Source organism: Aplidium turbinatum, chromosome 8, assembly GCF_918807975.1.
Source record: "Aplidium turbinatum chromosome 8, kaAplTurb1.1, whole genome shotgun sequence".
Taxonomy (NCBI): Eukaryota; Metazoa; Chordata; class Ascidiacea; order Aplousobranchia; family Polyclinidae; genus Aplidium; species Aplidium turbinatum.
This window is the reverse complement of record NC_137479.1, coordinates 16,892,257-17,036,435: the sequence shown is the minus strand read 5'-3', so window position 1 is coordinate 17,036,435 and position 144,179 is coordinate 16,892,257. Positions and strand designations below refer to the sequence as shown.

The window sequence follows — 144,179 nt, the reverse complement described above, 5'->3', positions numbered from 1 at the left end:
GCCAGTTGATGGAATGGTGCTGCTTCATTGCGAATTGCAAAGAGACCAATCAGTGGCTGGTCCGTTTACTGGAATTTTCTGGTGCAGGGGAGGGACGTGTTGTTAGCTTTCAAGTAAAGTTCTGCCTGTGTGCTTTGTTTGCATTGATTTCTGAGCTTGATATTCTGTTTGTAGTGTCAGAAGTGACCCTGGCGAAGTGTTGTTTGGACTACAAGTGCTTCTGTGTTGAGCTATCGCGCATAATGCTTTAACAAGTAATAGCTAAACGCATGGCTGATTTGTCTATAAGTCAATTTAGCCAGGCATTGAGATGAACCCGTTTCAAAAATAACAATTTCTTCGTATAGTTTATTAAATGTGTAATGTATTGCATAAAACGATTGTTTTTTGATGCCATTTGTTGTTTTTGCCGTATTCTTTATGAAGTAACTGCCTTATGCGTAGCGGACACAAGTCATTTCATTAATTTTATCAAATGAAATCTGTCCTGCGCGTGTAAAGGAATGAATAAACTTTGCGTTTTGTCGCCTACTTAGTACTTATACGTAGACTTCAAATGTTGTTTGAGCTTGAAGTGAACATGGGAACTTATTGGGAATATTCCTGCGACTTCCATAAAACAAAAATTTATATAATTTGTAAGTTAAAACAGCCGGCCCTCTTGAAACACACGCCATTTCTATGAAGTAGGCCTGACCTGTTGAGTGAATTGCATCGTGGCACATTCAGATTCAAAACGTTTAAGCGATGGGCGGTGTAGTCGAATGATTGGTTTAAAATTTATAGCATATCAGAATATTATACAATTCTGCCTCATTGCCACCAGTTCTTTACTCTCAAAGTTTTCATATAGGCCTATCTAACGTTTTTCGGATGTTTTATTGCGCCTTACGGCAAGATCTAAGCTGGATTTAAACTTCATGTTATAAGTTTTGCTACTCTTTGTTTTGAATCGTCGTAGACTAATGATGTGATTTTCCTTTCCGACAGCTGGGTTTCTTTTGCTTGCTTGTGGAACAGCTGAACTTAATAAAAAAAATTGAGTTTGACCTAACTTTGTGTTCGATGTTACCGTCGCCACTTAGCATAGGGGAAAGGTGTGTATTTTGAACCCCTTAAAGAAAAATAAGCACAACTCAGCCAACTTCCGGTCAATGTGTATTATTTTTCACCCAGATACAGTCTAGGTACTTGCAAACCAGTGTAGAAAATATAAATCACATACAATAAAAAAATACAGAATAATTAAGCAATAAAAAATGTTCAAAAATGGTCCAAATTACACATATGGTGTGTATTTTGGACCATTGGGTTGTGTATTTTGGACCATTGGAGTATGTAATTTCAACTGAAGTTGCTTGAGGTCTTCGAAATGAAATTTCTGGATATGCAAGCTTTCTTAAATCTATGGCCCCTAAACCATAAAATCTTCACTCCATTTCCAAAACATGTTTGACCAGTTGATCTTCAATATTTTCGGGAAGATCAAGTTGTCGGCCAATGGTTTTTGACACTTGTGTAGCATATTTATTGGTAGCCTGTTATGGACATGTTTTAACACTACAGCTTTGGGAATTTTGAACTGACGCGATGCTGCATAGGTGAGATGACTGGTCCAAATTACACACTGTCATGCATTGTTAAAAATTACCAACTATGACTTCCACACTTGGTTACAAGTCTTGTAATTGATCACAACATCTCCTTATAGGTTAAAGATAATACCAACATCATATCAGACTCAAACGTCATGCCAATAACGTCTCAGCGCTTAGCAATCAACTCCCCAAAATAACATCAGCATACCCATAACCACAAATTCCAATCTCCCGTCCACGTTTCTAAACCTAATGAGCTGAGTTTTTCACATTCGGGCTATTATTATTTTTTCTTTCAAGCTGTTCAAAAATACTGACAAAACGATTTTTATTTTTTGAGTTAGGGGACTGGTCCAAATTACACACTGGTCCACGTTACACCACTTTCCCCTACTTGGAGTGGTAACTATAACTTTAGCCTAATAACTAACTTCCGCCCCGTTAGCTCAGTGGTTACATGCTCGACTCAAGATCACGCGGCTCTGGTTCGACTTTTGGGGTGTGCTCTTGAGCAACGCATTTCAGGACTGCTCTCCATTCAGCGGCGCCAAGTGAATGGAATAATTCCCCGGCAACAACACTTTAACAATCGGAAAACTTCACTCTGTCAATCTCGGTTACCGGCCCGCAACTTTTGAAAAGGTACCATTATAAAATCCCCTTTCAACTTTGTTTGGTGATTACAAAGAAAAAAGAGCAGCAGCAGTGGTGGGAATCAAACCCACGTCATTGTAATGACTACCACCGCCCTTACCCAACGCGCCAAGCCAGCCGATGGGGAACCAATGATTAAACTGAGCTAGGATATACGTTTTCTTTTGTTGCTCAAAGGGGATTTTTTTATGGTACCTTTTCAAAAGTTGCTACCGGCCCTGTGTCAAAAGCCTCTAGGCTACAAGTAGGCTATGCGAAACTACCAGGAATAACTAATCAAGGCTTTGTCCGTCCGAGGATAAAGATTCAAACCAAACTTCAGGTTGATACTGTTTTTTTTAAAGGCAGGCTGACCCTACCTGTTTTGTTGCAAAGATATAGCCTTGGCCTAGTTTAAACCTGTGTTCAATCTTGTTTTAATCAAAATTGCCCTATCATTTTGTATGCATTTCAAGCTAGTTAAAGTGGTCAGATGATGAGGCGTTGGCTTTCCAACAGTGCAAACCTGGTTCGACTTCTGGCTTAAGCTGGTTGCTATAAACACCATTCTCCCTTCCTAGGGTGTAATAAATTGGGTGGGCATAATTGCTGAACGAAGGGCGGCCCAGCGAAAGGAACTGGCCACCCTACTCTTCTTAGTGGCGAAGGTTTACCGTAGTACTGAATAATGAGAACGTTTCTTCTCATTCTTGACACTTGGAATCACCCATCTCTTACTTTTTTTAAAAGTAACTTATCCACCAGAAAAAAAGAACCTAAACCATACTTACCGCCAGTGCCGGATTATTCATGAAGCTTACGAACTACCATAAGAAAGTTAGGCTACTCACAGAAAAAGAAAAGGACACAAGCACTTGTCGAAAACGTTTGAGTTTATTTTAATATTGTTGTATTTTTTGTGTATCGTAATAAAAATAAACCTGTTGAAGTTTAAAAGAAGTTACTTTGTTTTGTCTGTCCATGGTTCAACAAAACGAACTCTCTATGCTTTATCACAATACCAAAGCTTTATCACAGAAAGAGTTAGACTAAATATTTTGAATATGCTGTGCTTAATAGTAGCCTTTCAGTTCAGTTGTTATTTCTGACCATCACCGCGAAAACAAAAGCTTACACGTCAACATAGCAAAGGTCTAAAAAAGTGTAGAAGCGACAAAACGCGAACATTAGGCTGCTTGAGAGTTTCCAGAATGTTGGGGTGACATTTCGTATCTCTTTAAACTTAGCTTATTGTGGTTACGAACTGCACAGGAAAACGTTCATGTTCGGTTTTGAAAAGAATTAGGGACTACTTAACATCAAGCATAATCCCTTTTTCAGGTATGGGACTATACCAGGAATAGAAAATGAAGTTGCAAAATTGCTTGATCTTGGCCTATCAGGCTTATCCAAGATTTTGCAAAAACGAGAAAGGTCACCGACTCACCGTTCTGAAATTTTTATAGGGACTGTAATTTTTATGAACGCAAATAACTTGTAATTTCCTATGATATTAATTTTTGACTCTTTGTAGGCCTACTGCTGTCTACTTTAACGTCTTATTTCGCTCAAGCATCTGTTGCAAACTAGGCCTATTACCAATTCTTTTGCGAAAACGAACTTAATCGAATCCAATAAAAAGAGATAACTAATTAACTATCAGTGTTACCAGTGCTGTGTAAGGGGAGGGTTAAAGGGAGTCCCCGGGCCCACCATCTCCTGGAGCCGAGTTAATAATTATAATTTGTGTATGTTTTATTTATTTTTGTAGAATGTCACTGCTGTCATCCCTGAACATGTCGTCCCATGCCCATGTCTTCCTTGATAGCAGCATTGTCAAACGTTCAATTTTTCTCCAATCATACAAATAATGGACTAGGATTAGGTTTTGGCACTTGTGCTGGAAATCTGAAAAGCATTTGGCAACACTGGTATTGGGAAAAGATATGTGATTTTTAGCTGAAGACTGAAAAGTTTTGCAGATTTGAGATTTAGTGATCAAAATTTGGCAATTTTAGTTCACAAAACAATCATTTCAAATGGATGTAAATGTGTACATGTACAAGTAAATTTAGCTTAAAGTTAAAAATCAAAATTACATCGGCCTCCAGTTTGCACGTTTGTGAGGCCTATGTAGATCACTATGATTCATATAGGCCTACGGTAATACACGGGTGTGATGCCCCCCTCCCCTGATAGATTTTATCTAAAGTTTATAATATTTCACACAGTGAGTTTTTACTAAAGGTGTAACAACTCTGATATAGTACCATGCCAATTTTTTGGTCAGGAGGTTCGATGCACCTCAGTGAATGCTGTGTGTTAATGTTAAGTTTAAGGAAGTGTGTGGAATTTTTTTGGAAGTGGCTATTTTTCCACAATCAGGTGTTGCCAGAGTTGGGATTAAAGTTAGGAAGGGTTGAGGTAAGGGTTAAAGTTAGGAATAATATTAGGGTTTTAATCTTCCCAGGACTAAAAAAAATTTCCAAAATACAAGTTTTTGTTTGGCAGTGGCTATTTGACCGGCGCCGGTCTTTGAATCTGAAACACTACCGGTATTTAACCGGTCATGACGTCACTATATAGGCACTTTTTTTCTTTTTCTCTTGCAAAGCAAAAGACGAGAAGCGCCTATATACCGGTAAGTTCTGAATTCGACAACTTTATTCAACTCGATCCGTGGCGTGTATGATATTTCTCCGGTTGCTATTTCAGAGGGAATGAGTTGGATACTACCCGGAAGTGTTCCTTTTTTTTTATTTTTTTTAACTAAATTTTGACCCAAAGTGCATTTTTTTAGTCAAATTTTAATTTGAGTTGCCTGGATGCAACCTAGTTCGTACCCTAAACAGTTCGTACCCTCAGTTTGTACCCTGAAAAGGTCGAGAGAAAAAATTTAAAAAAGCGGAAGTCGCTGATTGCAGTTTCCGCTAACTCTAACGCTAACCCTCGCTGGTCGCAGTTTCCGCAAACATTTTTCTGCACTTTCCGCTTACCCTGACCATAGACTAATCTATGCTCTAACCCTTACCCTCGCTGATCGCAGTTTCCGCAAACATATTTCCGTAGTTTCCGCTAACCGCAGTTTCCACTAACCCTTACCCTATTTCTAACCTTAAGAGTAATCTATGCTCTAACCCTCGCTGATCGCAGTTTTTGCTAACCTTTACCCTAACTCTAACCATAGAGTAATCTATGCTCTAACCCTCGCTGATCGCAGTTTCCGCAAACATTTTTCCGCAGCTCCCGCTAACCCTAAACTCCGATCAGCGACTTCGGCTTTGTGCTACAGCAGTTTCCGCTTACCCCAACTTTAACCATCGAGTAATTGATGCTCCCTAACCCTCGTTGATCAAAGTTTCTGCAAATATTTTTCCGCAGTTTCCGCTAACCCTAAACTCCGATCAGCGGAAACTCTGATCAGCGACTTCGGCTTTGTGCTATTAAACTGCGATCAGCGACTTCGGCTTTTTTTAATTTTTTTTCTCGATCTTTTCAGGGTACGAACTGTTCAGGGTACGAACTAGGTTGCACCCGAGTTGTCTACAGCCCTATTTTTTTATGTCTTTTCAAATGTGATGTGAGTAATAAAGTTAGAGTTTTTTTAATTTGCTGGAATTTGAGATTTTCTCTGGGTACGGTAATTTTTCGTTCGTCATAAGAGGATGTGACCGTGTTTGCCGAGCGACGCATTACATACCATTACCATTTTTTTAAAAGAAGCATTGTATATATATAACTAACTTGTTGAGAGCAAAAATGTAATGCATCGTTCGGCAAACACGGTCACATCCTCTTATGACGAACGGAAAATTACCGTACCCAGAAAAAATCTCAAATTCCAGCAAATTAAAAAAACTCTAACTTTGTTACTCACATTTGAAAAGACATAAAAAATAGGGCTGTAGGCAACTCAAATTAAAAATTGACTAAAAAAATGCACTTCGGGTCAAAATTTAGTTAAAAAAATAAAATAAAAAAAGGAACGCTTCCGGGTAGTATCGAACTCATTCCCTCTGGAATAGCAACCGGAGAAATATCATACGTGCCACGGATCGAGTTGAATAAAGTTGTCGAATTTAGAACTTATATAGGCGCTTCTCGTCTTTTGCTTTGCAAGAGAAAAAGAAAAAAGTGCCTTATATAGTGACGTCATGACCGGTTAAATACCGGTAGTGTTTCAGATTCAAAGACCGGCGCCGGTCAAATAGCCACTGCCTTTTTGTTTTCAACAGCTTTAAACTTTTCTCCATTTAGGGCAGAATTGCTTATCTGGCAACACTATTGAGGCTATTATTACACTATATAGTGTAAATATAGCCACAGCCAATTTTTTTATTGGTTGATAGAGCTTAACAGAAGTAAAAAAATTCACTGACTCAGACGAGTTGAAATGTTTTTATTAAAGAATGACTACTGTAGAAGGGTCTGCTACTATTCGGTGAGTCCGATTCGGTGAGTTCCTAACCTCAAACTCCTAACTCCTAATCCCTAACCCTAAAACGGCAATGATAATTAGGCTACGGTACCCGATAATTTAAAAAAAAAAATTGAAAAAATCACCGAATAGAGATCAGACTCACCGAATCGGACTCACCGAAACGGGCCATTCCGACTGTAGAAAAGGTTGGTATCATATTGACAAGAACATTGAAAGATGGAATAGTGTGAAAAGATGCGTGAAGGTCATATGCTATTGGTGCATATCTGGTTAATGATTACAATTAGACGGTACATTTGCAAATGTAGGATCCGAAGCAGGACATTAAGGCGCGAACAAAACGGCGCGAGACAAAAAGGCGCAGAAAAAAGGGCGCAGAGACAAAATGGCGCAGAGGCAAAACGGCGCAGACAAAACGGCGCCAAAGTCAATGTAACAATTTTTTTTTCTTTTGAAAATACTTAATTCAAGCGCTATAATTGATCATTAATAGTTTTGATTCAAACGCGTTGCTCACTTCAAGTTCATTTGGGAAGCACGAATAACATTATTGTAAAGAGAAACTGCTGTGCAATAATATCTAATGTGTGATAATTAAATGAGTTCAATAACACTCAATGACATTCTTAATTCAAATGCGTTGCTCCTTAAAGAAGTTTAAATGCTTTTGATGTCATCCGTCAGCGACTGGCCTCCAAGGAATGGACACGGACAAATTGTTTCGGCTTGGGAGGGAAGTGTTGGAAAGCATGTCCAAAAGTTTAAACCAGAAAACTTTGGAGAAATTTTTTTAAATTGCTGAAAAAAAGTAGCCTACTGTTGTGAAATGCAGTGCGTAATTTCATTTGTGCAGTTTCGTTCAGTTGAGGAACATTGCAAATTAATTATTTTACCAGACAGCGCAAAAGACTTGAAAAAAAAAACCTTGGCGATTTCAAAACAAGCAATGAGTGTGAACCGTGTTTTTCTACCTTACCACTATTTTCGTAGGCCACATTCCATTCTCAAAACTACACAGCTGGTAAGGAGCTAAAAATAGCACGCTTGAATCAAAAACTTCAACAGTCAAAGTTCCCGTTGTGACATCACAGAGGTCGGTGAGATGAAAACAAGTCCGATTGCCGCAGTTTGTAGAAAAATGCTTTGATCGTACATGCTCCCCAGTCAGCAAAGATGGTCTTTTTTACATTGTTTCAATGTTTGCTGACAATAAATCAATGTAAAAAGGACCAGTTTTGCTGGCTGGAACATACATCATAGTGTTAATGTGACGCAGAACTAGTAAACTCTTTAAAGTTTAACCAGAATTGTAAACAGTTGTATGAAGTATCAGTTGTAATGTGCGTTGCTGCCTAGTCAGCACAGACACCTTCTCAACAATTACGCCCATTCACAATTACTGCAGAAACGTAGTAAATAAACAATTCCTGATTTCGCTAATCATCGGCAAACCGTTGCAATTTGTACCCAGCTCGAAAAGTAAAAATAAAACGCGTCTGGTTTGCCATAGATTCCGTCCAATTGTGGTATTGATTTGCATCCTATCTTTGACACCCATCTCTCTGAACTGTCACGTGCGCTAATTCTGTACTACAAAGCAATTATCCAGGTAACAATATCCGCCACTATAACTTTGATTCAACGTTGCCAGACTTTGAATCAACATCAATGCAAAATCAATGGAATTGTTAGCTGTGTAAGAATATATTTTTGCGGCTTGTAGCCAAATCTGCCTACATCTCAAGCAAACATTTGTTTCCGATCTTCGTACCTTTCAAAACAAACAATTTTCACGTCTAAGCACTGTGGTCGCACTTTTGCCAGCTGGATAATTACAGAATAAATAGTTTCTTGGCAGTTGATAAGCCGTCACGGTTGTTAGTGTGAGAGACAGAACGCAAAGTGTGATGCGGGAATATTAATCGCGCCGTATTTTGTCTTGAAAATGATGCGACATAATCTTTGAACTTATTGCAAACAAATGTACGCTGTTTCAAATTGCTCCCCGACCAAATGTGGTCTTTACTTCCCGACTGAACTTGACTTCAAATATAAGGAGCAACGCATTTGAATTAAGAATGTCATTGAGTGTTATTGAACTCATTTAATTATCACAAATTAGATATTATTGCACCGCAGTTTCTCTTTACAATAATGTTATTTCGTGCTTCCCAAATGAACTTGAAGTGAGCAACGCGTTTGAATCAAAACTATTATTGATCAACCTTCGCGCTTGAGTTAAGTATTTTCAAAAGAAAAAAAAATTGTTACATTGACTTTGGCGCCGTTTTGTCTGCGCCGTTTTGCCTTTGCGCCATTTTGTCTCTGCGCCGTTTTGTTCGCGCCTTAATGTCGTGGACCGTGTAGGATCTGCCTGAAGAGGAGTGTTACCACATTTGGTGACAGGGCTCCTCTTGAAAATTGCCAGATGCTGAAGTTATACAATATGGTAGTACTAGGTACAATAATAATGGTGTTGCAAGCTCAGTAGTGCTTTTTCATCTTAAAAAGCAAGTGTGGTATTGTCACAATCAATGTGCAAGGCCTCGCGTCGGTCTGCTTTACGTCTTGACAGAATGTGTTGTTTTCATTATGGAATTTTGAGCGACGTGTTATTATCGGGTATTGACCTGAAGTAACCTTTGAATGAGAAATCTGTATTATGTAACGCATTTCCAGAATTGTCTGTAAGCATGCAAATCTGGAATGTTCTGTTGTTTTTCATAATTTCTGAGCGTCGTTTGTCATGACGTCATAAGGATGTTTACCAGTAGATGTCCGATTGCGAAATATTTATTATGTAAGAATCTTATACCCTACGTGACATTCTTTAGACTTCTTTAAGCTTCTGCTTGTTGACATTTATTGCAACTTGACAGAACAATGTGACATTACGTAACCTTCTCGATGTTACTAGACCGAAACAACCTTCTATAAATAGTGGTGTAATTTGCGTAATGATTATTCTGAGAGTTGATTATGAGTTGTTTATGAGAGTTGTGTTATGAGTTGTGGATTGGTAGTTGGTGCAGAAATTATTGGTGATTGCGACTTGAAGTAATTGAATACAGTAGATGAGAATTGGTGCTGATATAAATTGTGTTCGAAATTAGAGTTATTTGAGAAGCCGTTCGTTAAAGTCCTTCAAGAGTTTTCATTATTATTTTACCGGTAGAACTTTCCGATCATTTAATTGACTGCTTTTTGGTTTAACCCATTAAACTACGTCATTGAACCTTTCCAAGTCTTTTTCCTGGTAAGAGATAGAAAGAAACCGTGACAGGTATTTATTTATTCAGAACATGGTCAGTGGTCTAACTTTATTGCTGATACGCCATTAACAGATTTGGAAATACAAAATTTTATCTAAGATGGAAGTAGTAAATCAATGCTCTGCTTTGTTAAGTAATCTTGAAGTACTGGAAGTTCTCAAAGAGTACAATCAAAAACAAAAAGGCAATAAGAAAAATAACCAAAATTTTTCCACTATTACTTATGAGACGCTGGCATATCTAAATGATACTCCTGCAAGTTTACAAACTCCAGAGCATGTTAAAAAGGTCTTATTAGATCTTGAACCATATAAACTAACGAAAGCCGAGAAACTTCAGTTGGTCAATCTTCGACCAACTACTGCAGTCGAAATTTCTTTAATTGTTGAGGAAAGTGAAGAAAGGGTAACCGAAGAACAAATTGAAAGTATTTTAAGTATTCTGTCACATCTTCCTGCTCCTGAAGAGGAAGAAGAAGATATGGAGGAAGAAACTACTGGTGATGCTAGCTAGACCTTAATCTGACAAGCAGTGACATATCAATATTTTATTTATGATATTTAATAGTGATCAGTTGCATAGCGGAGTGGTGACAGCCCTGAAATGAGGCTCAAAAAGGTCCTAGTTTGACGTTGCTCTCAAGCACATAGCTGTGTCTTTGACAAGGTGGCATGCCTGCAGAGTACTGCAGATCGACATGAATATTGGCTGCTTTACTTTTCCATCCACTGAATCTAAAATATAAATTGCTGGACTTAATGCCTGGATATGAAAAACAACGTTCAAAATGTATTTAATTAAATGTTGATTGTTAAGTCAAGTTTAGTTATTACTCTGGGATTATGGCACTGGGCAATGTGAACTTGACTCTGACGATTCAGCAGCAATGAAGAAGGGACATATAAACATACTGGTATTAGAAAACATATTTCCAAAAATAAAATTACCTACTGGTACTACTCACACTCATGTCTTTTTCCACTGAGCTAATTTTGTGAAGATATTGACTTCATTTTCATGTGTGTTTTATTTGCCAGAAAGTTGTTTTAGAAAATACCCAAAAGTTGTTGAATAATAACAAATCATGGACACTCTCTTATTTGGTGCTGATCATGAAATCGGTACCGGTACACGACTTAATGCCGTGGACGGAATGACACAAACACAAATGAGCCATCGCTAGGCCGTAAGACGCAAGGCCCGAATGCCACAAGGCATGAATAATGCAGGGTCTGCTACTATTCGGTGAGTCCGATTCGGTGAGTTCCTAACCTCTAACCCCAAACCCTAAAACGGCAATGATAATTAGGCTACGGTACCCGATAAATTAAAAAAAAAAGTTAAAAAATCCCCCTTAAAAAAATCAAGGGATCGGACTCACCGAAACGGGCCATTCCGAATAATGCAAGGCCCAAATGACGCAATACGTGAATGACGCAAGACTCGTTTATTTACTAAAATTAATTGGTTTTTTGAATTAGGTGTTACTGACCTAGTGACCTACTGTGTTTGTTCATAAAGAAGTAACAAACAAGATTAACCGTGGGAAGCTCGACTTACACATAAAGTTTGTTAGACTTTTTTAATTGTTAAAATTTTTCTTTAGACTTGTACTTAAAGGTTAATTAGTATGAAATGTTATGGTCCAAAAATTGCCTACGATTAAATATTCATCTAATTTAAATATCGTTGTTTGATTGCATATCCGAACCTAATCGATCATTGTGGTAAGCCAGACTTTTGAGTTTGCCAGACGTTTCTGATTAGTAAGATTTTTCAGCAGACGTGCCCGTAAGGTTAAAAGCATCAAATGAATTAGTGGCATTTTCCACCTTATTTTGTTGAAAGTGCAAGAAAACCATTTTTACATTTTTGTTTGTGTAAAAATTGCCACCATGACAAATGAAATTACTACTGTAGTGTAAAACACAATTAATTTTTGTAAGAAATAACCAAGTCAGGCATCATTTATGTAATGCTGCATTCAAACTTTGCGTCATTCATGGTCTTGCACATCATTCGGACCTTGTGTCATTTATGTCTTGCGACATTTAGGCCTTGCGTCAATTGTGCATTATGCCCACGAGATAGCGTCATTTGGACCGCAGCATAAAGTTGTGTATCCTCATTAAATATATACACACTTAGTTGACAAAAGTTCAACTTTTTTCAGTGTTTCAGTTTAAATAGTGACAATAAAGTAATTTAAGAAGTTCATCGTTTACAACCTGGGACATTTATCACCTTACTCATTGTTGTATTGAATTATAAAAAAATCAAATTTGAATTTAAAAGATTTGTAGGCACTTGCCATGTCCATTTCTTTGTCAAAGAATTTTGTGCGGCCCGCAAAACAATTTAACAATCGCTCATGCATTGAAGACAAAAGACATCTCAAAGCTGTTTTATGCCTTCACTGGTACACCTTTCCTCTGCTACAGGTCGAGGCTGACAGATGAAAATCTTAGTATGCAGTTGAGAGTTGCCACATCGTTTGTTCGTCCTAATATTGAACGCTTAGTCAAGCAAAAAACTTTCCAAAAATCCCACTAAGCAAAAACATTCAATGCTTCAATGTTGTTTTTTAATATTTTATGCTTCAATGCTGCATTAAATAGCTTCAGCTTTATGATTTGCATAAGCTTTTGTTTATTGTTTGAAAAAGAAATTTCATTAACTGATTTGTTGTTTCGGAGCATAATGGTCGAAACATTTCGTCAACTTGAGCAAAAAGGATAAAGCCAAAAAAAGAAGAAATCATACTCATATGAAAGCAAACGCTTAAACTGCAAAATCAAACTTAGAAAATTAAACTGTCTTCATTATCAGTGCAAGTACTGTTGCTCTATCCTTTTTGCTCAAGTTGATTTGTTTTTATTTTTACTGTTGTATGTTTCGATTCTGCGTAAGATAATTTCAATTGTGTGGGTTTTATTAGCCCTACTTTCATTTGCCGTCTGTTACTTTTCATGAATAATATCTTAGTCGCTTCTAAAAGATTTCATAGTAGGTTACGATTAAAAAGTTGTGTGGCCCGATAACTCATGTGTAATTGACAAAGTGGCCCGCTACTGCAAAAAGGGTGTCATTGTCACCCCTGTGCTAGACAGACAGTTTAAGACTCAAGGAATCCAAAAATGTAGATTAAAAAGTTGACAGAGAACTACTTGATATGATTATAAAGGTTTCAATTTGCAACATGCATTTTTCAGAGGTCAAACTTTGGGGGCCTATAAAAAATGGAGACAAAACTTAAGAACTGAAATTCATGTATTGTGTTTTATACTTACATATACAAATATAATACTCTTATTTTAAAATGTCTGTCTAGCAATTTTTATCTATATATATATACAGGCTATAAAATTAGAAATATGATAAGAAATTGGGTAAAATCGTTGAAGCAGAACAGGTAAAAATGGCGATTTTTTTTTTCTAATGACCATAACTCTACTAAAATTTAAAAATTTCAATTTTTTTTGCCTTTATATTTCTCTGACATCTACAAGTATGCCAAATTTCTATAAAATCTATGACATGTAACTTGTAATTTTGTCAAAAAATTTGCTCATTTGGCATGGAGTAACCTTTTGTAATCTTTGGCAATGATTTTAGTTCGTGATAATAACTGCCATGTTATTGTGTTATTTATGCATGAAAGTCTGTGACTGCTTTGACCATACATGTCCACTGGTTATATTTGCTTCACATAATCGATGTCATATGTATAAATCTTTGAACTCTGTAAGTGCAACTTGTTAAACGTTGTGATTGTTCAGCGCTGCCAAATTTTTCTATTTTGCAATCCCTTTGTATTGTTATGTATTTTTCAGCTAAAATAAATAAACTTTCAATTTCAATCTTATTAGATTTATCTGCACTGCCTTGATTAGAAAGCAGTCATGAACCAACTGTATCTAGTCTGCAACTGAGTTAACTTGATAACTTCCACTTTAACGTTGATGATAAACAATTATGCAAATGTATTATGCTTCAAATGAGTTACTACCATATCGTTGCCCCTCCTGTCAGAATGGAAAACGATTCCGAAGCCTGATTGCTCTGCGTTTGCACAGTTCCATTGTGCATGACAATCAAATCCCCTTTTCTCCACAAAAGCAACATACTGATTGGAATGAAGGAAGCTTTATGAACGGTCAAAACAGTTCTATTGTCGAGCCTTCTGATTCCCTTCAGGTATTTTTAGAAGAGAGCCAAAGTAACAAAGGACTTGGTTCGATGGTAAGCAATTATGTAGATTAAAGCTGTTGTGTTAGGCTGAAGCTTTCACTGTACAATTTCGCTCAGCAGGGAATATCACGGTAATCACAACTTCAATGTTCAGTCTTAAGTGCACTGGTTTAGTAGAAATGGACGGACATACTAAGCTAAGATGGTAAATGTTGCAAGCAACTAAACATAAAATTTCATGAAGCCATCACTACAAAATTGCGACAAGAGAAGAGTTACATTTTTTAACTTTATTTATATATAGATTATTTGAAAGTTAATTTGAAGAAACTATGCAGTGGAGTTGTTCTTATGGTCATTGATCATGTTGTTTATTTGAGTGAGCTATTTTGAAGCAACATATGAAAGCTTAATTTTTCTTTGTCATGTTCATGCTGCTGCCTCATTAGCAGAAACTTAAATTAACTATAGTTTGTACCAGGGCTGAATTAATAGCTTTGTGGCTACAACACAGTGTGTGCTGCTGTATTGAGCCAGTAGCCAGTGCGTTTGCCACTTCAAATCTAGTGAACATGTGAATTGTAGTCATTGGTTGTTTATTTCTTATTTCTTTTCGGATTAACGTGTGCTTTAAAAGGTTGTCGCTAATTAATTGACAAATTAATTGGATACGCTACTATATTACATTGTATTATAATCACTGAAATCATATTGAATTGATATTAATAACAATACCGGCGTCTATTAATTTTCATTGCTTATCTAAGTACTGTAAATTAGTATACTTCGGTAGATGTTCATTGTGATGGCTGGTTTTGCTTTGAACATTTGAACTTTTGCTTTGAACAACTGTAAAATGTTTTTACAGTATGTCATTCGTATGTAACCACATACGAATATATTGCCTTTTGTCTCACGTTTTTGCGGTTGTGTGCAGAATTTTGAAAAAGCATTGTCAAGCACATCAGTGGATGAAATGTTCAATAAATATTCGATGAAGATTGATCAAGTTTTGGAAAATTATGATAGGTATCTGTGTTTTAAATGACTTTTTAGTATGCATCAATCCAGTAGTCTTGTGCAGTTGTGCTACTATAGTGCTAATGTATAATAGCTAGTTATTGGATTGATTTTGACATTAACCTACACTCCTACAGCTTTTCTTCACTAAAATTTTACCTCTGTGCTTTTATCTTCAGCAAATCTAAGAAGCTGGAAAGTAAATTAAAGTTGGCGAAACAGCTTGAAGAGATGCGGAAGCAAAGACAACAGTTGCAAAGAATCAAGACATCGTGGAAGGCTGTGCACGGAGTATCCCAGCTTGTTGACGACACCGAAGCTCTTATCAACAAATCTTTATAGTAAGACATTAGATAAATTCTTATGATCTTTTTTCAAGTTTATATTTGGTAAAGTTGTACGGTATGCACTTGCATCCGGGCATCAATTAAAAAAACAAAAACCATAACAAACTAAGACTTTATATGTGCCGTCATGCATGTTCCCATCTTGGCTTTTAAGAGCATGTTATTTCAAGCTGTTGAACAATTTATCAAGCTTTTGTTACTGTTTGTTTACGTACTGGCGAGTGGTACAACGCCTGTGTCGGAATCCAGCTTGTTCTTCAGGCTGTTGATGGCTAAACACTGGGTTCACCCTAACTGATTGTTTTACCCCTATGGATTGTAGCAATCAAGACTTTGTGGTTGCATCATGATTGTGACACTCAGGTTTTAATCTATTGCTTTCAGTGACCAGTCATCGAAACCGCATAGCGAAACAATTTCTAAATCTACAAGGTCCCAAAGGAAAATTGTAAGTTCGTTATTTCAATGCGTAAGTAAAAGCTTTGCTATGAAAAAGATACTGGTGTCTTCCACCGGTATACTTAACTGACATAGCAATTTATCTTCAGCACAAATAAACGCGTTTCATGATGCAGTACAATTTCTTGGCAAGGTATGCCGTTTAAGCGTGTAACATCTGTTCGAAATTTACTTCTTAATCTACAGCTGGCGCTACAGTAATTACAACCTGTAGATTGTAGTGACGCTTTGTTTTCAAATCAGAGCTTAAAGGCAATGTTGTCTCATCAATAAACTATCAACAGGCTCCGAAAGCTACTAATGCTCCATCAACCCAACCTAGCACCGAACAGCAGTTGGATCTCAGTATTCAGCTTACTGCCCAATACAAGGCTATGGCTTTAGGAGCTGAAGAAAAACTTAAGGAAAAGATTGAGTAAGAGTCTTCGCTTGATCTATGGAATTCTTATCATGTGACATTGTAGTCGCCATTTAAATTTATATTTGTCTAAAAATACAACAGACATTTTTTCAGTTTGATCATCTGTCTTTTGATTTGTCGTCAATGAAAAACTACAATTATCTGGTATTATATAATATGTAGTTTTTGGTTTATGTGTATTGAAAGCATTGGGTTGTTGCTTTGTTAATGTCAAGTTAAATTAAATGCGGTATGTGCAGAGATGAGCAGCAATTGAAACAATACATCGAAGCAACGGCTGCCAAGGAAAAAGAAGCGAAAGCAAAACTGGCCAACTTTATGGAATCTTTACTGCTTCGAGCGGAGGAAGCTGAGACTAAATTGGAGGTGGCTTATTTTAATATCTTAGCTTTTGAGTCGCGTTTACGATTTTCTGTCAGTGATACAATCGAATCTGCACTTTAATGTATCTTTTTATGCGTGCGTTTTGTTCCGTTGGCAGTCCATTCATTGTCTTACCACTGTTGATGTGTCGGCGTTAAAGTTTTGTGACTTTATTCTTCAATAACCTTGCTAAATTTAGTAAATATTTATGGACGTAGACGCCTAACTATTAGGCATTGTGCGCCATGTTTATCCAAGCAGTTTAGAGTTGTCTTCTTTTTGTAGATGTATGAACATGACGTCAGCAGGGTGATGCCTTGGGACGGTGACAATGTCAACAATGGAAGGTACCTGTGCTACCACAAGTTAGCTTTTTTCACATCGTTTCAACGTTAACAATCGTTGCTTTTTGTTGGTATTAGATATACTACGGATTAAAACTACATGAAACTTTATTGTACCAATAAATTTGTCAATAAATGTTTTTATGCGATGTCAAGTAGCCAAATGTTGTTTAATGTGAAAAACTTGTGTTAAGGTTTTGTATTACTATGGTTTTATGTTATTTAATGTTAATAGCTTTAATGTTTTATGGTCGAACCAAACTCTTTTTATGATCACTTAGACTTTTTTTATTGCTGTCTCATTTACCTGAAGCATTTGGCCATTGTTCTGTAAATGTTTTCTGAAGTAACTTCCCTTTGTAAGGTCAAATCAGTGAAGTGTCACCTCCCCAATCCCATACAGATTCCAATCGACCGAAAGAAATGTCTTCATCAACTGTCAGTACTGCTGCTATGGTGGTGGCGTGATAGTTTAGTCTGATGGCTATACCAAGCCTTACTTACTGTAAATGTTCATGTTCATTGCGTGGTTTTTCAGAAGTTTACCGAATAAACGCGATCCTTCAACAACGGCCAACAGAAGACAGCGTTCCGACGTAAGTTTTCTTTTCTTCAAACTAATAACAACAATAGAGTAGACGGGAACTGGTGTGGTATGTCAGCACAGGATGACTATAGCGAATATCGTAATCTTTCAACAAAGGCGCGTGGACATATTTTTTATTCTGTTGAGTATTAAGTTGGCTATGTGTTGTAAATTTCTGCTTTGGCTTAAACAAGCGAAAGTGCTTACGTCTACTGAATAGGAATCAATGTAAAATGCTGCATCTGACTGGAAGAGTTTGGAGAAATCAAATGTGTCTGGTCGTGTTTCGAGTTTGGTTGAAAAAAAAATTAAAGTTTTTATTCGTTTAAAAACTTTAATCCGATCCTTTTTCCAGACAACCGACTCTTCGTTGTCAGTCGATATGATTTCATCGTCACGCTTGAGTGACTCTGGCATCGCAATGCCATCAAGGGATCCAATCACATCAAAACTATCAAACAAAAAGACCAAAAGCAGGTGATACATGCGGAGCTCTCGAGTTCTTGGCAAAGAATTGCGTTTGAGAACCCCTTGTTAGCAAAAAGTTGCGCTTGTAAAGTGACAAAACGTATTTCTTTTACAAATTGAATGATTTCTAAGTACAAAATAATACATAGCCCAAAACGCAGAAACTAAACTCGTTCAGCGAACGTCTCGAAAAGCATGCTTGTTTTACCATCAGTCCTACAAATCAAATGATTTATGCTCTATGTTTCATTTAGATTGACCAAGCACTTCAAACACTTCGTTCATAAATGATTCCTCTTTTTATATGTTTTAGTAGCATTTCATATCTGATTTGTTGTGAAAACTTATTTGGTTCTTGAAGACAATTTTGCAGAACAAATCGTGATTAAAAATTTAATTTTTAGTCTGGATTACTATTGTCCCCCAATAAACACAGACCTAAAACTTTTGGTCTGAAGCAGCCATTATAAACGCTTCTTTTATCGTTTTAATGACCTTTTTTCCCATGCTGCGCAAGATCAAGAGCTAGTGATGATCCTTACGTACAAGAAATCCTCGAACGACCGAACAACATCGAGTCATCGAGAGCAGCTCGGAAGAAAAAGCCTCCTGTGAAGTCCGGCGGAATGCAACTGATAGATGTCGCTAAGTTTGTTCCTTTCTCCAATGCTGTCGCAGCTGGAAAGGTGAGATGAACCAGCGAAATGTAATTTTAGTGGAACTTAAAATTATGTTGTAAATGTAATTTGTAAGTAGGCTGGATTGTAGTAACAATCTGTGACCATAGTTTTACTGCTAATTTTTGTAGCCTATGTAATAATCATTGTTCATACTTACGTAACTGTGAATTGAAGAGGTGCTTGATGAGACCGAACGTGAATCTGGCAAGGAGAAAGTTTTCATTGTTTTTCAAACGGTTGGCTTTTCCATCTGACCCTCTTCTGGAGCTTGTCTTTAGAATGAAATCAATCTAATATTCTTTGAAAGCACCTTCTGGCGATCCCGCAAAGGGTGGGACAGGCTGAAAAGGTTACTTTGATAATAGTGATTCAATTTACTTGAATTCGCTCTGCTTAGCATTGAGCACTCTTTTGTGGTAGTAATACGTTTTATCGTATTGTATTGACTATTAGATTGACTTTATTCTGTCGACAAACTCCTGAAGAGAGTCACACGAAAACCACTTTAAAGCAACCAAGAACTTTTTCCTTGTCATAACCGTAAATTGTACAAGACAGGAAAGTTAAAAAAATTTCTTCAAAATCTTTTCGTCCAGAATTCGAACCTAGCTGCTGACCGCCGTGTGGCGCTGTTCTGCGTGTTTGCCACCCTCCGATCGATTGACCTGCTTAGGTGCGCCATGGTGTGCAGGGAGTGGCGGGAAGTGTCGCGTCATCCGCAGCTGTGGACCAGGATACGACTGCATGACGTCAATCTTGATCCGAATGTGAGTTATAAAAATTAAATGTAAAACCAAAATTTTTGTTTCTGTTTCCTTGTTACAATTTGAGCCCGAATTCCTTTGTCCTCTCCATCTTCAAAACAGTTGTAATCCGGTCACGAAAGACTTTACATCAGTAAGTAAACCTAACAAGCAGTCATGGTGTCGCACACTCTGCCTTGTGTCACAACTTCGTGTATGTGCTGTGTAGCGTTGCTATGTGATGCCATTCATTTTTGTTGGTTGTTATAAAAACGACCCAGAAACAGGCCATCTTTGACAAACATGGCTCAAATTAGTTTTTAAGCCATTTTTCTTATGCTTCTCAGTATCTGTACCGTTGGACTACTCTAGTGGCCAAAACATATATCTCAAGTCAACGGTTAACTTTGACGGTGTTCAAAGTCTTCAATAGATGTCCACAACCTTTCAACAAACAGCGCAGAATGCTCTCACCTATCAAGTGCAGCTGCGTCCACTTGACAACATAACTCACGCACTTGTGTGATATGAGAGCTTGCTTTCTTGCTACTACAATCGGACGTTTCAACATGTTTGTCAATTGTCGCTTCACTACTCCGTTGTTTCAACAGATTACAGTGATTCCGTTTTACACTAAGTCTAAAATGTTTCGTTTGTGCACAATAGTTACATGCTTGGTTGTGACTTAATAGGATAACAGTCGTTATGACATAGATGATGGCATAATAGTCTTTGTATAAATAGGATGAGAAGCTATTGTCGTGGCGAACTCGACTTATTTCGTGATGTCATGTTTTAATTCTTCAGTTGTTGAAGCTGATTTCAAGGTGGGCGAATGAAACGTGCTCTTTATGTTTGAAAAACGTTGGTTTGTTATCAAGTGATCGCAACATAACCACTGGTAAGTAGACAACTCATAATTGTCAAGCCAAGTTTGTTTTATTCGCTTTACGATCCTTTGGTAGATTGAGATCTTTTAAGATACTTGAGTTTTTGAGTAGATTCCCACAACTCATATTTTTGTCGAAAATCTTTGTATGTCTTGACACTGATGATCAAAACATTGGATTTAAAGGGTTTGCGTTATTGAAAGTTACATGATCGATTTGCTTGTTTCCCTGTCAGGCGCATTGGAGGGAGGGTTGGAAATGCTGCTGAAATCGTGTTCAAGCAAACTACTTATTCTCTCCATTGACCAGTGCGATCCGGTTATAACCAGTCGAGCTCTATGGATAGTCAGCTGTTACAATAAGTATGTCAAGTTAACTGATAGAAACTTCAACAAAAGTAGATTCCATAAACCGGTAAAATTAGATTTTTTCAATTTAATATATTTTGTAAGTAAATACTGTACATGAGCATCTTCCCTTCTTGACAATTGCAACCGAACTAGAACAATACAAACTGCTCAACATACAACCTTCGTAAAAACATCAAAATTTTAAAGGCGAGTTTGATCTTGAATGTAAACTTGCATTGTATCCTCCAGACGCATCCGAAGCATTTCCTACCGGAGCTCCATCGACCCGATTTCCCAGCAGGTTGCCTGGGCATTGGGATCAACATGTCGTGACATCGTATCGTTGGAAATTGCGCCCTTGCAGCCTTGGTAAGGTTTCTTGCTGAACTGCAAAGCTTCATCTTTGTATGGGCGCAATGTCAAACATCTGCTAATTGATGTAAAGCGACGCATGCGTTTCACCTGCGCACCTTTCTGCTGCATGACCGAGTGAGGTTCTCTCCGGCGCTCCAAAGGATGTCAACTCGACACCAGTCAAGAGCTTGCAACTTTGCTTGTCGAAATCCTTAATGATTTGCTTGAACGTGGAAACGAAGATTGATTTCCTTGCCTTCCCACTCATTCAAATTAGTTTTTCGACCACTAAAGATGAGTTTGGATACGACAAAAAAACAAAACAAACTAGGACTTATCTGGTGTGTCATAATTGCAGCTCTGTGCGTGGTCTCTTCGACAACAACGTGGCAAAGTTGCTCAGTTGGTGTTGGTCACAGTTACAAGCGTTGAGCTTCGGAGGCCAGGACATTGACGGCTCTGGTCTTGTCGCCGTGGGTGGGTTGGAAAGTTTTGTTTTCAGCACAAGTTTTTGTAACGTCAGTTTTGCGGATGCAATTATTTTTGCAATCTAATGGCTCCTTAGAAAATGGAATGCTCTGTGTATGTATTATATTCAACGTACCAACATGCCTCGTTGCTTTACCTTTGGTTTGTGATTCATTGGCCTATCCTTTGACGTTTCTCCATCGAAAAGTTGTTTCCGTCAGTGCCTGTAAAACGTTCGATGTGACCACAACGTGTGGCGCGATACAGTCATTTCACATTACACCTGCTGGCTTTCTATGGGCTCCCAGCCACCAACACTTGCCAACTTTAAACGTTAATTCGATGTAAGCACGGTTACTTTTTCTGGCTAGATGGTGGTTCCCCCGTAGCATGTTTCAGGGAAGATTGAAATCAACTCGGTGTCTGGTAAAGCATCAACTTTGATTACATGGCAAGATGTTGTTTACATTTAAAAATTTATAACACGAAGACGTCGGCGGCTTCTTCGTTAAATATGAATCCTCCATTTGACTGGATTTTGTATTCCAGCATTGAATTGTCATCACCTGAAGGTTCTCGAACTCGACCACGCCAGAGGAGTCACTGAAAATCAGGCTTGGAACGCGTGCAAGCATGGACTAAAAGGTAAATTCATTTTTTTTTCAGATTCAAAATGCATTAAAAGTAGCAACTCTGCTCGGTCCACCGGACTATGAAAATCAATTTGAACTACCTAGACAATGTAAATAGGAGTTTTCTAACCGCCTAGGTCAATTGTTGTAATTACAGTATTGACAAACAAGTGATAGTTCTCTAATTTTGGAAGATTGCTTGAGGTAATGTTCCTACGATCGATACAACATGGACACGAATAATGATAACTTTGTGTATTTCCTTGTAAAAAAAAAACAATTGGCCAACTCTTTTTTTATCAATAACTCAATTTGGATCAATTAACTACGTGAGTGAGTAGTGAGTACGCACTGTCAACCTACCTGATCTCTGTGTTGCGTCGTGTTCTCACAGAACTCCGGACACTGTTGTTCACTCATACTCCCGTCCAGGCGGTGACTCTGTTGTGCTTCCTGAAAACTTTGAGCCTGGATTCCCTGCATGTCGTTGTTGCGCAGAGGGATTACTTCAGGAAAGGAAAGTATCTCAAGGTTGGAAGCGAATACGCGAAGATAACGAAAGCTTTCGTGGTGAGTGGATAGTTGTTTGCTGACGTTTTATTTTGTCAATTTAGATTGTTTCGTCATTATGCAATGCTGTACTGACAGAAGGGGTAGAGGCTATGATTTAATAAAACAGTGGTTGATCAAATGTTTTCGATATGTTTGTTAGTGAAGTCGGTGTAATGTAGCTTTCCAACTTCTCGTCACAAAATTATTGTTTTGGGGTGAGTGGTTATTATTCGTGTGTGGTAGACAACAAACGTTCAAGCGCATTTAATTTGTCCATTTTGCAACCTAATCGTTTGTAAAACCGTGACGTCGGGATTACCCACAATGCCCTCTGCAGTTGATTAGGTTGATTGTCGTTGACGTTTTGTTCTTGGTTAGAACCTTGAGAAGAACCCCAATTTCAAAAACATTCTAAGCGTCCATTGCGAATGAGAAGCGCCACGTGCAATATCCGTTGACGAAGTGATTGCAGTAACAAGCCCGTGTAATACAGAGACATGCTGGCCAAGCAAACGAAGTCTTGGAAACCGACCCACTGCGCTGTAAAGGAGTTCGCTTGTCTAGTTATCTTCATATATGTTATTGTGCAAATAGTCTTATGGTTATTTACAAATGACTTGGTAATTTACAGTTTACCTTCTCGATTTTGAGCAGTATTTGTTATAAATGTAAACATTTGAAAATCAATAACACTGTTCACTCAGAAACGGTTCAAACCTGTTTTAACCAGTTTAGTGTTTCTATTTGTTAACACGTTTGAACGGTTCAACGGTACTCAAATATTAGCGGTTTGTATTTACCGTACTATCGTGGCTGTCTCAATTTTAGTTGCGTTCTTTTCTTTGTTATTGCATTGTTTCAGAATAATTTAAAGAATTTCATTGTGTATTCTCTATTGTGTTTTAACATCTTTCTTTTGTGCACCATTTCAACTTATTATTAATGTCTTGATGGTTTTTGTATATACATTTTTTATTATCACATTTCACCTGCATTCCGCATCATTAATCGCAGAAGAAAAGTTCGAATCTCTCTTAGTGTTGTTTGCTTACTGCTCAGTGTTTCACGTCATCAAAAACCACTTTTGAATTTTGCACAACTATGAAAAATGTCCTAGAATGAAATTGTTTCGTTCATTCAATTTCAGCGGCCAATGTTCAATGTTCGCGCAACCAAGCAACCGTAATTTTTCGTCGAATCTCTTGAATGTAACGGGACGTTAAAGCGATGTGTAAAAACGACTTGTGTTTGTTGGGCAAGATTTGTTCAAACTTCTGCGATACTTTTGCTTTCCTTAAAACGTATTGCAAGAGATGGAAAATTTGTATACTCATTTACACAATTGCTGTTTTGCACAATTATGCTGAAGTTTAGTATCACCCCAAACTGCAAAATCCGTCAGACCGCCGTCGTCTAAGATGTTGAATCTATGTAAAAATGACGGAATTTGCTGTCCGGGACTTCGCCCAATTTAGAAAAATAGCGGAGTCTTATTGTTCTCGTGTATTTTTATCTGTCTAAATATTTTGAAACGCTTCACTGTTTCACCTGCATCGTTTATGTTGAAACAAAACCTTTGCAACAAAACATCCCCAAAATGTGAGCAATCAAAAATATTCGGTGTCTCTGCTGTAATTGTTGAATATTTGTCGCTATTGCTCTTGGCGAATATTGTCGATGTGTTCTTGTGCTTAGACGATTCCATGGTGACTCACTGTTAAGCGTATGCTGTAGTTTGTGTTTCATAGCACTACCAAGGTGTCACTGTAGTACAATTTTAATTTGCACCCTTGTATTATTATTAGCGTAGATGTGTTTGACGAAATGTTTGTGCGAGCAAACTTCACCTGAAGCGGCTGATCACGATTTTCAACCAAAATCTAGATCTTGTAATGCTTTACTGTATTTTAATTTGTTTGTTTTGTTTTGAGAAAGTTTAACAAATTTTGGAGCAGACGATCTCAAACTAATATCTTGATCTTTAACTCCCAATCTTGGCTAGACTGTGTTGCAGCTTGATAACTTATTGTCTTATTCCACTTTTCGTCGCTTTAATATTTCTCGACTTTAATTTATTGAATTGGGTCGACTATCAACATGCGACGTGAAAAACCTCATTAGATCTGATTGACGTTTGTATTCTTTTTTTGCACAGCCGTTGTTTGATGTCATCTGTAAGCTCATGTGGATCACTTACGATTAGATTCATTAAACTCGTTGTGAATTTGTTTAATTCATTCTATTAAATATGAAATCTCGCCGCATATTTTTGATGCAAAATAATAATACTGTAGTGTTGGCTTGTGGAGAGTAACCATTTTTTATTTTAATCACTTTTACGCAGCATAGGTCAGGGCTTCTCCAACTTTTTTATTGTGCCACCCCGTTTCAGAAAATAAGTTTCTATGCGGCCTCTTAGTGGTAGTTCCCACTCCCAGTGTAAACTACTCACTGTAGGCCCATTTTTAATTTGTTTGACGAACCAAAAATTACGATTTGCCACCTGTAATTATGAAAGCCGTGCGGTAAGCTACAGTTTTCACCTGTATAATATTTGGTAAAATGCATGCGCGAAGTACAAAAACGCGTATCAAAGCGTGTGCTAGCTGTTATCTTATCGAAATGTTGCTTTAAATAAAGTTATTGTTTCTTACGAGGTGAAATTTATTTCCGGTTAAGACATTAATGACCAGGTTTGTCATCCAAGCGCGTTCTGTTTGTTGAGGTTAAGGAAATAAAACTATTGTTTAATAAATTGATTTTTTTTTGAATGCTTTAAGATGAACAAACAATGTTAATGTGTAACCTTTTTATCAAAGTTTTCCATGTTTTTGTGTGATATACAAGATCACAAAAACGTTTGCTGACTTCTTTTAAAACAACGCTCCTTAGGTGACACTTGCAACCTTGCAGACAGGTCTGGACAGTCTAGCACGCACTAGTTATCATTAGCATCCGACTATTAGGCTACAGTACTGTTATTTTAAAAAGAGGTCAACTTATGTGGACATCCAGCTATACTGTTATGCATTCAGCACCCTCCAGCCTAGAGTCAATTCTAGTAATCCCCGATTAGGGAAGACGAGATGCTAAATTCAACGTGTAAGGAAATAGTGCCCAAACCGTTTCAACATAAGAAACGAAACTGTCAGCATTAATAGAAATAAAATATGCCATCCTGTATTTCTGTTCCAGCGATTTAGCTAAAATTACCTGCTTCGCAATTCATCAAAAGATTTAGCTAACTGACTGACAATAGGAGGACTTAACAAACCTTACATTTTGTACTCATTACGAAATGCCGTTTTGATTGGATGTCTAGGTTGCTCGATGAGATGTACAACAACCGCATTTTTTGGCTATTCTAAAACCTAAATCAGATTGTTGTAAGCTTATATGTTATTCAAAAGACTATTAGGGGAAGACGGGGCAAAGCGGGACACTTTTCGTAAAAACGTAGTTCAGCAACAGTGATGGTTTGATTTAGTTAATTTATTTTTTAATCGAAAGCCTTAGTCCAGTGGTTCCCAACCTTTTTTTATCCGGTAGACCCTTTTAGTCAATATTCAAATCTAAATCCCCCCCCCCTATAAACTTAGTTTGTTAAAAACTCGTTTACATTAATATTTTAATCTAAGTCTTGTAAGATAAACTAAACTTTCCCTAGTAATAAGTCTTTTAGCCTGTAATATTCCTTTTCAAACTAAAATAATTTAATTATTAATGAAGAACGTTGCTAAAAAGTATTTTATTCAAAGAGATACAAAGACCAGCTGAAAGGCCCCCTCAACCATGCAAACATTGATTTGGATTCATCGGAACAACTTGCTAGTGACAGATCACTCTGGAGAAAAAGAAATAGGGAAGACACGAAAATTTTCTTAAAAAAAAACAAAACAGGATACAAAAAGCCCATGAAAAATAAAACACTAGAAAAGAAAAGCTAAAACTACCACGTCACCCACTATCCATACAATGAGATTTTTCCCACGTCCTTTCCATCGTAGATTAGGCCTCCAAAGCCACATATGACATCACCATCCAAAGACAAATTCGATCGGACACGAGCTGGAGCCAAGGACATTCAAAATATTAGAGTCAAGGCATTTAACAGTCTGTGTGAAGCTTGTGATTTTTTTGTTTTGACAACTCATGAATGTGGTGGAAGAGCAGGGATGGAGGAACCACGTGGGCCTGGGCCCACCTACTTTATTTTCTGGGTGGGTCTGGCTCACCCACTTTTGAAAGCCGAATTTCTTTGAAAAGGTAGCGAAAACGGCAAATTAGACAAGGAATTCTAAAAAAAAGCTCTTCACTCATTTAATACACACTAGTTTGATTACACAGGCCAACAAAAAAATTTTGGCACAAAAGGTGAGAGTTAATTTAGAGTATTTTAGGGCCCCTGATTCCAAACACGCACTTAGTTTTTTTCGAATTTTCGAAACTACCAGGAATTGAATTTCGAACCAAGATTACGTTCTTCCATAACAAGGATAAAATTTTAAGCAGCTAGGCTACTTTATTGAAGAACACAACTTTGTATTCTGTAATTATATAAGTGGCCTTCGTACCTTAATGGGTGTTGCTCAGTAGCCTATAGTAGGCCTACCATAATAATGGGCCCAGGAATGGAACGAGCTGCCACATATCCCTCCCCAGTTTTCAGTTATACCAGCACCCTCCATCCCTCCTGGAGCAGACCTCTCAAGAAAGGCATGGGTCACATTGAACAGGATCAGATGTGACGTTGGCTGCACTGGAGCTAATCTGTTTAGGTGGGGGTTGCATAATACGCCGATATGTGTCTGCGGAGCGGTAGAACAAACAATGCAACACATACTCCACGAATGTCCCATCTTACGGCCCCCAAGTGGAATCATCGGTATTCGACAATTGGACCCAACTACCGTATCATGGCTGCACGATGAGGCATTGCCAATCTAAGCTACTACAAATCAAACGAGAGAGAGAGACCATAATAAAGAATTGCGTTTGTTCATCGATGGCTTTGTTTTGCTTATTCGTCTAGTTTGGCAAAATAATGTATGTATTTTGTTGTATGTACTTAGTAGCTTGGTTAGTTAGTCTGATAGCCTACTGTTGAAGTCAACAAATATATTAACGCAAAGCACAAGTTATATATTCTACATCTTAATTGTATCCTAAGGCTTGCTTCACGTCGTATTTTGATTGTTACAAGGCCAGTAAACGTTAAATAGCTGTTTGTTTGGGTTGTAATCAACGTGATTGGTTCCAAATAGCGTTTATAAAACTCAGAAATGTGCCTGGGATTACTTCCAGTTTTGTCTATGTAATAAACGACACGACGTTAAATCTATAGGGGCTCAAAATTGGAAAAAAAAATGTTTTTGCTGTAGGCTATCTCAAAATCTAGGGCCAATTCGAAAAAACAAGTGCATTTTCGGAATCGGGGGCCTCGAAATACCCTAAAATGACTCTCACATGCCGTGCCTTTTAAAAACAATTTTTTTGTTGGCCTGTGAATGATAAAATCTAATCTTCAAACTTTTCTGTTGAGCCCAACTGTTGATGGGCAGCACATGTGGGTGTGGTTGCGTGTGATTGGTGGAGTAATCTATAAATCAATCTAATCGTTCTCTAAGGTTAAAACAATGATAACATTACATATTATGCAGTGCATGCACGTAGGCCTACTGTATAATGCTGCAGATTATTTCTCCCAGGTTGGTATTATACCTGTGTGTGTATTTTGCCTTTTTATTTGTGTGTACATCACCATATTTTGTGCAGTGCCATAGAGCAATTTAACAATTTTGTAATATGTTTGGCCAAATCGGGCCTAAAACGGAAATTTTTTGCTGGTTGGCACAAAAGACAATCATGAAAACACAATGTATAAAGGATTTGAAGTATTAGGAATGCAGCAATGTTATGGGGGGTCTGAGGGGCGAAGCCCCCCAGAAGTTTAATTAACTTTGACTGCTACGCTTTTGGGCCCACCTACTTTTAAAATGGTTCCTCCATCCCTGTGGAAGAGTATTGGAAAAAGCATAACGAATATTATTTTTCACGTTTAATCTGTTTCTCTGTTTTCTTTTCATCTGCAAAAGTTGAAAAACCTGATTTGCATAGACAAGTGGAAGCAAACGGAAGGATACTTCGAATAGCTTTCTCTGCCACTTTGGGATAGGAATTACACGTTAACGGCCAAAATCCAGTAATTGATTTTTTCTCTGAATACCGTAAGTCACTTGTGCAAGAATTCGTTTTAAGTTCTAAAAATTCATTCTGCAATTTATCGGGAAGTTTTTCCATCAACAATGTGAATGATTTTGGTATTAAATCAAGCTCATAGTCATAAATTTCAGAAAAATATTGAATGAATTCCAGTTCTAATGTAGTGAGATGTTGCAAAATCAATTATTTTTCCAACTCTAGAAGAACTTGTTCTTTGCCTTCAACAACCAGCACCGATGATAATTCTATAAAAATGGTGACATGTTCAATTGTTTATTCTTATTGTTCAATTGTTTATTATTCTAATCCATCTGTCACCACTCATCAATGAAACAAATTTCAACTTTATTAGGTCAAAAAATAATTCAAGCTCGTCTCTGAGCTCAAACACTCGCTTGGTTACGTTTCCTGTTGAAAGCCATCGAGTATTTGCATGCAAAAGAAATAGACCTACGTGATGATCTGCATCCATGTCAGTGCATAGTTGCTTAAATAATCGGGAGTTAAGGGCTCCTCTTTAACGCTAGATCTGGTTTAGGCCAACTTACTAGGCTTAAAAAGCTTTACAATTCTAAAACCAAACTCTCCTCTGAAAATTGCAAAATTCCCCCCCACCCGGTTGGGAAACACTGTCTTAGTCGGTCAGCATATTTGGTTCGAAGATCAAGCGGAATCTTTTTACTGTTATAGTACAAATGAAAAAAGAAAAAAAAAATAAATGTCCCGCTTTGCCCCACGGCTGATAAATATTTCACAATCTTGAAGGCTAAAAGAGTCGTAAACAAAAATTCAATCAACAGAAGAACCACAGATACAATCTAGACTTCTAGAGTCTCATGTTGCCCTGGCCTAATGCACTATCCCACTTTGCCCCAAATACAGCTGTCCCACTTTGCCCCAAAGAATAGCCTTTAGAAAATAACATCTCTGCTGAAACCTGTAAAGTTTTAGGTAAAAGTTGCTTTTGTTACCAACAAATACTGTCTCAATGTCTAAGATAAAAACAAAGCTACCAACAAATTCGCTTATGCCAACAAATGTGGTAGTTACTTTTCCATCTCTTTCTTATAACAAACCATGCCAAAACACATTTTACTTCCTCACGACACGCGTTGTGCTCTGCCAGTCGCCATTTTCCCACAGCAAATACAGTTTATAGTTGCCTAACTAGTGCTTCCGGTTAGAGGGAGCCAAAGAGTACAAAACGTGAGAAATCGCGATGTTCAGCTTTGCCCCGTCTTCTCCTACAGTAGGCTACATTTGACAGTGTAGGCTTAACTTAGGCAATTAAACATTCTTTAGCTTGAATTACAAACATTTAAATACGGTACAGTAACTTATATGTCCTTAACGGTGGCCATGGTGCCGTCCATGCATTTAATTCATGGGCAGTCTCTTTGTGAATGTTTTTTTCTCACGTTTTGGGTTTGTCATTACTCATTAGACCTGCAGATTACTTTCGGTGCTGCATTTTTGACTAATAAATTTTTAAGATAATGACGTCATTTTTTGTTACCTTAAAATCTTCAGGAATATTTTTTCATGCCCTTGAAACAGGGTTGGTCGGGAAACATTTCGAAAAATAAACCCCAAAAACACAATTTGTAGCAAAAATAAAGCAGTAAATTTGTATCTTGCGTTGCATGTTCATCTTAAAGCTGAACTTCACCTAGCCTACTTTTCACAGCGTGAAATTGAATTTCTTTAAAAACTATTGATTTAAATAACGTATCAAATATCGATATGAAAATCTTTTCAAATTATTCCATAATAGGCCTACTTGCAGTAAAATGCCATTGTTGCTAACTAGCCTATTTAAACCAGAAAAAATGTAGACGCGCTAATCAGGCAACGAAAATAGCTTAACAAACTATTCAATTCAATCCTTTTGCAATGCTAAGTTAGGGATCACAGCATCAAATGATAAAGATTTTGTAACGTCTCTAAATTGATGCACAACATGCATAGGTTGTTCAATCGGTTTTGAGTCTTAATGGAGAGCAAACAGTTCTTTAAAAATCCCAGTGTGCTAAACAAAAAATTACTTTCTCCATTAGCAACTGTTGGAAATGGCCTAATACTTACACAAAAATTCTTAAACCAACAAAAATGTTTCGAGAAACGTTTCCCAGTTGCAATCAATGATTTCCTTGAGTTGAAATTGTGGGGTGGTGCGTTCGGGTTGGCAGCTGAAGTTTGCTGTGCAGCTTTCTTTTAAAAGTACCAACTCATCTAAAACTTCAAGAGAAACGTCATTGTTGTGCAACTTGTTTAATTTTGCTCTATATGCCCACAAAGGCGATATAACTGAGTGGTGAGAGAAGTGGTACTCACAAGTCACAAGGGTGCTGGTTCGACACCACTCAAGAGCATGCGGCTGTGTCTTAGGCAGAACACTTAAAGGGACGCCTAAAGGTAGGTTCGAAGATTGGCTTCCTTGCCTTCTTTACCTAAATCACTTTATCTAAATCTTCAACCACCTAGTATCAGGGCCTCCGAGAGAAGTCAGCACTGGTCGGGAAACAATACGAAAAATGGGCCCCATAATATTTTTTAGCAAATATTGCGTTGCATATTCGTGTTAAGCTGAAATTAGCCTACTTTCCTTAGCATGAAAAGAACTTCGTTCAATGTAAAAATCATCACTTTAATCACTGGATTACACTTGCAGCAAAAATGCCATTGAGGCTAACTATTTTGTCTAGAAAGCTTTGTAAACACACAATAGGCCTACAGGCAACGAAAATAGTTCAACCAAGCATTTAATTCAGGAGTGTCCAAACTTTTTCCCACGCGAGCCAGATTTGGTAATAAGGTTTTGATAACATTTGATTTGATCTAAAAATGGGCCCCCCTCAAAAGTGCAAAAACAAAAAACTACTCGTTTTTCCTTTTCAATGTTTTGCTAGGGGGGAAACTGGCCCGACTTCCCCCCCTCTTGGAGCCACTGCCTAGTATAAGCCTGGATAGTGGATTCATCATTTTCACCACATAGGCTGCGATGAAATTTCCATAGAACTTCAAACGGAGCCTATCAACGATATGTTTCAGTTTGTTGATACGTTTCTCAATACCAACGACTGGTGAATCCATTGCAACGTAAACAAAACTTCGTTTAAATGATTCAGCTGGTGAAGCGGAGTTATTGGAGAGTTGCACTTGTATCCTTTAGAAAGGAAAATCATTCATAAGAATTGTTATAACAACTTTTGCTTGTGAGTGGTAATTCAATTCAATTTTATTTTTCCCTGCTTTCTTTTCCAATCATCCCAGCTTTCTCTAACTTTAATTACATCTTCCTATTTATTTTATTTTAATTATGTTATATTTTGTATGAAATAAAGTATGTTAAACCCGCTAAAGTTACTATGTTTTATTTCTCTATGGTTCAACAAAGCAAACTCTCTACCAAAGCTTTATCTTCCTTTAATTTCAATAAATTTATCTACTGATTGTCCGTTAACAGTCCTTTTGCTGAACGAATTGGTTAGTTAAGTGAATGGACTGTACTTCAATCAGTAAATCAATGGTTTATTTTCCAGAAACAGGAACAGTAGGCCTACATGTTCGAAATATGCAAGCACGCAAGTTTTATATAGGCCTACACTGCAAAAGTTGCACAAGTTCCCATACTGACAGGGAGGCAATGTTCACACAATGCAGCCTAGAGAAGCATAGGTTTGAAACTGCTCACGTAGCTTACTTTAGCAATAACTCAGCTTCTGATCCAGCTATTAGTTCCAAGTTGCTGCATTTAGTTAAGTAGCCTACGGTCTTTAGAGCTTCAATTACAAAAAGGTAATGCAAAGCCATGGGTTTGAGTGCGTCATGTCTTGTTGGTTCATTATGAAATTGGTAGGCAAGCGAACGTTTTCGGTTAATCACACAGCTCTTTTTAAGCCTGTAACATTTGAGAAACTGCTTAACTTACTCACACAAAATGATGACCGAAAAAATACGCAGCACAACGGGTCAAGTATTTGAAAGATAAAAATAATTGTTCAGAAAAGAAAGATCCAAGCAGATTACGCAAGATGGACAGAAGCACAACACAAGATAGTGGCACAAACGAAGCAAAAAAATGGGATACACAATTAACACGTGACAATTCAATCAAAAACGGTTAAAAGATAAGAGGCTCCGCCAGCAAATAATTGCCTGTTGAGCCCTGGGTTGAAAGATTTAATGATCAATGGCTCGTGAATCCTGGTGTCGAACTCGGACAAACACACACGAACAATTTCGAAAGACTGCAACGAGGAATTACTATACGAACACGATTGATAGTTTCTATTATGAGCTTTAATTGCACTGTTTTTGTTAGCTAAATTCAAATGCTTTCCCACTCTCGTCGCCAAATGTCGCGTGGTCATACCAATGTAGGCTATGTCGAACTCGCATCTTTCAAGCAAAGTAAGTACAGTGCAAGCAAGCAAGTGAATTTATACACGACGTTTGAACATAGGCAGAAAGGAGTTTTAGACCAACTGAAAATAGTAACCAGCTTTAAATGTTTTATATATGGGAAAAATCTTAACGTTAATTTTCACAGCAATAAATCTGGACAAGCTTGTGGTAAAACGTTTGGAATTCTTACCAATAAATGGGATTGTAAGAAAGTTTTTGAAATCAGGCTTCTCAATTAGAGACGCAGTGGAAGCCGAATTCAAAAACCTCTTGAACTTTTTTGAAAAACCAAGTCGGATAATTATTAGCACCAAAGTATAAACATAATTTATTGATTTCATTATAAAATAGTTATTGTTCGAGCAAATGTATCGAGCTCGCGAGATAAGGCACTTGATTAAAGCAGATTTGTAGTTTGACTGGAAAACAACACTAAAGTTTGGAAAAAAGATTAGTTTTGTAGGTTTACGCCAGACGCCAGACCCAAGTATTAAATCCATTACCATTTATCATAATTTATACATCTGAAAAAGGTATAGTCTAAGTAAATTTTTCTATGGTGAAATTTATGTTACGACGTTGCGCATTGAGTACTTCAACCTTTCAAAGAATTGCCGTTATCAAACATGGCAAAAATCTCGTCAACAGGGCTGTGTCAACAGTCACCAACCTTGGCTAGAAACTACGAGCTTACTTGTAATAACACTCAGTTTACTTACAAATAGAAGCACATAATTATTTTCTCATTATGCTCTGTAAAGAGTGAATTTTTTAAGCAATTCCAACAATTAAGCCCAAACTTATCATCTGAATTTTATTTGAAGAGCAAAAATTAAATATTCTGATTAGCCTAACCTGTGTGAAACTAAATTCAGTTTAATTCAATTTGTTTTTTCTTTGTCGGAAAACAACAGCAATGATAATGTTACAAATAGTGAACGGGAACAAAACCAATAAAAGGAAAAGGTGGCAAAACCACATAAGTTTAAAACGTGCATGCGATGCAGGTTTTGGTTGCGTCGATGAAAGTAAATTAAGGACGGCCAACAAACATATCAGTTTAAAATAGATGAATTAGTTGAAACAACCAGTTGGCTCCACACACCTAAAGCAACAAGGTGTGCCACTGTGCCAGTTGATGAAGCCATGCGAGCAGGACTGAACCTTACAACCAATACAAAAAAAAAATCAAAAATAAGTTTTTTTCTATCCCACAAAAATTAACGAAACAAGAAGTCCATGACACCACTCACTCAAATAGCCTACTTAATTAACAATCAATTTGATAAATTGCGGTCTTAAAATAGGACTCCCTTACAACTATCGGCCGTTTTATGATTCTAGGTAGCTGTAGCCTGTAGCCTACTGTTTGCACAGGGTGACATTTGAAGATGTAGTCGGCAGATTTAGCACCCGTATGAGCATTTCGGCGGATAGCTCATTTGATTGGCGCGTGACTTCTGGAACGAAGAAGCTTCAAGACCAAGCGGCACTGGTTCGACTCTAGGGGTGTGCGCTTGAGCAACGCACGTTAAGGATTGTTCTCCATTCAGCGGCATCTAATGGATGGAATAATTCCCTGGCAACAAGACTTCAACAATCGGAAACTTCACTCTGCCAATCTGGGTGACCGGGCCTGCGTCAGTCATCCAAAGCCTCTTCAAGTACGCGAAACTGTCAGAGTTAAGCTCTGCAAGAAGCTTTCCCAGTCCGAGGATAAAGATTCAATCAATCAATCATTTCCATTCCGCGGAATGCTACACCATGCAAAAGCCAGACAATACACATTCCCTTCATCCACCAGTTCACGGTTGTACTCACAAATATACATAAATCGATGCCGATAAGTTAAAATTATTAGTTTTCATATCCATCAACCTTACTTGGAAATTGGAATGCGATGTTCTTGGTTGCATAATATAGCATACAGGAGTAGGAGAAAGCCATTTGAACAAGATGATGTCATTCAAGAATTTACCGCGTTGCATCCGACCACGCTTGCTTCGCATGCCTGCCGCGTGTTTTCCGCAACCACGTGCGCGTGATAGATCACGTTTAGACGCGTGTTCGTAAGGTAGAACGTGGATAGCCCGGCCTGGTTCAGGCGGTGGTGTTTATTGACAAAAGGTATGATGTCTCACAAATAAATACAGTCCACTGCATGACAGCCAAATCAATGAGAAGCTTCGCTTGGAACCGGAGCCTATTTTCACTTGTGATGGAACAATGCCTGAGCAACATCTCTTGTTGATCTAAGAATTTCAACATATTTACCTGTCAAAAGTCACATAACAACCTCAACAAAATCACAAACAGTTTCTTGAGGAGGACGAGCTTGCTATATATGAGAAGGCGATTGGGATCGTTAAAAATATTATAGACCGAAGTATGAGTGTTGCGTAAGCTTAGTTTAACTTGCATCAGTTTTTAAGAAAAATATTTTCTTGGTTAGATTAAGTTCTCAAGGGAAGCAAAGATATGAGCAAAATAGTATGGCAAGAGACGAAGTTTCCACATCATTTTATATTAGTAAGTCTACAAGATTTAGCACAAGTTATTCTAAAAATTCAATTCCGACAAACTTATCAAATATCATATGTTGCAAAATACCGAATTTACCGAGTAGAAAGCGCAGTTTTTTTTGTTTTTTTTTTGTCAAAACAATAATTAACGTTTCAAACTTTTCTAATTTTTTTAAAAATAAACCTTGTGAAATGCGGACGTCTAAGACAAAAATATTTTTTACCAAGCAAAGGCGTAAGCGGCGTGAATAAATACCACAAATCGCTAAGTTCTGTCATGGTGCATGGTGTTGATGGTGCACTCTGCACAGTGGCATCAGTGCCAGGATAGATGAATTACATTGTTTTACATTACAGTGATGGATAGCGGTGTTTGCGACTGCATTACCGTAATCTTCACAAATAAGAAACAAGCCAATTCATTATAAATACTATTGAAAACCTTTCTTTAACTTTTTCTTTATTTTGTGTTGTTTTTTTTTGTTTTGTTTTTTGTGAAACCATACGCTGTACTTGTCTGCAACATCTCTAAAAGTTATCTCCGCTGAATCAGTGAAGGGGATGAGATTACTTTAACAAACGTTTCCTGCCATCAAAACCAATCATCAGTAGAAATCCTTGATGATTTAAGTAGAAAATCGATTGTTTTTGTTATGCGCTAACTTGTATGTGTTGTCATTATGAACACTTTCCACGTAACTATGGGTGTGCCTTTGTTCTTTAATTCTTCTCAGTTCTCACACAGGATCAGTCGTCATAAAGCGCACAGACAACAGTCATTACGCAATGTACACAAAAGGTAAAAAGGATGTCAATCTCTTTCGGCGAGTCTATATTGTTCTTCGATTAAAATAGCCCACGAATGATGAACATGCCGGCTTCAAGTTTTCTTTACAAGTTTCTATTTTTGATTGGTGTAACGTTGCTAAATCATTGTTGAAAAGTTGCGTCAGCGATTATTATTTCTTTGTGACAGAGGATCTAAGAAAAATGTGTTTCGCAATCTTGATTGTTGAGGAACTGTGAATTTGCAGAACCCGCTGAACCTTCAACAAGAGGTTGCATTTCATGAAAACGTTTACAAAGTTACATAATTGTTTGATCAAAGATCGGGAAACAGATTCTAGCTGATTTAAAAGTTTGATAAACTTTGGACTGTTAAAAAAGTTGAAACTGAAGCACTGTTTTGTACAACTATTGGTTTTAGTAATTCAAAAAGTGATAAGTAGTCGTTACAAAAAAAAACATTTTTGTTCAAAGCTGTCGGGCCATTCGCTTTCGCGAAGCCTTGATCAAAAAACAATTTTCGTAGCAAGTTGTAGAAAATATAACAAATTAAGTACTCAAGTTGAATCTTGTCGACTTATGCGTGCTTACCTGGTAGGATTTTCCTGAGGTGCGTAGCCTACTTACTGTGCCGGATTTACCATTAAACTAAAAAGGCTGAAGTTTAGGGCTTCAAGATTTAGAGGCTTCTTAAAATTTAAGATTTACCACGATATATTTAAAAACGTTTAAACAAATATTCGTAGAAACTTTCAACTGGTAATAACGTTAACTTTTCTGGCAACCAGTACTAATAAAGTAGGCAATTCATAAACAGATCATAATGCAAGTTAATTTTCCGCTGTGTTTATTTACTATGGAAAAGAAATGTAACACTGTATTTTTAACTGTTAATTTGCGAATGACTGTTATAGCATATAGCAGTGGTTCTCAACCTTTTCTGAGTCATGGTCCCCCAGAATGTGACTGTAAAAGACCGTGGCCCCCTTGAGTGAAATAAAAATGTATTTGTTTGAAGAATAACGAACGAAACGAAAACACGTTTTTCATTTACAAAATGAAAACATCACAAAGCCACGCCAATGCTTTCTTTTTCGTAATAGACTACACCAATAAATCAAGCGTATCCTTGATTGTTACGTTACAATCACAAAAGATGATGCAACATGCAGTGAGATACAACATACGATGAAAAAACATGCTTTTAGCTAGCTTTACGATACTAACACCTACGTCCTACAAGACTGCTTTTTGTGTCACAATTCTACGTTTCTATCAATTAATACATGTTATAATTCATTAATGAAGCCTTTTTATCGTAACCCCCCCTGAGAACGCTATGTGGCCCCCTTGGGGGGCCGAGGGCCACGGTTGAGAACCCCTAGCCTATAGTCATTGACAGAGATGGGCATAAACTTTTATTCACTTTTATTTTGGTGTTAAAGGTTTAAAAGATCACTTTTATTTTGGTGATCTTGATCTTGCAGAATAGTAAGATCAAGATCACTTTAAATTTGAAGTTCACTTACAAGATAGATGCATTTTTTTAGAACTCGTATTGTACAAAGTAGGCTAATTAGTGGCAATTACTAACATTAAGCCACTGTTAATATGATATGTGTCCAAGAATAGTAGATTCGAAGTTTCAATAATTCGGTCAGTGTTGCCGTTTTAAAATTTAAAAAGTTTTCTGAACTGGTCATAATAAATAAGTCAACTTCCGTATATACTTTATGTTGGCATATAATAAAAAATGATTTAATTTTTGTTCACAATTTTGTTTTGTTAATTTGATAAAAACTGTTTGCCTTCTTTGACCTAAATTTTAGAATGGCGGTTGTGAAAAAGCTGAACTCTATGGCCGATTTTGGTCATGTCAAGTGGTTTATTGCAGCAAATCAACCAGACTAATACTGTAATTGTTTAAGGTCTGAAAATAAACAAATACAGTAAATGTGAAAACATCTCTTTTTTGTATAGCTTTTGTATTTTTGTTTGGAACGGTTTACTTGACCGCAAACCTCTGAACTTTTTTCATACCGGAAGCGAACAACAGTATCAAGGTTGCCAGATAAGTTAGGTAAATGGTTGATATAAAGCTTCCAATATGAACCAGATAAAAATTTGCTGAAAAACGATGCAGTTCAAAAGCGTTTTTTTTTAAATAAAAAGCATAAAACTAATTGCAAATTTTGTGATTTTTTTCAGTAGGCTTCCGGTGGTGTAATTACCCTCGGCCTTGGGTGTGACGTTGCGATTCCATGCAAACTACGACAATGATTGATAGGCTTAATAGCAACAGTCACTAACTTACCATTTTTAGACCAGCAATCGAGCAGTTAAAAGCAACAGTCACTAACTTACCATTTTTAGACCAGCGATCGAGCAGTTAAAAGCAACAGCTAGCAATACCAACTGTGAAGAGTTGATTGATGGTACAAAACTTAAAAATTTCGTAGAATGTTGCTCATATAGTAGGTAGCTCGATGGCAGTAGCGTATTTAGGGGGGAGGATAAAGGGCGATGGCCTCCCTCTAATGATCAGGTAAAAAAAATACAAATTTTGCAAAAAAAGTTTTAGCGCAAGACATAATTGCTTCGATGATTCGTCCTAGCGCGGGGGTATAGCCTACTTTTGCAATTTAATTCGTCAACAGTTTTTCTTCCTTGACAATTGCATGGCACAAATTCATGAGAGATTTAATGAACACTGCTCGCTAGCTTTTAAAGTCAGCACATTTCTGCCTTCATTGATTCATGAAGATGAAGACTGCCCGATCGAGGAGATTTTCGACTGCTACCATTTCATGGTAGAGTGGTTAGGCAGTGGCCGAGTGGTTAGCGCGTTGGGCTCGCAGTCGAGAGCCTGCATGTTCGGCTCCAGCCACCCGCACTTTCTGTTGTTTCTCTGGGCAAGAAACTTTACGATAATTGCCTCTACCCAGTGATCGATTTCGAGTAATGGGTAGTACAAAATTTAAGTCATAAGTAGAGCAGACAACCGAAAACAGACATTGCCGTCGGCTGCAGCGTGGGTCAGGTGTACCGGTACGTCGTAAGGCGTAGGACACCGATGCATAGCGCTCAAGTCCGCTTTCCCGCAATGCAGGGTAAAGATATGACAAACAAACAAACAAATGCTGGATGTTGAACCAAGCAATTGCTTTGCAGCTACTGTTGAATTGCGAAAATGGAGAGCGAATTGGCTTGCAGTTTCTGTAGATAAACGACCTGCGACTCTTGTGGATGCGTGTCAAGCTGATGAACAACTCGGCACTTATCCGATTATCCATGAATTACTTCGACTCTTTGCTTCGCTTCCAGTTACAACTGCCTCCAATGAGCGATGTTTCAGTTCACTAAAGTAGCCTACCTGAAAAATTATTACCGCACGACTATGACCGAGCCACGTTTGGATGGTCTAGCTCCGATGTATTTAAACAAGGATAATGTAGGCCTACTCGAGTATGATGCAGTCATTGATATATTTGCCAAGCGCAGCCATCGCATTAAACTGTAGGCTAAATTGTCATTGCGAATCGCCGAGAATGTTAAAAAGGTATTCGAGGTCGAAAGGACTAACTTATTGTTTATGTTCTGAAGTGTTTGATATCTGTGGTTAGTTCATTGATTGCAACAGTAACTTAATTCTGCGGAATCAGTCTTGATTTTGGACCCCCTCCCCCCTATGTGACGGTTTCAGCTAACCCTCTCCCCCCTTTCTGACGCATCATATGACATTTTGGTATACAGCTGCCGAGTCAGCCGCCACGCGGCTGACTGACACAATGTCTTGGCCTCCCCCTAACAAACTTTCTAAATACGCCACTGCTCGATGGTGTAGGTTTTCGTATGACTCTCTGCAGGAGCTATAGTCAGAATAAAATAAGCCTAAAAGTGGTGAAGTATTTATAGTAGTAGTAGAAGAAAAAACGAAAAATGACCGTAAACCACATCACCAACGATTGCTGCATCTTCAAGCCACATAACGGAGTGGAATGTCTGCGTGTCTTGTGTGATGAAACCTAAGACCGGCTGCTATCCAGTAGCCTTCCAGTGTAATCCGGGATCATTGTGAATCCGGAGTGATGAAAGGATAGAGTCTTGGGCCCCAGTAGGTCACAGGACGACAATGAACTTTTTTATACCGCAACAATCCAAGTGTATTTTGTCTGCTATCTTTGGATTGGTGGCATGCGCCGCGCAAGCCTTCCGGTTCCACCCTCACTGGAGATTTTATAGCAAAGCAAATAGATAAACAGCTGTTGATATCAGAGGATGACTTCATGGCAGTGGCTTAGCCGATTCAGAGCAAGGAAGAGATTACAAAAAGTTCTTTTACAAGGAGCTGAAGTAGATAAAGAATACTCTAGTCTAAACTACCGGCTGCTTTGAATGATTCGTATGCTACTACTGCTCAGTATGATCCCGAAAATGTTTATAATATGGATGAAACGGCTAGTTCTTCGACTCCTGTCCATAGCCTACATACCTTGCTCATGCCATTTGAACAGTGCCGGATTAACCATTAGGCAAAGTAGGCACGTGCCAGGCGCGGATCTATGGGGGGGCCCAAGGGGCCCGGGCCCCCCCCGAAATTTGGTGAGAAATTGTTGAATGGTTTGATATGCTTCTAAACAGCTGATATTAGTCCCACAGCAAACTTACAACCTCCCTTTGGCACGCGTGTGACGTCACGATATTGAGAATGATGCTTTCAGTCTCCATGTCTCTAAAACAAAGTTTGCCTAATTTTAAGCGAAACTGCATTAAAAGAGCGAGTTTTGCCAATACCAAACATTCAAACATCTCAGCCAGGAATTAGCAACAAGAAAACATAGAGACTTAGCTTTATTACCGAAAAAATGCCGAAGAAAACATGATCTTATCCTTTTGCTATGCCACCGGACAGCACCATTTCACAGGAATATTTATACCCATATTTTTGTTGAAAATGCTCTCAGAATGCACCAAATTCAAAGTAATTTTTCAAAATTTTCTGGGGAAGGCCCCCCAGACCCCCCGCCACTGGTTGTTTATATCTGTTTTTTCTTTTTCTTACTTTTTAATTCATTTTCAAATTTTCTGGCCCCCCCCAAAAAAACTCCTACATCCGCGCCTGGCACGTGCCTACGCCCTACAGGCCAGTCAAAAATTCAGGCCACTTTAAAATCAGTAGAAAATTAGTCATGTTTTCAAAATAATTATTTTCTAAACTAATAATTATGTATTTATCTTGATAGCTCTGTTTTTCCAGATGAAAAAAAAGTTGCAAAAATCGTTAAAAAAAGACAAATTGAAACATGTTGCCACTTCCTTTTTTATGTTTTTAAAAATTCGCATTTCCGTTGGGTGACACAACGAAACAAACGTGACTTTGTGTTGTGTTAAGAAATTAGAAATAACTTTTAATCAGATTCAGAATGATGATCAGATCAGATCAGATTGAGTATTTGGACGTAGGTAGTGCAAGATTGAGTCTCGGCCCTCGGGTGTATCTACTGTATAGCAGATCCTAACGATATGTGTATTGAAAGCGATTTACTCCAGTAAGATTGACCTCCAAAAACTAGTTAACGCGTTTTCAATCGCAAAAACGCGCAAAGGTGTTATTTAGTTAGGCATATGACCAAGTTTTTGCACGGTATCCTGTGCTATAGTTGCAAAAACGATCTTTGTGACAATAATTTGGCAACACTGACAATTCCAATTTTTTATTTGCAACCCTGATTTTCGGGCCACTTATAAAATGTGCCTACAGGCCAGCAGACCCTTAATCCGCCACTGCATTTGAAGATATCAGTAGCACCCGAGGAAAAAGAAAGGTTAAGGACGAGTTCCGCGAATGGTTGTTTGCGCGAATTCCACAGGAACGCATGAAGTTCTGTGTGCATTCATTGAGAAATTAAAGTCTCCGTTTGTATAAAGAATCGAGAAGGGGCTGTTATGTATCTAAGTCAAGGTTAAGCGTGGATGGATCTCCGGGGGATGGATGTCGACACATGCGGGATGTAGCCTAATAAAGGTTTTTGTCTCAAAATGAAATAGAGTACAGGACGCTTGGTTCTTTTGTTAATGGACAACACCCCCAGTCATTCTTCTAGGTTTGATAGAAACAACGTCAAAGTGGCATTTTTCCTACCAACTTCAGTACTACATTTGTTGCTCATTTTTACAAGAAGTGGCAAACTAAAAAAAAATGATAGAAGCCAGCAGCAAAGTAACAATTCAATGTTCCAAGACCTGTATTCGCTACGGTAGATACGAATGATGATGTAATTGAATACAATCCAGTGATAACTTTATAATCATCCTCATTGGCAGCAACATAACACGCAGCTAAGGCTGTTTGAAATGACTTATTTTGGTCGAGACTATTTCTTTCTCAAGCTTTGTTCAAAACAGAACGAAATGTTTCTAAATTCAGAAATATTTTCATGTTGAAGACTGGTTAGCCTGAATAGCTGGTGAGGGTTTGGTAGCGTTTTATTTCGAGTTTACAATAAAACAAAATTGCTGTTGTTTTAAAGCGTAGCTAAAATGAAAAAATCAGAGAAGCAGCAGAGAGTGTTTCAAAACAACCTTGCTTCCAACTGGCAAACTACCCACACAGAATAATTTATAAACATTTATAACAGAGCAAGCAAAAGCGATAGCTCAGCAAAGTAACATTTTCGCAATGAAATAGTGAGTTAAAAGTAATGGAGGGAATAGCATTTGATTTGATAAAAGTTTTGTTTTTGTTAATTCCCCTATTATGCGAACAACGAAATGCCCGAATTACTGTTTTATTCAGCGAGTTTGAAACCGAGGCACCAGCACTAGGTCACGAAGAAGCCGCGTGTTCAGCTGTAGCTTATTGGCCGAACTTTGTGCATCGGAGCGTAGCCTAAGCCATCTGTTTTGCTAACTCAGAATGAACCTACCCCAGTCGTTCGCCATTTCGATTTTCGATCAGTTAGTGAATCGCTGATTCAAAATAGTTTTTTGGTCACCAGCAAGTGATATGGTGTTTGTAACATTGGCTAGGCTAGGGTATTACAAACGCTTTTATTTTCCGAGCAATTCTATTTCTTCGTCAGGGTTGTGGCGGTGCTTTCGTAGCAACGCCAATCTAATTGTGTGAAAGGTATATCCAGAATGTAGGCTATACTTTTTGATGCTTCACTCAAGTCAAGGTTTTACTTTTCTTAAGTTTTTAATTTCTACAGATGGACATTGTTGAAAAAGAAAAAATTTGGATTCTGTTACGTAACACAGGCAACGCACCGTGTTCGAAGTAAGCTTGCTGTCAACATGCGGAGCGCTAACGCAACCCGCAGCGATTTTGGGATGTTTGCGGCAATCGCTGTTGCGCTGACCTCATTTCAGTTATTAGTGCAGCAATTGTTTTTGTTTTATGAAGTTGAGTGAAAGAAACCAAGTGTATGGTTTGTAAGCCGAGAAAGTTCTTCCTCAAGCCACCTATGTAGTAGCATTTGACACTTTGTAAATCCTTCACTTTTGCTGCTGAAACCAACCAGATTAGTTGTTTACGTCACAGTTTTTCAGTTGTTGTTATTTTGTAACAAGTAACTGACGACGTATTTAACGAAACAGGAGTTTTACAAGAAATTGTTTAATCGGCAAGTTTGTACACAGTGCAATAGTTCAGTTGTTATTTTTGCCATCAAAACAGTGTGTTGACCACACCGTTATATGGTGCAAACAGCCGTTGATCATTTAAATTTTTTTTTGATTAATAGTGAAAATAGCTTGAAATCAAAATGTATTGTCTCGTAGATTTTAAACCGCCGTGGTCGTGGTCACACGCGACCTTTTCCCATGCTTCATATGATTGAATCTCAACCCCTACAAGACCCAGGAATTGAAAGTTTGTGTTGTCAAGAAACGCTTTAAAGATGAGCAAACTATACATTTTAGTTTTCAGCATGATAATAAAATGTTTGAATTGTTCTGATTTAAGAATAAAAATGAGATGAACCTTCAAAGTTTGAAATATGTTCATGATAACTATCTAAGACGTTTAATCAATGTAGTGTATTGCCTCCGTTTTGTTTTGGTACAAAAAGTGACAATTGCCGTTCGGTTGCGAACGTGCAAGCTCGGGATATCAGCTGCACACCAAGCCGTTTTGTTTTTCTTTCAACTCCAACCGGTAAACATGACGCTTATATAAGACCGTTCGTTGAGCAAATGTTTCATTCAGCTCAATCAGGTGTTGTGCAATGTTCAGCTTTGTTTGCTAGGTGGTGTAACAAGCGCACACGACAACGCGCTGACAGTCTGCAAATCTTTTGACAACTACTGTATCGCAAAAGAACAATGAAATTAATGCCTAGTCCTCGAGTCTGGATCACAGCGAAAAGTGGTAGCCTGTGTTAAAGGAAATCGTTTTGTTACCAATTCAGTTACTGGTTTGATTGATTTACCAGACAAAAGATATTTTAATGGCGTTGCTAAAAAAAAAAAAAACTTAAGCAATCTTTTGAAGTATACTTTTAAAAGATAAACCTGCAGTTGCTCTCTACCAAAGTTGTAGTTACGGCGCCCTTGACTGACAAAAAATTCCACTCTTGACATTTTATATACAGTAGGCCTAATTTGTTAGCAATTGTGTTTCAAAACAGCTGTAACTTATAGCAATAAAATAATAGTGTGTAATTTACATGATCTCGTGCTTACTTTTTGATTGTGTTTCAGATGCTTTCAACCTACCTTTTTGTATGCGACATTAAGTGATTGTGATAATGGTGATAAACAGTGAAATGTTGAAGAGATCGAATGAGAAACACAGACATGCTTCTTATCTCTTCAAAGAGATGGGAAAGTTTCAGAAGGGAGGTATTCTGTGTGATATTACTGTCTCTGGAGAGTTACAATTAGTTCCAGCTCATAAAATCGTTCTCATGAGCGCCCGTTCGTCTGAAGGAGAACACTTGAAATCTCCAATTAGTCCAATAAGCGATGAAGGTGTTGATTTTTCTCAGCAAGATGATGTGTTTTTAGTGAATGAAGCTTACTCTTCTGGTACTGAAGATTATAGAGAAGATGCTAGTTCTGTAAAATCACCATCAGAAACTGTGGAAGAGCGATTGGGTGCTCTTAATAACCTCCGTCATCAGCACTGTTGTTGTGATGTTACCTTGATAGCAGACGATTGCAAATGTGACGCCCACAAAGTCGTGCTTGCTGCTTGCAGCGAGTATTTCCGCGCCATGTTTACGTCCAAAATGAAGGAGAATGACATGAACATTATTTATCTACGAGGCGTAGACGGCGGATTTTTCCAAAGAGTTTTGGACTTCATATATACTGGAGAACTTTTTATTGAAGACTTTGATGACTCAATAGAACTTTTGAAAGTTGCAGTGTTTTATCAAATTCAGTCTATGATTGAGCATTGCTCTCAGTACATGATGGCTAATTTGAATAGCGATGTAGTTTGTATGTTGTCCTGTTTAGGACGAGAATTGGCTCTGAAGGACTTGCTGAAAAGTTGCTGCGTTTTCATGCACGATCACTTTACTGAGTTAGATAATGCGACGTCTGGAGTTAATTTTCTTCACGCTGATGACCTCATAGCTTGTTTAACAAGCGATTACCTTGGGAGGGAATCTAATTCTCGAGCCGAACTTTCTATTTTGCGTGTTGTTTTACGCTGGCTGCTGATAAATTGCAACGCGTGTTGTGAAAAAACTCAAGAAAAAATTTTGTCAAACGTTCGCTTTTCACTTATTCCTTCAGCCGACATCATGGCGTCGTGTAGGCAAATCATCGAGGAACAGAATGCAGTTGAAGAAGCTGCAAACGTTACATCCAAGAACGATTATGGTTCAGTTTTTCGAAACCATTTGCTGGAAGCTTTGAAATACCACCAACAAATTTACAACCAGCCACTCATGCAGTCTGCCTCTACCAATCTACGCGTTTCATCCATGTCATGGATTTCCGTGGATGGAGTGACAGCACAATCTACATTGAGACTTCCTGTTGGTTCAAACAGAATTACACAACTTGAACGTCTCACGCCACCCAAAAAGAATGAGAGACCTATACGAGATCCTTTCCATAGCGTGGTAGAGATGAATGGTTTTGTCTTTGTACTTGGAGGAACAAGATCCATTGATGAAGGCTACAGGTATGTGTTGTTTGTTTTGTTTTTTTATTGGTTTTATACTGTTTTTTGTTTTTTTTTATACTAAAATCTATACTAAAAGGTTTTATACTAAAATCATAATACAATCAGGCATGATTCTGACAAATACACAATGACTAGAAAACCATGTAAGTTAATTACCTCCAATAAGGCTGGTAAAGCCAGAAGTGTAACTGTCAACAAGACAAATTGCTTTTTTGCAAAATGATTGTTATTGAATTGAGACTTTGCTTTTCTTATAATATTGCTCAAAAATAAAGCATTCTTCTTAAAACATGTAAGCTCATTTTGTGACGCATTTTTCTCGTTACAGAAAACTTTGCTCCCCACTTAATAGCTTGAAACATTTCACTTGAAACATTCCAAACTGTAAACTTTAGTTCAATAGATTTGTTTGTTCAAACTTATGTTTCCTCCCCAGCCAGCAAATCCGTGTGCTTTTACGCTGCTTCTGCGTTTGGAAACACTGGTCACTGAAACTATGCAAAAAAGCGATTGATTTATTGACTGGGTCGTAGGCGTATTGCATTTCAAGTCACCTTTATACCTCGTTCGTTTACCTTGATGGACAAACAATTTTTATAGACTCAGCATTAAAAAGGACTGAAACTAGGCCTATATCTGCTCGTTTGCGAGTTATCTCTTCTACAAACAGTCCAGTGTTCAAGTTTATTGTTTATTTTGCGTTGACAGTTTGCAGTTTATTGCAGAGGCAGAAATTTCTCGGTGACCTTTGTTAAAAAGTTTAAATCATCGATTGTTTGAATCATTGATTCTTTGTAGTTTTACTGTTATAAAACATTGGATAGGAAAAGTTAAAATGGCGTTAAGTAAATGCCGCAACCAGCAAAAGCTTTATATCCACTTTGTGAAAAGAGGTCAAACGAGGTGTTTGTGCCGGGTAGTAAAGTTATATTTGCAAACTCCATCCCCCTTTGACGTAAAACAAACAATTCAAGCAACAGTTTGCTTCACAGACACTGACAAAAGCTACCTGGAGATTGAAAGTCTTGTCATAAATGTACAAGTATACACTTATTGCAATTTAACAAGTGCTTTGTAATACACGTAGCTGACAGGGTCAAGGTGGCAAATCCCACTGTTTTTGCTTTTTCTTTGCCAACAACGTAAATGTGCGTCAGAATATTAGTCAGGAGATGCTTCCCCGTTTGTTAGTCCCACCTGGTACGACTCCCAGGTTGCGTCGATCGAGCTTATTACTACTCTATTTGTTGGTAGGGAGTAGATTTTACCCAAAATCGGTGCTTTTGACACATAATAGTACTTCAGCATCAAGCGAAAAAATTAAACCAGTGTAAAAATTGATAATTTTCGTACGGTAGTTATTTGAAAACTGAAAGTTGCATGTAGGCTTGTAACAACTTTTTCTTTTTTGCAGCCGAACTGTAATTCGCTATGACCCAAGATTGGACGTCTGCGTCAATGTAGCAAGCATGCTGGAAGAACGGGGAGATTTCGTGGCTGTTTCGTTTGGTGATTACATTTATGTTTTTGGAGGAAGAAACAGGCGTGGAGCATTGAACACAGCCGAAAGGTACGATCCGTCCACCAACACTTGGGAATATGTGGCCAGACTTCCAGAGGTAAGTTGTGTTTGTTATGATTTTTATGAAAATGTTAAAACAATACAGTAGTTGAATTAAAGCATACTTAAATGAACAAGAAACTAATGAAGATGTCTGTTGATTTTACCGTTGACACCTTGTAGTGCTTTTCAAATCAGGAGATATGATATCCTGTTCTCTGTATTGTACAGATACGGTCAGCAACTAAATCTAGTTGCAAATTATTGTTTAACGAAACAAGAGTTTGAAATATTTTTATATTGTTTGTAGCGCCTTTACATGGCAGCTGGATTGGCATGCAAAGGAAAGATCTACATAACTGGTGGATTCAATGACTATGAGACTGTCGGAACTGTTTTCTGTTTTGACCCAAAAGCTAACACATGGGAGTCTATTTTCTCTCCTATGATGGCGGAAAGAGGCTATCATGTCATGATAGAAGGACACGATGGCCGGTTGTGGATTGTCGGAGGAGTGGACAATCCATTCTCTGGAAGAAATGTCTGGGAGGTCGAAGCGTTTGACGTCGATTCGAGAATGTGGAATTTTATTGGCCAAGTTCTTCCTGTTCCTCTGTTTCTCTCCACGATTCGTCTCAACGTCCTCATCAACGACTGTGGAAGAATATGTGTTTCTGCAGCGTCCTTTCCTGAGAAGTATACGATGTTGGAGTACAATGTCGAACAGAAGATGTGGTTTGAGATGAAGACCAAACAGCCGTGTTTCGATATCAACATCAGCGCCTCCAAAACGTAGATAGAACCTGAAAGCTTCGTTTTGCAAACGAGGCCATTTTGTGAACAACCGCTGATAAGAAAGTGTCATGTTACACCAACGTCATATTATGGAAATAATACCAAGTCGAGAGGAGAGCGACGATTGCCGAGTGGGCGAGTAGGTTTCCTGAAAAGAAAATGCCTGTGTGTGCGAAACATGTACCCGTCAATGCAGCAACATTTTTTTATAAAATTGCAGCTGCACTGGAGTGTGCATTCAAGAGGGACGTCAAAGCTGCTTCGAAAACAAATCTTTGTGCAAATCTGCTGAATTACTTTGCAACAAACCAAGAACAACCGCCAATGCAAACCTTAACATATTATACCGCATCAATTTCTTAAAGAATTCCAAAGTCTTTAAATTTATGTACTATTTGCTCATTCAATTGAAAATCTGAAACAATTGGCGTGCTGCTTTCATTTGGTATATCTTATTCCAGTTAAATACCTGTGCGAAAGTCACGTGCTTGTATGATGGGTAGATAGTCTCCATAACATAACCGCTTTTCAAGTTTATCACAGGCTTAGTATGCTTTCTAACCTTGCAAAATCCGTTTCTACTTGTAGCCTACATTGTTTCCAATGCAAAATGAACGAATTTTGCTGGCTGACTTACAGCTCAGAGCTGTGATAGAAACTTTTTAAATAGTAACATTTTTAAATAGCAAGGCCTAGCAGGTCCTTTGGTCTAGCTTTGCTTATTGTGTCGTTAAACAAACGTTGAATCATTGTAAAAATGACTGATTTTGCTATCTGGGTATGAGCTGAAATAAACCGGCACTCTACATAGCGAGTAAATAAATGTTTTTATATTGATTCAACGTCCGCGAACATCGACAGCAAATCGGTGTTTAAAGTCGCAGACGTTAAATGCAAGGAATGATTTCCTAGGTGGAGTTAACCACGTTTGCAAACATCTATGTTTATGCAAAATGTTGCGTTTCAAAAAAACAATCGCTTCGAACAACCCAAAGTAACACTGAACTGAAACGTTATGCGAACCAATGTTCTTCTAGGTGCTTTCAATCACAAAATAGGCAACTTACAATATTAGCCAATACTCTACCGCTGACCCTTTGTTGGCGTTTGGTTACGCAATTCCTTAGTACAAACTAATGACAGTTACTTTACATGACGAAGCTCCTGATTAAATTCGACATACTTTTCTTTCGTGCTGCCAAAAACGTATATTGTGAGCGCAAAGCTCCAACTGATTGTATTTTTTGACGAAGTATCAAAATGTCAGATTCTTGTCATGTGCACCATGTTGTTACGTCATTGACGACATCTCAATGAGCAACTCCCCTACCCCTATTCAGTTGTTTGAATGTTTCCATTTAATGTACCGAACCTTCTATCAACTGGTCGTTAGATTTCCAGCCTTGCGATCTATGCTGCCGCTGTGTTTTATGGGAACTGCATGTGAAGGTTTTCCCATTATTAAAGTGCTTTAGTCTGTGTGGAATTGCGAACCTATCTTTGACAAGGTGAAATAATGTTGCTTGCAAAAATCTCTAGTTTGTATTTATGCATGATTGTTCTTGCGGTGTATTAGTTTTGTTTGGTGTTGTAACGTTGGCTTGACACAAAACAACGCTAAAAAAACTTACATCAAGCGTATCAGCTCAGCCAGCAAGTCAGCCTTTTTTATCTAGACTCAAACTTATGTTTGACGTTGAATCAATATAAAAAGAACTGATTTGCTGGTTAGGAGTAACCCCCTTTTCATCAGTGCATTGTGCTACTCAAGTGTGCTTCTAGTCACTGTTAAAGTTGTTGGGATCGAGTTTCTATTGTTTTAGGCTCAAAGCTGTTTTATGCCGCACATTACCTGTATGTTTTTTCATCTGTTTCGTTGCCTAAGTATTCTGTTATAGTTCCATTGTCTCCCATTTATTTTAACCGCGTCTGAAATGAAGACGGCCTACGTGCCGGCTTTGACTAGACTTTAGCACGAGACTTTAAATGACACAAGCCATACAGCTACAAGGCTTGATTTAAAAAAATCATTTTGAAACCATGTTTGTCGTGTTTTGTGTTGGAAAAGTACTCAATCTAAAAAGCTTTGTTGTATTAATTTGATGTTTGGTGTTTTAAGTTTCTTTATTTCATGAAAGATTTATTGCGCTGAAATGTTTTTGATGCATCTTCCGGCTCAAATCTATTTCGGCGTGTTTTTCGTACTGTTATTTTATAATACAAAACTTTCTTTGACCCTTTTCCTTTTTTCGCTATCGAAGGATTAAGATTGATAAAGAGTGAAATGTTTTGCAGCAATCCTCATCCAGAAACTTGTAGCTTTGCTAATAACAGCCCAACGTCAAGTTGGTATGGAATATCCGAATAAGCAAATACGCCCGTGGGTGATTAAAATGTAACTAGCTTGGAAAGGTTCGCTATGGAAACAATTTTCTCTCATGACTCATAATCAGCTGAACCTGCGGTCGCGGTGTTGACTCAGCGCTCTAATTTTAGCTCGAACCGTTGTTGATTGCCGCAAGTGGCGATTGCTGTATTCGCAATCAAAACCGCTCCAACAATGCGTTGATTGGATGTATGGCAGTGATGCACGAACGTAAGGGTAAAGCACAATAGTTCATCAGTTGTTTAAACTTTAAAGAAGATGGATAAGTGAATTGACTTTACTGAAAAGTTGAGAACAGGCATGGTTCTGCATATTAGCAGGTAATGGATAGCAAGCGATTATTATGTATCCACTTTTGTCTTGGAATAATTGGAATGAACACTTTCAATGCAAGTCGATATTCCGACTTGTCGACAGCTAAGCGGAAGTCCACCTTGAGTCAATAAATAGCTAAATTATTTGAATTTTGAGACCACAGCGTTGACTCAACGCAAGAAAAGATCAAATCATAAAAACGTAGCAATCAACTAAAACTAAGCAAGTGTAAATAGAATAGTCCACACCATGTAGGCATCGCAGTGCTTGTGAGACTGGGAATAACAGACCAATGACAGCCTTCATGTTTTGTCGCTTCGTGTCGTTTTTATTGTAATTACGTTATTACCCTTTCCATATCCCCACCGTTTGTTGCAACAAGACAGAACACATATGGCGCCATTTCCACACAGAGACAACTATGGGAGACACAATTACTATCAATCTTATTTTCCAAAAGTGATGTTTTACACAGTTACACTGATAAACTTTTGTACATTTTCTTCGGCCACAGTGTCAAAATATTTACCCACAGAAATTGCATTGCTTTCGGAAATCTTTCTTTCTGACTTATTCACTATAACCTACTTATGAATTTAGGTAAAATCCGATCTGAAATCAATCCCTGCCCTACCTGCTGCACCAGTGGGACTGGGACACTAGCCTGTCATTTACAAAGTAATTATTGAAACAAAGGCAAAGAATCTCCACTTTTTACCTTTGCAAGAATCAAGATCTTACTTCCATATCAAAGATCAAACAAATTAAGTCTACATCTTGATAGCCATAGCCCATTTGCGTTTGAGAATGTCAGCCATGTCACGGTTTATTTTTGTTCCTTTGCAATATGAAACTGCTGCCATTGTTGCGACCATTCTGAAGCATTGTTTTTGAATTATGACAGCATAGCAAGCCCATGCTCATCTTTCTACCCGGATATATACGTTTGAAACGTTTTAAATTTAAAATATATATTTTTTGTAAACACCCCAAAAGTCTCGCTTTGGCCTAACCCCTGTAGCGCACCCAGCATGGAGCTAAAGGGGCTCAAACCCGCCACTAAAAATGAAGTTTTGTATGTTCCTCATTTATACCTTTAGTTTTACTTACAGGTTAGGTATGAATACGAAACAACAATACAACAGGGCTGAGCATTATAACCACATATTTTACATATTTACAAATAGTTTTAACTTAACAGTCGAACGTTTCGGTTTAACTTAAGCCCTCGTCAGGAACCTAAAAATATTTATAAAAATGCAATGAATTTCAACTTCTTGAAGGTAAAATAACATTAGGAAAAGGCAACTACAGAAATAACTACGAAAATTTTTCACCACAAGGAACGTGATACATCAAGTAAATGTTTTTTTTTTGTCGTATCCAGGCTTACACCTGATAGTTGAAGATTTAGATTAAGTGGACGGGAAGGCAAGGAAGCCAATCTTCATGTCCACCTTCAGGCATGCCTTTAAGTGTCCTGCCCAAGACAAAAGTAACTGTTGAAGAGAATGGACGCGCCTCCAGCAAATACCGGTAATTGTTTGTTTAAATTTGAGTTAGGCTATAGCGTTTCATTAACAGCGCTTCCTGAATTTTGGTGTCAAATAGGGATTTTCCTTTGCATAAATTTTAAATGAGTCGGCAGAGAATTTTCGATCAGAGCAAAAAGAATACTTCATGATATGGTCTTTGAAGGCACTTTTCTTTAACTCCATAAAGTTCAAATGCTCTCGTACTCTCGTGGTCAAATGTCTGGTGGACATACGGATGTTCTGTATGTCAATGCCGAATCACATGGACATGTAAAACTGTATACGACATTTGAGCAGAGAGACGAAGGCGTCTGGGACTTTAGTTGAAAAAAAAAACAAAATTTGAATGTTTTGTAAGTAGGAAAAACGTCCACATCAAATTCATTGTTTACAAAATTAATGTTTTGTTTGAAACTGTTTTCGTGCTGGTTGTTGTTTTCGCACTTATTTTTGTTGGCAAACGGAAAGCTAATTCTATTTTGTCGTACATGACGAAAAAGTCTAAATCTATAGAAGATTGCAAGAGTGGACGTAGGGATGAGGATGCAGATGCTGATGGTGCTAGTAGCATGGGGTTCACTAGGCCAACATCTAATCTAATTGAGAGAACGAATCCCGATGTATCGGCAACCGGTGGGTTGTGGGCTATGAGTGCCTTTAAATATTAACCAAAGGGATGGGCATTGGTCTATTGTCACTGTCACTATTGTCGCAAATCACTCGGCTGACATTTCTGAATTAGCCCACCCCTAACTTTTTTTCTGGGCGCGCTACTGCCTAGCCCTATCATATCATTGCGTATCGAGCAACCGCAGTTACCACATTTAAACGATATGAAATTGTGTTTTCACTTGTGTTGTTTTGAGTTGATATCACGGATAAATACATCAAAACCTCATAAAAGTTGTGAGTTGCTGTTTTAGATAACTGTGCACTAATATAGAGCCACGTATGGCACAGGTAAACGTGGCACAACTCAAGACAAGGTAAAATTAGTTTCAATTTAAACAGACGCACTTTTTTTGGCACGTTAACAACTGACAACAAGGCATTGAGATAAAAAAGCTACACCATTCAGGATGCAATACTTGTCACTAGGTATTAGCCGTTTTAATACACTTCAACCGTTTACACTACAATCAACCTTCTCAGCACATGCCTGGTATTGGTTCTACAAACCGCCATGCCAAAGAATACCGTGATCTTGCCAATAGAGAGAACAAGGCTGTACTGGTGGTGGTGACGTTTGATCGTTACAGTCTTGAATGATACGTTCAACAACTCAAAGAAAAAAATTCTTAGCATGAAGACATCAATAAAATTTCATGCCTTATTTTTATATAAATTAATCGTTTGTGGCCTATGGCACATTGTAGGCTGATCTAGAAACATATATGCACCGTATAAGTTCAACATTACACACTGATACTGCATGACACACTGGTGCTGATGGCATTCGTAGACTGTTCAATTTCCACATTTGGTGCAACAGCTGAACGCTTTATTTTCCTCGCTTCGAGGACTTTTCTCCCATTTTTCCGTTTCAAATGGTAGGCTACTAAAAAAGCAGAGTTTTAATGACTTCTAATGCAGGTCCACTGAATGATGACAGCTGTATTGATGTTAAGATGTGTCGTAAAAAAGAAAAACTGCTTGTATGAGTCAGTAGCGTAGCCAGGAATTTTGAAAGGGGGGGTTTGACGACCCAGCGGCGGGGGTCTGGGAGGCCTCCCCCAAAAAATTTTGAAAAATTACTTTGAATTTGGTGCATTCTGAGAGCATTTTCAACAAAAATGTGGTTACGAATATTCCTGTAAAATTGTAATGTCTGGTGACATAGCAAAAGGATAAGATCATGTTTTCTTCGGCATTTTTCGGAAATAAAGCTAAGTCTCTATGTTTTCTTGTTGCTAATTCCTGGCTGAGATGTTTGGTATTGGCAAAACTTGCTCTTTTAATGCAATTTTGTTTAAAATTAGGCAATTGTTTTTAGACTGAAAGCATCATTCTCCATATCGTGACGTCACACGCGTGCCAAAGGGGGGTTGTAACCCCCAAACCCCCCCCCCCCCCCTTGGCTACGCCACTAGTATGAGTAATAATTCTTAAATTTATTGTCTTAGCTTTACAGTACAATCGGGCCACACAACCGATTAGCAAAGATGAGATTCATTGCTGTGTTTAACTCCGAATGTGGCAAGCAATCTCCTGATTGAACCTTGAGTCGCACCTTCATTTAGCAATAATCAATTCTAAAAAGTGGCAAAGAGGTTATTCTTCCAGAAGCTCAAGGTCCACCATCAACACCCAGAAGGTCCGGATTCGGACCGCGGTCCGCCAGTTGAGTATAGCCCTGAAAATATAATTTTTCTTTTTATCAATCGCTTTGTCTAGACTTTTTTTTGTGCATTTTTGCTGACGTTTTTTCAGGTTTACTTTTGTTTGCAAACATAAATCCGTTTCCAAGTGTTTAGCTCCAAAAATTGATTGATGAAGACGTTTTGCAAATCCTACGTTAGAAAACAGGTGTTCGCACCATAGCCGTACGAGCCAGGGGGGCAGGGGGGGCAGCCGCCCCCCCTGTTGTTTCAAAACGTCGCGAATTCGGGCAAAATCTTGAAATTATTAGGGCAAAAATTGCTATATAAAAAGCTACAAAATTGCATGAATTAAGAAAAACTATAACTTAGTAACTTTTACCTATCAAACTAAGTACAGCCTCTTATTTGCACAAGAAATGTGCCGCAAAATTGTCATTTGGCACACCCATATTGATGTATTGTATTCCATGGTGATCAAATTGTAGTACGAAATGCATTTAACCAACTGCATCATGCCAATTTGGGCAGCCACCAAAATATGTCTCTAATAGTTTTGTGAAACTGCCCAAATCAAATGGCAAAATTTGCAATATAGCTAATTTTATTAATTTTCACAAATGCATCGTGTTGATTTGGGCAGCTGAAAGCATGAAATTAGGCTATTTGATGAAACTGATTAGTCTGTTTATGCAACTGCCCAAATTAGCGTGAGGCAGTTTCCCCAAAATGAACAAATTCATTAATTTTTCCCATTTACATAACTGTATCGTTTAGATTTGGGCAACAAAAAAATATGAAAATATCTGATCATAGCTTAGTCTATTTATAAAACTGCCCAAATTGGCATGATGCAGTTGCCTCGGCATCAAAATTTACAAAGTCTTTAATTTTTTTCATAATTTATCAATAAATGCATCATCTTGATTTGGGCAACTACAAAATATGAATTTATATAAATCTGGTGAATAGCCTACTTTTATAAAACAATTCGGGTGGGGAAGTCACTGTACTTTTTCAACCATAAACGGACATAGCTAAGCAACACCACAACATTTAACAAAAACATGTTACACCTGTTAAAAGTAATGCTAAGGTGTTGCTTAGCTTTGTTTATTTACTTTTATAAAAGGTTCTGCTACTATTCGGCGAGTTCCCTATTCGGCAAGAGCCTTTTTCGGCGATTTTTTGAAAATCCAACGACGCCTTCTGCAAATCCGATGATTGAATATTGTTCAATATTCAGACATTGAATCAATGTAAATACGTACTGTTAGGCTAATTGGGTTCTTTGAATCCTACGTCATCGTCTGTATGCAAACTTAGAATACTGTATATTAGTTATTTTTGTCATCAAATTACCTAGCCTAACCATATTTTTAGAAGTAGTGCTGCCAGACCTTTTTATTTTTGTACTAAAATTCGTATCATCAAAACTACTTTAATTGATTGAACAAAGTTTATTTGAACAGAAGTACAGTAGTATGTCTGTGTTTTATTACATTTAATTATAATTTATCTATTGTTATGTAGTTTTTTCTGAATCAGCATGGTCACCCTGAGCCGGTTTCCTGCAATGTTTATTTTTCTGAGTCTTTTATGACATCACAACTGAATATTTAAGTGGCGTTGTTTATTATTTGTGGTGTGTAAAACAATATTTGTTACTCCTACTTACTATGCCAAAGTGCAGAAGCATCGAGCAATGCACAAGCAAGGTATCTTCAAAGATGAATTCAGTTGTTCTATCTTGATTAGCCTACTTTGGTAAGAAATTCTAGCTAGCTGGTGATCAGTGGCGTAGCCAGGGGGGGGGGGGGGGGTATTGCAAAGAGCGAGTTGTGCCATTACCAAACATTCAAATATCTCAGCCAGGAATTAGCAACAAGAAAACATAGAGACTTGTAGCTTTATTTCCGAAACATGCCGAAGAAAACATGATCTTATCCTTTTGCTACGCCACCGGACAGCACCCGTTTACAGGAATATTCATAACCACATTTTTGTTGAAAATACTCTCAGAATGCACCAAATTCAAAGTAATTTTTCAAAATTTTCTGGGGGAGGCCCCCCAGACCCCCCACTGCTGGGTGTCGCCATAAGCGAAACACACCGTCAAACCCCTCCCTTTCAAAATTACTGGCTACGCCACTGCTGGTGATCTTGTTATGTTAGTTTTTCACTGTTATCACACACCGCATGCATTATATTTGGGCAATTTCTACAAAAGCGTGCACATTTGGGCAAATTTACGTTCTGCCCCCCCAAAATGGTTTGGTCTCGTACGGCTATGGTTCGCACAAATAGGTCAAGTTAAAAACCGTCATTTTTCAAAGTAGCCTAGTAGCCTATTAGTTTTTCAATTGCAAGAAACTTAATTTGATCAAAACGCTTTCAATAAATATCGCTGAAGTTCATTTCCGTGTAGGTTTCTTGGTCTTCAGCTCGCAGTCTTCCATTAGAAAACAAGCATCTATTATTGTATTCGAACATCAGTTGATGCTTATTCAACGTTTTTCTGCAATGGGATAAAGGCATTTCAAACAAATATTCATGGCATTTGAAATCTTTACAACCAGCCAAAAATTTTAATTCATATTTACAGTAAGAAGGTCATTCAATTCAGTCCTTTCCGGGCAAAACAACCAGTGGAGAATTCAGAAGAGTGATAGGGGCGATTGCCTCTCCCCCCTAAAACATCAATAAAATTCTTTATTTACCTTGTTTTTGCAAGGTTGGATTAATGTAGATTGTAGACCTACACATCAGTCTGTTTCGTTGAAATCGCCTTTCCTAAGGCTACTTGCTGGATCCGCCCCTGCAAACAACTGTCTTCCACATTTTAAAATTAGCAGACCCAAACTTCTGTATTTGAGCTTGCCAAGGTCTTCAATGCGTGCTTAACCCTCTTTTGCTATTAAAAATTTTATTGGTGCAGTGTTTTTGCAGCAGCAGTGTAAAGGAGTCATTCAGGTGGGTAGAAAAAGCTACAAAAAAATAACCTATTTGTTATAAAATGGCAATGAACGCGTTTATTTCTGCGTTGTGCAACTTGTTCCTTGTTTGCATTTTCTCTACCTATTATCACATGGTCTTTTCTTTTTTGTCGTGGGCTCGTGGCATGGGCTCCGTTAGAGGGGGGGCCGCGGGGGTGATTACCCCCCACCAATTGGAGTGGGGGGTAACTAATGCAAAATTACCCCCCATTAATGCAGAGATAAAAATTTAATTTTTATATTTTTTCTACTTTTATATTTTATTTTCATTTTTTTTATTTTGTTGCACAACTTTTTAGTTGTTTGCTTGGAAACTCAGACTCGCAAGACAACGCAAATATGCAATAGAGACCTGCATAATGCTATGGAAATTGTTCAAGAGCTAAGTAGTTTGACAAATCAGTCTGGCAAGTTCAAAATCGCCCTAGGAATCCTACCATGGCTTGCACACTTTGTGCCAAACAAGATGGCTGACACGTGTACCGGCCATTTCTTCAGTGTTGTCAAACTACAAAGCCTTGCTAAACACACTTCAAAATTTCAACAATGCGAAATCATTAGGCTTTTATTCCCAATTATTGCAAGGCAACATATACTTTGCATTGCGGTTTTGCTAAGTTTTATTCAAACCACTTGAAAAGATAACTGGCCTGTTGCAGATCAAGTCTTATACCATCAGCAACATGATGGAGCTGGTTGAAAACATAAAAGTTAATTACCAGAGTCTTAGAAATGAAGAACAATTTATGCAGTTATACAAGGAATTTCAGCAGCAAGTAGATAGCTTAGGCTTAGCTAAAGTCTAAATTTCAAGAAAGCGCTGTGAGCAAAGTGCTTCCCATGACCTCGCTTCTCATTACAGAAGGCGGTTTTATGTATCTATTGACAGCATAGTGCAAGGCCTCACCCACCGCTTCAATGGCGAAGAAATTAAAACTCACCAAATGCTTGAAGTTTTAGTATCTGGCACAGTCAACGACAGTGGTGTTACAGCGTTGGAACGATATGGCTTCGACGTGAAAATTTTGGGCCAAGATTTAAGCCACTTCCATCAGAAATTTGGGCCGATCAAGTATGTGATCGATGTTCGAAACAAGTTAATAGGACTTTGGCCTATTGTTGTCAAAGAGTTTTATGCCAGTGTGGTAAAACTTGTAGAATTACTATTGGTCAATGGCCCTTCTTCTGCAGAAGCTGAAAGATCGTTTAGCTCGCTACGCCGCTTAGAAACATGGCTCCGAAGCACAATGACTGCTTCAAGACTCAATTTCATTGCCATGTGCCATGCCCATTAAGTGTATTTGGATGAGCTACGTATGGATCGCCTTCGCCTTCGTATGTCTAAATTCTATGAAATCTGAGACAAGACTTCTAACACCAAATCCGCTTTTAATTCCATTCTATACGCAACATGAATTGCTGTATATCTAGATTTCGAGTATTAAACTCTCTTCGAGTATTAAACTATGGATGAAATCTGCAAAGAATTTTTTTTCAACAATGCACAAAGATTTAAAGTCTTTGGCGACTTCTGACTGTTCTGCTTAGAATAGAAGCAGAGTGCACACAGTATTTTGTTTGAGTTGAGATGTTCGTTTATAATGTTATTTCTTTGTAGTTTTTGTGAGATTTTGGCACAAGGTATTACCTGGGTGTTATGGCATTTTTTGTTTAGTGTTATTTCTTATACGGCGCAGATGGTAGTAGGCCTTCCTGTAGTATCGATCAAGATGTCTCCTTATTTTCAGTTCTTGTAAAAGTTAATGCATTTTAGCTTCTTTTTTTTCTGAGTTGAATGTTTTAGGCCTAACCCTAGATGCTGAAACGTTTTATTTCACTGTGGATGTTATCGCACAGGTTGTCGTGCTGTATTCATGTAGCCTAATTGTAAATTAAGTTTTATAGATTATAGCTTTGACCTTATCGCTTTTGGCCTTTTAAATCTAACCTTTCAGCGTCTGAAGAGCAAAATTTGAAGGACTTGAACCAAGGAAGAATACAGAGAGGGATTTTGCGTACGTCCCCTTTTCCAGTCAAAATTGTCTCAAAACCTCAAAAAAATGTGGCAAATGTTAAAAAGCTTTTGCTCGTGATTTCAGATTCGTTGAAAGAAGTTTTCGATTTTAACTCGTGCTCAAAGGCAAAAATTTTGCGCCTTCGGCGCGAAACATGCAGCCTAAGTCGCTGTATAAGAAACTGAAGCTTTCAGTAATGCGAACGGGGTCTGGGGAGCGATATTCCAGAAGTAGCCTATATGTGATGCGATAATCCAATAAGCCCCCTGTCGATGTCAAAACGTCGTTCCCGCCCCAGCTTAAATTACCCCCCCCCCCCACTCTTAGGAAGCGTCCGGAGCCCCTGCCTCGTGGGCAATGTTGTAGTGGAGTGGTATCTCCAAAGGTTTTTTATGCTGAACAAATAAATGCTTCAGTGCACATATTCACTTCGCATAGGCCTATTGCATCTTCGTTTAGAATTTTGATGTAGTTTTCACTAAAGAGTAACAAAATTGAATTACTTATTTTTGTGTTAAAGTTGAAATGTTAAACCTTGTTCAAATTTTAGCTTACTGGTATACTTGTTCTGCAAAATTTAAACTAAACAAAGAAATGAACAAAAGTTTAAGATTGTTTGAACTTGTTAGATTCATAAAGTGTTTGATTTTGAATATGAAGGCGCTGTTTATCCAAATGACTTACAGGAAGTGAGATAAAAGTGCAGTAAACAAGAGTATTGGCCTAACTTACTATTGCAAAACTTTTTTGTATCAAACATGCCAGGTAACTGCTCTTGATAAAGTGTTGCAATTGATATTAGTTTTAAGGGTTGTGACTTCAATATTCGCCCAACAGTCATTTATCATTGAACTAATGGACAAAGTTTGTTTTGCAAGCTTACGTTAAGTATCGCTCAAGGGTGCATGCCATTAGTTGCAAACAACAACACGTAAACGTGATAATTGGCTTGTATATAGAATTTTTCCAGTTGTAAATTTTCTTGACAAAACACCAACCGCTAAACCATATCCTGCATTCCGGTGACTTTTTCGTCAAGCAAGATAATTTTCTTCCCTGAAGACATGGATGTGTTTTAAACTGTTTTGTTGCTAGCACTCAAAGTGATGTTAAAATAATTTGTTTTACGTGCTAAATAACCTACCCGGCGAAACCGCAATCAAATAATGTCGAGCTGGACGGTTGTGTTACGGTCGGTTGCAGATATAACACTAGTATAGATTACGGGCATAACGGCATAACCTCATTTCGTGGTTTTTATCACGTAATCAGTTGCACCAATAACAACAACACGTACCGTGGGCACCGAGTACGACGATTTTTTTCTTTTTAACTTTTTGTTCATCTTTCTCGAATGTTCGAGAAAGTGCGAACACAAAGACAAACGAGAGGCCACTCTATTGTTTTGGTCGTAAATATCTTTGCTCTTTTTTTGCTGACTAATTTGAAACTGATATGCTTCTGAAGTTGCAAAATCATGGGTGACATTGCGGTGCTTGTAGGTCAATTATTGGAGGATCTTCAGACAGTAGCGTATCCAGGGGGGCACTTGGTTACGTGTCCCTTAAAGCAGAATAAAATGTATTTTTTCTCAGTTTTTGCGATTTGATTCGTTCAATCCCATTGCACGGACATAGCTAACGATAGGGCATGTGTGTTCCAAGTCAGTAAGTGATTTAGAAGAAACCGAAAGAAACGTGGTCACAAACCTTCAAAACTGAAAAATACTATTTGCTAATGCACCTTGATGCAAAAATGCTAATGCTGTTTTCTTGAGTAAACAAATTCTCATGCAGCTACTTCAAATTCACTAACAGAAAAAAACTTTCCAAAGTCTTTCTCTGTTTGAACAGTTACCACTTTCCATTAACGAGCTATCGTACTCAAAACAGTGTCGAAGAATAAATGTTAGAAATGCCGGTAAATCAGATATCATTAAAAAACGGTTAGATTTATGTGGAATTCGATTTTAAAACAAGGCTTTTGAATGTAACGTCCACAAAAACCTTGCTTTAATTTGGGGATTACTTTGGCTTGTAGTTATAGCCACTGTATTACAAAGTGTGCGTTTTAAACTGCACCTTTGAAGACAAAAAAAATCGAAAACCGACTAAAAAATTGCAAATTTTTCAAAATTGTTGGGGACAAGCATGTTATCTCCTATTTTTGTCATGCCACAAAGTATTACATTGTTCATTCTACTTCCTATATCTTTGATTCGACTGAATTCTAATGTCCCCAAACTTCTTTGTAAATCCGCCAATGTTTTCAGATAGAAAGCGTGAAACATCTGTTACCAACAGTTATTCTCGAACTGGAAAAGTCTTTGAGAGGTTACTCAGGGCTGTTTTGCATGGTAAGTTATAAAGCAGTGGTTCTCAATCTCAACCTTTTATTTGACACGCCTCCATTTAGCTATGACCAGATGCTTGGTGCCCCCCTCCTAGTTTTGAACAAGTGTAACATCAAAAGCAATTCTGTTTTTGTGTAATTTTATTGAACATTTTACTTTTTACATGTTAGTGAGATACTTGAAATAGCTCCTCTGCAATTACATTTTTAATGCATGGTTCAACTCTAGAAATTGTGCAACGTTGTTAAGTCTTCAACTCTCAGTCTGTTCTTGGTCTTGCAAAAGCAATTACAGTAGAAAGTTGAGCTTCACAAAGAAATTTCGATCCGAGCACTTAGTAGACTAGTTGAATAGCCTGAATTGAAAGTGAGGCGAGTAAGTAGGCTAAATTAAAAAATTTCAATTTTCAGTTTTTTGAATTCTCACTTGGCATTGGGGTAAAACCACAAGACAAAACTCTTTTTTTTGGTTCTTCAAATATATTTGATGGATTTCCAGGTTTTCATCTATATCTGTTTGTCGTATCCAGGCTTACACCCGGTGGTTGAAGATTTAGATTAAGTGGACGGGAAGGCAAGGAAGCCAATCTTCGTGTCCACAAAAAAAATCTATATCTGAAACCTATTTCATGAATTTTGCTGTCAAGACATTTGGATGAGTTGTTGCTTGATTTGTTCACTCAAACTTATCATCCGCAGCATCTAAATTACTGAAGCTCATCGCATTTCCTTGACCAACTTGACTCTTCCAGAGGTCTTTGTTTATCAAAGTTTCAATCAACGTGTTTCTTTGGACAACCATTCGCGTGGAACACCCAAGTTTTTACGATCAGAATGCATCCGTGCTTTTACATTACACTTACACAGATGCAGTAATGTACGCGCATACAAAAAATATTGACGCCGTCAGCGTAAAGGCAAACGTTCGAAAAACCATACGCCGTATGCGTCAACGTAACTTGTAAAAAAAGTTGGCGGCGTCAGCGTCAGCGCATACACTAGCGTAAACTGATTTTGTTTGCTAGGTGCCAAACATTCACACGGTATAAACCACTCGAAACCAACAAGTTTTATTTTGAATTTCCACGAAGAAACACAAGCATCTGAAAGTGTTCATCTGACATTTTGCTGTGTTTTGGTTCCAATATGTCTTTGCCCATTGAAAACATTCTTTCAACTGCAGCGCTGGAAGGTATTGGCGTGTTGTAGCGAAAAAAATACATTAAAAAGTAGCCTATGCGTTGACGCTATGCGCTAAAAAACGCGAAAATTTACGGCGTAGCCTCAAAAAAATGTGGCCGCAAGCGTTAGCGTAAACAAAAAGTCTACGCCGTAAGTATGCGGCCTCGAATTTGCGGCGTATACGTAAATCTCTGCACAGATGATTGCAAAGAGGACTGTAAAAAGCTCCAGTTTTATGAACCCCCAGCTTTGGTAAAGTTGAGCGCTCTGATAACTAAGTTTAAGACCCCATTATTAGTATACAGGAGGCAAAGTTTTGGATTCTAAGGCTTTGTGATAAATAATGTAACAAATAATAACACTAAATGGATTTTATTCCTTTTCACATGCCGCATCATGAAGCCAGATTGCAGAGCAAATGCAACAAATAATACGTCTGCATATTATAACGATCCCAATATAACCTGCATATAATATGAACTGCAAAAAATAGTTTGCAGACATGAAAATCACTGTATAGGTCTACTACAAAAACACTAAATATCGTTGTAGAGCTTGTGCCCCCATGAGAAAGGCCTGACGCCTCTTTAGAGGAGCATGCCCTCCGGTTAAGAACCACTTAAGGCTTTGAACCACTGATGCAGGCCTTATTGCCGAGATTTGGTTTTAACGAGGTTTAGTTGTAAACCATTTTATAGGATCAGTGCCGGATTAACGGGGGAGGGGGCGGACTGGGCTGAAGCCCAGGGCCCCCAATTTTTGGGGGCCCCACCTCAAAGAAAAAAATCTATTAATTTTTTTAGTTGCACAGCTGGAGATTGCTGCTTTAATTCCTGGAGATTGCTGCTTTGATTAATAATTATTTTTTTGCAAAGTTTTGAGTAACCTGTAGGCTACTGGGTATGGTAAATGAATTTCAGGCTACAATTCGAACGTGAGGTAGCCTTACGTCACATGATGAAGCACTTGTGTCTATTTTTGATTTTGTGCTTGTGCGTACAATTTGTTTGGAAAGCTGCAGCTATTTCGTCTTGTTATTTTCCACAATGAAATCGCAAGACAATGATCACATGCTGTTGTCTGCAGTGGGTTTCATCATATTTACGCAGGTGAAATATGACGTGACATTTTACGTAGGTGAAATATGACGTGACTATTAGTGACGTTTTGAAAGTCCGCCAGAGGTAACAACATCTTTTCTTATCATAGGCTACAGCCTACAATGCAACTGACAAGGCATGTTTCAAATAATTCCACCAGCACTGCAATAAACTAATTGTGTTGTTAACCTGATGTAGTTTAGTGAACAATGTCTTTACTTTAGAATATTACTTTTTTCCGTTTTTGAGGGGCACATAACAAGATTCTTATCTCTTTTAAATTTTCTGAATACAAATGCCTTATGCCGCCGACCAAGTTAATAAAATTTTATTAAGCGATCTAAATTTGCAAAAAAAAGAAAACAATATTGTATGTTTTTATCGTTTTTTTTTTTGGTGTGCACGTGACCAATTTCTTGTTCAGATTTTGCTCACTTTGTTTCTTCAAATTGTTTAAACTGGAATCTTAAATTTCTTTTGACTATTTTCTTTTTTGTTTTCTTATAGAGTTTTCCTGTTTTAGACGTTTTTCACGAATTCATTTTACAAGTAAGCCCCACCCCACGACGAGTAGGCCTAACAAAAAACTAGCATGGTCAAACAACCTCGTGCAACTTTTGCCATGTATTATTGAAAATCCACTTCAATGACGCATTTCTATTTAGCGACATCTAGAGGACAGAGAATTCTAAACAAGCAACAATTCAACAAAAGAAATGAAACACTGTCGAACTGGATGAGAGAAGAAAAGATTCGCCCTGTTGGTGTTTGGCTAAATTAATAATTTGAGAGTAGGCTACAGTATCTTCAATGTTATAAACCTAAACGCCTAATTGACAATGGCATGATTTAAGGGTCTGAAGAGAAGGCATATGGTGTTTTTCTATACGCTTGTTGACACAAAAGCTAGTTGACTTAAAATGTGACTCAAACTCAAAAACCTGAATTAAAACGTTTGCAAGTTTATTTTTGGATTTGGATCAAAATTCGTCAGATTCAGATCAATAAACCAAGAAACTGCAATAATCAAATTTAGTTGAAAGAAAATTCAATGCAAGTTTGTCCAAATTCTAGCGTTCTAGGCATCGCCATTGTTTGAACTGTCCACGAACATTTTTTTGTGCAGAGTGGTGTAAAAAAAACCCAAGGACGAATAAACCATACTTGAATAAGTTTATTGTGCAGGTATTGTTAACCTGATATAGTTGTAGCGGACGCACATGTCGCGGTTTGCTCATATAGGCTATAGCCGTCAGTGTAACGCCGACATCTCCAACGCTGTAGTGGTGGAGATGATCGGAGCACATGGTCTGCAGTTTTTCATATGCGAGTTTATTTTAAGTCCAAGCGGGAAGTTGAGACGCAGCACAGCTTCAAAAAAAAAAAGAAAAAAATGAACCCACAGAAACATACTGTAGCCAACATCAAAACATCACCAGATCAAAAACAAAAGTCGACCGACCCATACCTTCTGCAGAATTTTGGCGCAAATTCTACGTTAGAGAATATCTTTCTCACCGGCACCAAACAGTGGATCGGATTATTGTAATGCGTCTCTTGGATAGGCCTATACGGTTTTGAGACCTCCAACAACACAAAGAAACAAGCCAAGTAGGTTGAACTGAACATAGTCTTGAGTTCTGTTAGTTTATTGTGGCAGAAAGGTTGCAAGATCACAAGGTCGAGGTTACAAGGTCACAATATCTAGGTTACAAGTTCACAAGGTAACAAAGTCATTTACTAAATTTAGTGCGCAGATACACTTCAATCCTAAGTAGAGTTGGTGTAGGAGACAGTTCAGTCGACTCACTGAAGTCAGCCGGGCTTGAAGTGATAAATCCATACAAACAATAATCCAAATGAAATTTGAAAATCAATTAAATAGAAAGAAAAAGATAAAATATAAAAGAACAATGATACTACGCCATATAGGCTACGATACGCTATAAAATAGGCATTAAAACAGCCATTTTCATCAATTGTGAATGTTTAAAAAATAAATTTTGCTTGAATAAAGACTGCTAAACATGCAAAGTAAACTTGAAATCTGGTTTAAAACCCTGCATGCAGTGGCTATAACCAATTGGATTTTTGTATGTTTGTACTTTGCTGGCATATAGCCTACGGTAATTGATTGAAGTTATAATGAAGACTAAAAACTATAAAACAGCCATTCAAGGTTTCTGATTGTTTCAACTGACGTCATTTGGTTCAGCGTTGGTTTCAGCTGAGTCACCTCCAACAAATGTTGCTATTAAAATGTATTTGAATTGTATGAAAGAAAATAACGAAGTCTGATCGATGGATAATTTCAACCATAGCCAATAATAATAAAAAAAAAAAACATCCCCTCTGGATAAGTTGTCCGCCGTGGGAATAATATCAGCTGTTTAGAAGCATATCAAAACCATTTGATGCGGCAACATATACAATTTCAACAATTCCTCACAAAAATTTTTTTTGGAGGGGCCCTGGGCCTCCCATAAATCCGCGCCTGGCTACTTGTAGATAATAGTGTTATGGTTTTATTTATTGTCGCTCTAAAAAAGCTAAGATCTTTTAGCGACAAGCTCATTTTTTATGTCAGGTTTAAAATATTATCACATTATTATAGGCTACTCGACGTATTCTCATTGGGTCATGCAAGAAAGAACACAATCGATACCGTTTTTAAAGTTTTTGGTTTGACCCGACCTAGAATCGATTGCAGATTTACCAGCACCAGAGCCGAACACGAAACTACTCGGCCATTGAGCTGGTTGCTACTAGGAAAGTACTACAGTAGGCTACGCACGATGGCTGTACTCAGTGGCGGCTCGTGACTTTTGGCCATGGGGGTGCTGTAAATGGCGATGTTAAATATGACGTCATGAAGTGACAGGAACGGACGAGCGCCGAAGGCGCGAGCCTCCTAGGGGGGTCTGGGGGCATGCCCCCCCAGAAAACTTTGCACTTTTATATGCTCTAAAATGCCATTCCTGGTGTTTTCAGGACAAAAAATAAAAATTTTAAGCAGTTGAAAATGTGGATTTTTAGAACTTTGAAACAAAAAAATTGTTTTTTCTTAATACTTTAGCTGCCAGCGTTTTGAAAAAGTGAGAGGAGTTCTCCTCTTCTTCTTGTTGCCATGGTAATGAAAAAATAGGTTGCCAAACTATTGAAATGCACTTTGAAATTTCGGAGCAAATCGGTGTTGCAATTGATCGGCGAAATGACAATTGCATTTACAAGCGCCGCGCCAGTCAGCAAATCAGTTTTTTTTTACATTGAATCAACTTGTTCAGACGTGAAGTCTATGCAAAGAAAAACGATAGGCCAATTGGTTGATTCAACGTATTCAGACGTTGAATCAATGTAAATACGAACTGTTAGGCTAATTGGGTTCTTTGAACAAATCCAATGGCTTTAGTAAATGTTTCTCAATTAAAACCTGTACCTAGTCAGCAAAGTTCCCTTTTGTACATGATTTCAACGTCTGGCGATGTGAAATGATACAAAAATGAAAAAATTTGCAGGCCAAGTGCCAGGCTACCGTGCCGACGTTGCACTTGGCCTGTTGCACCTATAGGCTACCATGTTTGGTTTGCCTCTATATGACATACATTCAAAAGTTTTGTTGACATCAAAAATTCTTTGACTGTTTTGAGTTACAGCATCTTTTTGTGAAAAAGGTTGTTTTGATATAAAGCAATTATTTTGAAGAGTCTGTTCAAACTACTAACTTACAGGCTGAAGGCACTCAAAAGCAAACAGTGGATGACATATATTTCACATATCATATTTTTATTATTATTTATTTGCTTCAGACAAAGCTGTCCATATCCAAAACAACAAAATAATACACAAAATGCAAATGCACAAAGGTCACAGAGAGCCACTTTGGATGCAGTCAATTTAAAAGCTCACTAAATAGGCTATTTACTGTTACAAATTTACATACAATGAGCGTTGGAAGAATTGAAAGTATTCAGAACGATAAAAACAATCAGATGACATCAGGCCTGATATAAAACAATTTGAGGAATGAATGCAATGCATAAAATCATCAAATAACTTATTTAAAAAATGAACATATTATTACCATAAAAATGTAGGACTAGCAGTAAAAATTGCCTTTGAACATTGATTTTGTTGTGATTTGCAGTAAGCAACTACCCTGACAGCAAAATCTGCCATTTTTACATTGATTCAACATCTGCAGACGTTGAATCAATGTAAAAATGGTGGATTTTGCTGTCTGGGTAGTCATAAAACATTGAGAGCTATAAACCTTATTGTTACTCAACGCAAAAAGAAGGTTTACTAGCTGGACGCATATTGGACATATGTGTCTAAATGCCACTTGTACTATGAGACAACTTTTTTTCCTCCTGATCAAGACATTTTTCCTCTGATCAAGACATCTTTCCCAACAGCTTTTCCTCTGACTATTTATGTCAAATACCGTGATATCTTCTTCAGCTCTCTTCTTTTATTCCCGCATCTACATGAGTTTAAAATATATTATTGTCTTATTTCATTTTTAGGTAAAATTTTTCACAAAAGTTGCGGTACTTGTTTGCATAAATACGAGCAGTTTCCTTTACAGTACAGTAGGCTATGCTATTATCAGGTACGATACCATGTAAAACATCGTAATCTTAATGTTAAGCAACAGAAAGCAAGGTTGTTAAAACTAACATTTAAATTGGGTGATCATTTATTTTTTCTCACCTCATATTCCACTTGACTTTCACTTTCATATCCAAAATTACTTGTCTCTGCCAAAATACTTATATATGGTTTGACAAATCAATGTTGGACAACACATTTTATAGATTGGAAAGTTTCAAATTAACTTATTTACAACCTAACTCAATAACGCAAATCTGCAATTTATATATACCATTAAGGTTTGATCTGGCATTATGGATTTGATGTTTCATACAGTAGGCCAGTGCTCCGCAACCTTTATTTACTCACGGCACACTTAAAAACTCTTTAAAGTTCTGCGGCACAATTTGGCCGACACATACTCAAAATGTAAAAAAAAACTATAGCTTAATTTATTAATGAGATATTTGCGCTTGTTTCAATGAGCACAGTCGCTGTATGTTTGGCTCAATATTTGAAAGAGCAACTCGAAGTTCACCATCAATTTCTTTTAAGCAGGATCTTTTATCGTTTTTGATCAATACCAAAGTAGAAAAACTTTGTTCACACAAATAAGTGGTGCAAAACTGGAGCAGAATTTTAATAGCAGCCTGCGAAATTTGCTTATATTCTTCTTCAATTGAAATCCAAAACTCATCAAGTGGAACATCGCTGAATTTTAATCTCAAAGTTCTATCATTTCGTAGTTCAAGAAAGTTTTCTCTAACAGGCAAAGTCAAGTCTTGCGTTGATATTTCAGCATTAGCCGCAAAAGGATTTCGGATCCAATCGTATTGTTCCGTGTTAATTGTGAAAAAGTAATGGTCATATTTCTCATGCAACAAAGTTAAGTGCTCTTTGGCCAAATCAAACACCAATTCTTTATCAATACTATTTAGGTTGCTTCTGGGAAACATTTTCAGTGATCCCCTTTTTAACTCGTTTTTCCAGAGTACTATTTTCTCTTTAAATCCTCTTATCTTGTCAGAACATGTCAGTATGTTTTCACCTTTGCCTTGCATTTTGATATTGAGTTCATTCAAGTGTTCAAATATGTCGGCCATGTATGCAAGTTTGGCAATCCAATGATCATCTTCAAGATGTTTATACAAATCATGGTTGTTCTGATTTAATAAGAATTGACTTATTTCATGCCGTAGTTCGAAAAGTCTTGCGAGAACTTTTCCCCGGGAAAGCCAACGCACAGAAGTGTAAAATAGCAGTGATTGATGTTCTGATCCCATTTCTTCGCATAGCAATGAAAAAATTCTTGAATTCAAAGCTCTTGCTTTAATAAAGTTAACAATTTGGATACAGTCGTTCATTGTTTCTGTCAGCTCCGTTGGCAAATGTTTGATCATCAAGGCTTCCCTGTGTAAGCAGCAATGCGTAAGTTGAATGGCTGGATTTTGACGTTTTACCCATGCAGCAAAACCTCTTCCTTCGCCCACCATTGCTGATGCACCATCTGTGCAAACATTGATGCAGTTATTCCAATGGATACCATGGGCTATGAAAAACTCGTTGGTCACTCTAAAAATTTCCTGGCCAGTCGTTCGTTCTGGAAGTTCTTTGCAAAATGAATACTCGTTTGTTATGGAGTCGCCATTGACAAAACGTACTACACTTAACAGCTGTGCTTTTTTGTTAATATCTGTTGTTTCATCAATCTGAAGAGAAAACTTCCCAGACGTTTTTAGTTTATTAATTAGAGTTTCAAGTATATCACCAGACATATCATCAATTCGTCTTTTAATAGTTTCTGCAGACAATGACACTTTCCGTACCTCTTCAACTTCCTTTGGTCCAAGCATCAATCGAACAATTTCTAGGCATGCTGGTTTTAAGAGTTTTTCCCCAATACTATGCGGTTTTTTCTGTTGTGCAATCAGTTTTGCTACGTGATAACTAGCTTCTAATGCTTTTTCCGAAATTGTGAAAGACGATTTCATAAAGTGTTTTTGCTTTCTATTTTGACTTAAAATCCGCTGAAAGAATTTCTTATCCTTGTTGGCATAATTGACATGTTTTGTTTGTAAGTGGCGGATAAGTTTACTTGGAACCATTGCTTGATTTGCAAGTTGCTCTCCACAAATTACACATTGTGGTTTCGGAGCTTCTTCGTTACCACACCAAGTAAATCCAAACCGAAGGTAATCTGCTTTGTATTTCCTCTTTAAAACCTTCGGTCTTTTTGCAACATGGCTTGTACTAGGCATGCTATCTGGTTCTATTGATCTTTTCAAGAACTTATCCATTAGATTTTTAGTTAATTTTAGTTTTCAAGGATTTTCTTAAGGACTGCAAATGAATTAGCTTATTAGCTCACAATAAAGCGAAGCTAGAAAAATACAAGGAAACAAATACGAAAATTTTTATTAAACACTGCTGACTGACAATTCGAAATGACCTATCCTGACTTCTAAAAACAGACTAACCACGTTAACTAGCCTTTTTTTAAAACTAGGGCTGCCTTCCCATTGCGAAAACTTTAATTGTAAATACAAGGAAACAAATACGAAAATTTTTATTGAACACTGCTGACTGACAATTCGAAATGACCTAGCCTGACTTCTAAAAACACACTAACCACGTTAACCAGCCTTTTTCAGAACTAAGGCAGCCTTCCCATTGCGAAAACTTTAATTGTGAGTCATAAAAACATCATAAATACACAGTGGGAAGTCTAGCTGGAGTTTGAGTTGTCTTGCAGTGGTAAAGCGCGAATTTTTAAAACATAAAACTCCTTTCTTTTCAAAAAGTATGTTCTGATGATAGTTATCCCGCGGCACACCTAGCATCGCCTCGCGGCACACCTAGCATCGCCTCGCGGCACACCGGTGTGCCGCGGCACACCGGTTGCGGAGCACTGCAGTAGGCTATGCAGTTTAAAGATTCATAGCCTATTCACTGTTGGCATATACCGGTAGTTTAGTTTATTTTTCATCATTAACGTGTCTGGAATGAAAATGGTTGTGAAAGCTACAATATAGACCTAACATCAATACGGTATACGAACATGCCAATAAACAGGAAAAGGTAACCAGTTAATGCTATGCATAGGTCTATCTATACTGAGAGATGTTAAAGAAAATAAATGTAGCCTATGCTGTAAGCATCTGTTCTTAGTCCAACATCATAATTGTCTAAAAGACTGACGTCTAGGTCTAACTCTACAAAAATACTTAATTTACATTAGTCTAACTCTAAACAGCTCAAAAAGCAACTGCAAGTTAGTGAGGGAGAACACACATTTAAGGCGCGTTCACACTACAGTTATTTTCGCCGCAGCAAAGCGAACCTTTTGTTTGTTTTATTGTCGCCTGGTGTCGCTCACTTGTAGTTGCTTTGCTTCAGTTTCACAAAGTGAGCGTGTGACAAAGATCGATCCTGAGCGTTTTTTCTGCTCAGCTGCGCTTGGTTTCTGCGTGACGTCATGCGTGTTTTTGGCTCGAAAGTTGATTTTCTGAGTCTCGGGTGTCTGCTTCGCTTAGGCTGGAGTCTGGACAACTACCCTGTTTGAAGCTGGTAGTTATACAGGGATATTGAATAGCCTGGGAAAGTTTCTGTAGCAGATCAGGCAATTGCTGGGTCTCAGTAAGTTATTTTGGCTTTACCTAGGACTGTAGTTAAGGAAAATTATTATAAAATGAGTATGGTTAGGCTACCTAGGACAGCAAGCTTGTACCCAAAGTGCTCAGTTTCATGACCAGTGAATCAGGAATATATCCCAATTATTTTAGTTAGAATCTGTAGTTAGAACAGTAACTTAGAAAGGGTATCATTTAGATCATAACATTATTGTAGCTAGCTCTACTAGTTGTTACGGTACTCTCAGTAAAAAAATGAGCACATTTTTCAACAACAACCAAAAATTGGAAACTTTAATTTTGGCCGTACAAGGCTTTTCATGTCTTTGGGATTTGAAGACACAGTCCTACCACAACCACAACAGCCGTGAGAACGCTTGGGTGCAAGTTGCGGCTCAATGTAATTGCCCTGATGGTGAGTCTTGTAGTACCTAGTACCAGTATACTGTAATATTAGAGTGGTCCTTATTTGTTAACTTTTGAATTATAACTACATATAAGGACCACCCAATATAACATAGTGTAAAAGTGTTTTTTGGGGTATATTTAGAGTATTATTGCTTTTTGTAGTTTATTGTATTTGAAGTGCATAATAACAATGTGAGATCTAAACCAACATAACCCAGACCAGACCTCTATGGTTGCATCCTACAATACATGGATCCAAGTAAAATTTATCATCTGCATTTCTCCTAACATTGAGTAACCACAGTTACTTTAGAAGAGACATATCAGATTCACCGTATTACTCAATGTTTTGCTTGATAGGATACTTGTTTTTTAGCCATGTAACTGTTCATGGTAGCCTATTACAGGACCGAACATGCAGGACAAGTCAGTGTATGGATGAGTCATTAATATGTATCATGTTAGATGAAAATATGCTTGTTTAGTTTCAGACTGTTCAAAAGTGTGGAAATCACTTCGGGATAAATACAGACAAATAAAGAAAAAAATCCCTCGATCTGGCGATGCAGCTGCCACTAGCAAGCCGTGGAGTTTGCTCAACATTACGAGTTTTCTTGACCCAGTCATGGCATATAGAAAGTAAGTATTTTCAGGCATTGCTTAGCCTATGTGGTGCAAAATAAATCAATCTGTACCTGTATGTAGCCTACATTTCTCTCAATCAATATGTATTTCACACAAACGTATGTTGCCATAACTGAAAGTTAATTGCTCAAGGATAAGCCTGCTATGTCACTGAAATGTTTTGTTGCGTACAGGCCCGGATTTAGGGGGGGGAAGAGGGGGAAGTTGCCCCGGTCCCCCCGACTTTTGAAGGGCCCCCTATGTGGAAAAAAATGTGATTTTGTGTTATTTTTTCCCTTTTGGCCTTTAAAGTTTCTGCAAAATGCTGTGCAGTACTGGACTGATGCTACTGTAGACGTAGAGATGGTTTTTCGCGCCGTAGGCTTGAAAAATTTTTTTTGCACGGGGGCCCCCCGATCTAAAAGTGCCCCAGGCCCCCCGATCTAAAAGTGCCCCGGGCCCCCCATCAGCTAAATCCGGCCTTGGTTGCGTACCCAATACTGAGGCTGTTCGAAACGAAATTCTTTTTAAAGATTTTTGCTCCGAAACGAAACCAAGAAAAGGAATTTTGTTTCGAACAGCCTTAATGCGAATTCACTTTGATGTATAAGTTTTTGGCACTTTTTATATTTCCAAACTCTTGTATATTTCGTTTCGAACACAGAACGAAACGAAATGGCTTGGACTTCGAAATGAAACGAATTTCTCTACTCAGAAATTATTTCGAAACGAAATCAAGAAAAGGAATTTCGCTTCGAAACGAAATATTTTTGTTTCGAATAGCCTTACCCAAATACCCATGGCACTATAAGTATACAAATGTTTTCACAGAACTACTTCTAATCTGACGTTTGGAATCTCAGAGGATCTTCAAGAAAAATCACCTCTTACAGAAAATGAAGCTGACTGCCACATTGCTGGAGACATACAAGCTGACGCTCAGTCAGTTTTTAATTCATTGCCTGACAACAGCCAATCATCGGAGGCTCCAAATGAAAATGTCACTCTTTCTCTTGAGGACAGCGAGCTTGCTTCAGTAGAATCATCGCCAATTTCATTGAACCAGCGTATGAGTTCAGGTAAATAAGCTGAAGTAGGCTACGCCTTGCGGCCTGTAAATGCTGAATTCATCGCAAATCGTTTGTGGGTTATGTTGTGTGTGTTTATGGACCTATTAACAGATGTCAGTGGCTTAGCACCCGACTCAAGATCAAGCGGCGCCGGTTCGGTTTTTGGGGTGTGCGTTTGAGAGACGCATTTTAGGACTGCTTACCATTCAGCGGCACCTAGTGGATGGAACATTTCTTCGCCAACAACTATAGGAATAGGAAACTTCACTCTGTCAATCTCGGTAACCAGTCCTGTTTCAAAAGCCTCTACAAGTAGCCTATGCGAAACGGGCATATTGAGGCTTCGTCAGTCTGAGGATAAAGATTCAAAAACCAACCAAACACGTCTTCATATTGCTTTACGTCTTTCACAGATACTTGTACAAAGCAAAAGAAAAGAACTGGCGGTCGCAAACGCAAATTAAGCGATTGTACGACATCCATTGCTAGCTTTTGCATGAAGGAGTTAAAAGACATACAAAAGGAAGCAGGTAACCAAACTATCTGCTGTTTTGAAACTACAATAGCCTACCTTTCTTTGCCATAATAAACTTCAAAATGTTCAGTAGTTAATTTCTATTCAGTAGGCCTACTCAACTTTTAGCTAGACCCCGGCTATGAACATGAAATTTATTTTTCCGCTTTGTTGGTCAGAAATACAAATATACTGAACTGGCATCGCAACCTCGAGAACTCCACACAAGTTTGAAAGCACATGAATTAATTTAACACAATTTGTTGTTAACACCTATTGTTAACAATATTTGTTAACACCTATCCTCACAAGCAAGCAATTTCCTGCTGCAACCAGAGAGCAAGTTTACTCCAGTTGTATGAGGAGTGTCATGCTCTATGGCTCTGAAACGTAGGCTACTTTAGCAAGCACCGTCAAGCGCCTACAACGTAATGACAGAGCGATGGTAAGATGGACCTGCCTAGTCAAGCCTAAAGACAACATTCAGTTTGAGACTCTTCTATCAAAGCTCAAACTAAAAGACATCAGTAAAGTCCTCCAATTAGGCAGACTGAGATGGCTTGGTCACGTTGAGCGTAGCTCAAGCTGGATCTCACAGGTCAGATGTGTCAACATCGCAGCACAGCGGGGTCAAGGTAGACCAAAACTTTCTTGGGAAGAACTTGTAAAACGTGACCTTGTAGCCCTGAACATGGACTCTGCCAACCCAATAAATCGCGAGGTGTGGAGGGGAAGACTTCGTTCTCGACAGACAGACAGGCCACACCCTCGACATGAGGATTAATTCATGGCCTGTATAATCAAAATTGGTTGGTGATGATGTTATAATGTATCTGTTTTCATTTTTGCAGAACAAGAACATGATTCCACCGGCTCTTTCTTTGACTTTGTAGCAAAAGAGGCCAGACAAATGCCAAAACTAATCAGGATGAATTTCCAAAACGAAGTGATGGAGCTGGTTAAAACGTACACACAACAAGTGGAATTATTACATTGTAACTAGTAGCCTATTATATTAGTGTGCCATTTCTGATGTTTCTACATTTTTCATTGAAATACATTGTGATGAAACAAACTTGAAAATGGTTATTTCATGCTACAATTCATCTTAAGCTACGTGGTGCTCAGAGCTTTTTCATTTTGCCATGAAACTGCTCCAACGTTACTGAAATAATCTTTGAAAGATTCGCGTACATTCATGGCTTCAGATGAGCTTCGTCTTCCGATGCGACGCATTTGAGAAATGCCCTCCGTTCTCCATTCACCTAGGTGCACGGTCCCCATGGTCAGTAGAATTCGGACTTTGATATTGTGTACCACACTCACGTCGGAGAAAATTGTGAACAACAACGGCTGCCTTAACAATTTAAGAAGTAGGAGCAACTAGAAGAGGACGACGAAAACATCTAAGCTTTGAAGCTAATATGCCAAAAGCATTTTCTACAATTCGTTGCGCACGCGACAGCCTATAGTTGAATATTTTTTGATCATGAGATAGGCCTGAACCAGGGTAGGGTCACATCAAGTTTTGACTAAGGGGAAAAGCTTCATCTACAAATACAAACGGCATTGATAGTTGGTTTGTACCGTGTAGCGGTTTATTTGCTGGAAGTCCAAGCTGCCCACTGATTAACAGTTTTCCAAATTCAGACTGCGCGAATATAATAGAATCGCTATGTCGCTGTAATTTAATCTGCACAAATAACCTGTTTGGATAAGGCCCTTGTGTTTTACTTTCAAAGCCCGAGTGGAAAGGTTGCAGGAGCAAAATAAAATGGTCCCTCGTCTTTTACCATTATAATCCACACCCGAAATGTAAGCGACTAAGCGTACCATAAGGTGGGGCTACTTTGAACACATTTCACAGTTATTTGCGTGTATTTTTTAAAGTATTTATGCTAAATATCTCAAATTTGGTCATCATTGGGTGCAACATAGTCCATTTTGAAAAGTACTAAAAACACATTGATACAGCCAAACAAAACAATAGGTAGGGCTACTTTGAACACTGTCCAAAGTTATGCACACCAACATAGCGCTAAATCGCTAAAAAACACTAGATAACGAAAAAAAAAACACTAGATGCAATCGAAAAACACTAGATCTAGTCGAAAAACACCAGTAGTGGCACCATTGACACTGATCAAACAATTTTTACAGTGGCTGAAAAAAGCATTGTTGCGTCATAAAGGCATGAGCATTCGTTTTGCTTTGCCTGCGTTGAAACAACTGTAGTGTAGACACTTTTTTTTCTCGTCAAACGTTTGCTTCGCGTTGCTGCCGCGATGTTTTCTTATAGTGTGAACGCGCCCTTAGCTGTCTGACTAGCTTCGACTGACAGGGTTGCCAATCGTAATACCACTGGCTTACAGTCCAGCAGTTTCTCTCGTAAGAGAAGTTTCAAGACTACAACATGGCAACACTGGTACTGCAAAAAACGCAGTCCCTCTCCCAGCTAAAATCGTCACTTGTGAGAAATTTGCGCATGCGCAATACCACACAAACTAGCTGAAACTGGGACTGCAGTACCAGAGTTTCCGTACCAGAATTTGTTTAATGCGGTGATTTGTGCTATTGTTTTCTAGATATGACGATAGGTTTGATAAGATTTTCAAGAAATACACCTATATTAGGTTCTTCAATAAAGGTTAGGTTATACATTAAGTTATATGTGTAACCAGTGAAATTACGCTAGGGGGTGCTGCAGTACCGCAGCACCTTCTGACGAGCCGCCACTGGCTGTACTGGAACCCTTCACATGTCCCATGAAATTAGCCGATTACCCTCCAATTAACTTTAAAAAATTTGCTGCTGCTGATACCCTGAAGTAGTATTGGATATCTACGCTTAATTTTAGGATAGACATCCTTTTTTAATTTTTTTTTGCGTAGGCCTAGGCAGTGGCCCGCCAGACCTTCAACATTGGGGGGGCAAAATATTGACAGTGCAAGACAGTAGCATAGTAACAAGTTTTAAAAGGGGGGGGTGTTGACAGCCGGCGGGCGAAGCCCGATGGCGTGTTCGCCGAAGGCGACACTTAGCGGCAGGGGGTCTGGGGGGCCTCCCCCAGAAAATTTTGAAAAATTACTTTCAGTTTGGTGCATTATGAGAGCATTTTCAACAAAATTGTGGGTATGAATATTTCTGTAAAATGGTGCTGTCCGGTGGCATAGCAAAAGGATAAGATCATGTTTTCTTCGGCATTTTTCGGAAATAAAGCTAAAGTCTCTATGTTTTCTTGTTGCTAATTCCAGACTGAGATATTTGAATGTTTGGTATTGGCAAAACTCGCTCTTTTAATGCAGTTTCGTTTAAAATTAGACAAACTTTGTTTTTGAGACATAGGTTGATTGCTTTTTTTTGCGAGATTATTACACTTTTATTATTTATCAATTTTCTCCTTGGTTGATTCAAAAACGATCTTATTCAGGTAAGTCACTAGCTTTTATGCTCTGAAGTCAACCCAAAGTTTAGAAAATGTAACGGCATATAGGTCAGACATACATCTTGATGAGTGTCAAACAAAAAGCTTTGAGACAATGAAGTTACTTTAGGCTATTTCTGATATATTCAAGTTTTGTATAACGAATAGCTGTTTAGATGTTAATCTAGATCGAACAAGCGATCTCAGCAGTTGCAGATGGCTTGCATCCTTGCACAGTTTGACGAGAAATCACATCATAGACTAAAGCTTTTCTTGTAAACAATGTATTAACATCCGTAAATTCAATTTGAAAGGTTGAAACCCCTGAACCCCCCTCCCTTGGCTACGCCACTGGTGCAAGACATGCAAGACAGTGGTATATTATTTAATTCCTCTTGTTTTCTACCAGGGCTGGAAAAACTGTTTAGCTTCCCGGGAATCTGTTTTTTAGAGAAAAAATTTCCCGCGGGTTACAATCACGATAATGAGAACCTTATATTTTACTGATCTCCGGAGCTGACGTAAACCTTAAAAGTCATGTCGACATATTCTTGATGCCCCCCTTATCGAAAATTGTTCTTTGTATTACGGTACCGCTTTCTTCTTCTCTCGTATTGTCGCTATATGTTAGGGCATCCGTTGGTTAGCCACTGCCTGGTGTCGTCATAGATGAAAATTAGGCCTTCCATACCATGGGGTGGTCTATATAGCCGGCAATCCTTGATAATGTGGGCTGCCGTCTGCATTTCGCCACACTCACAAGCAGCACTCTCTGCCAAGCCCCAACCAGTAGCGCACCCAGCATGGGGCTAAGGGGGCTCAAGCCCCCCCCAAACCCGCCACAAAAAATGAAGTTTTTGTATGTTCACCATTTAACCCTATCTGTAGTGACACCGGCTTTATGAGGACGCCCCAATCTAGTAGTAAAATATTTTACAGAAGGAAATGTGCTAGAAATGTGAAATTTCTTGACTTTTAGTTTTTGTTCTTTGCAAATTTTCTAAACCTACACTGGTCATTTTTCTACATTTTTGCCCTTCACAATATAAGCATTTCGTCTCAGGTGGCTAGACATTTTCGTCCATGCTAGATATATATAATTTAATGTAAGGGCAATATAAATGTTCGTGCAATTACTTTGAAATGTAAAAACGCCAAAAAGTGCCTTATAATTATGAGAAAAAGTAATGTTTTGTTTAGTTTAGCATTACTTTGTGTTATAATTCGAAAATTTCAATTTTGAAGCTATTTTTGGGAAAGTAGAATAAAAACCGACTTTCTGACGCCTTTTCATCTCAAACACTTTATTCCAATAAATTTGTTGGATAAAAATTTAATTTCTATATGCACAATACACATGGCTATTATTTTGTAAAGTATTTTGGCTCTGTGATTTTCATAGCTCCCGTTATTAACGATTAATTAGCACGGGGCTAAGATAGCCCGTGACGTGCTTTCCGCGTACGAAAACAGCTCGTATTCAGATAGGGTTAAGTTATACCTTTTGCTTACAGGTTAGATATAAATAAGACACAACAATACAACAGGGAAGAGAACTATAACAATATATTTTACATATTTACAAATAGTTTTAACAGTCGAACGATTTTGGCTAAACTTTGAGCCCTCATCAGGAATCTGAAAATAAGGTAGGCTAATTAAAAAATGCGATAAAGTTCAACTTCTTGAAGGTAAATTTACATGAGGAAAAGGCAACTACATAACTACAAAAAAACTTGCACCACAGGGAACATGATACATCAAGTAAATGTTAAGAAGAATGGACGGGCCTCCAGCAAGTAATTGTTTGTTTGAATTTGGGTTGTAGCGTTAACAGTGCTTTTTGAATTTTGGATTTTGGTGTCAAATTGGGATTTGCCTTTGCGTAAAATTTTAAATGAGTCAGCAGAGAATTTTTGATCTGTGCAAAAAGAACACTCCATGGTAGGCCTATGGTCTTTGATGGCACCTTTATTTAACTCTCTAACGTTCAGATGCTCCCGTACTCTCGTGGTGTAAAACTGTATACGACATTTGAGCAGAGAGACGAAGGCGTCTGGGACTTTAATTGAAAATACCAACTAATTTTAAATGTTTTGTAAGTAGGAAAAATGTCCACATCAAATTTATTGTTTACACAATTAGTGTTTTGTTTCAAACTGTTTTCGTGCTAGTTGTTGTTTTCGTACTTATTTGTGTTGGCAAACGGAAAGCTAATTCTATTTTGTCATACATGACAAAAAAGTCGAGATCTATAGAAGATTGCGAGAGTCGACGTAGGAATGAGAGTGTTGATGGTTCTAATAGCATGGGGTTCACTAGGCCAACTTCTAATCTGATTGAGAGAACGAATACTGATGTATCGGCAACCGGTGGGTAGTGGGCCGTGAGTGCCTTTAAATATTAATCAAAGGGATGGGCATTGGCCTACTGTCACTATTGTCGCAAATCACTCGGCCGAAATTTCTGAATTAGCCCCCCCCTAAATTTTTTTCTGGGTGCGCTACTGGCCCCAACGCAACATGTCTGCACCATAGCGTCCAACACCAGTGAGCAAACGGTTACGCCTTGATGAGGCAAGTCTAGAGAGGCCATGTCCCATCTGGTTTTCGTACGGGGATCTGAATACTTGGCGAAGTGGGGACGTGCTGCTTGACCATTGTTCACACCTGCTTGACCATAGTTAACTAACCTTAACCCTAACCTAACTCTAACTCTAACCCTAACCCTAAAATGAATCGTCGTCGACCTAATGTCCTGTCGACCAACTGTCTTGTCGACCAATTGTCCTGTCGACCAAATGTCTGTCGACCAATCGACCGTGCACCAATTTTAATGGGTTAAAATTTTGGGTCTTTCCTAACGTTTTCCTAGATCACCTTCTGCATTGCGGACATAGCCTATCAACTATGTTTTTCTATAAAGTTTTAAAAGTTGTTTACTCTTTGTTAAAATGATGAATGTAAAAATTGTTTTGTTTGTTTTGTTTGTTTGTTTTGTTTTTCATATATTTATCCTGCATTGCGGGAAAGCGGACTTGAGCACTATGCATCGGTGTACGCCTTCCGACGTACACCTGACCCACGCTGCAGCCGACGGCAATGTCTGTTTCCGGTTGTCTACTTGCCCCAGACAATTGTTCACCAAATCAAACGTCATATAAAACCGTTCAGGTCTACTGAATCTTAGCGTATTAGGCCTACGTAATGGAATATTTCTAAAAGGTGAGCAGATTGCACGATCGTTTGCAGGACCTGTGGGGCATTGCAGCTGCAGCATAACATTACATCATCGTTAAATCTTTAATTACTTGAACAGGTGCTTGAATACCTTATCGTTGCTTATGGATTATTACGTCACAGTAACTGCTTACGTGCGTTTGAGATATTGCAAGCTATTCTCGTCATTCTTAAAATTGTTACTTGAGAGTTGGTCGCATATTTAACTGTTCTGCTTAGTGCTTGCCAGCTGGACGAAATTTCTGTCTTGATCCAAGTAATTTGCATTGTAGTGACAAGTTTAGTGGTGCATCGCGTTGCACCCCAATTTCGACAGCCGTGGGCTATTTTTACAGAAATACACTTCTCGAATAGACGTTTTCGGAAGAGTGTTTCTTTTCGGTCATTACATCCAGACGAACGCATCCGGGAACTTTATGTTACAATTTTCCCACGAAGAGATTATGGTTTACCGCTGTGACCACTATTCTACTTATGACTTAAATTTGGTACTACCCATTACTCGAAATCGGTCACTGGGTAGAGGCAATTATCGTAAAGTTTCTTGCCCAGAGAAACAACAGCAAGTGCGGGTGGCTGGAGTCGAACATGCAGGCTCTCGACTGCGAGCCAAACGTGCTAACCACTCGGTCACTGCTGCTCCGGAATTCCACCTGCTGCTCTCAAATTCTCCCAACATTGAAAAATTTGCGGCCCTAAACACTTTCTGGTTCTATATTTAAAAGCAATCACTAAACATCGAAACATAGAGGCTCACTAATAGATTTCTGAGGTGAGGTGGTGCTCACACGGCCCTGCGTAAGACTAAGTGTATATTTCAATACTCCGGCGGCAGAACTGATTGCTCGATTGCATTCCAAGCTCAACAACACAGTAAGCATAAAAAGCGACAAAAAGACGCAAAGATGAGTTAAAGAGCTGCACAGTTAAGTTAAGTAAATAATGTTTTTACTTCGGAATAGACCAGCTCAGTGGCCTAGTGGTTTCACTTTCGGTTATGGTAGATCTGTGATCGATTCCAGGTCTGGTCATATCGAAAGCTTATCGAAAGCATATCGAAAGCTTAAGGTACGGTATTGATTGTGTTCTTTCTTGCATAACGCAGTGAATAGCCTAGAAGTCGATTAATAATGTGATGACCTTTTAAATCTGATATAAAAATTAAAAATGAGCCCTGTCGCTAAAAGACCTTAGCTGTTGTAGAGCGACTATAAATAAAACCATAACACTACTATTAGGTTATTACTTCGGAATAAGCTATTCCATCTTTGAGCACCACATAACCAAGTTCTTATCCTTACTGCTTAACACAAGTGCCTTATATGCCGCCGACCACTTCAATGAAATGTGTTTGAGTGATCAAAATTTGCAAAAACGGAGAGAAGTTTACTTTTTATCGTTTTTTAGGGGTGCACTTGACCAAGTACTTGTTCAAATTTTGCTCACTTTGTTTCTTCAAATTGCGGAAATTGGAATCTTAATTTTTATGATTATAGGCCTATAGGCTATTTTTTTTTGCTTCATTCTAAGAGGTTTCCTTTTTTAGAGTTTTTGCACCGTTCATTTTACGAGTAAGGTGAAGATGGTCTCATACTTGATGGCAAGTGTCAGAGATGAGAAGATATGGTTCTCATTGCAAAAAGCCTTCGGCACTAAGGAGAGTTGGGTGGCTAGTTCCTATCTCTCGACGTCTTTCTTTCGGTAATTATGCCTACCCAATTTACTACACCCTACATCAGTAAACCTTTTTGTCTTGGCGGACCTTTTTTGGTTCCTTCGAAGCGGTCGCGGACCCTTAAAAATCTTCATCGGAAATTTTGGTATATCACGTCTCCTAATGAAAACAAATGTTTTATTACTTTCAAAGCGACTCACTCTGAAGAATTTTCTGAATTCGCAAAAGCACCTATGACGGTTGACGAGTTTTGTGTTGTTGATTAGTTTTGCATGTTTCAATTTCATTGAATATAGGAAAGTTTCAGCCTTCTTCCAGATTTTGATAATTCCTCGCACAAGTTTTTGATTCGTTTAACTTTCAATTTTATAAAATATCTTGCTTCCTCAACGGAAACACAAACCGTGAAACATGCCTTAGCTTTGAACCGCAACTTTTAGTCACGTGACCGTGACATCAAAATTCAACATATATATTCTTTTTGCAGGGATTTTAATTTGAAGCAAAGATCAACATTTTTATTTTGCATGTAAAGAGATGCACAATAATCAAACTTCATAATTAAATTATGTTATATTTTACAGATGCAATACATCCACATAAAATGGAGTAGTCACCACTCGTGACTGAGGTAAATGCTTAAACAGCGAAGCCTTTACAGCGCCCTTATCCTAATTAAGTTACAAGTTATAGGGCGTTGATAGTGCGGGACTCACCACCTGTACAACAATCTCTACGTGGTGGCTGGTGCAGTGCAACCATAGATATCTTACATAGGTGCAACTCAAGTCAAGTGTTATAAGTTGATTTGATAATAATTACATTTTACCTATTTTTTACGCTTTTGAACAAGGCGAACGGTTTTTCTTAAAGATATTTCGTACATAATCAGCATGCAGATGGAAACAATTGCTAAATACAGAAGGCAAATGATTACACTGTAGGCTAATCAAATAACACTACAGTAGCCTACTGTATAAGAATCTTTTGTTCTACTATTTGCTGGAAAAAAAAATAGTTTGAAATTGCAAGCAGGTCATTTTGAAACCTAGTCGTCCAAAATTTAACATTTACATTTTGAAAAAAATTAAAAGTAGGCATGATGCTCGCATTAGCAGATCTAGAAAAAAAAAATTAGGTGTCACCAGAATTGCAAAGACACAAGAATCCTGAAAGAAAGTAGGGTAAATAATGAAGTTCAGCTTCAGAGAAGTAAACATGTTTCTAGCCTCTTAGGAGATATTGTAGGCTACGGTACCAATTTAACGTTATTTTGGTTGCTCGGTTTGCCCATAGTTTGTGGTCTAATAATGGCCTGTTTTTTTTTTAAGATATCGGTATACTGTACACTTTATTGTATGTAACCATATTTATAAAAGTAAAGCTAGATTCCTGTGGAAGTTAGGGTTAAATGTTGAAGTTACATTGAAAGCCATTTTGAATGGTTATGGAAGAAGTTGAATATATAGTTGATATTTTGACAGAAGAGTGATTTTTACACAGGAAAAAATAAATTGTTGTACATTTCAAATGGAGGAAAACTTAGGAATCATTACTGCCTTTCATTTTTTTGCATTTGAAGTTACTATAGTCCAGGTCTAGGCCTTTATTATATATATGTACCGGTAATGAGTATGGTATGATTAAAGAAAGGCAGTGGCTATTTGACCGGCTCCGGTCTTTGAATCTGAAACACTATTTGACCGGTCATGACGTCACTACATAAGCATTTTTTCTCTTTCAAAGTAAAAAACGATAAGCGCGTTAAGTTTTAAATTCAACACGTTTTCTTCAACTGAGTCCGTGGCGCATACGTAACGTCTCGGGCTGCCATTTTAGAGGGAATGAGTTCGATACTATCCGGAAGCGTTCTTTTTTTTTTTTTTTTTAACTACAAAAGGATACAAACTGATATGAATAAATCAACAAGTGAATAAAAAAGTTTCAAAACGAATTAAAAAAGTTTTTTCTAGTCTTTATTTTTAACAAATTCCTTTCATTTCTTAGCACAATTTCTCTGAAAAAATCACACCTTCTAATAGGCTGTAAGATTACGTTTCGCTGAAGTCCGAAGTTAAAAATTAAATCCAGTCTCATTGTCGCACAACAATCAGTCAAGTTTCAAATCATCATCTCAACCAACCCTTCAAGACAACTTTCCACTTTCAAAAATTTAGTTAAAAAAAAAAAAAAAGAACGCTTCTGGATAGAACCGAACTCATTCCCTCTAGAATGGCAGCCCGAGACGCTACGTATGCGCCACGGATTCAGTTGAAAAAATCGTGTTGAATTTAAAACTTAACGCGCTTATCGTCTTTTGCTTTGAAAGAGAAAAAGAAAAAAGTGCTTATGTAGTGACGTCATGACCGGTCAAATAGTGTTTCAGATTCAAAGACCGGAGCCGGTCAAATAGCCACTGCCTTAAAGAAATCAGAGCCTGCATAAAACAATGTTTAGGTTTTGTTGTGGCCTAATTTATGTTATTGCTACGTGATTTTAACTGAGAGTGACATCTTATTGAAAAAGTTGTTGAAAATTAATTGAGTTTTAACTTTATTAGATGAAAAGAAATACTGATAAATGTAACTAATAGTTACAGAGCAGTTGAATTCATGCTAGGAGATGTTACAAACACCTGTAAGTGATGTTTGTCAGAATTTTGTCAAGTATCAATCATACATTGCATTGCTGAACAGCCAAACAACACGTATGTATAAATACATCAAATATAGTTATTACTATCTGAAGCCTGATTATTATCTGAAGGCTTCAGATAGTAATAACTATATTTGATTTAATTCGCTCTGCTTTGCCTTTTTGCTTGGCATTGAGCACTTTTTGTAGTATTAATAGTTTTCATTGTTTTATGTATAAATACATATATATATGCAGTTACTAACCATCTAGTACTAAGTATGCAATGTTTTTGTATACATGCTGTTTCAAACTGAAGTACTAAAACCAAAATTAGTAAACCAAAAATAGCCAGGATACATTCCGTTTCGAACTGATGTACTAAAACCAAAATTAGTAAACCAAACATAATCATTTAGGAAGTGGCTGCACTTACGGCGCCGTAAATACAGCCGTTCCATGCTTTTTTTAAAAACTTTACGTTGCTTTTACTGCGCGCTGTTGCTGCGTCTGCGCGCTTGCTGCATATTTTTTTTCTTTTTTACCTCTTTCTAAGCGAAACACATGAAAAAACGTGCATATATTAGTTCTAAATTCAACTGTTTTGCCAAGTGAATCTGTGGCGTGTGCGATAATTGTCTTGCTCGCACTCAAAAGTTATATATGAGTTCGATACCAATACTGGTGATTTTTTTTTAAACTAAATTCTAACCCGATGTGACTCAATCGTTAGGCTACGCATTTTTATGGCAATATTTAGTTCTGTCCATCACAGTGAAAAACAGTATATATGACAAGCATAGCAGAGGTCTAGAAAAAGGTAGAAGCGACAAAACGCGGAGGTTACAGCGTGCGTGATACCAAAGCAGGACAATCAGTTTGAAATATGGCACGGTCGTAACCGTGACGTCGTCGTAACTTGTAACACCTTAACAAATTTTTTTAAATTTAAAACTAAGAGAAAAAGGCTAGTGAGTTTTTTTCTTTAACAATTAAAATGAGTAAAAACAAATTCCGTGCCATATTTTAAACTGATTGTCCTGCTTTGCTATCATACACTCTTAACGTCTGCGTTTTGTCGCTTCTACCTTTTTCTATACCTCTGTTATGTTTGTCATATGCTGTTTTTTCGTTGTGATGGTCAGAACTAAAAACAAACTAAACTGAACGGCCACAAAAATGCGTAGCCTAACGATTGAGTCACTTCGGGTTAGAATTGAGTTTAAAAAAAAAAACCTTTTGGTGGAATCGAACTCATGTCCTTACGAGTACGAGCCAGACAAAAATCGCACTGTTGAATTTAGAAGTTATATACGCACTTTTTTCCAGCAACAGTGCGCATGTGCAGTAAAAGCGACGTAAAGATTAGAAAAAATTGCATGGAACGGCTGTATTTACGGCGCCGTAAATGCAGCCACTTCCAATCATTTAATTGTCTATCCTATTTGCCAGACGTTTTAATACAATTGTCTGATTTTTGTGTTTAACTAATTTGCTCAACAAAAAGTGTTTGAGAAAGTGTATGTTTTAACTTGGTTGCAATGGTTCAATGGGCATAACATCCATATGATACAACTTTATGCATGTGAAAAGCAAATTCTGATACTATTATCTAATTTATTCTTTCAAGTTGTATATTATGATAATATAATTAGTTGTATTTATTATTAAATGGGGTTTAGTTTGGGATTTTGGATTTTGCTGCAATGAAATGATTTTGTTTGTATTGCATTTGAATTATAAAAAAGTAGTTTCTCTAATAATTAGTAAAACAAGCAAAGCTTTCTAAAAAAAATTTATTAAAAAAAGTATTTTTTCAGTTTTGAATTGTTGATTTTGTTTCTTGAAATTATAATCTATAATAAATCTTCAAAGTTAGTTTTCTGCGCTTTTGACAACTTAATATTTAGTGTGTTTGCAAAGTTAGAGAATCATGTGTTTTAGTGTTTGGTGTTACTGTATATACATTATAATTAATGATTGTATGGGATGGCGCAGCAGATAAAGCGCTCACTTTCCAATCATACATTACAAACATTGCTCACCTCTATCCAGGGTGTAATGCATTGGGTGGGCGTAGTTGTCGAAGGAAAGGCGGCCGAGAGAAAGGAAAGTCACCTTACTCTTTCTAGTACTGAAGGCTTACTGTAATGAAAACCTTATTTTCTCATCCCTCGATGCTTGGATTCAAATACATGGGACTTACCTTTTAATGATTGTGTGCTTATAGTTATGGTGGCATACTGTACCAAATAATGCTTTGCTTAACAGCTAACACAGTAGCTTTTTTCATTTGTTGAGACTGCTCTTAGATAAGGCTTTATTAATTTGTATTTTACAGAAGTTGAAAACAAGCTAAAGGTAGCTCATGAAATTAGTGACCATTTTGAGGTTAGTTTGTGTTAGTTATTTTCAGAATATTTGATGCTACTGTACTTTTATAATGCAGCAGTCTGCAATAAAGTTAATACATAGCTTAAAAAACGCTATGTATCATAATTATGCTATTTAACCATTTTTGCTATGTTAACATGTTATTTAACGTATAAATATATGATTGTAATGAGCTGTATTAACTACTTAATACCAAAAAATGTACATATACTGTGAAAAACTTAAATCATATTTATGCTGAGCATTACCAGTTTTTACATTTCTGACAGAATAAAAATGTATTGTTGGGTAGGCTATCCTTTACACTCATTTTCATCTGTAAATGTCTTTTGTCAGTACTATTAATAAAACTTTCAGGATTTCATACAACATTTACTGTTTTCAAGTTTTTTGTTTTCATTTAACTGTAATTTGTTTTTGTTTGCAGGATATTGCTCAATCATCAAAGTATTCAGAATTTCTCAATCTATGTGTCCCGAGTTTTATCAAATTACTGCAAGATGGAGAACCACAGTTCATATCAGAAAACAGCAGTCAAGTATGTATATAATGTATCCAGTACTGGTATAGTTTTTTTTTTTTATCAGAAGCGTTGAATCAAAGAAAAAAAAACTTGAAACGTATTTATATACTTAAAATTTATTGTGTTATACAATTAATTTTACTTATTTTTTTATTTACAACACTGGCAAGTACAAATATTAAACTGCTAAGTGCTAATGTGTATTGCTGTGTCAATGGTAAGGTACTCCAAATTTTTGATATCACATTGTGAAGCATTGTCTCGAGCTAATAAGAACAAGACTTTTCGGCTTCCTAGTTTCAATCAAGAAGATTTGTCTCATTTTATTGCAGGAATTGTGCGACACTGCATATAATTTAGTTTGGCGCATTACATTGGTCTTCAAACAAATTGTCACAAAATGTATATTTATATGGTTACCTGGAGAGGCGACCTGGTTTGTCACATTTTGCAGATTTTGACTACTACTGCTGTCTTAGGCTACTGAAGATTTATTATTTTATTTTTGCTGACTTGTAATCATATAAACACTTTTTGTTGCCTTGTGTAAGCAGCACAAAATGAGAAAATATAATTTAAAAAACATTCAATCAGAATGTTAGCAAGCGACTAACAGTCTGACTAAAATTTTCTGAATCAAATTGTCTATTTTTCAAAGTTAGGTAAATAAGAAACCAAATTTATATCCCGGTGAAGACCGTAAAAATGACGTTGATATATTATTTTTTCAAAATTTCACTCAGATTGTTATCAAAAGTTTGCAATATCTGTAAAAGTCTACAGAATGTAACAAACCAGGCCATATCTCTAGGTATCCATGAGCCTACTTGTCTTTACATGATATTCTATATAATATATACTATTTTATTTGAGTCATTCTTTTGAAAATCCTGAAAAAAACTGCAAAAGGTAATCGTATGTCTCAGATTTTTCTCATTTTCTCACAGATTGTAGGTCTTACCCAAAAAACTAGGTGTGCAAAATTTCATTCTTCTACTCCAAGTGGTTTGGGAGATATAGCAGTTCAGAAAATAGCCACACGGTGGCGTTTTGGGGCCTGAGCGCAAGGTAAAAAATCGCTTTTTTCTTAATTACTTATGAAGTACAAACGATAGAACAGTGAAATTTAGTAGAAAGATACTTTGGAACCCACTGAATCCATTTTTCAAGTTTAAATTGACAAATTACATCTGCAATCAACTGTTTTAGATAAACAAAGGTTTTTAAACACTTGAGGTCGCTACAGCCATATGCGAGATATTGACAAAACATGACTACTCTCAACTTTGAGAGCAAAGCTTGTGCTTTCATTTGACATATGAATAGCTCTTGGGTATTGATTAGCAGAGCAGGAATTGCATTTTCTGTTACATCACTGTACTATGCAAACTTTTGCACAACAGTACGCAAAAGTGCTGTAATTTAAGTGGAAAGAAAAAGTGGAAAATAAGTGGAAAACACAAGCATCTTAAAAATATTCTCCTTAATTTTTCGAACTACCAGTAAATCCAAGACATCAATGCATAACATCACTAAAAGTATCATATTTTTCTTGCTATTCAACAATACCCAAGAGCTATTCATATATCAAATGGAAGAACAAGCTTTGCTCTCAAGGTTGAGAGTAGTCATGTTTTGTCAACATCTCGCATATAGCTGCAGCGACCTCAAGTGTTCAAAAATCTTTGTTTGTCCAAAACAGTTGTTTGAAAATGTATTTTGCCAATTTTAAATTGAAAAATGGATTCAGTGGGTTCCAAAGTATATTTCCACCAAATTTCACTGTTCTATCATTTGTACTTCATGAGTAATAAATAGAAAAGTGATTTCTTTGTTAGCGCTCAGGCCCCAAAACGCCACCGTGTGGCTATTTTTTAAACCATTATATCTCCCAAACCACTTGGAGTAGAATGGTGAAATTTTGCACACCTAGTTTTTCTGGTAATACCTTCAAACTGTGAGAAAATGAGAAAAATCTGAGACATACGATTACCCCCATTCAGGATTTTCAAAAGAATGACCCAACAAACTGTTTGCCATCCTTGTGAGCAAACATAACATTTCATTGGTAACAGAAGTCGCCAATCTTGTAAAGTCAATCATATGAGATAAAGCTGAGTCATATGTCTTGACAATTCCTTAGTAGGAATGATTTTAGTGCAAAATATTTTTGAAAAATATTTGTTTGAAAGTCAGTTTTGTTTTGCAGCTTTTACGAAAACTGGTTCTTGATATTCTTCATCGCATTCCAACTAATGACCATCTTCGACCTCATGTCAAGTCCATTCTCAATCTATGTTTTCATTTGCTCGAGGTGATATGTTTATTGGTGTGTTCTGCAGTAAACTTAAGTGTATATTGGACACTTCTCAAGCTGATGTTCGATAACATCATGAGCATTATTATCTAAACGAGCCTATCTTACTTACCTTTTTATTTAGTTTAGATTCTAGATGAAGATAATTTGCTATTTTATTGTGAAAAGGCAACAGTGATGCAATAGGAGGTTTTACATCGTGTCCTCCAATTTAGTGATAAAATTTAATTGGGTACCGTTGGACTAAAACCCATTAAAGATTATTATTAATCAGTGGAAATATTTTTCAAAATTATGTCAAGTTTTCATATCATGCTTTTTAATGGTAACGCAGGCCTCGAAATTCCGGCGGTCATGGCGGACATGACCTCCGGAATGACCTTGAATGTCTGCCGAAGCCGACTCATTGGTCGGTCATAAATGACCGCCGCAAAATTCTTGACAAAAATAGAGCTAATGCAGCAAAAATATATTTTAAATTTGAATTGTTACAATTGTTTGTTTAACGCGAACAAATACGGAGCTGAAACAATAATAGTACAGACAATTGCTTTAAAGATCACATTAGAGTGGCGTGGTTAACAGCTGATGGCAAAAGTAGCCATTTTTACATCATTTCAACGCCTTGCAATGTTGCCTTGAAATAAAGTTGTCTGAACTTTTCGGCAGGATATGTATTCTAATTTTAACAATGAGGATTATTGCGTTACATTGATCGTTTGTTAAAAAGAAACGTCACAGAGAAGCAAGTCTCAGCTGGGTTCCGCACGTGCTTAGGCGAATGTGGCGACCTTATTCACGCTGATACTGATAGAAATAGAAGTTCTGCACAGAAGGGAGGGTGTTAGACTAACACTATTGTGTTAGTTAGTTAACACTATTGAGGGCTTACACTATTGAGTCACTAATGCGCATTTGTCTGGACGGTCCTGACATAGAGATTTACAACCCGCGCCGGCAGTAATCGCTTGGCACAACGATTCTATAACGCGAAAACCACGGAACAAGTGATCGTAGTTGCTTTTGTAATAAGGAAATTTGGATTGTTGTTTTCAATTGTGTTTATTGCGTCATTATACGACTGTCATTAACGCACTGATTTATTTGCAAGCAATCTGCTCCAGTATACTTCAGGGTCGGTTAATTAAGCCATCAACCATTGCAGAGTTATTCTGTTGTAAAAAATCGTCTTCTACAAACACGACTACACAATACTGTTAGTGTGATTTTGTGCAAAATCTACATGTAAAAAATATGTCCTGTTGAGATATTAAATGTCCGCTGAAAGGGCTAGTCTGGTAGGACATGCTTGACCGCCGGAAAAAAGTACAAATTTTGAGGCCTGGTAACGTTACTTGAATAAATGTATATTTGTGTAGTATACAGTACTTTTGTAGCACATATACTTTGTATGCTGATATCTAAAATCTAATATTACTTTTTTGTTTCAGATCGACAATGAAGAGAATGCTCAGGTTTGCATAAAGATCATTATTGAACTCCACAAACAGTTCAGGCCCCAGATGACGCCAGAGGTGAGTTATTTTTACATTGGCTGCAGTCGTGGAAAAGTATTCTTACAAAGCACTAATTTGCTATGAATGCTTCGAAGAACTTGCCTGAATGCACTATGGAATTTAATGTTACTGGTAGAGGAATCTGTAAGTAATTATTGTTTTTATTATTATTTTAGATTCCGTTGAACACTACTTAAGTGTAGTGGGTGAAATATAACAGTATTTCAGTAAAAGATTTCTTTCTGATAGGCAAAGATTTCCTGAAAAATAAACGTTTAATTGAAACATAAAATCAAATATAGTTATTACTATCTGAAGCCTTTACAAATTGTTTCACCTAACGGATCATCAGAAGGTCTTATTCAAATAGAATCTATTTAAATAAGACCTTCTGATGATCCGTTAGGTGAAACAATTTGTAAAGGCTTCAGATAGTAATAACTATATTTGATTTAATTTGCTCTGCTTTGCCTTTTTGCTTAGCATTGAGCACTTTTTGTAGTATATATTAATAGTTTTCATTGTTTTAATTGAAACATATATTTTAACACAGTTTAACGTAAGTTAAGTAGCCTAATAACGAAAAATATTGTCATTTGGTTTGTTTAATTTTTTTTGCGAGGATTCTTCTTTTGCCGTTGTTGTTACAGTGTGCCTACTTTACCATCATATCAATTGTCATAATCACAGTAGTTATTGATTTGTTTCCATGCTTTCAGATACAACATTTTCTTGCTCTGGTAAAGAGAATCTACGTGGAATTGCCTCAAAACATGGTGAGATGCTTTGCAGAAGAAAAAGTGTTACTAACTACTGGTTCCATGTGTCAATTTTTTAGGCTACATTTACTTAAATTAAAGAATTGGTTTAGTGATAACAACAACTGTTCATTAACTTGAAACATTATAAGTCAATATATTCTTACTTTCTGTGTATCGTACTTTTATACTTATTAAGCAGTAACATGCAATTATGTCTCATTGCCTCATACAACTCTTCATTTTTGTCACTATTTTTTCAAATGTTTCGGAGATTCGTGTTTTGAAGTTTGTGCTTTCTATGTATTTTTTTTTTTGTATCAGCGTGGTTCTGTGTCTTGCCCGTTACTAAACATGGTCTGAGTTGTGATCTACGTTTTCTTACATTTAAAAAAATTACATATGCCAACTTTATTCTTCACCTGTGTATGCACTTCTCTTTTTTTCTCTTTTTTTTTCTTTTTCTCTTTTTTTCATTACACTTCTCTTTTTGTTATAATAATCAAAACCACATGTTCAATCATGACTTAAACTTTTTTTTAGATCTGGCTGTTTGAGAACCCAACAATCATAAATGATGGAGGGTTGCCTGACCCCCTGAGGATAGGAATGATATCCCCAGTAACATATCGTGGCTCTCTGGGAGAAGGCTCATCACCAGGCGGGGGCAAAAGTGTAATAGTAAAAACATTTTGAAATATTTTAGTCTGAATAGTAAATACTGCATTGCATAAAAAAATGTATTCAAATTTCAGATAAGTTACACGATTACTTCATTTTTGTAATTAACCCAAACTTTTCAGTACTCATATATCAATTAGGTATTATTATTTTATTATAGTTTGTGGAGTATAGCTTGATGATAAAGTGCAACACTTCATCACATCCGCTTGTTTTGAATCTGTGTAGTGAACCACGTTAGAAAGTGGGTCGTTTTTCAAAAACGAGAACTCCATATTCCGTCACATTTCAGACTGTCATCCCCAAAGCTTTGAACTCCATGAAGGTCCTTCAAGAAATTCCTATTACTGTGGTCCTCATGTATCAGGTAATAGATATTTTGCTTTTTGCGTTCCAGTAATACCTAAAACTCAAAGACATGAAATGATTTTTGAACGGTGTTATAAAGTGGAATATGGAAACATTGAGAAGATATTGAATAACTTTTAACAACAATAAATCCCAAATGCAGTTAGCTAAGTTCAAAAAATCTAATTTCAACACATCAATCATTTTTTGTGTCGCACATACAGCAAATCTCTTTACAAGGTGTGCTTTTATGTTAATTATATATATTGCAAATGATTTTAACAAAAAAACTAGAATTGCGTTTTTCTTCACAAACAGTTTGGTACCACTTATTATGCTTTTGTTGTTTTTTTGTTTTATCAGCTATACAAACAAGCAACACAAAGTTTCGTGATTGAGTTTATTCCTTTGATTATGAAAACCCTCCTCCTGCAACCTAGCCAGGTGGCCAGAAGTCGTCCCAACTTCAACAATGAATTGTTTGTCGACTTTCTTGCCGCTCAAGTCAAGACTCTGTCTTTTGTTGCATTCTTTGTACGCCTGTACCATGTAAGTCTTGCACTTATGATTTCTATATTTTAACACGGCGAAAGTTGTTGGTCTTTCAAAAGAATTATTGATAAGACTTTAAACAGTGTTATTTGTTTTTAAAAACAAAGTTTTTTTTGTTTCATTCTTTATTCTACCATTTCTCAGGAAAACATCATTCAATATTCGAATGAGATGGCCCGGGCCATGGTGCAGTTGCTAGGCAACTGCTCACCAGAAGTGGCATCGTTAAGAAAAGAGTTGCTCATCGCTGTGCGTCATATCCTTCAGACCGATCTCAAGTCAAGTCAGTATTTTATTGTTTATTGTCCTTTTTTAAAATAATCATCCTTAGAAAAAGGTGGAGGCCACGTGTAGTAAAACGCTTGGCTTTGAATCACAGGACATTGGTATAACAGGATGTTTTAAACACACTGCTCCCGTGAAAATAATGAATTGATTGTTCGTAGTTTTCTGAAGGTAAAACATACGAATGAAATGAACTGGCTCTCATAGGTGCCATAGGCTTTGCTCTTGTTTAATCAAAATGTTATTAACTAAGCTTGATAGTTGTGTGTTGTACCATTGTACCACCTTCGTAAACCAGAAGAGACGCCATAATAAGTGATGTTATTCACAAGTACCGTTATACAATATATTGATACTTCAAGCATGGTTTCTGTGAGAAATATGATTGCAGTTATTTAAGAACAGAGAAGGTCCTATTTAAAAGTTCAATGATCACACGAGTGCACTTTCTCTGAAACTATGTTGAATAGGATTTGTACCATACATGGATCGGCTGTTTAACGAAGATCTCTTGATTGGTTCTGGTTGGTCAGCTAGAGAGACGCTCCGCCCACTCGCATACGGGACATTAACAGATTTAACGCATCATGTCCGATCCCAGCTGTCTCTATCTCAGGTAGGAGCAACATTGGCACTTTGGGCAGTTGCAATGGAGATGTAATTAAATCGCATTTAAAGCTTTGCTTACGGGTGTATGCAGACAAAGTTACAAAATTATAATTTTTTGGTGACTTCTATACAAATGTTGTTAAACGTAAAGCCACCCGCTACATTTCTTTTTAATGAACATGAAATAGCAAGTAACTCGAATAAGTGATTAAAAAGATTGCTGATATCAATTAATAGGAAATTAGTTACATTACATTGACTTTTGTTGAAATGTTTTCTCAGCTGTCTGTTGCTGTTCACCTGTTTTCAAAGAACATCCACGACCCATCCCTAACCAATTCATTCCAGGCTGTGTGTTGCAAACTTTTGCTTCAACTGGTGGAAGTTATTGCACAACAAAGTGAAGCTGAAAAACAAGTGGTGTGTGTTCGGTTACATCAACCTATTTTATGGAATGCTTACTTTAGCATGTGCTGGATTTGTGACGTATTGAAATACTTCTGTTGATCTTTGCTGTTTCTCAGTTGCTGCAAACTGAATACATTCCAAAAAGTTGATAAGGAGTTTTATTTTTATTATTCCTACGCTTTTACAACGCACCTAAAGATCAAGTTTCAGAATTATTTATATTTGAATTCAAAGCTGCAGAAAAAAGGTTGAAGTGAACTGATCAATCTTGATATTCTTTCGTCATAAACATGTAAAAATGTCAAAGTTGATTCTCTGTGCGAAATTGTAAGCTTTTCATATCGTTCTTCTTTCCAGCAACAAGGACGCGACACCCTGATGAAGTTGTTGGAAGTGTTTGTAATGAAATTCCGCACCATCACTAAACACACTCTCCCCACATTGTTTGAGAAGGCGAAAGCGCAGTCTGATGCAAGCGCAACTAATAACAACGCTGCCTCCTCGCCCTCGGTTAGTCGGTTGGATCACTGTAAAACTTTGTCGAAGAAAACTTTACGTAACTAAAAGAGTGAAAATGATTTTTCTTAACATAAGCTATGATCTACGTTTTTAGATCGTTGCTACAAAGAAATAGATGTCGGAGAATCTACGTTAACTTAATGTAAAATGTCAATAAAAATACGCAGCTTTACAAACATATTTATTACCACGAATTGCAAAGGCAATTGTAGCACTAGCGATGACTTAACAACTTACAATATTTTACATTGCCAAATTTCAAAGAAAAGTTTCCTCAGTTTGGTTTGTTAGCAAGATACTAACATTTCGTACCTACACTTGTAAAATGTTGAAACACTTTATTCTCAGTTCTTGTTATTATTACGTAAACGTCAACTCATGGGTTTGCGTTACAGACCAGTAGTCAGCCATCAACGAGCGGTTTGTCCAGCAGTTCCAAAGCTACACCTGCCACACCAAACGCTGGAAGCAAACTAGCCGATTTTGACAAAGATCCTAAGCCAGGTAATGAGTTCACCTGCTTTCCCAGCCGTTGAAGTTGCGTCATGTTTTGTGAATGGCTGTCATTTTCTGTTTATGTTTGTATGTAATGTCGCTTAGCTTGCGTGTGTGAACTGCACTGCATATCGTATGGAAATAAACACGAATATCATCGTCATGCTGTTGTTCAAACGCAAGTTGAAAAAAATTTATGAGGGCAGCACCGACTACCCTCATTCTTGCATATGATTTGTTACAGAAGAACACAATAAAGTGAACGTGGCAGCTGTGACGGATTGCCGGAGTCTAGTACGCACACTTGTTTGTGGAGTGAAAACCATCACGTGGGGTGTCGGATCTTGCAAAGTGGGTGGCGCCAAAGACACGCCAGGAGCGGCAATTAGCCAATCATCGAACAGCAAACAGTTTCTACCGGAAGAAACGACTTTGTTTATTAAATTAGTAAAATACACTCTGAAGGCCTTGGATATATATCAGGTAATTTTTCTCCTTTTTTAGCCTTCAGGACTGTGCTGACGTCATGTGGTCTAATCACGTGGTGTCATGCGGTCTCCAACTTAAAGGGAGATCTGCTGGGTCAAGCATAAGAAAACATGGAAATGAGTTGTGCGCGGTTCTCTAAATCTTTTCGGGTTTAACGCTTTGAAACTGGTACACAAACGCTTTTGATTTAAACGCGCTTGGATGGTTTTACAGATTAACGTCGGCTCCAGCGGGCAATTAAGCATAAGACCCTCCAACTGTCCCACCATGAGGATCAAGGAGGAAAAAGAAGCTTTGGAGCACTTCGCCGGTGTTTTCACCATGATGAGTCCAAATACTTTTCGCGAAATATTTTCAGCCACGATCAATTACGTTGTGGACAGAATATACAACAACTATACGTTGCAGGTAAAACTTTGCTTTTAATGTTACTTCAAAATAAATAAAAAATGATGTAAATTTGCTCTAATATCAGTTTCGCTTTTCGATTCGTATCACATGTGGTTGTGGGGTATCTAGAGATAGATGGGTAGGTACTTTTTATGTTGACACGAAATCTTTGCTTTGAACAGCTCTTTCACCATAAATTTTCCAGTATCCGACCTCAGAGTTTCATTCAAAAGAACCTTCTTATATTATAATCGAATCTTATGCTAATCTATTTATATAATCTATAATAATCGAATCTGTCAATCCAGATGTCGTGATCTGTTGCTGCTATTCTCACCACCGACAAGTGATGTGGTTTGTCGATTTTTAAACCACGTTTGCTTGCTCTGTTTAGATCGTGGCAAACTCCTTTCTGGCGAGTCCTCACACTTCAGCAACTTTTGCCACTATCTTGGTCGAGTATTTACTGGACAGGCTGGAGGATATGGGAGTGCCTGGAGAACGTTCAAACCTATATCTCAAGCTTTTCAAGGTAATCAGCCATATGTCATGTGTAAAGCTGATAGATTTTTGTTAGCCAAACTTGGATTCTCAACCTTTTTGTAGCTATAAACCCATTTCAAAGAACAATCGAGCTCAGGGACCGCCGGACTTCTAAGAGTGACCTTGAGTGGAATTGTTTGTAAAAATTAGTCATGAATAAACAAATCTTAACGTAAAAATCTTAGCGTTTTTTTTTTTTTCTTCGGAAAGTAATGCATGGACGAATCATTATTACGTTCCAGTTTGGGAAAAGTCAAAGTCAGCATATTCATTGGCAGTAAGCCGCCATAGCAACTATCGTGTCATATCGTTAACCATACTGATTTGGTGTAGCATTAACGTTAGCCATGACGACAATACCAATAGACATTAGACATGTGCATATTTACTATGCTACCGTGGTTGATATGGCTACCACTCGCTACTTAGACTTGCACCAATAGCTGAGAAAAACAGCACGCAATACCAGTGATGCCAGAAGACGGAAGATTTTAATACATTTTCCATTCCCAGCTTGTTTTCGGGTCGGTGTCATTGTTCGCAAATGAAAACGAACAGATGTTGAAGCCTCACCTTCACACCATCGTGACTAAGTCGATGTCCTTGGCCAATACCGCTCAGGATCCTTACAATTATTTTCTCCTTCTCCGAGCTCTCTTCCGCTCCATTGGAGGAGGAAGTCACGATTCACTTTATCAAGAGTTTCTGCCTCTTCTTCCCAATCTTCTTCAAGGTATACTGAATAGTCATTAGTCTTGATTTTACTTGAGAAATGTCTACAAGATATTCATTCATAATTTTGGTTGTGCAGAGAGACAACAAGATATTAAACTGTAGATTTTCTCTAATTTGAATGAGTGCAAAAATAAAAATGACCGTTAAAGCCAACACAATGGCGCATTGTATCCAACCCTCAATTCGAGGAAGGAACATAATGATGATAAAAGCCAGGATAGAATTGTAATATATTCGACTTTTGATGACTCTTTTTTGCGTAGGTCTCAACAGCTTACAAAGCGGTTTGCACAAGCAGCACATGAAGGATTTATTTGTCGAATTATGTCTCACCGTCCCTGTAAGGCTGAGTTCTCTATTGCCCTACCTACCAATGCTGATGGACCCCCTGGTGTCTGCGTTGAATGGTTCACAGACGCTCATCACCCAAGTATGAAAGTTTTATTTCCTTTTCCTTGCTTTTGCTGTAAATAGTTTTTGTGTGTTTCGGTATCTACATCGCTTGTTTAGCAACGCACACGACACAAGGTTTTCTTCTTTGATGATGTTATTTGAAAGAAACAAGAGAAGATAAAAGATCGATGTTTGTTGAAACAATTTTCATCCAATCTTTGAATTAAAGATGGCACATAATGAGGTACTCTGTGAAGTGTTTGTTTTGATTATTAGTTACTGCATATCCAAGACACGTTGAGTACAACTTATTTTCAATATTACAAACTTGAATTCGTAATGCTGACAGTCTTTGTGGATTCCTAGTTGCTGAGCACTTGGATTTTTGTTTTAAAACGCCACATAAACGTGATGGACAAACTAACTCTCACTGGTAATAGTTTTATCCAGTTCTTGATAATAATTTCTTTTGCTAATTTTATCCAACCAGGGTCTACGCACGTTGGAATTATGCGTGGACAACCTTCAGCCGGATTTTCTATATGATCACATACAGGTACATGGCAGTGCTTACAGTTTCAATTTAATGTTGGGATGCTTAAAGTCTTAGACGAATGCAATTGTAAACGTAGGCAAGCTGCTTCGTACATATCTTGTGGCATGTTTCCACAGTTAAAATTATAAAGGACAGATTTGACATTGCAGAAAGTTTATTAAGCAGCAAGTTTATAACGAATTTAAAACTTGCGTGGCAACTTTTGAACTAAAATTTGTTTGCTGTCTGTATATCGAGGGCCTAGCTCCTTAAGAAGCATAATGTTCACTCTGGATGTGGCATAGAAATGTTATTGAATGCTGAAAAGTTTGGGTGTTCAATTTCATCAGGATTATTATCTTTTCTAGCAAAAGTTGGCACAACGTTCATTTGGTGGATGCGAAAGTAAAAGCAGATTATTATCCATTCATGCCTGTACGTTTGTAGATATTAAATGCAGACGCATTCATCAAATGAACGTTGTAACTATTGTTAGAAAAGGTAGAAATGCTATTGCTGTTGCTATTTGATCTATTTCTTCAATTTTTCCATTGTCCTGCAGCCTGTACGAGCGGAGCTGATGCAAGCGTTATGGCGAACTTTACGCAATCCATCGGACGACATTGCCCATGTCGCCTTTCGGGTTCTGGGAAAGTTCGGTGGTTCCAACAGGAAAATGTTGAAAGAAGCCCAAAGATTGGCGTTTGATGAGTCCAACTCCATCGGTCCATGCTTGAAGATCAACTTTATTGACAGCAAGACTCCAATGCAATTGCCGGTGAATGGAACGAGAAACCTGTTCATTTGTTAAATTGTTTGCAAGTTTAAGTTACCGTTGTACGTTTAACATTTTAAGTTACCGTTGTACGTGTATATATAATTTATCATAATAATATACAAAAGTAAACTAAAAATTGCAACCATTTATACAACATGGCAGCTCTTATCAAGCACCTGAACACTGATTTAATAAAAATGAATATAATAATCATTTTTGTTAATTTCAATGTTTAGATGCTTGACAATGTTGACATGTTGTATAGCCGAAAACGTTTGCAATTTTTAGTTTATTTTTGTATATTATAGCTTCGGAAGAGAGTTTGCTTTTTTATACCAAAGGCAGGCAAGACACAACAATACCACAGGGTTGAGCATTACAACAGTATATTACATATTTACAATAGTTCAACATTCAAACTTTTTCGACTTAACTTAAGTTCTCATCAGGAATCTGTAAATATTTATAAACTACAATGAATTTCACTTCTTGACAGTGACTATGCTTTTAGTTAGTTGTTTAGTTAGTTAGTTACGGTAGTCACTGTCAAGAAGTGAAATTCATTGTAGTTTATAAATATTTACAGATTCCTGATGAGAACTTAAGTTAAGTCGAAAAAGTTTGAATGTTGAACTATTGTAAATATGTAATATACTGTTGTAATGCTCAACCCTGTGTTATTGTTGTGTCTTGCCTGCCTTTGGTATAAAAAAGCAAATTCTCTCCCGAAACAATATTTACAAAAGTTTAACAGTCAAACGTTTTCGGCTTAACTTAAGGTTAAGCCCTAATCAGAAATCTGCAAATATTTATAAAATACAATAAATTTCAACAACTTGAAAGTAACTACCGTAACTAACTAACTAAACAACTAACTATAAGCATCAAGAAACACGCAACGATTAAAAGCAATAGTGTGGAAAACATACAGACAGACGGAAAACAAATTACATTAGGAAAAAGGCAACTGCATGATTAAGTTACAAAGGAATTTGCACCACGGGGTAAGTGATACAACTAGTAAATGTTGAGAAGAATAGAAGCGCCATCCGCAAATAATTGTTTGTTTAAATTTGGGTTGTAGCGTTTGATTAACACTGCTTCCTGAATTTTTGTGTCAAATTGGGATTTGCCTTAGCGTAAAATTTTAAATGAGTCAGTAGAGAATTTTCGATCTGTGCAAAAAGAACACTCCATGATATGGTCTTTGATGGCACTTTTCTTTAAGTCCCTAAAGTTCAGATGCTCCCGTACTCTCGTGGTCAAATGTCTGGTGGACATACCGATGTACGTCAATTCCGAATCACCTGGACATGTAAAACTGTATACGACATTTGAGCAGAGAGACGAAGGCGTCTGGGACTTTAGTTGAAAATACGAACTAATTTTAAATGTTTTATAAATAGGAAAACGTCCACATCAAATTTGTTTTTCATAAACTGTCCGATTTTACGAGCAAACGTTTTGGATTCTTTTTTCACAAACGGAATGGACAAGCAATGCTTCACGTTTAACTCATTTTCAGCCTTTTCTTTTTGGTTGGAATTCTCAGAGATAAAGCGATTCAATATTTTCTCAAAGTACAATTTTGGATAACCATTATTATAGAACATTTGTTTTAATTTCTCTGTTTCAATTCCATTTCAATGGGCATAATGCATCAAAATTCAAAAACAAACCAGTATGAGTAATTTATTGTATTTTATAAATATTTGCAGATTCCTGATGAGGGCTTAAGTTAAGCCGAAAACGTTTGACTGTTAAACTTTTGTAAATATGTAAAAAAAATATACAGTAGAATTCGCCTATAGTGACTTTGGCTATAGTGACACTTCGCCTATAGTGACACCTGTTGCAAAGTCCCGTTGGCATACGCAACAGTTGAGTAGAATTCGGCTATAGTGACACCTCGGTTATGATGACACTTTTTCCGCGGTCCCTTCAGGTGTCACTATAGGCGAATTCTACTGTACTGTTGTAATGCCCAACCCTGTGGTATTGTTGTGTCTTGCCTGTCTTTGTATATTACGTTAAATGTCGTGTCGTTGCTTGGTTTTATCTGTTCATAGTTCACGTCTGCACACGTTGAATCAATGTAAAATGACCGATTTTGTTGTCTGGGTCGATCTGAGTCGTGCTTACAATTTGCATCCGCGAAACGTTAGTTAGATCCTCCAGAACACTTCAAATTCAAATCAACTTTTTGTTACGTAGGTGCAAGAAATAATTACTAGCGCCCTCAAGTGCTTGAAGAGTTCTAGCATCGAGTCGTTCTACCGAAGGCAGTCATTCGAAGTGATCAAATGCTTTTTGGTGAGTGCCTCATTTTCTGGTAAGTGCCTCATTTTCTATGTTTCTTATTTTTTGGAGTTGATTGGCACGAGAAGTGTCACATGACGATCTTCAACCTGGAAATAGTGTCATGCGACTATGCAGTAGTGGACTTTGACTATTTTTGTAACGTGTATTTGATAGAAAACGTAATATTGACTTACACACGGTCTTGAAATAGACGAGTGATCGACGTCAGTGACGAAATTGATGTCTCGTAGGTATCCCGTGTTTCAATGTCTCACGCCAGCTAAAATTCCACTGCTTTATGATCATGTTTGCCTGGTTTTAATCTCCTAAAAGTGTTTATTTATTTATTGACAATCGGTTTTGTTACAATAACAGTATTAATTGCTGCAATGGCTTTATCTTAGGCTAAGAATGGTAAGAAAAATAATAAGTCGAATCAATATTTGCATGAACAATTCTCTGTTGCCGACTTCCGACTTCACACCGATGGATTCGTACACTGAAAACGATTGCGATCATTATCGGTTCATCGGAACGTGTCTTCCAGGTGGGCATGATGAACACTGGCGATAGCGTGGACAACTTTTCCCGCCTCATTCAACACGTCAGCTTCACGAAAGGCGAATTTCCTAAAATTTCTGCACTCAATCTTCACAAATGCCAGGACGCGGTGACACGTGACACGTTCAAGCATGCCCTGACGGGCGCCTTCAGTGAGTTGTTACTTTTACAAAATTGCTTTTCAGCATAAAGTATGCACACATTTGTTTTATGATAATTTGAAAAGTGTTAGTCCTTTTTTAGATTGTTTCAACGTCTGCAGACGCTATATCAATAGAAAAAAAAAACAAATAGTTTAGTGACTTGGCTATGGCCACCCCACCAAATGAAACCGACCAATATCAGCACTGAATTTTTATTGGCTCTCATCTTTGCAATGTTAAATTTACTATGAAGGCCTGCCATTGAAATCGTACTGATAAATCGAGTAAGCCAAAAAAATTCGATGACACTTTTATTTTTTTGAAAACTAAAAGACATGATTTTCAAATTTAATGCACAAAATATATAGAAATTTATCATAAAATGTCAAGGTTGTAGATAGAAAAATAAACGGATGCCATCATTAATTAACAGCCAAAAAGTATAGATCTTGGAGTAATTTGCATCGGATAGCACAGAACGAAACGATTGTGTAGTGACCACGCGTCTGTCATGAGGACCAGTATCACATACCCACCGGGCCTCTTAGGATTAAAATTCCACAGGTTACAGCAGTTGACAGTCGCTTTAAAAAAGTGTTTACAGAGGACTTACTGCTTTTCATGTTGTAAAACTTAAAGACACAATCAGACAAAAAAAAAAGGAAATAGGCTGCATTTGGATGAAGTTTGAAAGACGATTAAGTTTATTCCTTGAACCTATAGATTCATTTCAGCACTGCATTTTTGGCTGCTAATTTCTAAAATAATGGCGTTCGTTTTTTTCTCATAAAACGTTGAAATTTCCAGTAAAAGTGTAAATGCTTGTCATAGTTAAATTTTAACCAGTTTCATTCTTAGCTCTTTCCATTTTAAGTTGAAAAGTATAACCTGCAAACTTGACTGGCTCAGTCGTCAGAATTCTAATAAAATTCTATTTGAATAAGACCCTTCTGATGATCCGTTATAGGTGAAACAGGCTGTTAAGGATTCAGATAGTAATAACTATATTTGATGTTATAATATATTATATATGCAGTATTTCGACTGTTTTTCGAAAAACGGTTGATTAAATCTGTAATCTTCTTCTTCGTGTGTCACGTGGCGTTGGTGTCACACGGCCGTAGCCCAGAGCACTTCTGTAATGCACCGACTGATTGATATCTCAATTAGTCTGGCTACGCTTGCCCACGTGGATATTTTTTCACTTTCGCCTTTTACCAACGCCGATTTACAAGGTCTCAAATCTGTAAAATGAGCTTCGGCGAACTTGCCCTTCTATTTCATTTGCAAAAGTTTCAAAGGGGTTTTTGCTGAAGAATTTTACTTTATTGCAGCGCTTTTGCCGTTTTGCCCCAACAACGTAATTGCGACGTCCAGCGACCGCTTCGATCAGTAATACTTGTGCTCTGTTGAAAGCCCGGAATGCGATAATTTATTGTTTGTTGAAACTAAACAATGATAAGTCGCTCGCTATTGTTTGTTATGACACTGCACACAACGTACAGTGCTGACAAATAACTTTCAAGAAATAACCGATAGTTACCTAAACGGTGACTTGTAGTAAACTTGGGGGTGGAGTCGAATTTTCAAGTTGAATTTATCATTTAAAATTTCTATTGGTTGATATTTTGATCTACTACGACTACGTCACTATGAACACTTGGTGTACGCGTTTCGAGCCAGCGCGTCACATGACGAGGTTGAAGCGAGACCAGTGATGCTGCAATCATTGATCGTATTTCTGCTGTGGTTAGACGCGGGGTTGGGGTTGTGAGAATATTAATGCAGCGTTGATCGACAGGAGCATGCAGCTTATCATCTTGACGGAAACGTAAGATTTACAGGGAACGTTATAAAAATTAAATCAAATAAAATTTGATTCTTTGCTTGCAATAAGTTTATAAACGATTCAATTAAGACTTGTACTGGCTGGTGTGGTTTGGTTGCTGTATTTTGCGATAGAATTTCAGTGTTGAGTATTTCGAAAGTAGTTTATTACTAAAAAGTTGTTATCAAAGAATTGCATACGGTATTAGATTACAAATTAGGTAAAATATAAGGTTACAAATTTCTTTTAACATCTATCAAATTTATTGCTAAAGCTTTAAAGAAATTTACCAATACAGTAATTTTTTGCAAGCTTTGCAGACGAATTTCTCAGAACGACTGCTTTTTTGTGAAATGCATTCACAGAGCCTAGAGTATTTTTGTTTCACATGCAAACGAACATTCCTAGCGTTTCTCTTTAAAAGAAATATAATACTTTAGGAAAGTCGTTCCGAAATTGACTGTTTCAGTGTTTTTTTGTGAAACAAATCCAGTGACAAAATCCTGGGCAATGGACTGATGCTGCCCGTCGGCCATTTTGTTTTTTTCGAGAACTAATTTCACACAAAATTTAGCGTCAAAGCACTTATGCTGCAGGATGAATTTTTCTTGTAGACTGACAGTGACAGTGTCTGCTTTATAAAGCGCTGAGGAGCAACGCATTCTGCGATGTATACAGCGCTATATAAAAACAAGCACTATTATTATTATTATTAAATTGCTAATCTGATGTCGCAAAGAGGTATCATAGCTGGAAAACTATCGTTTGTACTCCAAATTTTTTTTTTCGCCTCGAATGAAGATTGTTCCGACATCAAATCATAAATAGTTGCGTCCAATAAGAAAATGAAACATTTACGAGTTAGTTGTATTATGTAGTCAACGAAATAAGCTTTAAATCTGCGAAAAGCACAACATGTTGCTGTTAATTTGACCAACCGCAAGTTACAATAATTATCAACACCAATGGAAAAGATCATAAACGACCAAAGCAGCAACAAAAAGTTATTTTTTTCCAATTTTTCGAAATGACAAGTCCACTCAAAAAGTTTTCAAAATTGAAAGTTTTTTTTGTCTGTTTTCGGCTAGGTAGAGATGCTATTGTACTGGATTGAATTTGAAATAAAATTAATGATTTGAATTCGATTTATCTTGACACTGTTTTTCAGTATGGAATTTGGTGTTGCTCTTCATAGTTTTAACTTCTTGAAACTTAGTTGCTTTGAAATGATGAGACTGTGTTTTAGGCAACTTAGGAAGCGCGGTGCTAATAAGCATATACAGCAGCCGTTGAAGATCTAGAATTCATGTAATTGTGAAAGTCAGATCAACTTTTGAAATGTTTGTAAAGTTGTCTATTATGATGATTGAAAGGTGAGAAACGTCACATATAATCAGTGATGCAGGAACGGCTGCATGTGTTTTAAACTTTCACCTCATGCCAAGTGATTCCACTGGCATGGCGATAGGCCTCTCTCAGGAAATCGGTAAAAATCTGTGAGAAATATGGGGCATGCTGAAAAGTATTCACCAAATATCATCGGGTTTTTACCATCACCCCTCTCATGGTTCTTTCCTGCAACCAAGTCACTTTAAAAGTGTTTGTTGCGCATTAATTATTTTAATAAAGCTAGCCAGGACATGCCATAAAGTGAAGACGAAATTTCTCATCTTTTAAACTTTGCAAAATCTTGCCATAAATTTCAAGTTACCACTTGAGAAATTGCAAATCGTTGAAACGCTTGTGTTGAAATCGCAAAGTTAAATGAGCAGTTATGCTTATCAAATAATGAAAGTCTTTATCGCATGAAGTTGAACAAATGCTTCTAAATTCTGAATATCAACAAAGAAATTCCAAGTTTTATGCAGCATTGCAATATGAAGACAATCTACTAAACTAATACTTATATATGGAAGATTACTTGTATTTCTTCTATTAAAATGTCCATTCTGTAATTAGAAAATTCCCTATTGTATAATAAAATTTCCATTGTACTGTATATATGTCCTGTTTCTAGCAAGCACCATTTTTTTTTTGTGAAAATGGAGAAATACTTGAATAAAAATAAAGGTAAAAGAATCTCAAAATCGAAAGTGTTAATCACAACTGCTTCATACGCTAGCAAATAACAAGTATTGAACTTTGCATCACTGAAGCTATTGTACCCAACAAATTAACACAATGAGTGTGAATTGATTTCAATCAACCTGATGTTAATTTTTTTCCTCACAGTGTGCGCTGTCATCAAGGACCTGCGAAAGATAGCCCTTCCCTTTGCAGCTCACGTGATAAGGCACTACACCTTGATAGCCATCGCTCAACAATCTGGCCCCTTTCCTGTGTCGCATAAGCAGCAGAAGCGATATGGTGCGCTGGGTGAGTGAGAAATTCTTCCTTTTCTTGGGTTTGAGACCGCCGCAAGTCACGTTGTTAGATCCATGCGCAGTAGCTCTGATGGATTGTGTGGTCATCGAACATTGCAAGATGAAATGTCCACATATTTATCCTGGGGTTAGTATATTGGACATTGATAGATAGTGTGGTGTGCAGTCTGAAAGTCTGAGCCACAGGCACTAGATGGTGAGTCGGCGAGACCCCACTGGAACATGTTGAACAAATTGATAGATGAATATTTTCTTTGTGCGTTAGACTGTTTTTGTTTTTTTAAGCTCAATTCTTCACGTGCCTTGTCTGTCCAGTGTCCATGGCCTATCCCAACTAGCAAACTACGTTCTTTTTACATTCATCCGTCTAGAGACGTTGAAGCAATGTACAAAGGAGTGATTTTGCGAGCCGGGATAGACCTGTTCAAAATTCAAAAATTTTCAATTTTTTTAGCTTCTCGCATTGTTTCTCATGAGTTTGACCATGAGAATTCCGAAAATGACAACCATTTTGCTCTCAGATGATGGGATACCCTGCCTGCCATGACGCCACTACGACATCATTGTCAGAAATAAATGTGAAGTATTTTTCTGTCAGACAAGACCCATTGAGAAATTTCAAAAAATGTGTATAGGTTACCTGAAATAAGCAAAATGTATTTCCACCACTAGTGGCGCTAAGTGATGCTTTTTAATTTTTTAAATCACCCTACACTTCACTTGTGAGCTATCAGTAAGGCATTGAATGAAAGTGTTTTCAATTGAAATAATGAGTTCCACCGTCAGGATTATGGCTTAACAAGTCCAAAATGGGTGATTTTGGTGAAAATGGAAATGTTTAGGCATCTTGAGGCAGGGTATCCTATCATCTGAGAGCAAAATGGTTGTCATTTTTTGGAATTCTCAATGTCAAAATCATGGAAAACAATGCGAGAAGCTGAAAAATTTCGAACTTTGAACCGGTCTAGAGTCGGAAAACTTCTTCAGCTACTTTTTGTTTCCACGCTAAATTTAACCGTTTTGAACATTTTAACTCGATTGAAAGAAGTTGGTTTTTGACGTTGCATGAGTAACTCACTCTGAGTTCCTCTTCAAGATTTCCAGAAACCGAAAGTACTCTGAAATTTTTTCGAACTGATTTCAAAACAAAAACCGATTTCAAAAAAGTTTTATTGCATTTCTAAGAAAATTTTGGTTTATATTTATCCAGGTTATAGTGAAAGAGGAATCCGATCTGGGATGGATCCTTTGGTGGTTGTGGATGCGATCGCCGAGTGCATGGCTTATGAGGAGAAAGAGCTTTGCAAGATCGGGAACATTGCGATTCTGATCATGGTCAAAGTCGGAGGTATGGAGAATATCTTTTCTTATGCAATGTTTTTTGAAGTAAAATCAATGTTCTTCATTTAGAAAGTATGTCTGTGGAAAAAGTGTTTTGGCGACAATCTTAAACTTCCGTTGAGAGGTACACAGTTCACAATGTAGAAACTAATCTTATTTCGAAGACCACTCACCAATCAGTTTAGTTTTCAAAAATTTGTTGAACTGCAAGTTTTTATTTTTTGAAATTTTAGCATTTTGTTTTTTTCTTAAGTCTTAAAGTTACCATAATATAATCAGTAATCACATAAAAATAAACTAAAAATTACAAACGTTTTCGGCCATACTTATGTTAGCCCTTTCCAAGTGACGAACTGACTGATGTTCTTCATAAATTGAAATTACAGATCTGATCTACATACACAAAAATCGAAAAAAGAAACGCATAAGAATTGAAACTTCGATTTTTATGCATGTAGATCAGCTTTGTAATTTCAATTTATGAAGAACATCTTTGCAGTGATTAACTTCACCTATTTGTTTCATCTCATTCTGTTCATGGAACTTTTCTCCTTTAGTCCTAACTACTTAGCCTCATCTTTTACTCGTTTTTTCCATGTTGTTTTTGGACGATTTCACTTTCAAAGCCAGTTCATTCCTATGATTTATTTAATTATATCTTTTTAACCAATCGCCTGTGGTCACCGGACTGCCGACCGACAGCTTAGTCGTGAGTAGATATTTCAAAGTGATTTATCATTCTTTGGGTCATTTTAATTGTTTCAGTGTCTACAATTCAGATGATATTCAACGTCTTAAAAGGCTAAATGATTTCGATTGTGCATTTTGCGTTGCAGTAGATTTAGTAAAATTGTGTAACAGTTGGTGTCGTTGTGATAAATAGCCGTCCAGAGGATATACAATTATACATGTTTAACAACACTTCATTTTTGAGAGAAAAACTGGATTTCAATATTATCCGTCTAAATTGATTTTGATCTACAAATTTTTAACACATTTTAAACTTACTGATGTGTATTTTTCAACCTGAAACTACAATTTGTCTAATGCGAAAAGGAAAAAAAATGGCGTTTTGTGTTGCATCGTGTATTGTCTTCAGCCACCTGCGGCCTGTGGTTGTAAGATTTTCATTCGGACGGCAGATGTCACAGAGTCTGCGCCTTTGGCTCAGGGGTTGGCTGTATTTTTCTTATACGTTTTGCTGTGGTAGTCACTGGTCACTCACTCATAAAATTAATTTTTGGATGTTGCTTTAAGAAAATACAATGTGGTAAAAACTCTACTATTCTGGTCAATGTGCGTGGTTGTTGAACTATTTAGTAAAACCAACGATGCTGCTGTTTTGCAGGCAGGTCCACTATTCGTAAGCAAATTTATGATTATGAAATATTATAAATATCAACATATAAGTTTAACTTTTTTGCTCAAAGCTTATCAAGTCGTTTATTTGTACTTAGCGTAGTTTCTAACGTGTTTTAAAGCGAGATGAAAACAGGATCACAATGCTTATGACTGCAGACCTGTGCTTGTTTGGGGGTATATTTTATGCGGGATTGTCGTTGAAGTTTTAAACTTTTATAAAAAAAAAAAAATAATAATAATCTCTTTCCAGCCACGGTGATGGGATCCTTAGAAAGAGCCGCATCTTTACCATTGTTCTCTTACGTGGTGGATCGGATGTGCTCTTGCTGCTACGACAGAGCGTGGTACGCCAAATATGGTGGCTGCAGCGCCATCAAGTATCTGATGGAACTGGTGAGTCCAACATCCTATTGATTTTTTTATGGATTCCACGAGAGTTCAGTTAGTTTATTTATTTTTGCTGGCAAATAAACAAAAAGATACAAAACACAAATAATTCGCACAACAAGGATGGCAGCGAAAGACCAAAAGGTCACCAAAAATCAACTGCCATCCAAACATATAAACAATCTAAATTTAGCAACATACTACATAGTACCGGTACTTAACACAATGCATAACAGTGACATAACAGTGACATAACAAAAACAGGGCAACATAAAACATAAAAACTATTGTGCAAGGAGATAAGCAAATGATTTGTTTTATGAGTGATTATTGTACAAATGCTTTAAAAAACAGTATATTTAAATATAAAAGTATTGTAAGATGTTTCTTTCATTTCTTTTTGTATTGGTTTCCATAGTATCACTACAATGAAACATGGCATCTTCTTACCAAAGTTTGCTCTTACAGGTGGCAAATATAAATCATTTTTGTTTTGACGGGTGCTATAATGGTGAATTTTATTTACAAAAGTAAAGGCACGTGGCATCATTTTGTTCACATATTTGTACATGAACTTTGCAGTCTTTAATTTAATGAAAAAATTGCTAAATACTTAGTTTATGAATTTTATACTTTAGTTTGTTAAAAAAAAATGCCAAAGACACAGCCACGACGTGATCTTGGGCAATATTTAACCGATCAACATTCGAGCGTCCCTCACGAGCTCTCATCACTCGGCTGTGCAGCCGACTTTGGTGAACTTACACTATAAATCCTATTGAAGGTTAAATTTAAAAATCAAATTTATATGCGTATTCTAGAAGGGTCTGCTACTATTCGGTGAGTCCGATTTGGTGAGTTCTTAACCTCTAACCCCTAACCCTAAAACGGCAATGATAATTAGGTTACGGTACCCGATAATTTAAAAAAAAATTGAAAAAATCCCCCGTTAAGGGATCGGACTTACCGAATCGGACTTACCGAATCGGACTCACCGAAACGGGCCATTCCGATTCTAGAAAGTAGAAGTTGTTAATTCAAACGATTCCATTCAAACAACTGCTCATTTTAATTTTTAGTTTAAAAAGAGTCTGTAGATTCACTCATCTTTTCGTGAAAGTTTGGATAAACACTGACTGCTCTGTGAAACCCTCGTGACCCGTTTCTCTGTGTCTTTATAGGAAGTAGTTGTTGTTTTCGAGTCATCACCGTCCACGGTGTCCAGCCTTGTGCCCCCAAACTGAGTCAATGCAAACATCTCGAGAAGTTTGGTCAGTGTCGCATTGGCTGTTGTGAGGCGTAACTTCGCCAGTAAAATATGTCCGTTTTACATTGATTAAACGTCTGTAGACGCTAAATCAATGTAAAAAAGAAGCATTTTGCTAGAACGGAATAAATTAGCCGACTGACAAGTTTACATGAAACTGAATGGTTGTAACTTCCTGAATGTTGGATGACTACAGATGCCTATCACGTGGGTGCTGGAACATCAATACGTATTCCTCCGCGCGTTGTTATTCGTCATGATGGATCTCACTAATGAAGTGTCCAGTGGAGCGGTCGATCTTGCGAAGGAAATTTTAAAGGTAACCTTAAAAGATTTCACCTCATACTTCTTTGAATCCATTTTATTCATTTATGCGGTGTGTCACTTTTGTTTCTGCAAACATTATAATCTAAAAGTTCTTTGAACAGTAAGTGTTGGTCACATAGTAGTAGTACACTAGTAGTCTACTGTAAGAATAACGTCGGTTTATTTAATTTCAGTATAGTAAAATGTTGTCCGCATTTTCTGAAACGTACCAAGTATATACTTTTGCACCTGGTTATTGTAAAGCATCATATACCATCAGTGAAATATCTTATCAGTTATCTTAAAAAGGATCTGAGTTGTTTTCTTCACTAGAAATACTGTTTGGAAATTGAATATCATTTGTACTCGTGATATTAGACATTTGTGTGTCTTGTGGTTGTTCTTTCAAATCAAACAAAAGCAGAAAAAAAAAGTTTTTGATTTTTAAACCTTTTTACCAGGATCTTCTTGTAAAATGTGCTACTCCACTGACCGGAAAGCTGGCGGAAGATAAGGCAGCCGCCACACTTCAAAAGAATTCATTCAACCGTGTCATGCATGAGCTAGTTCGGGAGGTGACGTCGCCTAATCAACTTGTCCGAGAGCAGGTATGCTTACCTAAAATGTCTAAGTAAGATGTCAAATCCCAGTTTGATGTGGCCACTCCATTCATCATACTTAACAGCAGACGTTAAATCAATGTAAAAATGACGGATTTTGTAGTCTAGGGTACTTGGCGTTTTGTCTTCACATGTTGAAGGTAATTGATGTACAAAGAGCGTCTTTTTGCTTCTGCAATGCTGTGGACGGCTTGAAGCGTTGCTTGAAGTCGGAAACTAGCCTTCTGTTCAACTTCATTTGGCTGGATGATATTTTTTCCCAGCTGACAAAAGTTGTCCTTTATACATTATTTCAACGTCACTGAACGTCTAAGCGATGTAAAGAAGCAACTTTTTTTTACAGATGGGTTAATGGCTTTGGTTACCTGCGTTGTCATCCTAGTACCAGTCCAGCACCACATTCAAATTATTTGCTTATGTAGTTTATCTTTGTGTATTGACTAGGCCTAGTTTATACAATACGTCATGTTACTAATAAGTGCAAAAAAAATGTCTACAATATTTTTAACTGTCTTCTCTGTTTTTCACTTTGAAGCAGCTTTGTTGGAGAGGATGTCGAAATGATAGTGTGCCAAGCCAAAAGAAATTCATGATAATATTTACATATTATTGCGCCAGCTTGTCTTGCTTTCGGAAACTGATTGATGTAATTTCGCTTCAACTTTAACCTCTTAGGCTGTCAGCTCGCTTCATACACTAGCCGACACTTCTGGTCAACGAAGCGTGACAGAAATCATGACACCTCACCGCGGTGTGTTGGCGGACATGATTCCCCCACGCAAGCACCTCTTGCGCCACCAGCCGGTCAACACACAGATCGGATTAGTTGAAGGAAACACTTTTTGCAACTCTCTCCAACCGAGGCTTTTCACACTGGATCTCACCGTGAAGGAACACAAGGTAGACCATTGGTGCATTTTGTCTATTTTCTTTTGCCATGCCTCGTTTGTGAACGTGTAATCTTTTTTAAACCATAAACAGACATAACCAAGCAACAACACTACATTTAACATTATAAAAACAAAAAAACAATAAGCTAACGTTTTCGTCTAGTCATAGCCTACAGCCCTTTTCAAGTCTATAAGAATAATAATACTAAAGATACTAAAGAATTAGTTAGTATTTATTTCTTTAAAAAAATATTTTTCTTATAGGCTTGAAAAGGGTTCTATGATTAGCCGAAAACATTAGCTCACTGTTTTTTGTTTTTAATATGTTAAATGTAGTGTTGTTGCTGAGTTATGTCTGTTTATGGTTTAAAAAAGTTACCTCTCTACCCAAATTGTGTAATCTTTTCTTCACGAAACTTGATACCGCTGGTCACAACATTCAACTGAAGTGACATTCAACTGCAAAATGGGGTAAAACGAATATTGTCTATTGCTTTTCGAACTGTACAAACAGTTGTGCACACCTCTAGTGCGGTGTCATTCTGTGACATCATCATCATCATCACTTGAAGATAACGTTTACAATATCTCCATGTGAGCCTAAGGTTTGCTATAAAATAGTCAAATAACAACGTTTATGAAATTTTTATCCCAAGTTTGTCCTACAAATTTCACGGTACTTGGAATTCAGGTTTAGTAGTGACTTATTAACTTTGGAAATATTTTAACGTGAGCTTGATGGGCGTGTTTACCAACTGCGGTTGTTAAATCAAAAGTGCCATTTTTAATTAAATCAAAAATGGAGTTGGTATTTTGAGGAACAGCTGTATAGTTGATATTAATCATATTTTTTTTATCTGTTTTTCTAAGGCGCACTTTTAGCATTACATTTTAAGTATTACTTGAAATGAGTTATCGTTCGTTGCGCATTTACAAGACAACAGAACATCGTCACAAATATTAGAAATATTTGAGCAAACGCTTTTCAATAGCAATGTAATAATAAAAAAAAATTATGCATAAAGACATTCACTCGTCTTCAAGCAGATGAAGCGATCACCCCATCTTATTGACATCACAAGGCTTAATGATTCTCTTTTTTAAAGGTGTTTTTCACTGAACTATTTAACATATGCGAGGCGGATGATGCTGCTCTCAGGAAGCTGGCTTGCTACAAAGGTGTCTCAAGTCTAATTCCTCTCCGCATAAGCGCCATGAAAGCTCTGTCTGTTCTCTACTACATTAGTCAGGTATGTTTGTGGTTTTACTGTGAATCATTTGTTGCCACAGCCCACATCTCTACCATGCTTCTAAGTATGAAGTTCGCTGTCTGATAAAGCTCTAAATTAAAAAAAATGAAGCTATTTTTGGACCACAGCTGGGCTGAGACGGGTCCTCTGCATGTAAAAAGTGCCTTTGTTTCTCTCAGGTCAAGGAGAAAATCATAAACGTTTTGTTCAAACAACTCGGTTCGGAAAGCGTCGAGCTCATGAAGACGGCGGAAGAATGCATCAGACAGTTCCTCAAAGGCACCGAGGTGGAGGGCAGTCCTATAGAGACGGACGTCGTACACAACGCAATGCGGCCAACGTTGCTCAAGATGGGAGACTACAGGTTGTAGATAAATACATTTGTGTTATTTAACTATTCTTGACAGCAAAAAAAAAATTATTTGCTTCATTGTCAGATAATAAGCTTCCAAGTGTCTGAAAATTTATGCTTGATTTAAGCTGGCTGATGAGATCATTCTTTGACCAAAAGCATTTTTTACAGCAACGTGTTGTTTTTTTTTCAGGAATTTAACCTTGACTGTGGTGCACCACCTAGCCGCCTTATCTCGTCTTTTTCCAAACACTTTCAATGAAAAGTTGTGCGAGCAATTATTCGCTCACCTCACCAAGTGGCTGGAGACTGCCTTGCTCAAACAAGTTAACGCCGCTGGAGGGCAGCAAGGAGACACGAAGGTGGATGTGTCACGTGAGTTGGAGTTGTGTGCCGCCATCTTGGAGATTTTCCACCTGATTCCACTGGCACCACAGGTTAGTAAAAAGCACCATGACTAGAGATTCATGTATAGGAATGTTTTTGCCTAGGTATGGACTTACGATACCAGACACACTGTGTTTATGTCCTTTTGTTTAAATTTAAAACATTGATGTGCTTGTGCATATTTTTAATATCGATGGTTTGATAGTATAGAAGTTAAAACTCTGCTACAGATTTTCTGAGTTAATAGACTTATAACTCCCATCTCCTAGTCAACAAATCACTTCTTTTTACATTGATTCAACGTCTGCAGACGTTCGATCTTTGTAAAATGGAATGATTTGTTGGCAGAGTTTGTGAGGGAGCACAGAGCCATCAGTTTGCGAGTAAAGTTACTGTCTGGCACACTTCATGTTCATGGTGAATGGTTTTTATTTTCAGACTTTGCTGGAGCCTCTCATTGCTTTGGTTGTGAAAACGGAAACAGGATTGCAGCTGGAGGTTGGTAGTCCACTGAGGAAGCCGCTCTTGTGCTTCCTGACGCGGCATCCGGATGCTGCTCTCAATATCTTCCTCCAGGATCACAGAGCCGTTGACAAGCACTGGCATCGAATGTTGGTGAGTGGTGGCAGAGGGGAGAAGTTCCTCGTTATTCTGCATTTTTATTTTACATATTTTGGTATTTTGTTGCACTTGAAGAAATGAACACAAAGTACTGAAAAATTTCAAGTTTTCCATGCCAAAGTGTAAATTGTAAGCGGATTTCTGGAAAACTTGCGTTTTCTGAATAAAACACACACACACGCACCGAAGAAAAATATATTTTAGTGGAGCCAACTGATAAGGTTTTATCGGTTATACTTTTGATTTAATGAGTATTTCATACATAATTGTCAATATAAGTCGTTTTAAGGTGACCTTCCTGAAACGAGATGATGACAATGGAGCTATTCTTCGAGATAAGTTGGAGCAGAAGATGTTGAAGATTTTGCAGCTTTGCTTTTCCCACCAGCCGGAATTGTCCAGTAATCCTCAGCATGCAGAGCTGGAATACTTTGGAATATTGGTGAGTCTCCTATCCTGCCAAATTGTTGTGATTTTAAAGAAAGCTGGAAAACGTAACATTGTGACAAACACGTAAAACGTAACAAAAAACAACGTAAGGCATGTTTGAGTCACGTGTGATCAAGGAAGCTCATTGTATCGTCATGTTCAGATGGTTCGGACATTGGCGAAGAGAAATCCATCGTTCCTTTCTCAAAACATGGCGATTGTCAACAAGCTTCATGAGATCTGGATCAACCAGGACTTTCATAAAAAGCTCGAAAAAGGTTTTTGTTTTGGTTTTTGTTGATGTAACTGGTCGGGATTTGGTTCGTTTTAGATGTAATTCAAAAGTACTCCGAGTTTTTTGAAACTTGTATAGCTCTCTTGGTAATTTTTTTTTTTATAAAAAAAGAGCCTTTGTACGCGCAGTTGTATTGTCTACTGATTTTAAAATTCGTGTAATGAAGCAATACGTATATACGTGAATTCTGTCAATGACATAAAAGCGATAAGATCTGTTTCAGTCAGTGCCGGGCGAATGAATGAAGTTACACACTAAACAGTTAATCTGTTCGCGCAATTAAACCTTCGTTACATCTTGGAAAATCTGTCGGTTTTCGCTTTTGTTGACAATATAATTATTCAATAGATTCAACAGCCTTGCATTTTGACGCTTCAAGACTGCTTTGCAAATGTCTGCTCGGGTACGCTTCCAGCAATCCAGCAGACGTCGGGTTGCAGTTTCAACTCTTGCGGGCTTTCTCTGTTCGTACTCTCGCCGATTTTCAGTTTCTCAAGTACTGGTTCGAAGAGTATATACCGCAGAAGTACACCAACCAACAGAAGCAATTGGTAAGTTTTCTCTGATCCATGTACTGTACTATCCAGCAAGCAAAAGTTAATTGAGTTTCGTAGAAGTTTTCGTAGACGCCAACGAATGTCTATTCTGTTAGATGGCACTTCTCATGCCACCTGTTCCTTTAATCCAATAAAACCCAATCGTTTTTTTAAATTGCTATAATGTTGCCATTTGTTTGTTGTTTTGGTGGATAAGCTAAAGAAAGATATTTTTGTTAATGGAATGTGCGCGATATGCACTTGGTGCTTTCCCGCCTTTGATCACTGCTCGCGATACGCGTGTAGTTTTTTTAATTGTAGTTCAAAAGGCACAACGTATTAAACGTTTGTTTTGATAAAGTTATTTAATCTTATGCTGAACATAGTGAGTGCTCCCTACCATTGACAAAATAGCTTTTGTTGCTATCATTATATTGGATTTGCTTAAAGAGCATTCGTTAAACTTAATAGTTTGCCTCTTGATCGCAAATTGCCTTATATTTACCAAGTCACATAAAATATTTCAGCTCACAGGTTGGTCTTTGAACGTTTGCAGTCGTTCAGTCAATGCAAAAAGGACCAATTTTGTTGATTTGAATTCCGGGTTTACACTGAATTATCGCACATCATACGTGGGCTTGATTTTCTTTACTTTTCTCGCAGATATTCTACAAATTTCTCGAGTTCTACCACGATACAAACTTTCCCGCCGTGCTGAAGGCTCTCTCCATCAAGCACATACTCATCCCAATATTCAAGCACGCTCTTGATACGGACGAGATCGATCAACTCACTGGGGCTTCCCCTCACCAGGAGGTCGAAAACCCAAACGATTGCATCAGCATGTTCATAAATAGGTGGGTCTCTCGTAAAGAAATATCATCCATCAGACTTATTGTATCTTCTGTTAAAGCTTAGTGCTGTGAAAATACACTACAGGACTATACGAAATTGGCCATGTAATGCAGTACTCGTGGTGAAGCGGTAAGTTATGCCGTAGAGTTTCAAGTTACATGCAGAAGCGATCCAAAAAGAGTCTTAAGTGCTGCTTGCTTTGAGGTACAAGTTTCTTTTGTAGTTCTGATCTTAGAGAATGGGTCCACTTGGAATACATATTTGATCTGTATGATGCCTGATACCTAAACTCAAAAAATATATCGCATAACACCAGAAAATGTTTGATGTCCGTACACAGCATTATTTTGTGATATTGAGTTTTGCTTTTCGTAGTTGTTTAACTTTCTTTATTTCCTTGAGGTATCGTCGCATTTTAACAGACTCTGTTATTTCTCTTTAAAATTACGTTGTTTGAAAGCAAATTAACGATGTTATGCGTTCTGTGATTTGGCAGAGTGATCGATCCTGAAAAACCATTTGCCGCTCCGGATGTTGTCCAGATTCAAGTTCTTCGTTTCCTCTCTCTTCTGGTTGAAAGAGCATCCGCCTACATCCATGAATCGGCCACCAAGAAGCATGGCAACAAACTCCGGAGGATACTGACTTTTGCATGGCCGTGTCTCCTCCCTAGGAATTGCGTAGATCCCGCCAGCAAGTACCACGGTCATCTCCTCCTCTCTCACATCATTACTAAATTTGCCATCAGGAGGAAAATTGTCCTCAGAACCTTTTACTCCCTTCTAAAGGTAAATTACTGTTAGCACTCATGTCGACTGTAATGCACTGAAAAAGCGCCATCAGAAACTTATCTTGGCTATTCGGCGGCATATTTGTAGAACCACTGACGCAGGGCCGGTTATCTACATTCATAGTGACTTTTTTTCTCCAGTAGATGAAGTATCGTTGCGATTATTTACATTAGCTGCTGTTTTTGTCCAATATAAAAACTTAAAATCAAGTGGGTGCACAATTTGATTCTTGGTCTGAGCAGTGAGCGCTTCTAGTCGGCAAGTGAGTTTTTTTGTTTAGACATTGAATCTACGCGAAAAGGACTGATTTACAAACTGGGCTGTTCATTCTTTTGCGTTCAGGCGCATGCAGGAGAAGCGAGAGGAGTCGTGAAGCAGGCTCTGGATGTTCTGGCTCCTGCCATGGCTACAAGGATGGAAGACGGAAACGAGATGTTGTCACATTGGACTAGGAAAATTATAGTCGAAGAAGGCCATACCTTGGCGCAGCTGATGCATGTCTTGTTGCTTGTGGTCCGACAATACAAGGTTTATGTCGTTGGTTATTTCTTTTCCATCCTGTTGAGGCACTTATATTTTCTGGTATACAATTTCGGTCACTCTTGAGAACATTTACAACATAGCTCTCAAGAGATGCGACCTGATTCGTTACATTGCGCAGCTGTTGCTAACAGTTTGAATAAAAATTGTTCAAATTACATTTCGTTTATCTTTATCTACCTTTCCTCAGGCTACGTAAAGCTTGTAATATGCCGAAGCAATAAAAAATGAGACAAGGTTATTCTTAGAAACTTTTAGTCCAAAGACTGTTCGCATTAAACATGAAAAAATTGTCGAAATAATGTCATGTGATTAAAAGAAAAAACGTTTCTTCTGTTGTCTTTACAGCGGCTGTGCTAGATCCGGTCTATTTATTCGAACGTAGTATTTGTGAAGCTTGCACAATATACAATTATACATTGTTAATTTTGTGTGTCCCATCAGGTATACTACCCGGTAAGCAGTTCATTGATGCAGCAGATGGTAGATTCTATGCAGAGACTGGGATTCGCTCCAAACACCAACATGGAACAACGCAGGTGAACTGTTGAAGAGATCACAATTTTTTTCTTTTCCAGAGTCTGTACCTTAAGTTTATCATGAAACTTGTGAAGGAATATGTGAAATACAAAAGGTTGAGTGTCAACTATAGAATGTGTGTAAGATTTTAAATTTTGTTCTTGTTAACCATTTTTGCGTTGTTACTTGTCATCAGATTGGCGGTGGATGTTGCGGAAGTTCTTATGAAGTGGGAACTGCGGAGGATACAGGAATCCCAGGAAGAAGGAACGTCTGAGAGTGAGTGCATCAGATAGTGAATGAAATTATGTTTGGATTTAAGAGAACCTTGTTACCTCAAAGATCTCAGTGTGTTGAAGTTATCATATCAACATATCCACGTTGTAGGTCAAGCAACATATCGACCTCCCCCAACGGCAACATTCATCAAGCGAGAGCCCCCTCCATCAGGATCGGTTTCTCTTCTACCTCAGGAATTTTTGATAGTGAAAGTAGAGAAGAAGAACTCGGATACTATTGTCAACTTTCTGCTCCGGATGACCTGCCAGGTTTGTGACTTTTCCAACCATCATCTTTTTGTAATTGAAGCAATAATCCTTGATGATGAATCCACGTCTTTATTTTGGATGTCGGGAGGAGTTAATGTTGGACTTTAGATACGACATTGGTTAAAAAAAAAGATCCCACGTGTCTACTGACATGCTTTTTCTTCAGGACTGCTGGTGTTACAAAACACTCTGCATCAATTTTCAGAGTCAGCAATTTAAAATCAAGCAACGAAGTTAATGGCATTATTAGTTGAAATTGAGCAGTTTCCAGCTTTCGCTTCATGGCATTTTACCACCGCGGCTACTGATTCTTTTTTACAATTTTGCATCATGTTTGTGATACGCCAACATTAATTATATCGTGCTGGTCTACTTAGCTTTCCCGAAGAAACAACACAGTCATTGCCACTTTTAAAGTCCTTGACCCGATCTGGAATCGAACCAAGGTCCACTGAGCGCAGTGGTGTGCACACTAACTACTTGGTGTTATAAACTGGTTCGTGGTTGCTCATCAGTCATTTAACTCGTGTACGTACATAGGTCAGTGAGACATCTGGAGGATCAGCAGGGGAGTCGCTGTCACGGAGATGTGTCTCCCTACTTAGAACTGCACTGAGCAGTGATATGTGGCCCAACACCGAGCTACATCTCGTATGGTTGGACAAGCTTTTACTCACCGTGGAATCCGCTCAGCAGGTATGTGATCACTCAGTCCTGATACTTTGAAGTGATTTTTATACAAATTAAAGCAAAAAAACGTGGAATAACTGCATTTTTCTTACGACTTTTACCAATAGAGATGAAATCACGTCTTTTACTTAATGCCAATGCTCCACCCACCAAAACGTCGATGATTGTTGATGATATTCGTTTTTCTATCAGAATTTGACAGAATGTTAGATTATGTAGTGGAGCGTTGGAGTATGCTCTCAGCAGTGATGAGTTTGAAAAAGAAAACTGGGGATTAGTTGTTGTTTTTTTTTTTGAAACATTCAAAAACGTCACGGCGTGTTCTACGTATGTCAGACTCAGTGATCTCAAACTCACTTCTCCTTGTGAATAATCAAGGTTGCACAATCTAACCTGACAATGCAACGTAACTTAAATGCTTTCACAAGCATAAACATTTTTCAAACCTTTCAAAGTGACTATCGAAAAGTGTTATGTCACGACTCTCCTTTGTTTTACATAGAATTATTGTTCACAGGACAATATCGGCAATGTGTGCACTGCATTGGAACTGCTCAACCTTATACTGCTACTGATACCAAAGGAAACGGTTGTGTCTACGCTTCAGCCTCTACAGCGTGGCATTGCTGCCTGCATGGCTTGCTCCAACACAAAGGCAAGTAATTTGAAACACACTTCACTGTCGTCATTCACGATTGAATGTATTTTTGATCAGTGTTAGGACATTATTTTTTCATGCTTGATGACATTGTCGATTAAAATTACAATATATAATTGCATTAACGCCTGTTTCCGGTGACAGGAAAAGTTGCGTGCTCCAATAGCAGTGACTTTTCCTTCGGCATTTAACCTTTGCTCATTATATGCCTCAATGATCTAACATCTAATACGAGGAAACATATGTAATTGCCTTCAACATAAGCGTACAGTATATTTGAAATGATTTGTCGTTGATTTGCATAGCGATCCAGTGACTTAGTAGCAAAAGTTATTTTTTTAATTGTTGATCCCATCTTCACGTGATGACTCATTTTTCCAGGTCATCCGATCGGTGCAGGGGTTGCTGACCCGTCTCTTCAGTCTTCATCCTCCTACCGCCAAGCTCATTTCTCAAGATCCGACTCTTCCGATCGCCACTCCCGTATTGAGCGAAGCGGAGAAAGAGTTGGATGTTTTATACAGCGCTGTTATTAAAACGATCACCGAGGGTTTATCAACGTATGAGAAGTCGGCCAGTGGTCTTCCCACAAGTAAGTTTTCATTCACATCGCTTCCAATGCTGTTTACTGTTTTGGCATTGTTGCTGACTATGTTAAATCCGGCAATAGCATATGTGTTGCATGTAAAAGATGAACATAAGAACTTCGAAAGATAATCTACAAACATGCATCGTTCCCCCACGTTAACCTTGTCAGTGATCAGCATTCTTTAAACTTCAAAAGGAAACTTGGAGTTCACGTGCATTTTGTTTCCAGGTTTATTTGCACCCTTGATGCTCCTCAAGTCATCGTGCACTCACTCCCCATCGTATGTCGACCACATGTTGACCTTGTTCATCAGGTCCATCCACAAACTTGTCAAGGAACATCTCCAGCCGACCCAAGTCGCCGGCTCCCCTACGCCAGATCCCAGCCCTGGTAAGTTCCCTCTTTAAAGTGACCATGCTGGAATAAGAAATGATGTTTTCGTTAATACTTAAGAGTGCAAGCAAAATATGTTTTGGAATGAATTCGTTGTCTTGGTATTGCTTGAAGGGAATGATTGTTGTTTGTTGTTGATTGAGATTGTTGATTGTGCTTTTAGATTGTTGATTGTTGATCATGCTACGTGAAATATGACGTGTTTATTTTATCAAGTTTGATCTAATTAACAGGTCAGTGTACTCAATGCAAATTTTGGTCACAGTTTTACCAAGTGTTTGTTTTTCAACAGCGATTGTATGCGAGCTTGTCATTATCGGGTTGGAACTGGTTAAAACTCGTGTTGGGGTCATGACCCCTGACACACGACGTGCATTGATCCAGGTTGTCTTAGTGCAAATAATCGAAAAGTCACCAGAGTCAAAGCTGATACGGGCTGTGATTAAAATCTTGGACGAATGGTTGAAGGTGAGACATTAGAATTACGTTAATTTGGGTTAAAAGTTACGTTGCTCACGCGGAAATATTTTCAGTTCACAATCATTCTTGTCCAGGCCCCGGCGTCACCTGAGTTAAATCAAGGTCCAACTTTAAGAGAAAAATCTCTGCTGCTCCATAAGTTGATGAACATCGAGAAGCGATTTCCTGATCAGACTGAACTCCACACGGGATTCCTCGATCTCGTCAACTACGTCTACAGGTGAGGAAAGCAGAACATAGGCGCCGACTCCGGGGGGGGGGGGGGGCGGAGGGGCGGCGCCCCCCCGTGAATTTAGCTCGAGGTGGCTGCCCCCCCGCAAATTATTTTTAAAAAAATCCTAAAGCAAATGTTTCTAATTTTAAATTTGCGTTAGTTTGACCTTCATTGCGGATCGATCTCAAATAAAAGATCACTTGTTGCAACAAGAGCGCTGCTCCTAAGTCCTAAGATAACAAAAGAAACAGAAGTACGGTAGCTGATAAACGCCAGCCTGGTGCCGTTGAAGCATAGTAACAATGATTGAAAAACGTTTTTCTTGATTTCTTCCGCTTTGTTTTTTCTTGGGAGTGTCAATAACGAGGTGCAGTTTGCTCAGTTTAGTATCTACGCGTATTAAGAGCTAAAGTTCAAAGTGACTAGCATATAATTCGAAGTAGCCTACAGGCCTCGAAATTCGTTTTTGTTGACGGCGGACAAACGTGTCCGGTCTGAGCAGCTATCTCGGCTGACAAATCAAGTCTCACGGCGGACACACCAGTTTTAGCCGTCGATCGTCATGCTTAATCACTTTATCTTGATAATAATTCTTCGCCATTTCAGAACTATAGCCTAACTACGGTTTTAGAAGGCTTTTTAAAAAATCAGTAAAGTCACTCTGAAAGGCTTTTATCAGACCAACGACTTGCGCTTGAAGAGTCAAAGCGCCGTGTAGCTGGTCAATACGTCACATAACTGATTAACTTCCACCGAACGAGGTCGTGTGGCTTATTGCGTCACAATACTCTGGGCAGGAGTCCGAAAATTTCTACACCAACGCTACTATTTTCTGCTGTGCAAAGTTTCACAGGCTTTTTTCTTTAAGTTTATTTTTGCATGTCATGTGAGCAAAAGTGAATTTTCCTTGCGTCTTTTCTTTCTTACTGTAATACCAAAACTTAACAAATTTTGTTGCATCTTGCTGTAATAGCCTACTCGTATAATCTAATTTAGTAACCAACCTTGCCGTATCATTATTACTCGAAGATCAAAGCCAAACATTGTGACGCAAAACTTGAACTAAATTGCGCGTGATTGGTGTAGAAGTACCTGTACTCCTATCGATTCTTAGCGAAGAATTCACCTTTGTTACGCTGATTCAATGTCATCAATCGTTGAAGCAATGTAAAAATCGAAAATTTTCTTCCTTGAATGGAAGATAAGGGATACAGTATTCACATTTTCTAGATGCGCGCTAGAATGCGCTGGAAAATATATTATTGCAACAATTGTTCGTGCTATGCAATGACGATTTGTATCGCTAGTTCCTGAGTTATTTCTCGGCGGACAAATATGACCGATCTAGATGGTACTTCCCGCGGACATCACATGCTGTGACGGCGGACATGTCCGCCGTGAATTTCGAGGCCTGAGCCTACATTATAAAGCTTGGCGATATAAAATAGCAGATAGACGCAAACAAACATCAATGATGACAAACAAACATCAGCATTTTGAATGTAAGCAATCAGTCGGCTAGAAAGTTTGCCCCCCCGGTAATTTTCAAAACCCGGCGCCTATGAAGCGGAATATAGGTTGTTGTCTTTTTAACGTTTATATGAGGTGATTAGACGTAAGATGACTATGTATATCGACCATGACTGATTGAAGAGCCTTTTTTGCTGCAGAGACGAAGTGCTGAGTACCAGTGATCTGACCACCAAGTTAGAGCCTGCCTTTCTTTCTGGACTTCGATGCAGCCAACCCACCACAAGAAGAGCTTTCTTTGAAGTCTTCAACAAAAGCATCAACAAATCTCTTTACGACCGATTGCTCTACATTACTTGCTCACAAAACTGGGAGGCCATGGGGACACATTACTGGATTAAGCAATGCATTGAGGTAAGCATGCGTTGCAATTTTGTGACTCGACGTTCATTACAGAACTGCAGATATTTTTGTTGACTTGGTGAGTGAGTATGCTATAAAACTGCGCTTAATTGATTTTTGTTTATTTGACGCTAAATGTTAGTGTAGGTTGTATCTGCGTTGTAGAACAACTTTCAAAACGCAATGTCTCTATCTGACCCTGATGTCTTCAAAGGTCTTTTAGAACCAAATTGCAGAGATCGTTGTTTTTGGTTCTTACGTGGCTGTTGGCACCGACTGATAGTCGTCATTTTTGCACGACACTTCATTTATCATGACAGTTTAACAGTTGATCAGATCATCTTGCAATAACAAAAAAAAAATTGATCAGCTTCTCTTCTCCGTGTGTGAGCGCGACAGTCCAATCATGGCTCGGGGTATTCCGTACTTGCTTCCGTCCGTTTGTCACGTGATCACCTTGGCAGACCCACGGGAGCGTGACGCGTTCAATGAACTGGCGCGCGTCAAAACCGAACCAATGGACATTGACATGGACCCGAAGGAAGAGGTGGGGTTCTTAGTCTATTTTTCAGTCAGTGTAACGTCTTTACAAAATTAATGCTAGATCAAGATCCTTGTTTTGCTTTTGGACTAAGACTCAGCAGTTCAGGTAAACTGCAAACCAGTTCAAAGCAGAAAGAAATGTTTAAAGCACTTCCTAAGCATTCCTTTCTATTATGATGATTTTTCAACTACCTACCGAACCGACACATAATAAATTCGCGTTAATGACTCATTTTCTTTGTCAAACCTCATAAATATCTTCTTTTTCCTTGTCAGGAGGTGGAGAGCATGATGGAGACGAGTGGTGATGATCAATCGGCTGTAGGCGGTCCGGTAAGAACAACCCAGGCTGACATGAACCCGTCGGCGAAAGACAGAGCTCAGCAACTGAACACTCTAGTTTCGAGGTAGAATTGACTTCCTTGGTGGTTGTTCCTCTTGCTGCTGTTCCTTTGAGTAGTTTTTAATGTAATTTATCGTTTTTTCTGCCCTTTGATCGCACCACTCATATCTTTTTCAGGCATTGTATGTTTCTGGAGTCTCTGTCGGAGCTTAAGGCGTCATCTTTCCTGCTAGCCGCCACCCAGTTGTGCCACTGTGACACTCAGCTGGCCCATAAGGTCTGGTGCAAGTTGTTCCCACGAGTATGGAGTGCTTTGTCGGACAGACAACAGTCGGTGGGTGTTTTCCGTTTCAGGAGTAACGATGTATCCGAGGCTGTTAACTCTAACTGAAATTTTTGGTCAGGAGTCGCCATTATTGTACGTTAGATAGAGCAATCACTTTGTTCGTGTGTTAGTTATATTGAAACTGCTACGCCGCAATAAACATTCCCTTCAATTTACGTTGATATAACGTATCATGATTTTAAAGACAGTTTTGTTTTCTCACAGGTTTTGAGTGGGGAAATCAGTGCGTTTGTTTGCAGCGGGGCGCACTTGGTGCAGAAAGACTGTCAGCCGTCCGCAGTGCACACGATCGTTGAGGCTTTGACCAGCTGTGTACCTCCTATCCCGCTCAAGCCTCCAATCATCAAGTACTTGGGAAAGTGAGTCGTTTCGGTGAAAGTTATTTTACGTCGTTAAGCTTCAAGTTACGTTGTTAACAAATTTGGAATATTTTTGTAGCTTACTTCGAACAGGGACGTTTTGTTTTCAGTTTCTTTAAAATTGTCGAAAACTGAAGTCCACTTCTCACTTACGTACATGTAATTTTTTACATTGAGTGAACCACGTTTCTGATTTGAGGGAACAATTACGCTTCCAAACACCCTCACACCCAAATAATCTTGACACTCTTGCTTTCGTTTCTTGACAGAACTCACAATCTATGGTTTCGCTGTGCGCTAGTGCTTGAACAGTTGTCAACAGAATGCAAGATCGACGCCATGAAGTCGAGGCTCTTGGTTGGTCCCAACTACGAACCTGAGCCTATACCCATCAAACAGCAAGAGGTATGGGGTGCAGCAACTGATGCTTGTGGTACAGAACTTGTTTATTCCAATGATTCGCCAGCTCAGTTTGAAAGAATGTAGATTGTATTGCCGCATTTTAAGTTTTTGGTGCAAGTTTGTCAGTTTAACAGCGGAATGTTCACTTTTTCAACTGGATGGATATCGAAACTTTAACAAGCGGAAAGTTAACTCACACTACTCTGTCAACTTCAATGTCCGGGCTTGCGTTGGTGGTTCAAAGCTTGTAGAAGTAACGCGTCCACCAATGGAAGTTTTCCAATTCCGTGGTTCCATCTTTCCCTTTCGATTGAAAGCATGACTTGTTTTTGTTGAACGCAACAATCTTTCCAATTTGTTTCCTTCCCAGATACTGGACTCGCTGTGTGGCTTGTACGCGTTACTCCGTGAGGAGGACATGTGGACTGGGTTGTGGCAGAAAAGATGTATCTTTCCTGGTACCGCCAAAGCTATGGCTTACGAGCAACAAGGATTTTACGAACAGGCGCAGGTGAGATTAACGAAACTTTTCAGCTGTTTATTACAGTTTAAATCTAAGTTGCTTGTCTCGTTTCACCTATTCACAAATGTTGCATTGAGACAAAAGATACAGTTGGTTTTGACTTCTGTACTTTTGTTCAACATTGAATATCATTTCGTTGACCTAAAAATACAAAATTATTTCTCAATTATTTAAAGTTGTCACTTTTTACGTTTTTCAACGTTGTTAAACGTTGAAACAACATCGAAAAGGCAACAATTGCCGGCTGGGCTCGTGTATGTAACAAGCAAACTTGCAGGCGACCTATGAAGGCTTGATGAGCCAGGCGAAGGAGAAACACAACAAAGAGCCAGCGCCCCACAGCGTTGTCCCCGAGTATAAGGTGTGGGAGGAACACTGGATCAGGTGCTGTCAGGAGCTCAACCAGGTAGGGTCGTGTTTGTTTGGGGAGTTGTAATGCTAATGAAGATAGATAACTACTCAAATTAAGTGAACTTGAATGCATCTGATTTTTACATAAATAATTAATAATGATTATAAAAACAAGTAGTAGTGCCAAGGTTTTCTGCTGATTGTAATAAATATTATTGTAGGGTTTTATAGATCCACTACAGTATCATACCTTTATACTATTCTTCAATAATCTTATCACTAAATAAATCAATGGAGCCGTATTGTTATTGACAGTGGGAAGTCTTAAATGAATACGGAAGCTCGAAGAGCGTATGCAATCCTCATCTGGTGGTGGAGTGCGCCTGGAGGCTTCCAGATTGGAACAACATGAAAGGTGAGATGTCTCTTTGATGGGTGGTTTTCTTTGAAATTGATCTTGTAAATATGCTGCTACAAATAAGATTCAATGTGGCAGCGAAAAATCTTTAGATGCTGTAACTTTAGCAGCTTGTTCAATCTATTGGAGAGATATTTGTCTATAGATTGGTAGGCTGCCGTGCAACATTTAAATGACATAAAATGACGTTATTGATCTGATTACACCAAATCCTTCTTAGACGCGCTTGTTCAAGTCGACATGTCGTACCCGAAGGAAATGGCTTGGAAAGTAAACATGTATCGTGGATTCCTTGCCATCTGCCACCCTGAAGAACATCACCTCAATCTGATCGAGAACTTGGTGGACATGGCTAGCTCTCAAGCGATCAAGGTGCAAAATTTGCCTCTGTCCAATATGTTTCTAGCATAACGCGAAATGTGTATAATTAATAATTATTGTACAAGCGTAGTTGTTAATGAAGTAATTTCAAAGTCGCTTGGATAGATCACCCTTTGTTCATGCTAGTTTGGTTTAATAAACATCTTTTCAGTCATACAGGTACTTTTGGTTTTTGCTTTATAAATTTCATAATTTCATAGAAGAATATGATGTTGTTGTTTTATTTCGTTTGCAATTTCGAAATAAAGGGCAAGCACTTTTCTAAATAAAACAATTTTATTATTGTCCTTTGTTAGTTTGTTAAGCGAATGAAAACCAATTTTACGGCATAATTCCACTCCCTGGTAACCATACATGCATTGACAGGAATGGAAGCGGATACCCCGCATAGTGTCGCATATCCACACTCCCTTGCTGCAAGCTGCGCAACAGATCATCGAACTGCAAGAGGCTGCTCAAGTACGTGCTGATAGTCAACATACAGTTAAACGTGATGACTGTGAGCGTGACGACGTTTGGCATATGACTCAAATTTTCTGAAAGTCACATTTTACCATCTGTCTCATGACGATTTACGTAATGTCGTTTTTACTAACAAATGCCATTGAGTCACTTAGAAATACTCAATCCTATTTCTTTCTTTACTAGGTCCACCAGAGCTTGCAGCCAAGCAACCTTGGTCGCAGCAGTTCGCTCCACGACATGAAAGCCATCGTGAAGACGTGGAGGAACAGACTTCCAATGACTTCCGATGATCTTTCTCACTGGAGCGACATTTTTACGTGGAGGCATCATCACTATCAGGTAACTATTAAAATTAGCAGACTTCATTTAGGTTCGGTAAACTGTATGTATGGTTTATTTAGTTAAACTGTATATTTGCAACGTTTTGATTACAAATTTGAACATTGATGACACGCAGGCGATAGTGCAAGCGTACGACACAGCATCTGCCTCCCAGCAGGATCCCAACTCCACCCACGCCATGCTTGGTGTGCATGCTTCAGCATCCGCCATCATACATTATGGGAAGGTGGCGAGGAAGCATGGCCAGGTAAGAAACAGCAATGTGGTTTACAAGTATGTTTTGTAATTTTTAGCATTGTCTTTCCATTCACTTGACACAGCTTTGTTAGAATTGTTTCTCGGCAGTCGGGTGTGGCAAGAATTGACTGCAGAGAGGGGTCAGCTTTGTGCTGACGTCAGGAAGATCGCTTCTTTTGAACGTTGTTAGAATTATCAGAATAAACTGATATGAACTCGAGAAAATTATCTGCTTTTCATTGTACGTCATATTGTTTTGCTTTTAAACGTTATGATTGCGTGCCCGAACTGCTCAGTCCCATTCAATTTTAAGGTGATTGTGTGGCTGCCGAGCTTTGCAAATTCTCAAACCTTGCAGTTTAATGGTAATTGTTTCATACTTCAACTGTGATTTACAGCACACCATGCATTCAGTGTTTTCAAGTTGATCGTAAAAGCGAACATGTCTTGTCAAGTGTTGTTACTTGTGATGTTCGCCAAAAGTTAACTTGATGCTAAAGTAACATAATTAAGAAGATGCTTTTCGTCGCTAACGCTTCACTGTGCTTCCAGGTAAACTCGGCACTGGATTCCCTTTCACGCATCCACTCTATACCTTCCGTGCCGATAGTGGATTGCTTTCAGAAGATTAGGCAGCAGGTGAAGTGCTACCTCCAAATGACCGCAGTCTTGGGGAAAAACGAATGCATGCAGGTGATGTAAAATACGTTTATGTAATGTTACAGATTGTTAATCCAACGTAGCATTCAAATAGATGTGGAGATTTTTATTCAAATTACTTTCTCAGCTTGCGTTGGAAAGTATCTAGAATGCTGTTGAATATTTGTCCCGATTTTATGCTGCACACCTCACCGACCAACGAAGTTACAAAGTTGAATGCGAAATCTCTTATTTTGGTGTGGGGAAAGCTGGTCATTCAATTGAAATCATGTGTTCTAGGGCCTGGAAGTGATCGAGTCGACCAACTTGAAGTACTTTCGCAATGAGATGACGGCTGAGTTCTACGCCTTGAAGGGAATGTTCCTCACCCAGATTGGCAAATCGGACGAGGCCAACAAGGCGTTCTCCGCCGCCGTGCAGATGCACGACACGCTTATAAAAGCCTGGGCGCTCTGGGGAGACTTTCTTGAAGCGAAGTTTATCAAGGTCTGGTGGTTATTATCACTTTTTAAATAGTGTGTTTTCTTTTTAAAGCAGTGGTATGGACTTGTAAATCCCAACATTAAATTTACATGACATCTAGCTTTTCATCCAATAAAAATGTCAATGCTATACAATACAGACACAGACCAAATAAAAGATTTTCTGTTTCTCTTGTAGATTTGGTGGCCTGCAAATTTAAGATATAATTAATGATTTTCAAACGCTGTTTGATCGTTGCATATTTTAAACGTTTTGGTTTTACATCTTTTCCTTTTGTTGGTGCCAAATCGTGTGTTTACTTTGTCGTTCTTTACATTTTCGCACCAGCAATGAAAAATAAAATTGAATTTTAATAACGTTGATTGCTCAATGCATACAGACGTTGAATTCAACATAAAACAAAGGATTTTTCTAGCTCTGCACAAGCACTTCTAACTTTGTATATTCCCACTAGTGCGGAGGCGTACCCAGCAGTGCTGACCAGGCAGGCATATCTGCCGTCACTTGCTTCTTGAACGCATGTCGTCATCAGAACGAGCACAAGTCGAGGAAGTATCTTGCTAAAGTCCTATGGCTACTCAGCTACGACGACGAACAGTGCACGCTGGCTGATACTGTGGATAAGGTGAGCTCTCGCAATAAGTGCATTTAATGGAAAGTGGGAAGTCTATTTTTGTACAGTACTTCTGTATCTGTTTCGTCGTGCGAATTAAAGTATCTTGATGCGCCGGAACCCCTGCAGGAAAATCTGCCAGTGTAAAAATAACCGATTTTGCGTCTGGGAAGTGATATTTTCTCATCTCTACTTTTGTGTTCACAGCTATAGCACTTGGGATATTTTGTGTCAAAACATGCTTGTGTTAATTCTTGACAAGTTGTTTGATCGAACAAGGTCCAATGTTTTCTAATTTGCAACCAGCTCACAAATTGCATGACGCGCAGACAAGCAATGCTTATCAAACTTTTGTTTGCAGTTTTCGGTCGGTGTCCCTCCTATCCAGTGGTTAGCCTGGGTTCCACAACTACTAACTTGCCTTATTTGTGGCCATGGAGCAAAGATACTCAACCTGCTCAGCCATGTAAGTGTGATGTTGCATATCAAATCACTTTTGTCTGATGATGAATCGTTGTTATCTCAACACAAGTATTGCTTATGCTTGGCGTCGTCATCTGGTCAAAAAATGTATTTCTGACAGATGTAAAAAGTCTGGGTTGGGTCATTCCCGAGAAACGGTTGACATTTCTTGCGTGCTACTGACCGTATCATCAATAGCTGCTATATTTCGCTCTTTCAAGAAGAACGCAATTTCGCATGTCATGTATGACGAGGTAAAAGGCCTGCTCACCACTAACCTTGCTGTTGAATTCACTTTTTGTGATTTTCAAAAGGCTATTTTCTCCACACCCAAGCATGAAAAATCTTTTTGAATGACGAAAATGTTGATAATGCAATCAATTTAAAAATGCTAAAATCAAGTACAAGACGCACTGCTTAAATTCTTTTAATCTGGCGCGGTTCAATGACAACTTGCAAATGGTGTCCACTTCAAGTTTGAAAGACTCTCATTGCTCTGTTTCGTTACATTCCGTTAACGCTTTCCGCTTCATGCAGGTGGCACGTGTATACCCGCAAGCTGTGTACTTCCCCATCCGAACTCTGTACTTGACATTGAAGATTGAACAGCGCGAGAGATACAAAGCCACCGAAGGAAACGCTGCGTCGGTTGGAGATAAGAAGCAAAAGCTGTCCACCGAGTCGTCGGCAAGTTGCAAACGCTTATCCATGATCTTGTTTTGTTTGGTCAGAATAGTAACAGTCTGAAACTTATTTTTTATTTTTGAAGAATTTTTATTTAGAAAGCCATAAACTATGTTGTTGTGTGATTGTTGCTTTGCTGCTAGGCTTTCTAATGTTCGGTTGCTCGGAAGGCGATTTTCATTGAATGACTTTGTTTAGGTTTCTGAAGCTGGCGATAATCAAACCGACTCTCAGGACATGGGAGGTAGGTGGAGTGTGATATTACGTCGATTGGTGCTTCGACCTCATAATGTACACAATTGGCAATACGCCATTGTCGTGCGTGTGAAGCCTTTCAACTATCTTCAGCCATAATTGGAAAGTAGCACATTTTACATTCCTTACCATGTTTAGATGATATTGTGTTCTACTTTTCTGCTCTGAGCAACGAAAACTAAACAATAATTTTATTTTGCTCACAAGGATGTATTTTTATTTAGAGGCCAAACTTCAGTCTCAGAATCTCGGCAGCAGCCAGAATTCTTCCAGCGATTCTGGACCCATTTTGGCTACTCCATCCATGTGGAGGTGCAGTAGGATCATGCACATGCAGAGAGACATGCATCCTACTCTACTTTCATCACTGGAGGGAATAGTGGATCAAATGGTCTGGTTTAGAGAGAATTGGCATGAAGAGGTAGGTGATCACGGTGAAAAGATCAGGATAAGACCCTTTGTGTCCTTTGATAAAGATCCTGAGCATTGGGCTGGCTAAACAGCTCATACACAGCACACCTCCGCTTTGTCTACGGTAAATTTCAAATCTTGTCATCCACCACAGATTGAAGCTCATCAGAAAATTGAACAATAAGATGTAAAGTAATAATGATTTTGTTGTTTAAGTTTCTGTACAGTTGTCAATATGTAAACTAGTGCACTGAGTTGAATTTGGGTTTTGCTTAGCAGGAAAAAAATGGAAGTTGATTGTTTTACCGTTCGTTTATAAAAAGTGTAAGCTTTAACCTTTGTGTTGGCAGCCTCGTCAAGGCTTTCTTTTAGAGGTCATGACCTCATGAACCGGCAAGATCTGACGTGTTACGATTACTACTCTGCGCAGGTGCTGAGACAACTTTGCCAGGGGCTGGCGAAATGTTACTCTGTCGCTTTCGAAAACCGCGCGTCTGTGTCCAGAGCTCGTATCACTCCGCACACTCTCAATTTCGTTCGGAAACTCGTTTCTACGTTCGGTGTTGGAATCGAAAACGTGTCCAATGTAACACAGACATTTTCGAGTGCGGCATCTGAGTCACTGGCTCGTCGTGTGCAGGTGTGTGTTCTACTGTGTGCGGACTGCGTAATTATAATTTATGTGCAACGTTCGGTTTTTATGGCAATTTGTTTGTTGCTATGAAATCAATTTTGATCTCTCGAAGTCCATTGATGTTAAAATCCAAACGATAAATGTTTTTCTACTCTAGGCAACTGCCCAAGATCCTGTCTTCCAAAAGATGAAGACACAATTCACCACCGACTTCGACTTCACCGTTCCCGGTTCAATGAGACTTCACAATGTTATTCAGAAGCTGAAAAAGTGGATCAAGATATTGGAAGCTAAAACAAAGGTAGCAACATGCTGATATCGCTTCAATACGGTTTTTCGTTTTTGCTTTTTTAAGCATCCATTTCAAGAATAGTCACACCTTCACTAGTTGAAAGGGTCACCAACTCACCATGGACATTTTCCTTTCGACATTGGTGCCTTGAAAGTTTGGTCTAGTTCACATTTTGCTTCATTAGCGTTTCATCACAAACACCAATCACTTCTCTGGTTTTATCGTTACGTTTTCCTTATATTTGTAGCTGATGCCCAAGTCCTTTCTGATTGAAGAAAAGTGCCGTTTCCTGAGCAACTTTTCAGCGAACACGGCAGAGGTGGACATACCCGGCGAATATCTGCTTCCCAAGCACACCAACTACTATGTGAAGATCGCAAGGTTCATGCCCCGGGTGCATGTTGTTCAAAAGCACAACACAGCCGCACGTCGTCTGTACATAAGGGGACACAACGGAAAGATATATCCTTATTTGGTATGTTTGACTTTAGCTTGTCGCTATTCTGGTTGTAGTCTTCAGTTTAACTTTTGTTGACGAGCAAAAGTAAGTTGTTCTCCTCGTAGTTTTGATGTGCAGTGTCCCAGTTGCCTGTGTGGAAGCTGTAACTTTTGTACATGATCGAAGTACGTTTGCTTCGTTTTCTTTGCGAGATGTAAAGTCCAAACGTAGAAGTTTTTGACGCTCTATGAGCTATATAACAAGGAATTTATTTTAAGCGCAATCCAAGTCAACCATAGTCCCTCTTCCAACTAAAGTTCGTTTATATTGAAACAAAACAGCGCGAATCTTTACTTGAAAGCTAATTCAATAAATATCCCGATGATAACATTCGCAGGTGATGAATGATGGATGTCTCATTGAGTCCAGGAGGGAAGAACGGATCTTGCAGCTTCTCCGTCTCCTCAATCCAGGTTTAGAAAAGCGCAAAGAAACCGCCAAGCGACAACTGCTGTTCACTGTGCCCCGGGTGGTTGCGGTCTCCCCTCAAATGCGGCTCGTTGAAGATAACCCATCCTCGCTGTCCTTGTTGCGCATTTATAAACTTAGGTGAGTTCTTGTGACTTTATTTTTACATTTATTTTTCGCTTTTACCCTTTCTGCCTCATCATCTATTCTGTTTCCGCCGATGAGTCATGTACCATTACTATTGTCTTGCAGCGTGCTTGATTATAGGAAAAAATTGTCTTTTCTACGTCTAATTTTCCAAACAACTTGCCATTACGTCGTAAGTTGCAGAAGCGAGCTTTAAAAAGGTAGGTTGACCAGAAAAATGCAGTCACCAAACATGACTCCGGCAAAGGAAGTTAGTGAGTCAGGTTTAGCCAGTATGAGGCGATGGTTTCACAACCTCATTGCATATGTTGATGTGTTAACGTATGTTGTGCAAACGTTGAATGGTGAAGCAAGCAAGTTTGTCAACATACCTACCCACATCAACAAGTATACGACCGAGTGAAGCACAGAAGCTTGAGGGATGAACTAACGAAGGGATTTAAAGATTCCGCCTTTATTGAAATCTTAATTAATATTGAAAATATGACAGAGGAAACAATTAAAATTGAACAAGACTGTTAGATGGACCTGCCTGAAGACAACGTCCAGTTTGAGACCCTTTTATCCAGCCTTAAATTAAGAGACATGGTAAAGTCCTTCAATTGGGCAGAAGGAGATTGTTTGGGCTCGTTGAACGCAGCACTAGCTGAGTCTCTCGGGTCAAATGTGTCAACGTTGCAGCACAGCGGGGTCAAGGTAGACCAAAACTTTCTTGTGAAGAACTTGTTAAGCGTGACCTTTTAACCCTGATTGAACATGGACTCTTCCAATCCAACAGACCGCGAGGTATGGAGAGGAAGACTTCGCTCTCGACAGAGGCAGGTCACACCCTTAATATGAGGATTAATTTCATGGCCTGTGTAATCCAAATTGGTTGTTGGTGATGATGATGTTCACCAGACATTTAGTCTAATAACATGATACGTTCTTTTGATGTAAACTAAGCTAAACTCTCACAAAGTGTTTTAGGTGATAATCCTCATTTATTCCGTGTAACACCAACACTCCAACAGTGATACCGGTAATCAAAAAGCGAGTTGTTTTGTGGTTATCTTATTTTTGACGTTTATTAATAGCAATATTACAAAACGTTTCATGCATCAGTGTACAGTTAGCGTTGGATGGCGCAGCATTAAAGCGCTTGCTTTTCAATAGTGCGAACCTAGTTCCACACCCGGTTTTAGCTGGTTGTTGATAAACACCGCCAACATCTACCCAAGGTGTAAAAAATCGGATGGGTAAAGTTGCTGAAAGAAAAGCGGCCTATAAAAAGGAACTGGCCACCTTACTCTCGCTAATGTCGAAGACTTAGTATGATGAGAACATCATCTTCGCATTCTCCAACCTTTCAGTAACTGAGTATGGGATCGCATTTACTTGTTTAACATTTAGCATTCCAGTTGTTTCACAACTGATTGTTGTAGCCGATCAGAGCCACCAAGCAACTACACACGAAGGAACCTTTCTGTTAAATGTTCTATCGTTATGAAGATATTTTTATAAGCAGCAACGACAGAAACTTTTATTATTTACCTGTTGCAACGCAGACACCGCAAGTGGTGACACAAAGAACGTACTGTATATTTCGTGTTCTCTTATTGTGCTTTTAAACTGTGTAACATTTTTCAAAAATTTTACACAGATGCGCTAAGAAGGCTGTAGAGCATGACGCACCAATTGAGCGTTATTACGAGAGGCTGACGTCAGTGCAAGCTCGTGGGGCACAGGTAAGATGCGCATGCGCATCAAACATCACGCATTTCCTGCAGTGAGAATGAAATGTTTGCTGAGATATGTTGTGAAGCGAAGTTGAGCTCAATTGAGTGTTTTTGTCCTCTTGGTTTTCGGTGTTTGCATAAAACGTGAAGGAAAACAATTTCAAATGCTGCGACCCAACTGATATTTCATTTGAACGATAAAATTAAGTTGTATGGTTGGGAGAGAAATAAATTATGCAAGACGCAGATAAACAGAGTTTTAAATTATTGGTTCATCTGCACAGGTTTCTCACCAGTACCTTCGGGAAATCCTTCGAGATATTCAAAATAACATGGTTCCTCGGTCTATGCTCAAAGAATGGGCCATCAACACCTTCCACGACGCCACCGACTACTGGACATTCAGGAAAAGCCTCACACTGCATCTCGCTCTGCTCTGTTTCGCGGAGTTCACTCTCTTCTTGACTCGTCTCCGACCAGAGATGCTTCAAGTTGCCCAAGACTCTGGTCATTTGCACGCGGCGTATTTTAGGTAAGTCACCAAATGGATGCATATTTACGTTTAAGTAACATCAGCACTCAGCAGACATCCGTTCAACAGTGCAGCAGTAAGCTCTTGTTTTTTCGCTTCATGTGTGAACTCTTCATTTGCAATTTTCATTTGCACGTATCAACGACCACGTATGTTATGTTGTTTCATTTTTTCAATGTTATGTTGCAGATTTGATATCAGCGATAGCACAGGAAATCTCGATGCCAACCGACCTGTTCCTTTCCGCCTAACGCCCAACATTGCCGAGTTTGTATCGTCGGTAGGTGTCAGTAGTGTGCTGTCAGCAGCCATTATCGCAACAGCAAAGTGCTTCATGCAGCCGAATTTCAAGGTGAGTTAACTTTTGACCAAACTTAACTCTAGCATAGTTTTGTTTCAGAGCAAGCTCGAGAAATGTGATGACAATACATAGCCAAAAAAATTCGAAACTTTTTGCTTTGTGACGATACAAATGCCGTGTGGTTACTTGGTATCGCTCAAGTGATGGCTCAGTTTACAACTTTTCTCCACCGCAGGTTGACGGTCTACTCCGGGCAGTGCTGAGGGATGAGATGATTGCCTGGCACAAGAAGCGACAAGACGGCTCCACTGCTCAATCAGCATCACAACCACTGCCCTCTGTTGTCCCGCCTGACATGCCAAGGTGAGGCAACAATTTATCAAAAGTCGTGTTTCTAACGAAGGGTGCCACTTGGTTATTACTGAACAATTTTGCTTCAATTTTTCTGCGTTGTGTTGTGTGGTCATGATCAACTGACATCATCCATGATGCTGTTGTTTAACTTTATTTTCATCCGGACTTTCATAGCAAAATGTTGTCATGTGGGATCGTTACTTTGTGCTTTGGCATAATAATGAAGGTACAAAGGGGTCTATTTCGAAGATAAATTCATCTAATTTGGTAGAGGGATTGTAGATAAATCTTCTATGTATTTTACACATATAAGCGTTTGGTTGAGCAGCATTTGTGTGCAGCTGGTAGTAATTTCTCATTACACGCTCTTTAGTGATCAATTGGCGGCGCTAGTGGACCACGCAGTGACGTCAATAATGAAGAGGTTGCAGACACTTGCCACCATGGAGGGCGAAGAGAACAAAGTTTCCTCGTTAGTCACAGCGGCAATGTCGGCCGAAAACCTTTGCAGGATGGATCCCTCGTGGCACCCATGGCTCTAGGTCTTTGCCTTGACATTGGAGCTGTTGGGTCATTTTCATTTCTGCTGCTACTGAGTGCACTATCCAATTCACACGTCATTGTCACGTGGACAATGTTACAAACAAATGTTAGTGCAAAAGTTGCACATTTACCATTATCCCTTGGAGCTGCTGCAGGCTTTAACTTAGTTGATATTTGCCACTAAAAACACCACGTTTTATTATTTGTCAATCCACCTTTTGTTCGAGTTGTGCTACTCACTTGCGGCGGGCATTGCAAGAAATTCTAATCTAGAAAGGAATCGTTTTTTGCAAGATATTTTTTAAAATGTATAACTGTACCATTACAAAGCTATACAATTTTGAAAATCTTCTCCCTGAAATCACATTTGGCTTTGTATTTTTCAAGAACGGCCAAGCCTGCGATTTGTTGCCAGTGTAACACATGACATCTTATGAAAACGAATAGCTGCAAGATGGATGTTGTTAAAAACTGAAGTTGATTAGCCTACTCAATGTACTCATCATAGTTTAAAAAAGCTAACATATTTGTACCTTTATCTTGAGCGGCGACATTTTGTCTCTCCTGACCAGTTGATCACGTGAGGTTGAGAGCAGATTCTTTTTTTCGTGCTGAGAAATTGGGCTTTCAAAGTCGATATCGAAATTCTGCTTTTCACTTAGCCTACGCTGCTTCAATATAATGTTTACATTGAACTTGCAACATTGCAATGAGTGGAGTATTGTTTTGAGCACAATTCCGTCGTGATTTTATATTAAAAAGGCTGCCAGAGAACGTTACTAAATTTTAGGAGGCTGCATTAGTAAGGGCGGATACAGCAAGTAGGCCAAGGTCAAGGGAATCATTTCAACGAAGCAACTTGTAGGCTCACGTTAAACCATAGAAAATGCAGCTGAAATGGATGCTCACCACGGAGCTTGGTGGTATTTATACTCCATTCTGATATGGTTCGCGCAGTGACACCAACTGGCGTCGATACGTGAGTGGTCTTACCCCCTGTTACTTTAGCTCAAGGCAGAAAAACAGTGTCTTTCCACTTCAGTGGTGTTAGTTGGTTTTGAATCTTTATTCAAGGACTGACAAAGCCTTTGATTGGTTATTCCTGGTAGTTTCGCATACTTGTAGAGGCTTTGACGCAGGCCTGGTCACCGAGATTCACAGAGTAAACTTTCCGATTGTTGAAGTCTTGTTGCCGGGGGATTATTCCATCCATCAGATGCCGCTAAATGGGGAGCTGTAAACGTTCAGCTTCCCGGTTATGTAAATGAAAAGCTGTTGCCACGTGTTTGGTTTCGCTTAGTCGAAAATTATCATGTGGGCAACTATCAGTTAAAAAGGAATGTTGATAAAGCAGACCGCATAGAACTCCTTCAGTAGACAAATTCTAAAAGGGGAGATGCGGTATTTATAATATCCGGGCTTAGAAAATTACAAGATGTTTGCGGTTTTATTCTGATTCATATTGCGGTTTTGCATCAATCGCTCTGTTGAGATTTATTTAAACTTGTCAACCAAATGTCAATCACTTACTTTTAAATTGTCTTATAAAATTAGCATTATTGTTGAACATTTGTCTGATAAAGGTAGTACAGTAGAAAACGATGTCATGTCACACATATTTATGCGTGGGTTGCGTGGTTTCAAATGGCAAGCTTACGTCGATACGTAACGTAGGCATCCCAAGGGCAAATATTTCTGTCACGTGGCTCCGAGGAAGTCAGTCTGTTAGTTCAATTAGCGCCTGCTTCCACGACAAGTGGTAGCTGGGAGTGAGTGACTGATATTGTTTTGAAATGTTGGAAAACGTTGATTTCCTGCTTCGCAAGCTCCGTCGTTCCTCACTTCTGAGAGAAGCTTTGTGGTGGTTCTTTTGTTTCAAGTCAGTCAGCACGAAGTAGATAGTGAGCTAGAACAGAGATCGCTTATCGCTTCACAATTGGTGTTTGACATTTGGCGGTTGTGTTGCTTTAAAAACAGCGTGGCGGGTTTGAATGTCTTGTGATAAGATCATAGTAGAATATTCCAGACCAGGCGAGTGAGTTATTTGTTTATTCGATCAATCAATATTGTCGTTTGTGTGACTAAAAGTTAGCGATGTAAGGAAGCCTCCAACAAAATTTAGGACAATTAAAAGCAGGAATGCCCGCAGATCGAATAGGCCTTCAGTAATGAATCAGTTAAAGTCGGCTGATTTCAACTTTTGTTAAGGTTTCTTGGTGTTGTTAAGAATGGTGAAAAATATATGGATCCATCCATTACTATTCAACCGATTGAGTAAATATACAATCGGTCGTGTTTGGTAACAATTTAATTTGGATATAGCTTATGCCGTCGTAAAGGCTGATTCCTCAACATCTTTTTCACATAGAATAAACGTTCATCCTACCGTACATTGAAATTCTCTGACGTTTTTATCAAAATAATATAGTTATCGCACACGACTAATGTTATTGTCGTGGAAAACCAGTCCGTAAAATTTGAGTTATGAGTCACAATGATAGCCTACCAATCCTTTTTGTTTTGTGACAACATGCAAC

The 144,179-nt window shown here is 38.0% G+C and overlaps 7 protein-coding genes across 9 annotated transcripts in view; 6 read left to right on the top strand and 1 right to left on the bottom strand.

The window, feature by feature from the left end:
* The window catches only part of LOC145775510 (HUWE1-associated protein modifying stress responses-like), a 7,126-nt gene extending 6,077 nt beyond the window's left edge, over positions 1 to 1,049 (top strand). The window contains exon 7 of the mRNA XM_082586805.1: positions 1 to 1,049. This exon is cut by the window's left edge and continues 309 nt beyond it. The gene's annotated coding sequence lies outside the window, so the exon portion shown is untranslated.
* Positions 1,050 to 10,043: 8,994 nt separating this feature from the next.
* On the top strand, positions 10,044 to 13,814 carry LOC145775323 (DNA-directed RNA polymerase III subunit RPC9-like). Its single transcript, XM_082586597.1, has one exon. The coding sequence runs from the start codon at positions 10,044 to 10,046 to the stop codon at positions 10,455 to 10,457; it is 414 nt and encodes a 137-aa protein (XP_082442723.1). The 3' UTR covers positions 10,458 to 13,814.
* Positions 13,815 to 13,841: 27 nt separating this feature from the next.
* LOC145775322 (uncharacterized) lies at positions 13,842 to 25,459 on the top strand. 2 transcript variants are annotated; one of them, XM_082586595.1, is made up of 18 exons: positions 13,842 to 14,186; positions 15,073 to 15,164; positions 15,335 to 15,496; positions 15,887 to 15,950; positions 16,246 to 16,376; positions 16,622 to 16,748; positions 17,031 to 17,092; positions 17,628 to 17,685; positions 18,031 to 18,152; positions 18,661 to 18,829; positions 19,420 to 19,590; positions 20,374 to 20,467; positions 20,692 to 20,818; positions 21,056 to 21,175; positions 21,519 to 21,637; positions 22,178 to 22,273; positions 22,655 to 22,830; positions 23,191 to 25,459. In XM_082586595.1, exons 1-18 carry the CDS (start codon positions 13,920 to 13,922, stop codon positions 23,242 to 23,244), a joined length of 2,211 nt encoding a protein of 736 aa, XP_082442721.1. In that variant the 5' UTR covers positions 13,842 to 13,919; the 3' UTR covers positions 23,245 to 25,459. The 2 variants fall into 2 exon arrangements, with proteins under 2 accessions (XP_082442721.1, XP_082442722.1); XM_082586596.1 differs by lacking the exon at positions 13,842 to 14,186 and adding an exon at positions 14,266 to 14,340.
* Positions 25,460 to 45,457: 19,998 nt separating this feature from the next.
* On the top strand, positions 45,458 to 51,490 carry LOC145775756 (kelch-like protein 36). 2 transcript variants are annotated; one of them, XM_082587118.1, is made up of 3 exons: positions 45,458 to 46,890; positions 48,308 to 48,512; positions 48,765 to 51,490. In XM_082587118.1, the coding sequence occupies exons 1-3, from the start codon at positions 45,500 to 45,502 to the stop codon at positions 49,248 to 49,250; spliced, it is 2,082 nt and encodes a 693-aa protein (XP_082443244.1). In that variant the 5' UTR covers positions 45,458 to 45,499; the 3' UTR covers positions 49,251 to 51,490. The 2 variants fall into 2 exon arrangements, with proteins under 2 accessions (XP_082443244.1, XP_082443245.1); XM_082587119.1 differs by having other exon boundaries at positions 45,458 to 46,896.
* Positions 51,491 to 70,496: 19,006 nt separating this feature from the next.
* Positions 70,497 to 72,338, bottom strand: LOC145776105 (zinc finger BED domain-containing protein 5-like). The gene has a single exon (XM_082587511.1). It carries the CDS (start codon positions 72,336 to 72,338, stop codon positions 70,497 to 70,499), a length of 1,842 nt encoding a protein of 613 aa, XP_082443637.1.
* Positions 72,339 to 74,500: 2,162 nt separating this feature from the next.
* Positions 74,501 to 77,289, top strand: LOC145776104 (uncharacterized). Its single transcript, XM_082587510.1, has 4 exons — positions 74,501 to 74,717; positions 75,534 to 75,781; positions 76,186 to 76,302; positions 77,138 to 77,289. The coding sequence occupies exons 1-4, from the start codon at positions 74,704 to 74,706 to the stop codon at positions 77,287 to 77,289; spliced, it is 531 nt and encodes a 176-aa protein (XP_082443636.1). The 5' UTR covers positions 74,501 to 74,703.
* Positions 77,290 to 87,246: 9,957 nt separating this feature from the next.
* Positions 87,247 to 142,420, top strand: LOC145775934 (transformation/transcription domain-associated protein-like). The gene is made up of 77 exons (XM_082587344.1): positions 87,247 to 87,331; positions 89,600 to 89,649; positions 90,080 to 90,190; positions 92,385 to 92,489; positions 93,944 to 94,027; positions 94,729 to 94,785; positions 95,311 to 95,448; positions 95,741 to 95,815; positions 96,160 to 96,345; positions 96,493 to 96,631; positions 97,104 to 97,249; positions 97,525 to 97,662; positions 98,008 to 98,179; positions 98,611 to 98,673; positions 98,909 to 99,147; positions 99,367 to 99,561; positions 99,938 to 100,075; positions 100,600 to 100,819; positions 101,085 to 101,251; positions 101,705 to 101,770; positions 102,312 to 102,527; positions 104,742 to 104,840; positions 105,376 to 105,541; positions 109,593 to 109,736; positions 110,955 to 111,092; positions 112,698 to 112,840; positions 114,298 to 114,420; positions 114,869 to 115,015; positions 115,703 to 115,927; positions 117,024 to 117,167; positions 117,347 to 117,531; positions 117,713 to 117,956; positions 118,345 to 118,521; positions 118,817 to 118,969; positions 119,120 to 119,234; positions 119,600 to 119,802; positions 120,451 to 120,644; positions 121,139 to 121,430; positions 121,776 to 121,961; positions 122,418 to 122,512; positions 122,689 to 122,771; positions 122,880 to 123,070; positions 123,590 to 123,736; positions 124,248 to 124,385; positions 124,770 to 124,980; positions 125,206 to 125,367; positions 125,663 to 125,838; positions 125,925 to 126,070; positions 127,735 to 127,948; positions 128,307 to 128,483; positions 128,756 to 128,886; positions 129,000 to 129,156; positions 129,373 to 129,527; positions 129,797 to 129,932; positions 130,300 to 130,440; positions 130,730 to 130,858; positions 131,119 to 131,218; positions 131,442 to 131,593; positions 131,969 to 132,061; positions 132,251 to 132,406; positions 132,525 to 132,656; positions 133,199 to 133,339; positions 133,586 to 133,792; positions 134,244 to 134,414; positions 134,764 to 134,868; positions 135,402 to 135,551; positions 135,747 to 135,792; positions 136,028 to 136,224; positions 136,645 to 136,854; positions 137,006 to 137,149; positions 137,388 to 137,615; positions 137,977 to 138,188; positions 139,837 to 139,921; positions 140,197 to 140,444; positions 140,634 to 140,796; positions 140,981 to 141,108; positions 141,473 to 142,420. Exons 1-77 carry the CDS (start codon positions 87,247 to 87,249, stop codon positions 141,639 to 141,641), a joined length of 11,694 nt encoding a protein of 3,897 aa, XP_082443470.1. The 3' UTR covers positions 141,642 to 142,420.
* Positions 142,421 to 144,179: the final 1,759 nt, after the last annotated feature.

What these genes read in the sequence shown, in the direction of transcription:
- LOC145775323 (XM_082586597.1), top strand. Translation starts at nt 10,044, where the DNA reads ATGGAAGTAGTAAATCAATGCTCTGCTTTGTTAAGTAATCTTGAAGTA.
- LOC145775322 (XM_082586595.1), top strand. Translation starts at nt 13,920, where the DNA reads ATGCAAATGTATTATGCTTCAAATGAGTTACTACCATATCGTTGCCCC. An exon ending in AAGCTGAGACTAAATTGGAG is followed by an intron (nt 16,749 to 17,030) that starts GTGGCTTATTTT and finishes TTCTTTTTGTAG; the next exon opens with ATGTATGAACATGACGTCAG. An exon ending in ATAGTCAGCTGTTACAATAA is followed by an intron (nt 20,819 to 21,055) that starts GTATGTCAAGTT and finishes TGTATCCTCCAG; the next exon opens with ACGCATCCGAAGCATTTCCT.
- LOC145775756 (XM_082587119.1), top strand. Translation starts at nt 45,500, where the DNA reads ATGGTGATAAACAGTGAAATGTTGAAGAGATCGAATGAGAAACACAGA. An exon ending in GATGAAGGCTACAGGTATGT is followed by an intron (nt 46,897 to 48,307) that starts GTTGTTTGTTTT and finishes TCTTTTTTGCAG; the next exon opens with CCGAACTGTAATTCGCTATG. An exon ending in ATGTGGCCAGACTTCCAGAG is followed by an intron (nt 48,513 to 48,764) that starts GTAAGTTGTGTT and finishes TATTGTTTGTAG; the next exon opens with CGCCTTTACATGGCAGCTGG.
- LOC145776105 (XM_082587511.1), bottom strand. Translation starts at nt 72,338, where the DNA reads ATGGATAAGTTCTTGAAAAGATCAATAGAACCAGATAGCATGCCTAGT.
- LOC145776104 (XM_082587510.1), top strand. An exon ending in GAACCAGCGTATGAGTTCAG is followed by an intron (nt 75,782 to 76,185) that starts GTAAATAAGCTG and finishes CGTCTTTCACAG; the next exon opens with ATACTTGTACAAAGCAAAAG. An exon ending in AGACATACAAAAGGAAGCAG is followed by an intron (nt 76,303 to 77,137) that starts GTAACCAAACTA and finishes TCATTTTTGCAG; the next exon opens with AACAAGAACATGATTCCACC.
- LOC145775934 (XM_082587344.1), top strand. Translation starts at nt 87,247, where the DNA reads ATGTTACAAACACCTGTAAGTGATGTTTGTCAGAATTTTGTCAAGTAT. An exon ending in TTCTATATGATCACATACAG is followed by an intron (nt 101,771 to 102,311) that starts GTACATGGCAGT and finishes ATTGTCCTGCAG; the next exon opens with CCTGTACGAGCGGAGCTGAT. An exon ending in TACTCAACCTGCTCAGCCAT is followed by an intron (nt 134,869 to 135,401) that starts GTAAGTGTGATG and finishes CGCTTCATGCAG; the next exon opens with GTGGCACGTGTATACCCGCA.